Source organism: Schistocerca gregaria, chromosome 4 (assembly GCF_023897955.1).
Source record: "Schistocerca gregaria isolate iqSchGreg1 chromosome 4, iqSchGreg1.2, whole genome shotgun sequence".
In the NCBI taxonomy this organism is placed as follows: domain Eukaryota; kingdom Metazoa; phylum Arthropoda; class Insecta; order Orthoptera; family Acrididae; genus Schistocerca; species Schistocerca gregaria.
This window is the reverse complement of record NC_064923.1, coordinates 234,258,718-234,402,896: the sequence shown is the minus strand read 5'-3', so window position 1 is coordinate 234,402,896 and position 144,179 is coordinate 234,258,718. Positions and strand designations below refer to the sequence as shown.

At 41.5% G+C, this 144,179-nt stretch overlaps 1 protein-coding gene across 1 annotated transcript; it reads left to right on the top strand.

The window, feature by feature from the left end:
• The first annotated feature begins 37,652 nt into the window (after nucleotides 1-37,652).
• LOC126267994 (uncharacterized) lies at nucleotides 37,653-88,798 on the top strand. Its single transcript, XM_049973357.1, has 5 exons — nucleotides 37,653-37,796; nucleotides 48,996-49,108; nucleotides 65,031-65,202; nucleotides 74,465-74,597; nucleotides 80,483-88,798. Exons 1-5 carry the CDS (start codon nucleotides 37,656-37,658, stop codon nucleotides 80,965-80,967), a joined length of 1,044 nt encoding a protein of 347 aa, XP_049829314.1. The 5' UTR covers nucleotides 37,653-37,655; the 3' UTR covers nucleotides 80,968-88,798.
• Nucleotides 88,799-144,179: the final 55,381 nt, after the last annotated feature.

Genomic DNA, 144,179 nt, shown 5'->3' with positions numbered 1-144,179 from the left:
CATTCGCGGTAGGACGGACGTCGATTCGGCACCGTCATCCTCACCGGGGCAGTTACCGCTGGATACCAACGATGCGCCAGCCACCTCTGAAAATAAGCCGTGTGAGATACAGGAGCGGGTGCAGATCAGTTTGCCTGAACCACCCCTATCGGTAGAGACTGTAGCAGACACGAAGAAAGGCCGCCGAAAGAGAAGCAAAGGGAATAGTAGCAAAGAGGAAAAGTCGAATGATTTGAGACCCGTACACATGTCAGAAAGTGGCAGCGAGACTGAAGCTCAATCTTCTTGCTCCGTGCGCTGCGAGGACACCGCGAGGCAAGAACGCATTCGTGAACAAACCAAACACCTGAAGGCACTACTGAGCGCTAAGAGGAAGAGCGAGCAGAGCAGCGAGCAGCTGCAGCAGCGCTCTCGCAGGAACTCGCTGACGTCAGTCGCAGCCCCGCGTGGTGGCCAGGCGGATGCGACCCCGTTGACAGACTCAACCGGCGGTGGCGGGCAGGGCGGCGCGCGCACCGCGCAGCACCCCGACAGCAATGAGCCGTGGTGGCAGCAGAAAGAGGAGATGCAGCAGTAGCTGCTCTCGCGCATGACCATCGCGCTGCGACCTTCCCCTCCTTGACCCGTTATTGGTTTTGACATTTCGTTTCGTACTCCAAACGTTACCAACGAGTTTGGTTCAGAGCCGGAGAGAAGGACGATGCGAAACTCAGAGCTCATTGTCCTCTGAACCATCATGGGTGACCGCCAAACCTACAACATTACCACACTTAACGTCAATAGAATTCAAAGTGCGGTGAAACTCCGTTCTCTAACTGATTTCTTGTATGGTACCAGCGTTCACATTGCCCTACTACAGGAGCTAGTCACAGCCTTAGAAGTGCCCGGTTACGTTCTTATTGATAACATCAATCTTCAAGATGCTGTAGGCACTGCCATCCTTTTGCGCGACGATATACCATTTACGGATGTGCAGCGGCTGCCCAGTGGTCGTGGCATTTCTCTTCGAGTGAATGGTGTGCAGATTGTTAACGTGTACGCCCCCTCAGATAGCACTCATAAGAGAGATCGTTCAGAATTTTACAAAACCGAGGTTCCCATTCTTCTTAGCGCTTATCGTGAACATCTCATCCTTGGTGGTGACTTCAATTGTGTGCTCAACGACAGAGACCAAACTCTTAATACGAACAGATGTATCGAACTTGAACATTTAATTCGTGGCATGCGTCTTCACGATACATGGGAACAACTGCACGGTGAACGGGTAGCGTACACTTTCGTAACCAGTCATTCTGCCAGTCGGCTGGATAGGATCTATGTGTCCGATGCCCTCCAGCGACACACTGTGAACTGTGACATAGCTCCTGTCAACATCTCCGACCATTTTGCATATCAGTGTTACCTCAACCTACAACGCCAGCCAATTTACCGCGGGAAGGGCTACTGGAAATTGAATGTCAGCCTTCTGCAGGATGCCCAACTTGAAGAGGAGGTGAACTTAACGTGGCAACAGCTCCAGCGGCACCGACGTCGTTACGCTAGCGTTCTACTGTGGTGGATTCAGTGTGCTAAGCCTAAATTACGCCTGACCCTCATGACCTACGCCCGACAAAAAAGCTTTTGGCAGAAACAGACTATTGAATTTTATTATCGCTGTTTGAGAGAACTGTACAGTCGCACTAACAATCCTTCTCGAGACATCGACGTAAAGATCAAACGATATAAAGCGAAAATCACGGCGATACAACGCCAACGAATGTATGGCATCATCGTGCGAGCCCACCCCAAGGACGTTGCCGCCGAAGAACGGGCATCTCTGTACCACATCCTGAGAACGACGAAACGGTGTAAAGCCATGTTGATTGAAGCCGTCGTTGATGACGCTGAGAATACCATCACGAAGCAACGTGACATCATCTCGCACGTCTACGACTGTTATAGTCAACTTTACAAGAAGCAACTCGTTGGTGAACACTCGTGCGAGGATTTTCTTAGGACCTTGAGCTGTCGCTTGTCACAACAGGATAATGCAAAGCTGGAATCTGTTTTCACAGAGGACGAAATCCGACTGGCGGTCCACAGTGCAAAGAAAGGGAAATCACCAGGACCTGATGGTCTCAGCGCTGAGTTTTACCAGCGATAGTGGAACGTCCTCGGTCCGACACTCCTCGAGATAGCGAATGAACTCTGGCACCTGGAAGTCATACCCAAGGCATTTACGGAAGGTATCATCCTGCCCTTACCGAAAAAAGGGAACAGCAGGAAGGTCGAAAACATGCGACCCATCACACTCCTGAATGCCGACTTCAAAATCATCACCAGATCGATTAAGCTAAGGATGCAAACCGTTATGTACAACGTTTTAGGCAGCTACCAGTACAGTGCAGTGCAAGGTCGAAGTGCAATCTCAGCTGCCTGCGATTTGAGGGACATCATCTGTTCATATGCTGAAACTAAAGTACAGGGCGCTCTGATCTTTCTAGATTTTGAGAAGGCTTATGACCGTGTACGTCATGATTTCCTCTTTCAAAGCATGAAGAAACTAGGATTTGGACCTCATCTCATAGAATTAATTCGCAAAGTTACTACAAACGCCTCTTTACGGATTCTCATTAATGGCCATTTTACAAAAGAAGTTTCCATCGAGCAATCCATCCGCCAAGGGTGTCCTCTGTCAATGATTTTGTACGCCATTGCAGTAGAGCCGCTCCTGAACAACTTAGTGCATAGCGGGATCGGGCTTAGCGTCGAGTCTGTCACTATCCCATGCATTGCGTATGCTGACGATATATGCGTAACTGTGTCATCATCGCAACAACTTCTGTCAGCAGCAACTCTTCTACAAACATTCACGTTTCTTTCAGAAGCAATACTCAATAGAACTAAAACCACAGTTTTGCAAATCGGTGGCGGTATCGGAGACATATCCCATGTTACCTGGTGCAAGGTAAAGGATTCTCACACAACCCTCGGTGTTACTTTTGAAGCCAAACCAGACAAATTCCTGACGAAGAACTGGTTACACATGCTTCATAAATTACGTGGGGCTTTGATGCTTCACTCCGACCGTGACTTGAACATACTACAGAAAGTTAAGACCATCGAGATCGCCATTACGACCAAGATGAATTATTTGGCGCAAATTCTTCCAATCTCCGACTACCTAGCCAACTACAGAAAGTTAAGACCATCGAGATCGCCATTACGACCAAGATGAATTATTTGGCGCAAATTCTTCCAATCTCCGACTACCTAGCCAAGAGTATACAACAAGCGTTATGTTGGTTTATTTTTAGCTGGCATATTTTCAAAGTTCAATTCGATACCTTAACCTTACCTTCGTCCAAAGGTGGCCTTAACCTCATTAAAGTACACAAAAAATGTGTCACCCTGCTCCTAAATCGCATCAGGAAGGAGTTTCGTACCCGGAGGACCAGTCTCATCAGTAACCTCATTCAGCGGTGGAAGCCTCATAGCTTGGACCCACCCGTTAATATCGCCGGCATTCCACTTTCTTACCGACATGTGCGACTGTACTACATGGAAATGAGCTACATTCGACACAACATCGTAGATACCGGAAGCCTGACGAACAGGAAGCTTTATGACCTCATGACAACAAACCACAGGAATGGTCTCGAAGAAAAATATCCACATACACATTGGAGTATAATATGGCGGAATGTGCACAACGACATGTTACCATCACACGTCATAGCCGACTGGTATCTCACAGTCAACGATAAAGTAGCAACGAATGAAAAGCTACATAAAATAGGCCTTCATCCAACGCCCAACTGTGACGCATGCGGAAGAGTCGATACGCTCCTTCATAGGTTCACTTGCGGACATGCAGAAGAAATTACAACATTTCTTCGTCAACGATTGTCAGTGATAGACCGTACGACGCCCAGTGGCGTAGACCTTTTAGAGATCATTCAGCCACAAAAACTGAGGTATCCACGAGCAAAAAACAACGCTACGACGTGGATCATGGGCCACACAGCATCGTTTATTATGCAGAATAGGCGTGCTACTTTCCTAGACTATTATTCTTACATAGAAATTGAACACTTTAAAATAAGCCAACATTGTCACTACAGGAGGATATTTGGAAATATGCTGAAAATCATAATTAACTGTTAAATGCTTCAAATACAATATTTGGATATTAGAGGTTGCCAGTTGCCTGTATGTATGAATCCTATTTGCTTCTCTCGCAGAGCAGCGGAGCAACTTTCCTTTCGACAATGATGTGATAGTCTTTTGTGCATCTCAAGAAGACATTTCCTTTCTTTTCTTATATTGCGCAACGGCAGCCTAGAACTCATATACACTATGTTCATTCTATTCTCATTACAAATCGGAGCACATGTTTATTTGCCCTTACTAAAAAACAAAAAACAAAAATCATTTTAAAAATTAAAAAAATAAAGAAAAAGATGGATAGAGCGTCTGCTTGCCCGCGAAAGGCAAAGGTCCCGAGTTCGAGTCTCGGTCGGGCACACAGTTAGCCTCTACAAGAAAAAAAAAATGGTCTAGGGGTAGCGTCTTTGATTCATAATCAAAACGTCTTCGGTCCCGGGTTTGATCCCCGCCACTGCCTAAATTTTGATAAATAATCAGCATTGGCGGCCAAAGACTTCCGGCATAAGAAGTCAGCCTCATTCTGCCAACGGCCTAGTCACAGAGGGCGGAGGAGCGGAAAGAGGTTCAGGGCACTCTCTTGTCCTAGGGATGGAAAATTGCCCCTAAAGGCGGAAGAATCAGCAATGATCAACGACATGAGGATGCAGAAGGCAATGGAAACCACTGCATTAAAGACACGTAACGTGTATCCACAGGACATGTGGCCTGTAGTTGAAGAAGCGTCATGATGATCTCTCCATTGGCAAAAGATTCCGCAATAGTCCCTTATTCGGATCTCCGGGAGGGGACTGCCAAGGTGGAGGTTACCATGAGAAAAAGATTGAATAATCAACGAAAGGATAATGTTCTACGAGTCGCGGCGTGGAATGTCAGAAGCTTGAACGTAGTAGGGAAATTAGAAAATCTGAAAAGGGAAATGCAAAGGCTCAATCTAGATATAGTAGGGGTCAGTGAAGTGAAATGGAAGGAAGACAAGGATATCTGGTCACATGAGTATCGGATAATATCAACAGCAGCAGAAAATGGTATAACAGGTGTAGGATTCGTTATGAATAGGAAGGTAGGGCAGAGGGTGTGTTACTGTGAACAGTTAAGTGATCGGGTTGTTCTACTCAGAATCGACAGCAGACCAACACCGACAACGATAGTTCAGGTATACATGCCGACGTCGCAAGCTGAAGATGAACAGATAGAGAAAGTGTATGAGGATATTGAAAGGGTAATGCAGTATGTAAAGGGAGACAAAAATCTAGTCATGGGCGACTGGAATGCAGTTGTATGGGAAGGAGTAGAAGAAAAGGTTACAGGAGAATATTGGCTTGGGACAAGGAATGAAAGAGGAAAAAGACTAATTGAGTTCTGTAACAAATTTCAGCTAGTAATAGCGAATACCCTGTTCAAGAATCACAAGAGGAGGAGGTATACTTGAAAAAGGCAGGGAGATACGGGAAGATTTCAATTAGATTACATCATGGTCAGACAGAGATTCCAAAATCAGATACTGGATTGTAAGGCGTATCCAGGAGCAGATATAGACTCAGATCACAATATAGTAGTGATGGAGAGTAGGCTGAAGTTCAAGACATTAGTCAGGAAGAATCAATACGCAAAGAAGTGGGATACGGAAGTTCTAAGGAATGACGAGGTACATTTGAAGTTCTCTAACGCTATAGATACAGCAATAAGGAATAGCGCAGTAGGCAGCACAGTTGAAGAGGAATGGACATCTCTAAAAACGACCATCACAGAAGTTGGGAAGCAAAACATATGTACAAAGAAGGTAGCTGCGAAGAAACCATGGGTAACAGAAGAAATACTTCAGTTGATTGATGAAAGAAGGGAGTACAAACATGTTCCGGGAAAATCAGGAATACAGAAATACAAGTCGCTGAGGAATGAAATAAATAGGAAGTGCAGGGAAGCTAAGACGAAATGGCTGCAGGAAAAATGTGAAGACATCGAAAAAGATATGATTGTCGGAAGGACAGACTCAGCATACAGGCAAGTCAAAACAACAGTTGGTGACATAAAAAAAGCAACGGTGGTAACATTAAGAGCGCAACGGGAATTCCGCTGTTAAATGCAGAGGAGAGAGCAGATAGGTGGAAAGAATACATTGAAAGCCTCTTTGATGGTGAAGATTTGTCTGATGTGATAGAAGAAGAAACAGGGGTCGATTTAGAAGAGATAGGGGATCCAGTATTAGAATCGGAATTTAAAAGAGCTTTGGAGGACTTACGGTCAAATAAGGCAGAAGGGATAGATAACATTTCTAAAATCATTAGGGGAAGTGGACAAAACGACTATTCACGTTGGTGTGTAGAATATATGAGTCTGCGGACATACCATCTGACTTACGGAAAAGCATCATCCACACAATTCCGAAGACGGCAAGAGCTGACAAGTGATAGAATTATCGCACAATCAGCTTAACAGCTCATGCATCGAAGCTGCTTACAAGAATAATATACAGAAGAATGGAAAAGAAAATTGAGAATGCGCTAGGTGACGATCAGTTTGGGTTTAGGAAACGTAAAGGCACGAGAGAAGCAATTCTGACGTTACAGCTAATAATGGAAGCAAGGCGAAAGAAAAATCAAGACACGTTCATAGGATTTGTCGACCTGGAAAAAGCGTTCGACAATATAAAATGGTGCAAGCTGTTCGAGATTCTGAAAAAAGTAGGGGTAAGCTATAGGGAGAGACGGGTGATATACAATATGTACAACAACCAAGAGAGAATAATAAGAGTGGACGATCAAGAACGAAGTGCTCGTATTAAGAAGGGTGTAAGATAAAGCTGTAACCTTTCGCCCCTACTCTTCAATCTGTACATCGAGGAAACAGTGATTAAAATAAGGAAAAGGTTCAGGAGTGGAATTAAAATACAAGGTGAAGGGATATCAATGATACAAATGCTGATGACATGGCTATCCTGAGTGAAAGTGAAGAAGAATTAAATGATCTGCTGAACGGAATGAACAGTCTAATGAGTACACAGTATGGTTTGAGAGTAAATCGGAGAAAGGCGAAGGTAATGAGCAGTAGTAGAAATGAGAACAGCGAGAAACTTAACATCAGGATTGATGGTCACGAAGTCATTGAAGTTAAGGAATTCTGCTACCTAGGCATTAAAATAACCAATGACGGACGGAGCAAGGAGGACATCAAAAGCAGACTGGCTATGGCAAAAAAGGCCTTTCTGGCCAAGAGAAGTCTACTAATATCAAATACCGCCCTTAATTTGAGGAAGAAATTTCTGAGGATGTACGTCTGGAGTGCAGCATTGTATGGTAGTGAAACATGGACTGTGGGAAAACCGGAACAGAAGAGAATCGAAGCATTTGAGATGTGGTGCTGTAGACGAATGTTGAAAATTAGGTGGAATGATAAGGTAAGGAATGAGGAGGTTCTACGCAGAATCGGAGAGGAAAGGAATATGTGGAAAACACTGATAAGGAGAAGGGATAGGATGATAGGACACCTGGTAAGACATGAGGGAATGACTTCCATGGTACTAGAGGGAGCTGTAGAGGGCATAAGCTGCAGAGGACGTAGATTGCAAGTACTACTCACAGGAAAGGAATTCGTGGCGGGCTGAGACAAACCAGTCAGTAGACTGATTACACACACACAAAAAAAAAATCTCCACATATTGCACATGAATGGGTTTCAATCCTGGCCCAGCACTAAAGTTTTCACTATGGATTATAAAGGTCTAACATTAGAACACCTATCTGCTGGTGGATAATAATTTTTATTTTTAATGCATTTTCATTCGTTGTCAACACTAACGATATCTGATGCTTTTGACCCCCAGTGAGACGCAGAACTATTTGTGAGATCACTGTAAGATCAAGGATGTTATTCCGAGCTGCTGGTGGAGAAAAATTTCGTAGCTGACGTCTCTGTGTGTGTAGTCAACAACGATACGTGTGGGGATCGATTCCTAGTTATCACTGAACTGTTTGTCTTATTATTTCTAGTTCAAACATGCTCACATGTCGTTGCTGGTGTAACAAACACATACTTAACGTTCCTTTTATCTAGAATATAACAGCGATACGTGCCGGGTTGGAGTCCTGGGAAGGAAAAAAAATTAATGTTTCGTCTCGTCATTTCAGTTAATACATCTAGCTAGAGCCGAGGAAATCCGATATGCAAAGTTCATTGTGCTTCGATAAAAAACCGATTATGTTCTGGGTTCGAATCCCTGTCCAACACAAAGCTTTACCTCACTAATTGTCAAGTAAGTTACTTGTGAAGAAGCAGTATTTAACATCCCTCGTAGTTCGTTAACGGAGACAGCAGATGCTGGGTAGGAATTCGCGACCGTTAAAAATGTTTACGTTATGTAATTTAAGTTGATATTTGTTAACTGATACTGTCGAAAATCAAGGTATATCACTCTCTTTAAGCCTAATGAGGAATGACTGTTAATTTCCGTCAGTCACGAAATTTTAGTTTGCATGAATCCATATGCACAACGAGGCGGTTCGTCGTGTCATTTGAAGTTCATACATATTCTCAACTAGCTGCTCGTCAATAACGTAAATTTTTCATGACATTTTGTGTTAAATAACAAGTATGGTATGTTACTTGGTAGAGGAAATCATGAATACGACGAACTTACTACACGCATCTCCTATCTGATGTAATAATGAGAGTACTAACATTTCCGGTATGTCATTTATTGCAATAAATGTGAGCTTACAAGCCTTAAGGACAGTCTTATCTGTGATGAGGTGTTCTCTGATGTTTTTAGTATCGTGGTATTACCTTACATCTTGAGTTATTGCGATACAGAGCAGTGTTTTCTAGTGGTGACTTGTTGGAACTATTTTCAATAGTCAAACGACTGTATCAAGGAGCGATTAGAGGACCAGCTAGACAGCTGCGTTATTTGGGTTGCATTTGAATCAGGCGAAATGCAATCTAGGTCGTTCGGATACTTTTGAGCATGGCTGTACTTCGTTAACAATCCGATTAGGTGTTGGGTTCGCATCCATGTCTCAAACTTTATATGATGGCATTTCAATTTTAAACATGAGCATACCTTGTTCCTTGTGAATGACACCATATAAACGTCGTTGGTGGTAGTTCCCAAGAAGGTAACTGTTATGACAGGATTCCCAGTTCAGTACAAACATTTTCGTCATTTATTTTCAGGATCTGAATTGATAGCTGATACTGGTGCAAACGTCTATACCTCACGTCTCTTTAAGCCTAGTGATCGGGTATCAATAACGCACCAGCAAAGAACCGGGCCCTGGTTGGATCCGTTAAAGACGATTTACAACTGAAGAAAGCAGGCGTCTACAAAATTCCCTGTGAATGTGGCTCTGCATATATTGGCCAGACGACAAGAACTGTCCATGAACGATGTACAGAACATGAAAGATACACCCGTCTGCGGCAACCGTCAAAATCGGCAGTAGCAGAGCACTGTATTTCATTGGGACATTCAATGGAATACAATGGAACAAAAATTTTAGCTCCGGTTTCCGGATTTTGGGATTCCGTAATCAAGGAATCAGTGGAAATACGTCTTGCCGATAATCTTATAAATCGTGACAACGGCTTTCAACTGGATAAAACTTGGAATCCTGTTATTAAAATTATACATTCACAGCGGAATAGACAGCGTCATTCGATACTCAATGACTAGATGATCTTTTACTTTCACCACCGAGGGCAGCACGTACAACTCGGCTATGCCGCGCATGTCAACACGTGCGCGAGAATCGGTATAAATACCGCGACTGCACCTGGGCTCTTCAGTAGTTGTGTACTCACCTGATGATGGCCGGACGTCTCTGGGCCGAAATATCGTGGCAGAATGTCGACGGGATCCGGCTGCATACCCGGAAATTATTAGAAGAACGCACAAACAAATCGTACCTTAGTTAGCAATGGCTATAGAACGACGACGTTAAAGTTGAAATTTGTGTACACGTGGTAGTTGATGTGTTACAAGAACAATGATATTACAGGTGAATCGCTGGTACTGTTGAGATATTCTTAGAGTGCTTGTTGCCGTTAATCGCGTTTTTCTACTAGTTCGTCCCATATCCAGTTTCCAGAGCCACTCGCCGTTGAACGACCTTCAGCACTTGCATGGAAAATCTTTTAGAGAGCGAAAAGCATTTTTCCAATTGCCGTACAGCTTTGTAACTCCATATATTGTCTCAAGTATTTAATTTTGACTAAGGATTAGTGTACGATATATGTAAAATAATCCGTTTTCTCAGAACTTTTGGAATGTCATTCGTTGTAATTAGTTTATGAGTGTTATGGGGTGTCTCATCGCTAAGAACGTGTTTTCTAATTTCTTTTATATGACGATATTAGTTGACGCTTTGACTGACTGCCACAAAGACCTTTGGTGTCTTAGTAGTCTCTTGTGGTATCCATTGTGTGTAGTCAAGTGACTGTACCCCACGGAGTTTTGGTGTTTAGAGGACCTGCAACAAAGCTACATTATGTTGGTTGCATTTGGCAGTGACCCGCTTTTTTTGCTGTCAAGTGTACACAGATCGACCTGTTTAGCTGAAACTTTAACATTGTGCCAACAAGTATTACAATCGTGTATGGTAAGCGGAATCATTCGATCTGTCTATCTCTCAAACTCTGCGATACAATGTAGATGTAACGATAAGAAGCAAAAACTCATTCCTGTGGAAAACATAATCTAGTTTTAAACCTAGTTTGGGTTAGTTTTGTACCTCTAAATATAACAAATGGAAGCAGTATTACAATTGCTTGTGGAAAAAAGCTGGATTAAACATATACATTATCTAGGTATGTCAAACCTGTCGGCGCCATAAATCACCATTGCCCCGAAACGTAAGGATGCTGTGTTTTATGTTGTATGTGCAAATGTGGATAGAACAGAACATTGTATTTTGGCTTTGTATTGCTGTTACCTCTCTAGGTTGTCCTGGCAAATCAGTCTGCAGTGTAGCCCATGATACAGGTTAGTTTGAAAAATGACAGTTTGGTTAATAGTTGGTGAAACAAAGGGATGCGATGTCGTGAAATTAACTATAAATCTTCTTATGCTACGTATTATAAGCATACTGATTTCGATGAATGATCTGCGTATGAGATTTTCATAATTCCATAGGTTAAAGTAATCGGGTAGTATCGGCAGATTCAATATTTTTTTTTGTACTTTGCGTGTTGTAATGCGTATTGCTACCCTTTAACATCAAGAGGACCTATGGTGAAGAAGTTAATAGAAAGATTTCCTCCCAAACAAGGAGTAACAGGTTCCATTTTTCTCCATTTCAGTTTAATATGCCCCGAGTGGATGAATCAGTAGTTGACGTTGACGTGGTTGGTGAATGGATTCGGTGTTATTTCAGCCTAAGGTCGCAACCCGTCTGCCCCTTCACATAACATTATGCTGGATATGTGCTCTCTCAGCCATCCCACCCTTTTTAGCCGCATTTATTACGTGTTATATGATGCACGGGAGATAATGTGCCCCATTTTATGAAAACGGTCCGGTAGGTTAATGTCGTGTCAATAACAGCGCCCTCTTTGCATCTTCAACCGTAAAGGGAATTTATAATGTAATGTGGATTATTTTGGCACCGTTTGGTGGCGTCAGAGCTTACGGCTCAGCCTTGACAATGATGTATGTCTTTATAACGCGCGGTGGAGCCTGAAGTTTGAAAGCATATAATATTCAGAGGTCTTACGACGGCGGAAATGTGTTGAGTAATGACCATAACAGACGGTACCTTTACTGGCGCACGTCATAACACCTCTATTATCTTATTATTGTTTATTGCTCGTTAAGGAAAAATATAGTCCTACCATGTGTGTTAGTTTTATTTCTAGGCACCATTAAGAGGCAAAGAGAGTACCTCATAATGTGTTTACGACAACCACGTGTTCTCAGAGACCTTTTCTCCACATAGTGAGATTTTTCGTAAACTGGCATATTAACATGAACGCCATCACTCGTCGTCTTGGTATTATTTCGTAAGATTTTAACTGAAATGTGATGCGATTGGATCATTTTTCGCTGTTTTTTTAAAATGTTGTTATCAACTGTGATGCGAGCTTCCCATTTCTTTACCTTTTTTAGGGTTCTGTACCTCAACGTGGAAAACGGAACACTTACAGCATCACTTTATTCTCTATCTGTCTGTTCAGTATCATTTTTTCTCAAAAATGGGTAGTCGTATCAAGTTAAAATTTATGGCAAAAAAGATCTACGGTTCCTTGGTGATGTTAGAAAAGGAGGGTATATAAGTCATATAAGTTACATGATTTAATACTCGCAAACTCACTGACTTAACCTACCGGTTGACCAGGAATCATGAAATTTGCCAAGAAGCAAGGTTTCACATTACAACCAACTAAAAAAAATCCGAAAATTGTTAATTTGTAGTTATATTATACGAAAAAAAGTTTTGCCATTTGTTTTCTGTCTGTCTGTACGTCCGTTCGTTTGTTAATGCCCCTTTACTCTGGAACGGTAGACGTTACATTTTGAAATTTGTGTCACATATTAAAGTCTGCTGTCCCTTCTCAGTATAATGAATGTCATCTTCTTAACTAATGTAATCAAAAGGTATGTTAGTATGTATCACATATTTATATATTCGAAAACTTACTCGTCAAAAGCTGCATAGAAACTCCCGTCACCTAGAATGACGAAGTTTGCTGGGAAGCTAGATTTCACACTACAGACAATAGGAGGAGTTAAAAACTTGTTATTCTGTAACTTTACCACATGAAAAAAATTTTCATTGGTTATCTCTCTGTCCTCCATCTCTTAAGACCCCTTTTTATCGGGAACCGGTAGACCGGTAGACAAAACAAGCTGAAATTTGTGTTACATATTAATGCCTACGGTCGCATAGTGGTATAAAAAGAGTTGTCTTCTAAGTGACTGCAATCACAGGATACACATTTTGATACTCGTGAACTTATTCATCAAGCAAATTTGTTTGCGTGGCCACCCTACCGCAGGATGCACAGAAATACTTATTTTGTAAATAAATCATGGGAAACTTTCCATTGTTTACATTAACAGATAAAATAAAGAAGTATCACTCCCGACGAGAATTATTATTGTGTAATAATAACAGTAATAATACCACCCAACACCATTTCACTCACTTGTCCATGAACCCATCCTCGGCACACTTAAACCAAAACTCTAATCAGTTTACCATCAAAGCTTTCAACCACTCTCTACCAGCTGTTACATTCATATTCAACAGTGTACAACTCAAACAACCAACCCCTCCCCCATCCCCCCCCCCTTCCACACAAACACCAAAAAAAAAAAGAACAAATAACTACATACACACTCTTCAGCTCTCTCTCTCTCTCTCCCTCTCTCTCCGACAGACACACACACTCAAAGAGAGAGAGAAAGAGAGAGAGAGATAAACATCATGAGCAGACGTTAGTTTTCAACATATACTTCGTTGGCGACATGTAGGTGAACAAACCAAAGAGGAGGAAAAACATAATGCAGTCGCAATATTTACATTGTTTAAAGCACCGTGTTCGAACAAATAGCCGTAACTAGTGGAAAAACTATAATAGTGCACCACATAGAAGGAGAAAAAAATCAGAATGCAAAATAAAGTGGTAGTGTGACCTCCAGACCAGACGAGAGGAAATAAGCTGCCAACTAACTGTAAGTAATTACTTATTTACATAAACAAACGCAACATGAACTCTTTGATAATCTAAAAATAACACTACTGAATCCCAGAATCCCACTGAAGATCCCTTACAGTAACGAACGGGCGAAACGCGTCTGGGAAATATAAATTAAGTTGCAGCAAGAAAAGGCGACTTTGTCTTCAAAACGAGTATTACTTATCAAAACCTGCAAGGTACTTGCCGTTGGCCCATAAACATAACTTTTTCCACGAAGTGCGGTTCCACGCTACAAGCAAAAGAAAAAATCCGAAGTCGTTAATTTGTAATTACATGACAGAAAAAAACTCTCTTGTGATTAACTATCTGACATTCTGTCTGTCCGTCTGTCTATTAAGACCACTTGTTCTCAGTAACGGCAAAAGTAACAACTTGCAATTTATGTCACATATTAGGGTTTACGATCCCTTGGTGGTATAACAAAAGTTATCTACTACGTCACTGCAGTCAAAGGATACATATTTTGACACTCGCAGACTCAATCATCAAAATCTACAAGGTACTTACCGTTCACCTGGAATCATGAAATTTCCCAGTAGTAAGGTTCCATAGTAAAAACAATGGAAAAAATCCTTAAACTGTAATTACCTCACAAAAAATGTTTCCTTCGCCTTTGTTATCCAATTTGAAAGTATAAAAAGTCCTCGAACGTATGGAGTCCTTCGGTGTCAATAACAAGCACAAATTGCCAAGCTCCTCGATTCCCGAAGCTTTTACGGAACCTTCAGTGCCCGAGTCCTGTTCGCACCGGGCCAATTTCTTTCTTTTTAATTTTTCTCTTATTTATCAGATCAATATATCTGTAAAATGTTTACCTCATTTGATGCCTTACCTGGTCTTTAACACTCAGTGTTTCAGTGCCATTGAATTACAAATTAATTGGAGCTGAGCGCATGACATATATGCGTTAAAATCATATCTAAAAGTCTTGCGCTCTAGCTATTTGTATGCTTAAATGAGACAACCAACATGTTTAGAACTCTTATCGTTTAAGTCTGATCCAAAAAAATAAGACGAATGAAAGGATACTGAAGTTAATTGTTGAAGTGTAACCGGGGATTTGGTACTTAATTACTACGAGTATGTTTGCACACTGTCATCTGCTGACATGTGCTTTTCCCACTGCACGAAGTCAAAATTGTGGTCAGATATTAAGAGCGACTGTTTTCTTCTGCATCTCCACAAGCTACATTCGGCTCTGATATCATTACCGGAAAGGCTATAAAGTGCAAGATAATCCATATTACAAGACTCAAAGTTACACAAAGTATTTTCATTGATACCAAAGTTTATGTCACTGCTCTATAAGTACATGTGTAACTTTATGTATCAAAAGCAACTAGCCACTTCTCACTTTTAAAGTGTCAAAAAGCAGCACCCTTAATGTCTCATTTGCGAATTATTTAAGGAACGTGGGTAAAACGTTCGCAGCGCTCTACTGAAAAACTGAGCTCCTTTAGGTTAAAGGAAGCTTTACTTTCGGTATAGTATCCTTTAATATCAATGCGCTTTGTCAAGATTTGTTTACAGTGAGGAAATTATAACTCTGAAAGATGATTCTATTGGGACTTCAAATTATTTATGGCTGGGATAACCTCTTCAGCGTCCTCAAAGCATTTTCCAGCTGTAAATTTCGTTAGAAGTGTCAATACGTTGCCACCTAAGAGTACCAAGATATGGTGAACGACCTAAATGTAGTAGCAGACCTCTCTTTTCCCACAGGCAAAGCATGAAAGGATTACCTTTTCATTGCATTCCAGAGCTTATTCATATATTTCTTTGTTCAGTTGATTGAGAACACCTACCTAGAGTTCGTCTTCTATTGCTTTACTTTTTTGAGTGAAATAGGACGTAATCTCGTTGTCACTGTTATGGTGGACTTCAACTCAAACACTGGTTACATGTAAATCTACGCAGCAATCTACCCTGTGCCAACTTCTTCATCTCTCCATAACTTTTGCGCCTTACCTTTATTTCAACTGCCTCACTGTAGTGAAGGCTTGTTGTCACTCTACAGTTTTAAACATCACACTTCTGTCTAATGGCAAACTGACGATACCTTGACGCCTCAGGATGGGTCTAGTCATACCATCAGTTTTTCTCCCACATTCGATTCAGTACCTCCTCATTAAAGATCCGATCTATCCATACAATCAGTATTTGTCTACAGTACATTTCGAAAACTTCTATTCTTTTTTCTGTAGAGTCAATCGTTCACGTTTTTAACGTCCACGTTTTACTTCCGTACTAGGCTATACTTCAAATATATTCAGAAAAATATTCTAAGTAAATTTATCGTCGATGGTAAAAAATTTCTCTTTTCAGAAATTCTCTCCTTGAATTTGACAGTACGAATTTACATCAACGAGCGAGATAGCACAGTGGTTAGGACACTAGACTCGCATTCACAAACCCGCGACCAGCCATCTTGATTTGGGTTTTCCGTGATTTCGCTAAAACGCTTGATGCAGATGCCAGGTCGGCTTCTTTGAAAGGGCAAGGCTGATTTCCTTCTCTGTCCTTCCGTAATCGGAGCTTATGTTCCGTCTCTAATGACCTCGTGGTCCGCAGGTATTTTAAAAAGTTATCTCCTCCTCCTTCTCCTCTCCATTCTCTTCTCCTCTCTTTACATCTGTCATCGTCAGCTACTCTGCTGTCCAAGCAGAGAAAAGTCGTTCCTACTTGTAGTGTCAATTTCCCAATCTAATTCCCTGACATAAATACCTCCATGAACGCTGTTTTACCCTTCTTGATAGTCATTTTCTAACCTCTTTAAAAGACGCCATCAATTCCGTTTAACAGATCTTCATAGTTGTATGTTGTTTAGCCAAAATTAAAATGTCATTGGTAAACTAGAATGTTTTTATTTCTTCACCCGGAAAGTCATTTCTCTTTCTACATTTCTTCTTGTACAGACTAGCAAAGGTGACCAGCCCTTTTCAACAATTCCCTTCCTTTCCCCTGCCACTCTTATAATCGTAGTTTCGATTCTGTGCAGTTCTGGACCTTTCTCTACCAGTATTTTAGGGATGTTACCTTCTGAATTTGAAGCAATGCAATCAAGTGAACATTGTCACCTTTCTTTTAGTCAGTCAAAAACAAGACTTAAAGTTAGCATTCAATGAAATCTACTCCAGATTATTTAAGCGAATAGGACGATTACTTTCACTGTTGCTTCATTTCTGGCGTTAGTGCTCATACACAAAAAACCAATACTCTCGCAAAATAAAAAAAACTGAAATGTCCAAAATTTGTTGAGAGAATTCATTGTCTCACCGCTCCTAGAGCTTTTAACTACCATGATATGGATCGGGCCATTTACTAAACTTGAAGAAGTAGGAAAGAAGTGAACTATCAGGTCGATATTTTTAATCAAGAGAATGACGTACTCGGAGATTAAAATTACATATAATTGAGTCTCTAAGAGAATGGAAGAGAAGGGAAGTTTATGGAACGCTAGTGTAAAAAGAGTGATCAAAAAGTTAAAAAGAGTGATCAAAAAGTTTACGTTTGAGAGTTTTCTGCAGCGTATATGCAACATAGCGCGACTCCAACGCGGGTATATAAGTATGGACTTATAGGCAGGATATCAGTGTGGCGTTCGTGTCTTGCCGACGCGCGAGCGGTAAATGTGCAAACGTGAACTATGGTGAAGTTATTACCAAATGCGCCCAAACACGATCAACGTGCTGTTATCCTTTTCCAGCTGCCGAGGTGCAAATGTCAGTTACACCCATCGGAGAATCAAGAATGTGCATGGAACAGCATACATATCGGCAGCCACTGTTGTGGAGTGGGTACTGCTTCTTGTGAACGCACGTCCCTGTTACATAAATGCAACGCAGAAATTACGCCAGCTCAAGTGTGATACAGTCGAGTATCCACCTTACAGTCCTGATCTCTTCCCACGTGATTACCAAGCCTTGGGCCCCTTAAGAAAGCCCTTGAAGGGTCAACGATTCCTATCGCTTAAGTGTGGGCAGCAAGCAGTTACAGACTTTTCTCGCAGCAGGACACTGTCTAAATCTACATCTGCATATGTATGAGTTCTCTACAATTCGTAGTTAATAGCTTGTCAGACGTTTCTTCAAGCCACCTTTAAGCCAGTTCCCTACCTTTTCTCTCTAGACGTTTCTTCAAAGCACCTTTAAGCTAGTTCCCTACCTATTCTCTCTAGAACAGCACGCGGGAATTACGAACACTTAAATCTTTCCGTGCGAGCTTTGATTTTCCTTATTTTATTTCGATGATTATTTCTCACTATACAGGTAGACGCCAACAAAATATTTTTACTCGCCGAGTGGAAATTTGGTCATTGAAATTTTATGAAAAACTTCTAACGTAACGAAAAACGCATCTGTTTTGATGACTGATACCCAATTCGTGTATCATATCCGTGGCACTCCCTCCATTATTTTGCAACAATATGAAAAGACCTGCACTTCTTTGAACTTTTCTAAGTCAATCTTACCTCATGTGGCTCTCATACCGCACAACATTACTCCAGAATAGTGCACCTAAAAGTAATGTAACCAGTCTCTTTAGTAAACATGTTACATTTTGTAAGAATCCTGCCAATAAATCTCAGTCTTTGTTTTGCTTTCCTCACGACATTATCTAGGATGTCATTCTATTTTACGTTATTCGTAAACGTAATTTAGTTTGCAGACCTTAGATTTGAATGTTATATCGTATAACCGAAATTTCACGAATTCTATTTCATACTCATGTGAGAGGCTTCACCCTTTTCATTATTTAGAGTCAATTAGCACTTTTGCACCGTTCAGATAGCTTGTCTAAATCATTTTGCAATTCGTTTTGATCATCTCATGATTTACAAAACGGTAAATGACAGTATCTTCTGCAAACAGTCTAAGGTGGCTGCTCAATTTGTCTCCTAAATAGTTTACGTAGATCAGGAACTACAAAGGTCCCTTAACACTCCCTTGTTGAAAGCCACATACCACTTTTGTTTTACTCAGTCACTTTCCACCTGTTACTTCGGACTGTGACCTTTATGACAGGAAATCAGGAATCGAGTCACACAATCGATGCTATACTCCATATTCACTTACTTTAATTAGAAGTCGCTTATGAGGAACGGCGTCCAAAGGGTTCCGGAAATTTAAAAAGATTTCTGAATACTTGTTCACTATTTGTCAGTAGATCGTTTCCTTCGAGGTGGTGTTTGAGCGCAGTATATGTTCCATAATCCTGCTGCATGTCGATGACATGGGCCTGTAATTCAGTGGATTACTCTTGTTGTCTTTCTTGAATATTGTTGTAACCTCTGCAACCTTCCAGTCTTTGGGTACGGATATTTCGTCTAGCGAACGATTGTTTGTGATTCCTAAGTATGGGCTATTCTATCAGCATAATCTGAAACGAACCTCACTAATATACAATCTGTACCGGTGGCCTCATCATTCACAGTTCTTTTAACCTGCTTCGCTACACCCATGTTATTTGCTTCTAAGTCACTCATGTTGGCAGTTGTCCTTGATTCGAAATCTGGAATATTTACTTCATAGTTTCTGCAAAGGAATTGCGGAAAACTTTCTTTAGTAAATCTTTTATGGCACTATCATCAATTATATTACCGCTGTTATCGCGTAGTGAAGCTACTGATTGCATCTTGCCCTTGGTGTACTTTACACACCACCAGAATAACTTTGGGTTTTCTGCCAGATTTCGACGTAGAGTTTCGTTTTGGAAGCTACTGAAAGCATCTGGAATTGAAGTTCACGCTAAATTTCGTGCTTCTGCACAATGCGCCGATTTTTGGGATTTTGAGTAATGTTAATTTTGGCAAGCTATACAGTTCTCTTATTAATTTCTTTGGTGTTTTACCAAATGGGTATCTACAAGCTGTCGCGTCAGTGATATGATTACCTCAGTTTAACGGCGATTTTGCCTGACAAGTATACCGATTCTGCAGTGTAGGGCCTTCTAACACAAATGTTTTGATCGCACCTGATAGTTTAAATTGTTGGTCAAATATTGGTACAAAAAGAGCTCCTAAAATGATAAGAGATGATAAGAGAACGAGGGGTATGTGATGGCCAAAGCACATAGATCAAATTATAAAAGATGTAGGCTGTAACGTCTATATAGTAATGAATAAGACGGCAGAAACAAGCGAAAAGTGAATATCTGCTGACAACCAGTCCCTTGATTTTGGTGTATGACCGAGCAGTCTTAGTTCCTGCAAAATTTCTACTTCTGTGACTCTCGGACGATGTAAACCCCAAAAAAGGATTCAGCGCATTACGGTGTCATCTTTTTGTTAACCTGCACAATAGGATCCAATTAGCGGTTACTGACGACTGCCGTGAAATTCATCTCTTTTTACTACTTTTTCAGCGATGAATGTCCATATGATTAACGACCAAATCAATCATATTACTCGGCATCGATGCAAGCCCTGTTCTGCAATGATTACCTGTCGATAGGTGTGGAGTAGAGAAAAGTCGTATGGCACTGTTGGAAGTGAGACCCCACGAGAAGTTCATCTGCTGGTAGGAAAGAGTTTTGCCGGCCGCTGTGGTCGAGTGGTTCTAGGCGCTTCAGTCCGGAACCACGCGGCTGTTACGGTCGCAGGTTCGAATCGTGCCTCGGACATGGATGTATGTGATTCCTTAAGTTAGTTACGTTTAAGTAGCTCTAAGTCTAGGGGACTGATGACCTCAGATGTTAAGTCCCAAAGTGCTTGGAGCCATTTGAATTCGAAAAGGGTTTTGTTCTGCTGCATACAATGGCCACTTTGAGGATACTTCAGTCGTGTCTAACGTGTATTTGTGGAGTACATCTGAGTGTAATTAATCCATGTATAGGCAGTGTTACGTTTGTGTTCTATGATGATAATGGGAAAAGGGACAGGTTGAAACCTGATGACGGCACGTAGTCTACATCTCTCGAAAAGCACCAAAAAGGCCGCCGACATAGCATCCCAGTCAGACAGACGAACCTCTGTTAACAATGTTGTCACAGGTCTTCATTTAATAAGACACTGTGGAGAGGTACCTAATTTAATCCAGGACGCTGGAGCATAGACTGGTGATTAGAACTTTACATCACCACCTATGTTGCCCTTTTAGACCAGATACTGATAGTGAAAGGATTAGAACCGACATACTTCTGAATCCAGCACCACGACGCATGAGTGCGTTAGCGGCCCATTCGGGAATACGACGGTTCAATCCCGCGTCCGGCCATCCTGATTTAGGTTTTCCGTGATTCCCGTAAATCGTTCCAGGCAAATGCCGGGACGGTTCCTTTCAAAGGGCGCGGCCGACTTCCTTCCCCGTCCTTCCCTAATCCGATGACACCGATTACCTCGCTGTCTGGTCTCCTTTCTCAAACAACCAACCAACCGTTAGCGGCCTCGGCTGTGGAGGTCAGTACGAAAATTGTAAATATGCACAATACGCACAGACTCGGAGTTTCCACTCTGTGCGTAGTGTATGTGTTTTGTGGTATACGTGTACTGTACATTGCATTGCGCAGTACTTGTATTTTAAGGTCCTCTCTATTGCCGTGTATGGCGCCGTTTAGAAAACCATAGTTACACTGAGATGAAGATAGTGAGGGGTTAGTAATATGCACATATACAGATGGCAGTAGTATCCCGTACACAATGAATAAAACGGGAGTACATAGGGGAGCAGTCATATGCACTTAGGTTATTGATGCCAAAAGGTTTCCAATGTATTATGGCCTCACGTGTGCAATTAACAGACGTTGAACTCGGAATGGTAATTGGAGGTCGGTGCATGGGACATTCCATTTCGGAAACCATTGCGAAATTCAATATTCCGAGATCCATAGTGTCAATAGTGTGTCGATAATACTAAATATAAGACCACGGACATCGATGTAACCGACGATCTTCACTTAACGACCGAGAGCAGCGGCATTTGCGTAGAGTTGCCATTGCTAACAGACAAACAAAACTTTGTAAAATAACCGCATAAATCAGATGTGGGACGCGCGGCGAACCTATCCGTTAGGATGCAGCAACAATGGGCTGTGGGAAGAGACGACCAACGCTAGTGCCTTTGCTAACAGCACATCGCCTGCAGCGCCCCTCCTGGGCTCGTGGCGATGTCTGTCAGACCCTAGACGACTGTGAAACAGTGAATCCCGTTTTCATTTGGTAAGAGGTGATGGTACGGCTCGAGTTTGGTGCAGACCCCGTGAAACCATGGACCCAGTTTGCCATTAATGCAGTGTGCAAGCTGGACTGTGTTTACATGGAACGGAACATATCATAAATTGGAAATGATTGGAGAGCATTTAATGCCATTCATCGGGCCACAGCTGTTCGCGATTAGTTTGAAGAATATTCTGGACGATTCGAGCCAATGATTTAGCCATCCTGTTCGCCCTACATGAATGCTATCGAACATCTGTTTCCAGTCGAACACGTATGAGACATCATAGGACGGCAACTCTAGAATCGTCCACAATCAGCATTAACCGTCCTTGTACTGACCTACGAAATGCTACAGCCAACAAACTGACATCCGACATCAGTATAACGCAATACATGTACGTTTGCATGCTTTAATTCAACATTCTCCTGGATAAACCGTTTATTATACTGTTACGGCTACGTACTGCGTACTGCAGTTGTTAATGTAACTGAAATTTACTGCAGAACTTAGTCTGATTTATGTACTGTCTTTAATAGAGTATTTACTGTCGTCTGATCCTGGCTTTTAGGCCAAGATCGCTGTTCGCAGCGACACACGACGTCCCACTACCGCTCCACAAGAGCTTGCGGTTACAAGGAACTGCCGACGATCACCAGTTCCCAACTTAAGAAACCTGAGATCGCCAAACACGTACGAGTGTACATAACGGCTGAGGCTGAGCTCCCTGAGGCGCCCGTCATTTGATACGATCCAAGACCACGCGTAGTTCATCGAATGCCACAGACGCGGTGAGCATTATCCCTCCACCTCCCCCCCCCCCCCTTTCCCATTCCAGTCCCTGTAAAGATTTTAACGTAATATCACTGTAATGGTCGTTTCATTTTGTTGCATTATTTGATGTTACTACTTACACACCTTAATTTGTGGCAAATTGAGGGACGTGACAAACTTCTTGATGTCGACTTTGTACGTATATCTCATTAGATTTGTATTTCGCTGGCACGACTTTTAACTTGTTATGTGATTGTCTTCCTGTTCGGTAGTGCATAATAGTCCATGGAGCAAAAACTGTTTTATTGTGCTAAATATAGAAGAATGTGAACTCTGGATGGAAACAAATTAAAAAAAAAAAACTATCATTTCTCTATAATTTTGTTCACCTGTAATGTTGTCGCTTTAATTTGTTATGTGAAAGCGGTGCTGATAGACAATAAAAGAGGGTTAAAAGCTGTGAGCTATCTGAGGAAGTTAACGTTGCATTACTGAGCAACTGTTTCACCAGGTATAATGTCTAGCTTACCAAATTTCCAACCAGACTAACATTAAATATAATCATAAACCGGTGATACATATATAAAAAAGAGAATTTAAATAAAAATAAATAAATCAGTTTATATTTGGAAATTTATTTTAACATTGATCATTGAAATTTCAGCATATTAAACTTGAGTCATAACTAAGCTGGTGCCTTATTTAGAATTGTGAAAATGTGAGTTTGTAATCTTACGGAACACATGAAATAGGGAGCCAAGATTGGGAGACTGCATACAACACTACATTCATAAAATAACACACGAAGAACATTGAAACATATGTAAGAGGAAATTAACCACAACCAACCGATTCAATTTTCACCCAAAGAAGTAACGTTCGTAACGCAATCCTGTCCGTCATGTAATTACCACACTCTGGTATACTAAATTCATACTATCTCTTTGTGAAATCTTCCCGAAAAGAATAGCTGAGAGCTACTTTGATGATTACACCACATGCTTCACGTGGTTAACTTACTTTACACAAAGAGTGTAATGCCACAATAATTTTGATAATTAAAATAAATTAGATCGAAAAGCAATTTACAAAAGAAAAACCTCGAACTGGTTACTATCGTCTTACTATTAACCTGATGGGTCAAACAATTGTATAAGCACGTGGTACTGGTCTCACGAAGTACACCCCACGTGGATTGAACATAAAGAAAAGTTGCTATATTGAAAAATATTGTTAAGGCGAGACGTTATAATCTCACGCACATTCGCATTTAAGACTGATTATCTTAGTTAGAGTTACTGATCAACACGTGGTTCCACTTTACTCACAAACTAGTGACAAAGCAACTACTGTAAAATAATCTGAAGTTCGCACTCGAAATACACTGCGTTGCAACTTAAGATAACATTAGATATTTTAGAGCTAAACCTGAAATAAAGTTGATTAAATTTTCAGTTAGGCTGAACTTAGGAAATCCATTGTCCTGCGGACTTAGCAGACACGCGCATAGCCGGAGATCTTACCACTTCAGACGCTCGCCGCGGACCGACTGACCAGCGCTCCTACCGAGCGTGCTTCCCGATACAAAACGGAAGTGACCAGAGGGGCAGCTTCCTGTACCAACATGACAAGGGATGGACAGAACCATACTAAGGATAGAAACCTCTTTGCTTTTAGAAAGCATAGCTACCTGTTCCGACGTTGGTCCTACTGTTCTCTAGCAGACAGGCTTGTCTGCTACCGTCAAGCTTGCAACTAGAAATACATTTGCTCATTCATCCTCTCACACAGAAGGGAAGGGGGATGACAGTATCTTACCGTATACAGTACATAAAAGAAAGCGGATGTAGGTTCCGTATGAGACTGTGTGACATGAATTGCATATAAACTGTGTTTTAAAGTGTAGTAGTGTGACAGATCGTTCTTGTTTATGTGTAAAAGTAACACGTTCCACTACTCAGTCTCCTCGCAGATAGTCAGAACCGCCACAGCAAATTTAGAAGAGGAATTTATGCTGTAAATGACAACAGATTTAAGAAATTAACATGAAAGGAATCCAACAGAGACCTTTCATAACCCCAACGCTCCGGGAAAAGACTGTGCAGGGAATTTTCTGGCCATGCTAGGACATTCCCAAGCAGGCTTCTCACACCCAACGTAAATGTAAAGAAAAGGCTAAAGGTCACCAGCTACTTGCTAAAATACCACAATTTCAACACATCATTAGAAACTACTAATTTCAAAGAGAAAAATAAACAATGTGTGACACCTATTTAAAAGATAGTGTAGACATAATTCGGTCAGCAAGTAAAAACAATAGTTCCTGTGACATTAATATGGAAAAAATTTCTGGTTGTTACCCTTATGGAGTTCACCAGTATTTGCTCATTGCAAGAGCCAACTGATCACAGGAAATTTTATGACTGTTTATTAACAAGTAAAATTTATGAAAATAGCTAAGATGCCACAGCAATTAAAAAAATGTGAAAATAACATCAGTATTATAAAGTAGAACATTACAATGCACAATCCGCAAAAGTAAAAAAAAAAGATAAGAGAAAAAACATGTTTTACAAAGTGTTTATCGCAAAAATATTCTATATCTTATAAAACTAATAATTTGTAAATTTAAAATAACTTTGTGGCACTAATTTAATCACTCTACTATATTTCAGTTAGTTATCAAACAGTGATCACTATGTCATTATACTCAAACTACAATTAATTATGTGATTGTTACCCTTATGGGATTCCTCACTATGAATATGGCCAATGCAAAGGCAAATCGATCACAGTCCTATGAGAATGAATAGCTATCTGACTGATAAACGAAGCAATGCCACAGGAATGAATTTACGAAACAAGATATCACAAATATAATACATCACACAAGAACAAACATTGATGAATAAATAAGCTCTGAAAGTACAATAGTCAACGACTAAAAAAAATCACCAATAAATAAAACACCTGCAAAATACAAGAGTCAAAGTCTAAAAAAAACAATAAATAGAACACCTGCAAAATACAACAGTCAGTCTAATAAACACCAATAAAATGAACCCCTGCAAAACACATGAGTCAAAGTTTCTCTGACAGAACACACGTATATGCATTGGACTAACAACTGTATAATCAATGTTCACTGACACACTCAGTAGTTCCACTGTTCCGATGCACAATATAAGGGGAGGGGGGGGGGGGGGTTCGTCGCCGCAGCTGTCAGTAGGTATTTTTTTTTTTTTTGTCCATCTGTTGCGTGCAATCCCACCTTCTCTACCCTCTCATGAAGTTTCTCTTGGTGGCCCGTGTCACCTACATCTCGATTTGGTTCCATGTTTGTGTTGTCAAATTCGTGCGGTATCCTCGTTTGACACGCCAGGTTGATATTCCTGGGCAAGGATGACACTTAATGGCTCTTCTTTGTGCCACCCTTAGCTACCAGAGAACATCGAACTATGATTTACTGTCGCTTGACAGTGGGCATCCACCAGGAAATGTTGATAAGCGTCGTTGAAGTCTGCCAGTTTCTCTGCACAGTATGTGTCAAAAGGCTCCACGCTCCTTGTGTTTTACATTCTGGAGTTATCCTCAATTGGCTCGCCGGTTTGATATTCCTGGGCAAGGACGACACTTAATGGCTCTTCTTTGTGCCACCCTTAGCGACCAGAGAACATCGAACCATGATTAACTGTCGTTCGACAGTGGGCAACCGTCAGGAAATGTCGATAGGCGTCGTTGACGTCTGCAAGTTTCTCTGGACAGTACAGGTCAAAAGGCTCCACGCCCCTTGTGTTTTATATTCTTGAGTTATCCTCAATTGTCTCGCCGGTTTGATATTCCTGGGCAAAGATGACACTTAATGACTCTTCTTTGTGCCACCCTTAGCGACCAGAGAACATCGAACCATGATTTACTGTCGCTTGACAGTGGGCATCCGTCAGGAAATGTCGATAGGCGTCGTTGAAGTCTGCCATTTTCTCTGGACAGTACCTGTCAAAAGGCTCCACGCCCCTTTATTCCCTGTCTCCTGTCGTTTCACCGCGCCCGTCTCGCCACGGTCGCGTGCGTGTGGTGCGTTGCCAGCAGATGGATTTCCGCGCGGTGGACCGCTCGCCCATTTCAGGTCTTCGCCTCCACGAAGGGTCGCACTGGTGCGGCCGGCCATTAGCTCCATGTGCAAGGGAAAGTGTTTGCCGCGCTCCCTTCTTTTGTTGTCGACCGCGCTCCCGAAGTGGCCCGATTGACAGTGTGTTCTGGTGGGAAACCCACCGGTTTACAACTAGTCCTCCTCCTCGGTGCTTCCGCTCTCTCGTAAGAGTTTAGCCGGTTCGCTTTCAGGTTCTCAACTGCATTCACAGAAATTGTTCATCATAGTTTTGTGACTACAAAATGTCATACATAATACCACTTAGTATTGTCTTTCACATATTTTTTTTAGAGACTTAATTTTTTTAATAAAAAAATTTAGATGAATCGACAATATAAAAATAAAAGTTAAATGACTTGACAATATAAAAAAATAAAAGTGAAATGACTTACAATATAAAAATAAAAATTAAATGAACTGGCAATGTAAAATCTAAATCCACATCACTAATGTGGTTCACTTACGTTTTAATAAATCAAATGCTACTTATTAATTCACTAAAATGAATAGGATTATGACTTGTGCAAGTATAGGTCAGGATGGCATAGGGTTCACATGTTATTTACACACACACATGCACACCTGTTGTCTATTCTACAAACTAACTACCCATCAACATGCATTACTCAAAATTCTACTTCAATCCACTACTAGTTAATCCAACAAGCTACTTCAATGCTACTTCAACACAGTGTTTATACCACTACAACATTGTTCTAATTAGTCCTCTTCCTGACGCTCGCGGCATCTGTCTTGTCACATGATAAATATGGAGAAACTTTCCTTAAACATACACAGTAAAAAAAAATCACACAATGGTTATTTACACGCCAAAACATTTATACCAGCTGACACACCTGATAAGAGACTCGCAGTTATACATTTATCATACTCATATATTCACACATAAAGTAGTAATACAATTTCATCTAAAAGTACGTTATCCCAAGAATTAATCACACAGTTGACTCTGAAAAGGTAAAGATATTTTAATTATACAGGTTATACTACATTTTGTTACCCATATTGCTCCCATTTCGTTCATTCTTTAAGTTACCTTTCGCTTTCAAATCAGTTATTTCGCCTGTGGTGGTTATTCTGGATTCATTTCTCATGAATGGCAAAATTGCGGTCACCTCTGTTCTGTAAAACAGTTACATCTTAACATATTGAACTTACAACAGACACAAAAGATCCGAATCCTCCGGTAGTTTAAATGACAAATGTTTTGCTTCCTCCTTATTACATTAAACCAAGCTTTCCTTCGGTCCCATAATCAAAATTATTTAATCATCCTCTACCTTCAAGAGGGAAATTTCCTCAGTACAAATCATATAGGCTGCAGTGCATCCCGCACCAGCGAAAACAGTAAGCTGTAATGCTCACAGCATCAGCAAAACACATAAACGTCACTTTTCTAGGACAAGTAGTAACGCAGAATAATTTTTCAGGCTCTGGCTCAACATCAGTGAAGACTACAAAAAGGATCCATATTTCCGTTCCATTCTCCATTTGCTGGAAAACTGCTCGTATTTGACTATCACAATAATATTTCAGGGCCATGTAAATTACACAACCACAACTCTTCTTTCACCTTGAAGGGAATCAATATACTGACGAAATCCACAGAGAGCACTTTACATACTCAGCTATAAAGAACAAAAAAAAATATCATCAATATTAACATATCATCGCATATTGAGAAGCCATTGATTAAACAATCGTATTATCGCATCCTGTTTTCAACATTCAAAACTTACTCATTCCTTTCTCAGAGTTCCCTTATCTTAAAGTATTCATACAGCACGCATACTATAGTAAGAGATCCTCACTTACACTGACAGAAATAGAATAGTAATAGATAGATAGTAGCATTGAAAGCAGAAAATCGGAAACAAGGCTACTAACAGCTGGGGACCTGGGTTTGCCAGACCCATAATACCCACAGATCGAATATTCCCCTGAGTTTTGCATTAATTCAACACAGATCTTCCTTCTCTCAGGAGCGACTCTTCTCAATTTACACCAAAAAACCATAAACAGCATTTCACCCGTTCACAAAGAAACCTTTTATCCTCACCTTTGACCAACCTAAATCCTAATTGCACAAGGAAGAAAAACTAAAAACATCACTTCAATCAATCACATAGAAACATCTTTATCATTATTTTTACCAACATATTATTCTAAATGCATTTATCACAAATGTAAACTAATCAATTGTTTCTCTTCACCGTGCTCTCTACTCCTCACTGTCCTTTCTACTCAATGTATGGTTTTACGTTTCACAGATGGTGTAGCCCTTTTGATTTCTTCGATCGAAGAGTTTCAACTTCTATGGCGTTTTCATGGGGAATCTTCCTTATCCGATACGGGCCGTTAAAGAGATAAAAAAAATTCTTGCAGACACCTGACCGTTTGTTAGACAGCTTGTGTGATCTGATAAGAACTTTTTATCCTACATGAAACACTGTTTTTCTCACGTTTTTCTTATACGCCTTGACTCTGGCTTCTGCTGCACGCTTGATGTTGCGTAAAGCTAAGTCAACAATTGCGTTCCGGCGTAGTCTCGGCTCTAGTGGCCAAGGCACCACCTACTTGATTTTGCTCGGGGCTCCTTGTTTTTTAGCACAGTGATTGGCGGAAGCTTTGTTGACGTATTACGCAACTCATTAATTATGTTCTGAAATCCTTTTAGGTGTATGTCCCACGATCGGTGATCACGACTGTAGTATAACCTACATAGTTTTCCTAATTCACGCATAATACGCTCACTGGGGTTCGAGCTGGGGTGAAATATATATATATATAGGTTTAATTCTTCTCCTTCGAAGCATCCGCTGCCAGCATTGCGATCTAAATTGTGGTCCATTATCCGAGATAACTCTTTTCACATGCCCAACTTCATGCAGAAACTGCTTTGCAAATGCAGCTGCCACTGCCCTTCCTGTGGCCCGCCTCAATGGAGTCAGACACACAAACTTGGAGGTTAGCTCCACCGCTACTTCTTTTTTTATATCTTTCAATACTGCGTCCTTATCCTGTTCGTCCGCTATACTCCCTAAAGAGGTGGTAACAAAGTTCTCAAACGCTACATTCTGTAAGTATAGGATACTAAAATTGTTTTCACCGAGTTCCCCTTCTTCTGTGTGAACCAAACCTATAGGAATGCGCGATAAAGCGTCGGTAATTACATTTTTCTGTCCCGGAATGTATTCTACAGTGAAATTATATTCCTGTAGGTATAGTGCCCAGCGTCCTAGTCTCCCATGCGTGATTTTTGTGCTCATAAGAAACTGGAGTGCACGATGGTCAGTGTATACCCTGGTGGTCCTCCCAAATAAGAAATACCTAAATTTTGAGAATGCCCAAACTATCGCGAGTGCTTCGAGTTCTGTCACTGAATAATTTTTTTCACATCGAGAGAGCACCCTGCTCCCAAACGAGATTGTTTTCCAAGTTGTAATATCATCATTTCCTTCCGTTTGAAACAGTGCCGCACCTAATCCTGACAAGGAACTGTCCGTCATTAAACAGAATTCTTGTGTCAGGTCGGGATGCACGAGGATGGGAGCCTCTACCAAAGCCTTTTTCAGTTTATAAAATTCATCCTGTGCCTCTTGATCCCACACCCACAAAGCGTTCTTCCCTGTTAGTCCACATAGATGGGGTGTACCAAGTACACTAAAATTTATAAAACGCTTATAAAAATTGCACAGGCGTAAGAATGCTTGCAACTGTTTTTTATTTGTCGGCATTGCACACTCCGCTATCGCCGCAATTTTCTCCGGGTCAGGTTGTATTCCATTTGCTGAGACAATATGGCCTAAGAATTTTATGTTCTCTCGTCCGAACTGTGACTTATCTAAGTTGACTGTTACACCTGCCTTCTCAAAAACATCCAGTAGTCTGTTCAGAACGTCATTATGATCCTCCCACGACTTTTCCGCAATTAATATGTCATCCACGTAAATTGTCACTCGCTGTTTCAAATCATCAGGTAAAATGCTATTTAATCCCCTTATAAAAGCAGCTGATGAGACGTTTAGTCTGAACGGGAGACGCCGGAATTGGAAACAATTTCCATAACACAGGAACGCTGTATATAATCTGCAAGATGGGTGTAGCACGATTTGCCAAAAACTCGAACGGAGGTCGACAGATGATAGTACCTTTACACCGTGGAAACGTTGTAAGCGTTCCTCAAGGCTCTCAGGCCTGTCCGTTTCCGACATAATAATTGTGTTTATCTGTCTCGAGTCTAGTACCAAACGAACCGAGTTGTCGCGTTTTGGTACGACAAGCAAGGGTGAGTTGTACGAGCTTATTGCCCTCTCAATTATTCCTTGTTCTAACATCTTGTTTATTTCCTTCTCCACCTGGGCTTTATACGCCACGGGAATAGGGTATGGTCTAAAAGAAAACTTCTGATGGTCACGTACTCTGAATTGGTAAGTAAAACCCTTAATCGCCCCCGGAGTCTCAGAAAATACTCGTTCATGATTCCTAAGTAGGCAATACAATTTCTCCTTTTCCCTGTCCGTGGTTCTGACACCCGCGATGCTCTTTCTCAGTGCATCAGCAAAAACAACATCTTTCCCCTGCTCACCAGATGTAGAGCACGACTCACTTACATAGTTCACGAGTAGCTCCAGTCTCGGTTGCGATTTGGTTTGAGCTTCTAATTTTAGGCAACTAATTTCTGACTCGGCACGTAATATGCATTCATCAAATACTAAATTAATTGGCTGATCCCCAACTTGAACTGTCATTACTCCTCCACCCATGTCAATTACTGCATGGTGGGCATTCATGAAGTCATTTCCTAAAATCATTGCCACATTCAGCATTGGGAGCACAAAGAAGTTGTACTCAAACTCTCTACCCTGGCAGGTAAAATTAAGCCGAGTCTGCCTTCGGATTTCTACGCTCTTACCGTAGATTGCACCCTTCACCTTCATCCCTCGGACTCGAAAAACGGGCCAAGTCCCAGTCCCTTCGCATTTTTGAAATGCTGCCTCGCTCACTATGGAGAAAGGGCTTCCAGTGTCAATGACACACTTAAAACATATTTTGTTTACTGAAACTGTCACGACTGGATCTATTCCCGAAATTTTAGCACTCGTAGTTTCTTGCAACAAATCCTCTCTAATATCTTCCCTCTCTATATACCGTATGCAGTCATTCGCCATGTCGCTAATTTGTTCCGATTGGGCGCCTTCTGCGCTGATCGTTTGTCATTGCCGGTTTTGTTCATTACCATATCCTGGATTATGTCTAGGGTTAGCCGGCCGAATTTCAACATCATGAGGTGCTCCGCCTACAGTCCTATTCCCACCGTGTTCACCGTAGTATCTATTCTGGTTGCCGTAACTGTTGCGTTCACGATCCTGTCCACGTCTTCGATCATTTCCGTTGTTCCGCCTGTGTTCGCGACTGTTACCCCAGTTTCTATACGGCCGGTACCGATTATTGTTCCGTTCGCGTTGCGACGACCAGTCACGCCGTTGATTATTACTACGGCCAAGACTGCGGTCGCGCTGCTGTGCCCGGTAATAACTTTGTGTCTGATTAGGCGGGAATTCTCCTGTATTATATTCCAACTCTTGGAGAAGGGTCTTAAACGTTTCCACGTCCTCTTTGCATCGTCCCGCAAGAATGACGTGGCGCAAGTGCATCGGCAATTTGGTGATGCATATCCTAATTAGTTCCGCAGGCCCGTATGGGTCGTATAGAAATTGATTTGCCTGCAGCATGTGGTCGAATAGGCGTGCTGGGCTGCCGAAACCAGACTGTTTCAAATTTGGCAGCATAATTATGCCATGCTTGACCCTATCTTGTGCCGCTTCCGACCAATAGACGGACAGAAAGGCTTGTCGAAACTCCCGAGTGGAGTTGCAGTGACGCGCTGCCGACCTCATGCGAATCGCCGGTTCGCCTTCTAAATAGCCACACATATATTCTATCTTACGTGAACTTGCCCAGTCAGGGGGAAGACAGAATTCAAATTGCTCGAGCCATGCTCGTCGATGTATTCCTTTTTGAGTATTTCGAAATATCTCAAACTTTCTCACCGTAAGGAAATGTTTGAAATCAAATCCCCGCATTTCCTCCCGGCGAGACCCTTGAATGTTTCTATTTTTCTCATTTCTGTCCCTCAACATACATTCTTCCCTGTCGTCAAAATCTCCCTCGTGGCCGGAGTCCCTCTCTGCACTGTTCGTACGGCTATTTTTGATACTATTGTCGAGTTCGGAATCACACCCAATGCGGCTTTCCAGATGCGCCACGCGTTCTTGTAATTCACCTGTTACAACTTTGTGCCGCCTGTTCACTTCGAACTGTCCCTTCTGAAATCTAAGAAGCGAACGCACTTCTTCAGTCTCTGCGACCGCTACCGTTGTAGTATTGTTATTGCTCTCCGTCACCTTCATCATGCCTACGATGTCCGCTAATGCCGCAATCTTATCATGTATTTGTCTGTTGTCCTCCGCCCCTGTCTGCTTCAATTGTTGTACTTGCTGTTCGAGTGCGTGAATCGATTGACTGTTGTCCGCTACTGTGTTGCTAATCGACGCGGGACAATGCGTTTCCGCCTCCTGGACCCTCGAGAGTACCTGCTGGTGTTCTCTTTGGCATTGTTCTCTCAGCGCTTGGAAATTCCTAAGTAGCTGTTCTTCGCTCTCTTTCGATTCCGCATCGCGACTCCGCTTGCCCTGTTCTAAGGCTTGCAGACGGTCATCGATTTGTTCAAATGTACGGCTTAATTCTTTCATGATATCACTTTTTATTTCACTTGCCAGATTATTTATTCTTTGTGAGATATCCTCGGACACTCTCTGCATCGACTTGTCAACTTTATTTGTCTGCTGGATTAGTTTTTCGTCTATTTGCTCGCCTAGCTCCCGGATCGATTTTTCAGATTTCTCTTTCATTTGTTCGCCTAGCTCACGGATCGATTTTTCAGATTTCTCTGTCATTTGTTCGCCTAGCTCACGGATCGATTTTTCTGATTTTTGAGTCATTTGTTCGCCTAGCTCACGGATCGATTTTTCTGATTTTTGAGTCATTTGTTCGCCTAGCTCACGGATCGATTTTTCAGATTTCTCTGCGTTTTCTTTATTTTGTTGCAGTAAGGCTTTCATGAGTTCTGCCAGGTCTATTTGGTTAGTTGGAGGCAAATTAATTTCTGGCTCTGGTGTGAGCCCATTCGTCCTGTTTTGCATTTCCTCTGAAGTATTTCCCATTGCATTTTCGGAACCGTCCGATGCGTTAATATTCGAAATCAGATTATCCCTTTGGTCCATGTTGATTAAGTTGTTGGACTGCCTACTTTTAGCTTGGCTACGTCTCAGCATTAGTTCAATTTATTATACCCGGTACGCAACACACTAATCAGAATAAATGTATCCCCCAAAAATCACGACAGTCACACTAAAGATACCCAACCTAGTACGCACTTTTTCACACTCAAAACAAATTTATATCTTTGATCGAAACAGAACAATTTACAAGACAGAAAAAAACACATACACATATAAAACACACAAATATAGAAAACAAAACAAGACAAACAACACAACGCCGCTCAACAACGCCGTGAATGTATTGAAAGTATGCTCCAAAACAACTAAGAAGTTGTTTGAGAGCTATAGGGGAAAAAAAAATTAAGATTATACAACGCTCGCAATCTAACGTTTCAGAGATATCAGAGTCTAGCAGAATCACAGAACAGGGTCGCCATGTGTAATGTTGTCGCTTTAATTTGTTATGTGAAAGCGGTGCTGATAGACAATAAAAGAGGGTTAAAAGCTGTGAGCTATCTGAGGAAGTTAACGTTGCATTACTGAGCAACTGTTTCACCAGGTATAATGTCTAGCTTACCAAATTTCCAACCAGACTAACATTAAATATAATCATAAACCGGTGATACATATATAAAAAAGGGAATTTAAATAAAAATAAATAAATCAGTTTATATTTGGAAATTTATTTTAACATTGATCATTGAAATTTCAGCATATTAAACTTGAGTCATAACTAAGCTGGTGCCTTATTTAGAATTGTGAAAATGTGAGTTTGTAATCTTACGGAACACATCAAATAGGGAGCCAAGATTGGGAGACTGCATACATCACTACATTCATAAAATAACACACGAAGAACATTGAAACATATGTAAGAGGAAATTAACCACAACCAACCGATTCAATTTTCACCCAAAGAAGTAACGTTCGTAACACAATCCTGTCTGTCATGTAATTACCACACCCTGGTATACTAAATTCATACTAACTCTCTGTGAAATCTTCCCGAAAAGAATAGCTGAGAGCTACTTTGATGATTACACCACATGCTTCACGTGGTTAACTTGCTTTACACAAAAAGTGTAATGACACAATAATTTTGATAATTAAAATAAATTTGATCGAAAAGCAATTTACAAAAGAAAAACCTCGAACTGGTTACTATCGTCTTACTATTAACCTGATGGGTCAAACAATTGTATAAGCACGTGGTACTGGTCTCACGAAGTACACCCCACGTGGATTGAACATAAAGAAAAGTTGCTATATTGAAAAATATTGTTAAGGCGAGACGTTATAATCTCACGCACATTCGCATTTAAGATTGATTATCTTAGTTAGAGTTACTAATCAACACGTGGTTCCACTTTACTCAGAAACTAGTGACAAAGCAACTACTGTAAAATAATCTGAAGTTCGCACTCGAAATACACTGCGTTGCAACTTAAGATAACATTAGATATTTTAGAGCTAAACCTGAAATAAAGTTGATTAAATTTTCAGTTAGGCTGAACTTAGGAAATCCATTGTCCTGCGGACTTAGCAGACACGCGCATAGCCGGAGATCTTACCACTTCAGACGCTCGCCGCGGACCGACTGACCAGCGCTCCTACCGAGCGTGCTTCCCGATACAAAACGGAAGTGACCAGAGGGGCAGCTTCCTGTACCAACATGACAAGGGACGGACATAACCATACTAAGGATAGAAACCTCTTTGCTTTTAGAAAGCATAGCTACCTGTTCCGACGTTGGTCCTACTGTTCTCTAGCAGACAGGCTTGTCTGCTACCCTCAAGCATGCAACTAGAAATACATTTGCTCATTCATCCTCTCACACAGAAGAGAAGGGGGATGACAATATCTTATCGTATAAAGTACATAAAAGAAAGCGGATGTAGGTTCCGTATGAGACTGTGTGACATGAATTGCATATAAACTGTGTTTTAAAATGTAGTAGTGTGACAGATCGTTCGTGTTTATGTGTAAAAGTAACACGTTCCACTACTCAGTCTCCTCGCAGATAGTCAGAACCGCCACAGTAAATTTAGAAGAGGAATTTATGCTGTAAATGACAACAGATTTAAGAAATTAAGATGAAAGGAATCCTACAGAGAGCTTTCACACCTTGTTGCTACTTAGCACTCAGTTCCAATTATTTTTATGTATCTCACTGTGTTTTTTTTGTTATTTTAAGACGGTAACTGCTCCGTTTTCTTTATATCGAACTTGAAACAAAATTGTTACGTATATTTATTGATGGTACCATGGAGTACTAGCCCTGACGTGATATCTACCAGTTATCTACCAACTATTTTTGTTTGTGGTGTATATAAATTTTCGTATATGTACTCATTACACTGAGATTTTGTCATAGACTGTTACCACGGCATTAAATGAAATACAGTAACAATATAACGTAATTAGGCGGACCACTAGTCAGACGGAACATATGCTGCAAGTACCACAATGGACGCTTTACCATAAAGGAAGTGTCTGTCTTGGATTTTGAACGGTTTACTGATCGGAAAACTATGCTAGTATATTGCGTATGCCAGTACAGCCTTTGAAACTTCCTGGCAGATTAAAACTGTGTACCCGACCGAGACTCGAACTCGGGACCTTTGCCTTTCGCGGACAAGTGCTCTTACCATCTGAGCCACCGAAGCGCGACGCATGCCCGGTACTCACAGCTTTACTTCTGCCAGTATCTCGTCTCCTACCTTCCAAACTCAGTACTGGGCGTGAGTCGTGCTTCAGTAGCTCAGATGGTAGAGCACTTGCCCGCGAAAGGCAAAAGTCCCGAGTTCGAGTCTCGGTCGGGCACACAGTTTTAATCTGCCAGGAAGTTTCATATCAGCGCACACTCCGCTGCAGACTGAAAATCTCATTCTGGAGTATAGTCTTTGTCGTACGGTCAGTTCTGGGCAAGACAAGATTGTACCACGCTCGCGCCACATGAAGTACAAAGGGGTGAGGAGCACTCTAAAAGGGAACCGCCCTGCGCGTGTGCGAAATGCGATTAGCCAAGTCTTAGTGGCAAACATAAAAAATCAGCCCACTCGTTATTCTTCTGGTAACTTAGTAATTTTTGTGCTTCAGCCTACGACGTCGGCGGCGCCAGATTAAGTCTCTAACAAGAAGGGTGATCAACTTAGCTGACGTGGGCACATGCGAAGAAAACGAGTAATTTAGGAGCACGTAATATACTTAACACTACTAACAATAACTGCAAAGAGGTACAGAACAACTCTTTCTTTTTTTCCCACTGGTCTTGTGATAAATGCCCACTTCTTGCGTTGCCCTAATATTTCCGTGGGGTCGCATACAAACACTGCGACTTCTCCTGATGCGCTTGCAAATGTCAGTCGCGTATTTCAGCAAGTAAGTGCCATTCCTGAAGATGAATCCTCCGTGTTGCAGGAGCGGGCCATGGCGGACGCTGAGGACGTGTACGAGTGCTCGTGCCCTGGTCCGCCGCCGCCACTGTTCGACCTGCCTCCTCCACCGCCCCCGCCTGCCTTGCGCGACGCTGCTTTCTGCTCGGAGATGCACACCTGCGATCTTTTGCCGGTACGTAGGTGTGCCTCTGTAACTTTATGGCCTTATTCTTCCTCCACATTTGTCGCGTTTAGTAAAGCAATACGGAGGTACACGAGTGCAATCAAGACAAATACGTATCGTTTCTCGTAATGTCATTAACTTTGCGTCGTCTGAGCCTGCCTGTGTTCTGAGGCCTTTTTGGTTGTATAAACTTGAGATGACTGTTGGAAGTTTCATCGATAAAATAGAGGAATATAATGAAAATGGTAGCCTTTCGTTGACAAAGAGCGCTTACATAATTACAACGACATATAGCAGCAAGTTATTATACTGGCATCATTTTAAATAAAGATATATTGGAAGGCAGCTCTATCCATTACATGCATAACTGAGATGTCAAACGGTGACCGAATTGTTGTTGTACTTAACGCATTTCTCCCGTAAAGGTAAGAAGATAAAATAAAACCAACTTCTCTTGTTTCGTTCTTGTTTGAATAGCTGACTCTTTCCTCTACGTAGGCAAGTTATACGAAACTGCAACCAGTCCCTGTTTTTAATAATCATACTTTATACCATGAACCGGTTTTCTAACCTTTTGAGGTTCATCTTCAGATGGTTTTTGGAGGTTACATCATTATTTCTAGCATAATGGTGGTGCTGGATTGCGACAGTACGGGCGGCACCCAGCATTATGCTAGAAATTACGATGTAACCTCCAGAAACCATCTGAAGATGAACCTCAAGAGCTTTGAAAATCGGTTAAAAAATATAATTTTTTAAAAATGTGACTGGTTGCAATTTCGTATAACTTATTTGCATTTAATTAACAGTCACGGGTTCCAAAATATCCGTGAAGGAAAAGTTTAATCTTTCGTTTATATTTTAATTTTTGTTGAATTCCGAAACCTATGATAGTTATTAAACATAGTGGTCTGAAAGGGCAAGGTAGATCTAATTAAGATACTCACATCGTGTCTGACATCTGTCTCACAAATTTTTTACGCCATTTGCTCTATTTTGCCATCTCCGCCTTTCTTGGCACTCACAACGTTCAGTTTATACAAGCTCTATACACAGTCGACGCCACATACCTTCATCAGCGATAGAGATGGGAGCAACGAATCGCTTGTTTCAATTATTGGTGTGATTCATGGTCGTTTGGTTGACTCTGTTCTCTAGACACCCACATAGAAAGAAGTACATCAGTGCAATGTCTGGCTACCTCGGTGAGCAGGGAACTGGATCAATCGTACCAATACAGCTATCTGAAAACAACTGTTCTAGGACGTCTCGCACAGTGTCAGCCCAAAGTGGCGGTGCACCAACTTGTTCCACTACTACTATCTTGGTGGTCAGCCAGTTGTAACGGAAACAGCTCCAGCATATCAACTGTTATAATAATTTTTTTCTGAGAAATCAATGGTCCCACAGTGCGATCAACCATCTACCAAACAAATCTCCTTCAGTATGTCAAGTGAGAAGTAGTGCTCTCGTCAGAAAATGCTAGGCTGTTTAGAAATGTAAATACTGCTCCAAACGGAGAAGGACGTCCACAGCGAACTGCACACGTTGTTGCTAGTCGTCTGGTCTCAAAGCGCACGACAGTTTGAGTGGATATGGAAACACTGTACACTTTCCAAAAGGACCAGGTGTACGGTCATCCTCGGAACCTGCAGCTCCTGCGACACCCTCCTAACTGACTGCTGCGGTGAATGGCTCTAAGCACTATGGGACTTAACATCAGAGGTCATGTCCCCGAGACATAGAATTACTTTAACCGAACCAACCTAAGGAACCACACACATCCATGCCAGAGGCAGGATTCGAACCTGCGACCGTAGCAGCAGTGCGGTTTCGGACTGAAGCGCCTAGAACCGCTTGGCCACAGCGGCCGGCGAACGTTGAACAGCCAATAGTATTTGTTCTGCGTCGGCTTCATTTATTCCAGGTCGTCCAGTGTGATGCTCCACATCAACGCTTTCTATCTGCATAAAATTCTAGTCCCACTGGCATATAAACGTGAACGCTACTTACTATACTTGGTTTGGAACTTCTTTTGAAACTGTTTGTCCGATTTGGTCTGATAAACCTTTCCACACACTGAGCACTTCCTTGAACCGTTGTCATTTTGCCTCCCTCACAGAAACTTGGCACACACACGGAGAAATTTTGTGAGTTTGCCTGTCACTGAAGTTAAACATGGTGAGAATATCTTAATTAGTTAGGGTCTTATAACACATTGGAGTTGTCCATTTTGAGACTGTTAGTACGTGTACTATGCATCATTTTTATGTGCTTTTTTTTGGCGCTCATTACCATTTACAGGTTCTTTGTTACCTCCGAAAGACCATTGTTCTCAAATTTGGTTCAACTCAGCAATAAGTGAGTAACATGTATCAAAATTGGTAAAAAAATTTTCATTAAAGAATTCGAGTAGAGGAAACAAACTTCTTTTAGTTGAAGTTAGGAAATTTGCAGATCTCAGCTATTGCCACCTGCTGCTTGTTTTTCGGATTTTAGAAAATAATGGAATTGAGATTAAGAGCTCGTATTTCTCAGACGTATGTCAGTAGCTCCTAGTGTTAATTTTAAATTATTTACTGGGCGTAACTCCATTGCAAAAACCGCGAATATTTGCCATATCACGGTAATAAAAGACTTCTCAGAAGCATTAAAAATGTTCCACAGATATACATACAACGCCAACGTTAATTACCGGGCTGATACCTTTCATTTTCGTGTCTGTGGACATTTACCGGTTAGCGAAGGACCAAAAATTTCTTTGATGTAGTAAAACAATGCGAACTATTTGCATTGTCGCGTAAACAATATTGTTTGACGTTTGACATGGGGAAAATGTCAGCAAAGGGTACTGTAAGAACTATAAGGGAAGAAAAACGACAGCAACTCTTGTTAACGATCACGATAAAATACCCTGTATAGCAGTACACCTTAAATTAGTGCTTGTGTGACATAGCAACACGATATCATCCGCTGCTACAACGTTATGCCAGCTATCATTGGAACGTAATTTAATTTGACAGATAAACTTTTCTCGCTACCAAACAACGCAAATGCACCGGATTTTTCTGTAAGACGTATTGGATAACGTTCCTGAGGAATTTTGACCTAAACACGAAGAAGCAGGAGTACATTTTACCCTTTTTTTCCGGGATCGTCTGAACATGACATTAAGAGAAATGTGGACAAGTTGAAGCAGGCCAAATGCTTTGCTGCGAAAGTCAGTGGCCCTGATATATTGACACAACCTTGTAGAAGTGCGTCTTGATATATGAACAGCCAGAACAGCTATTAAATAATCCTTTACTGAATCGACCGGCTTCGCAGCTAATAGCTACCGCCTCAGATATACACCTGAGTAGAAAACTGGAAATAAATATCGTTAAAAGGTTGCCTGCTCCACAAGTTAAAAAGGATGTAGTAAATAACAGACACGAGTACTGAGTGATGTTAACATAAAGTCATACTGTGGTTGAACGGACGACCCAGCATTATCTTTCAAATCAAAATAAAACTTCAGTCGAAGGGACGGTAGTCAGGCGGTGAAATTGGCAGAATGATGAGCCGATCACCGCAGGTAGCAAGGGACTCTATAATGTATAAAATTCAAGAGGACTGATTTGATCTACAATTTCAAATTTGAAAATGCAGTATTAAAATATAGAGCAATATAATTCGATAAACTCACTATTGAGAGAGCAACATAATGGCAGACTCGTGTCACAGTAGAGTAAGCTGGTGTGCAGGCAGAAAGAGAGATCATACAGAAACCACGGAAAAAAGGAAACCTAAATAAAAACAGAGAATGAATAGCCAATAACAACATATGGAGTGGGAGGGAAGGAAATACATAGAGAGAAACAGACTGGACGGATGAATCTAAAACATGGAATAAGGGCCGTATTAAGGAACTTAGCAGTCTCGTATGCAGACAAACCACAGGTGAGAGTCGTTGGTACGCAGCAGGCGGGGGCAAGGAACCGACCGGAGAGACATGTGCACACAGACCAGGTTATGGGTAAGACCGTCCAAGCCTGACAGAAGCAATAAATTCTACGATTCAACCGGACATAGAAAGTTGGATTACGTAGCTGATGGCAAAATATAATACTGCCTGGAATATGAAACAACCTTATTAGAAGATAAAATGCTTTAAATACAGGCAATAATCATCTGCTTAATATAATGGTGAAAACTTTTAGTTAAAGAAGCTGAGAGATGTAAAGCGGATCTAAAGGAGAGAGGGGGAAGGAGATAAGTAAGAAGATGAATGGATAATAGGGAAAGAAGAGTGAACCAGATACAATTGGAGTGAAAACATAAGGAAATAATAAACGGGGCAAATATGAAATATAAAAAATATGGTATTGTAATAGTAAAAATTGGAATAAAATTAAATAACCGCATTTAGAAAGTCGAAATTTGCAAAAATATTGCGATAACTCAGACTTGTTTGGCCATTTAATGTGTGTAGTGGGAGATGATTCTTACAACGCATTACTGCAATTTACATCAAAATATTTGAGGCATGTTCTTTATTTTCTCGGTGTAAAATTCTTAGATTATTGCACAAATTAGTGATGGAATTCCCTTGTTCACATAGGTGCGTACTCAGAACTGATTGTGAACTGGTTAAGTTCAGATGCCTTCCAAATCTGATTCGTAACTCCTTCCAGTATGGCCAATGTACGCCACGTGGCAGTTGTCATATCAGATGCAATAAACGCCAGTGGCACATTAGTTTTGGTTGCTGTTACATTTTTTGTCTCACTGTATCTGCTATCTATATTATTGGGTACGAAATAGTCGGCTTTATATTTTTAGCACGAAAGTTGGAGCCTATCATCACCGAGATTTTACTATTGTATGCAAACCTGTGTTGCAGAACTTCATCAACAATCTCATGATGCGCAGTCACCAGGGCTATATCATCTCCCATAGAGCCACGAAAGATGGGTGGCTTATTTCTTTTCATGCCTTTGTTAACAAAATTCACGATTAACTTTATAGCCGTGGCTGTACGCTGTTTATTGAATAAGTGCATACTCCCTTTCTAGGACTTCCTTAGACAAGGGTATATTCCACATCTATAAAGCAATGACCCGAATGCGGCCATTTTGTCTGTTGAGGGACGATTTGAGGTGGTTTTAATAATAAGGTCGGTAGTTGTTGCTTTCCTGCATTGACTAAAAATGATTTGTTTTTTGTTTTCGGTTCCCAATTTTTGTTGGTTTTTATCTCTTTTTTTCTGCATGCATGCTACCGTACGCTACTGATACAAGAGTCTATTCCTCTTTACGTTGCTCTCCCAAAGGTGAGACTATCTAATTATATTAAGTTTTTGACTATATTTTAAATCCACATTATGAAATCTGAATTTTAGACCGTATCACTTCCCTTGACTTTTTATTGTAGAATCCCTTGATGTCTGGCGTGGTGGACACCTTTGTTCTGGCTATTTTATTACCTGACTACTGTTCCTTCGATCGAATTTTTAGATTGACTGAGAATCCCGGAATGCATTTTATATCCATTGATTGTCAGTACTCATATCCCCTGTTTACTACATTCCATTTTAACTTGGGGTATAGACAGTTTTGTTTATTTTTTTCAGTTTTCTAGTCAGATGTACACCTTAGGACGCTGCTATTAGCTGTGAAACTGGTTCATTCAATATGAGACTTAACGTCTGAGGTCATCAGTCGCCTAGACTTAGAACTAATTAAACCTAAATAGCCTAAGGACATCACTTATATCCATGCCCGAGGAAGGATTCGAACCTGCGATCGTAGCGTTCGCCCGGCTCCTGACAGTAGCACCTAGAAACGCACGGCCACTCCGGCCGGCAATGGCAGCATAATCTGCAGACAATCTAAGACGGCTACTCAGATGGTCTCCCATGCCGTTAACATAGATCGGGAACAATAGAAGGCCTATTACACTTCTTTGGGAAACGCCGGATATTGCTTTTGTTTTACTCTATGACGTTCCGCCTGTTACAACGAACTGTGACCTTTCTGATAGGAAAAAAAGAATTTAGTCGCTCAACTGAGGCGATATTCCACAGGCATGGCTAGAAAACGCCTGTGAGGAACGCTGTCGAAAGAATTCAGGAAATATAGAAGTTTGACACCCCCTGTCGATAGCACTCATCACTTCATGACCATAAAAGCCAGTTGTGTTTCACAAGAACAATATTTTCTGAATTCGTGCTGACTATGTATCAATAAATCGTTTTCTTCGAAGAAATTCTTAATGTTCGAAGACAGTATATGTTCCAAAACCCTACTGGAAATCGACGTTTGTGATATGGGTTTATAATTCAGTGGATTATAACTGCCATCTGGTTTCTGCACAAATTGTAATTAGCCTTTCGCTCCCTGTATTTTACCCCTGCCACCTTCAGAATTTGAAAGATAATGTTCCAGACAACATTGTCGAAAGCTTTCTCTAAGTCTACAAATGCTAGAAACGTAGGTTTGCCTTTTCTCAATCTAGCTTCTAAGATAAGTCGTAGGGTCAATATTGCCTCACGTGTTCCAACACTTCTACGGAATCAAAATTGATCTTCCCCGAGGTCGAGTTATACTAGTTTTTCCATTCACCTGTAAAGAATTCGCGTTAGTATTTTGCAGCTGTGACTTATTAAACTGATAGTACGGTAATTTTCACGTCTGTCAACACCTGCTTTCTTTGGGATTGGAATTATTATATTCATCATCAAGTCTGAGGGTATTTGCCTGTCCTTGGGGATTTAGCGTTCTTTTAAATGTAGCATGCTTTTTTCGTTGCTTCTGCAACAGCGATCTGACCCGCTTTATGTACCATGGGGGATCAGTACTTTCACTTATTAATTTATGTGGCATATATCTCTCAACTGCCGTCGATACTGTGTCTTAGAAATCATTCCACATCTTTTCTACGCTTACATGAGCAGATCGGAAGATGAAGACTGTCTCTTAAAAAGACGTTCAGAGAATTTTTATCAGCTTTTTAAATAGATATACTTTGCGTTTCTTTTTTATGGTAGCGGGTGTTACGGTATTTAGGCTAGCAACAACTGCTTTGTATTCGCTAATCCCTGTGTTCGTTAAGACACTCCCTATTTGTCTAGGATTATTTGTTGCTGAGAGGTCGAGTACGCTTTCGCAACCATTTATCCTTCGAGTGGGCTTATGATCTAATTGTTCAATATAATTTTCTGAGAAAGCATTCAGTACGATTTCGGATGACGCTTTTTGCCTGCCGCCAGTTTTAAACGTATAATTTTTCCAGCATATCGAGAGTAGATGGACGTGACCACCGACAGTAATTGTAAGAGTTGGGTATCTATTTGAAATGAGAGTCTAGTTTTCTTTGAACTGTTCAGAAACTATATCTTGTGAGTCGGGGGATCGTTAAAACGATCCAATTAATAGTTTATTGCGATTATGAAGTGTAACCTCTACCCTTACTATTTCGCAGGAACTATTTACTTCAATTTCACTACAAGGCAAACTACTTCTGACAGCAATAAATACTCCACTACAAACTGCATTTAATCTAGCCTTTCTGAACTCTGTTAGGTCGTTTGAAAACATTTCGGCTGAACCTATTTCCGGCTTAAGCCAGCTATCCGTACCTTTAACTATTTGAGCCATGGTTTCTTCCCAATACAACTACGACAATTTACGACTAAAATACCTATAGTTACTAGAACTACCTTACAGTGTATTGCCTGCCCCTTTTAGACGCATGCCCTTTCTCTGGTTCCTGAGATTCTCTAACCTAAAACAACTCGTAGTCCCTTCCACATAGCCCCATATACTCCGCCTCCTGTGTGTACCGGACTCCTGACCTATTAAGCGGAACCGGAAACCCACCAGCCGATTGTACAAGTCAAGGAATCTGCAGCCTACACGGTCACAGAACCATCCGAGCCTCTGATGCGGACCCTCCAGTCGGCTCTGCACCAAAGGACATTAGTCGGTTCTATCGACGATGCTGCAGGTGTTAAGCCCCGTCTTAATCGCGCAAGCAAGACTTGCTGTCTTTACCATTTCCGCAAGCCACCAGAAACCAGAGAGAATCTCCTGCAATCCAAAGAGTCACTAGTAACGACATGAGCCACCACCTGCAGTTGGCGGCACCCTGTACCGTTCATGGTATCCGGAAGCACTCTTTCCACAGCCGGAATGACTCGCACCGTTATGTACACGGAGTGCACACTGGCTGCCCTCCCATCATTCCAGCCATGTACCTAAGGTGCCCCACTACGCGCTTAAAGTTTGAGCTCCCAACTACCAGAAAACCTACCCTTTGTGAATACCCAGACCTTGCAGACCGAGAAGCTTCCTCTGCAACATGGTGGACGACTGTAGCCGGCTCAGAGACATCGTCAGCCACAGATAACGCCCGAAACCTGTTCATCAAACGAACCGGGCAGGCCCTACGATCGGCCCCTAGGAAAGTCTTCCGCTGCCTGCCAGACTTTGGAATGATCTTGCACTCGACTACGGGGGAGGGATCAACCTCAGTGCGGGCAGTACCTAGGGCGTCCACAGCAGTGGACCGATCGGAGGAGACGTCGGACGTGCTCGACGTCTCTCGCATCTCCGCGTCCGACTCCCCACAGTAATGCCCTTGGCAGCAGCCTCATGCTGTGTGACGGCATCCGGCACAGCTGCTGGTAAACGTTTCAGGATGTGAGGTCGTGGTGCAAGAAGCTCTTCTGTTCTGAATTCCTCGTCCAGAACTGCGCTGCACATTCTCAGAGACAAGTCTCAGTAAAGGAGAGCCTCTGAGGATGTCCAGCGCAGTCCTGGACGAAACGTAAGGATCAGAATAGTTTCTTGGAGCACGACCTCACACCCAGAAAGGTTCTCTAGCAGCTATGTCATCCATTCGTGAAAGCCTTCATTCTATGATTGGAAACTAACACAGGATGATGGTGTGAGCGGAGGGTCACCAACTTAGCTCGCATCTGTACCCAGCAATCACAGTTCCGATCCGTTACTGAAGTCACACCTGTTTGAAGCTCGTAAACATACACTCCTGGAAATGGAAAAAAGAACACATTGACACTGGTGTGTTAGACCCACCATACTTGCTCCGGACACTGCGAGAGGGCTGTACAAGCAATGATCACACGCACGGCACAGCGGACACACCAGGAACCGCGGTGTTGGCCGTCGAATGGCGCTAGCTGCGCAGCATTTGTGCACCGCCGCCGTCAGTGTCAGCCAGTTTGCCGTGGCATACGGAGCTCCATCGCAGTCTTTAACACTGGTAGCATGCCGCGACAGCGTGGACGTGAACCGTATGTGCAGTGGACGGATTTTGAGCGAGGGCGTATAGTGGGCATGCGGGAGGCCGGGTGGACGTACCGCCGAATTGCTCAACACGTGGGGCGTGAGGTCTCCACAGTACATGGATGTTGTCGCCAGTGGTCGGCGGAAGGTGCACATGCCCGTCGACGTGGGACCGGACCGCAGCGACGCACGGATGCACGCCAAGACCGTAGGATCCTACGCAGTGCGTTGGGGACCGCACCGCCACTTCCCGGCATATTAGGGACACTGTTGCTCCTGTGCTATCGGAGAGGACCATTCGCAACCGTCTCCATGAAGCTGGTCCCGCACACCGTTAGGCCGTCTTCCGCTCACGCCCCAAAATCGTGCTGCCCGCCTCCAGTGGTGTCGCGACAGGCGTGAATGGAGGGACGAATGGAGACGTGTCGTCTTCAGCGATGAGAGTCGCTTCTGCCTTGGTGCCAATGATGGTCGTATGTGTGTTTGGCGCCGTGCAGGTGAGCGCCACAATCAGGACTGCCTACGACCGAGGCACACAGGGCCAACACCCGGCATCATGGTGTGGGGAGCGATCCCCTACACTGGCCGTACACCTCTGGTGATCGTCGAGGGGACACTGAATAGTGCACGGTACATCCAAACCGTCATCGAACCCATCGTTCTACCATTCCTAGACCGGCAAGAGAACTTGCTGTTCCAACAGGCCAATGCACGTCCGCATGTATCCCGTGCCACCCAACGTGCTCTAGAAGGTGTAAGTCAACTACCCTGGCCAGCAAGATCTCCGGATCTGTCCCCCATTGAGCATGTTTGGGACTGGATGAAGCGTCGTCTCACGCGGTCTGCATGTCCAGCACGAACGCTGGTCCAACTGAGGCGCCAGGTGGAAATGGCATGGCAAGCCGTTCCACAGGACTACATCCAGCATCTCTACGATCGTCTCCATGGGAGAATAGCAGCCTGCATTGCTGCGAAAGGTGGATATACACTGTACTAATGCCGACATTGTGCATGCTCTGTTGCCTGTGTCTATATGCCTGTGGTTCTGTTAGTGTGATCATGTGATGTATCTGACCCCAGGAATGTGTCAATAAAGTTTCCCCTTCCTGGGACAATGAATTCACGGTGTTCTTATTTCAATTTCCAGGAGTGTATGTAACAAACGAACGGTGTAACCGGCTTATTAGCAGCAGGAGCTCGAAGTGCTCTCTCACTGACGGTCTAACCGACACTGAGCTATACCAACCAAAGCTAACAAAAGCTTGTACGATACAACGGTGAACAAAACGGCAATACTATCGCTACACTGTTATTAAACTAAAAGCATGTGCCTAGTAAGCACTCAAATACGCAAGAAATTACAAAAATAAACTAGTAACTACACAGATAATTAAAAATAGGTCACTCCTGTTTGAAGCTCGTAAATATATATGTATATATAACAAATGAACGATGTACTCTCCTTATTAGCAGGAGGAACTCGATATGCTCTCTGACTGACCGATTTCCTTGAAACTCTCTCATAAATACACGAAAAGTTATCCTCTGCTGAACCATGACTCTGTTACATGACTGGTATATATTCCCCAGTTATTGTTTTCTTCTGAATCTCCTTTAAGTATGATTTGCTTATTTTGCTGTTCCCAGCGTTCTGATAAATGAGCCGTAGTGCAACTACTTCCATAAACGTATACAGGCTTATCACGTTGTCTTGAAAGCGTAGTCTGTTACGTACAGCAGGCTGAACAGTTCCCGTCCCTATTTGCGGAGCCCCAATCTGGCCTGCTTCAACCACTGCGCTTCAGTACACACGTACTCTTGTGTCTCCGCTGTGGCAGGTTTAGCTGCTTTAATGGTTGCGGCGGAGGTAGGGGCAGGCAGGCTGCAAGTCGTATCTGTACGCCTGTGGTGTGGGCAGGTGGCGGACGCGGAGCTGCAGTGGGGCCGCGCCGTGCCGTCCGCCGCCTTCATCGCCGTGGGCTCCGCTCTCCTGGTCGCTGCCGCCGTCGTCGTCTCTGTGCTGCTCTGGAAGTGAGTACCTCTGTGTGTGTGTTCACCACTTTTTGCACTTTGCTGCTGAATTTAGTTATCCACCACCGTCTAGTCTCCTTCGGCGGAGCACACACCAATGAGTCAAAACATCTTGAACACCACGCAACGCGAGACTGGATACCACCTGGTGACGTTGATATCACGTGACGCTGTAAGGAAAACTTAGAAACGAGGCAGAAAAAAACGGGGAATTACTCTAACGAGGACGCGGAACCTAAATGGGGCAGTCCTCTGACATAAGGGACCTTACGCTTTTTTTTTTTTTTTTTTGCCTGTGTGGTGTCTGTTCTTCCGGCAATGTCAGAAAAAGTAGACACCACACTTGTAAATAAATGCGCCTCGACGGTAATTAATGATCTTTCAGAGCAGATGTGCTCTTCGCCTGACATCTTGCGGAAGACTACGAGCAGTGAGGGTAACGAACATGGGGCAGTACCTACATGTTTAGTGTGGGACGGATTCGGAATTTAGACTGTACAACAAAGAGTGCTCGGATAGCCGAAACGGTTATGACGACCGCTCGCGTAAAGCGGAAAATACGAGTTCGAGTCCCAGGCCATAAGATTTTTTCCTTGTAACCATTGATTTTATTTCAATGCCTGATTGCAGCTAAAATCCGACAACTTCGTCATAACCGGCTTTGACTAAGAACCATCGGGAAAGAGTACTTCGGAAACGAAACTGCTTTGCTTTTGGCATGTTGCGGTCGTGAGCGTGTATGGAATGTGGTTGAAGAAGATGAAACCATGAATACACCTCAAGTAGTGGGACACCCATGGCTTACTACGTAACGTGATCGTTGTAGTATTGTCCGCTCTGTTAAGCGGGACAGGATATCTGTGGGAGACATGACGAGAGAGTACTATGGTGGCTTTGGTAGAATTGTTTCAGAGCACATCTCTCTTCATATGTTGTTGAATATGAGGCTCCGTAGAAGAAAGCACATATATGTTGTCACACTGACACAGCGACGTCATTTAAGATTGCAGTGAACACGAGAACATTGAGAGTCGACCGCGGATCACTGGAAACGTGTCATCCCATTGGATGCACTGTTATGTAACAGTAGGTGGATGTTCATGCCCGTATAGGCCGATATTCAGGTGAACGGCCACTCGTAACGTGCATCGCGCCACGGACGCAAGCCGGTGAGATCAACGTGCTATTACGTATTGTTCCTTCGGTTAATCAGTGTATTATCTGACACTTGTATTAGTATCAATTTAACAACATATTGTTTGTTGGTAATCAATAATATAAACTGAAGCGCCAAATAAACTGGTACAGACATGCATATTAAAATACAGACACATGTAAATAGGCCGAAAACGGCCCCGTAACAAGTCTCTGCCACAGTTGTTAGATCGGTTACTGTCGTTACAATGGTAGGTTATCAAGATTTAAGTGAGTCTGAATGACGTGTTATAGCCTGCGCACGAGCGATTGGACGCAACATCTCCGAGGTAACTATGAACTGGGGATTTTCCCGTACCCGTACGACCATTTCACGCGTGTACCGTGAATATCAGGAATTCGGTAAAACATCAGATCCCTGGCTGGAAAACAATCCTGCAAGAACGGGACCGACTTCGACGGAAAATAATAGTTCAACGTAACTGAAGTGCAGCCCTTCCGTAAATTTCTGCAGATTTCAGTGCTGGGCCATTAACAAGTGTCAGCATGCGAACCATTCAACAAGACATTATCGATATGGACTTTCGGAGCCGAAGGCCCACTCTTGTACCATTTGTGACTGCACGACTCAAAGCTTAATTCCTCGGCTGGGCCCGTCATCACCGACATAGGGCTGTTGATGTCTTGAAACATGTTGCCTGGTCGGATGAGTCTCGTTTCAAATTGTATCGAGCGGATGGATGTGTACGTGCATGGAGACAACCTCATGAATCCATGGACCCTGCATGTCACCAGGGGAATGTTCAAGCTGGTGGAGGCTCTTTAATGGTGAGTGGGCCTGTTCAGTAGGAGTGATACATCTAGGTACGACTCTGACACGTGACACGTATGTAACCATCCTGTATGATCATCTGCATCCATTGATGTCCAATGTGCATATAGACAGACTTGGCCCATTTCAGCAGGAGAATGCGACACCCGACACGTCCAGAATTGCTACAGAGTGACTCTGGTACACTCTACTGAGTTTAAACACTTCAGCTGGCCACCAAAATCCCCAGAAATGAACATCATGGAACAAATATGGGATGCCTTGCAAGGTGCTGTTCAGAAGAGATCCCTACCCGCTCGTAGTCTTAATTCAGCACTACTTCATTCATTAGTTGAGTGTCTGACACTTCGTATTGTGGCACTTCACGCTATTACGCAGGTGTACCAGTTTCTTTGACTCTTCACTGTAGATAATACTGCAGCTGTTGAACTAAATACTGAGCTAAAATAATAAAGTAATAAGTTACTATTAAACAAAAATTACTTGTTAACGATTACTTATTAACAAAAAGTAAGGTATTGATAAGCCAAAAGTACTAATTTACAAAATGATAAAACTAATAAACATAGGAATTATCAGAATATAAATATAGTGACTATCAAAAAATTATTATACTGTATTACACAGACGAAACGTTTTCCGCTGGTTTAGTGTGTAGGCGAACATACTGTTCACAAACTACAGAAGGTCAATGACTATTTTTGGTCATAACGAAATCCCTACTGTTCTAGTTCACTTCCAAATGGTTCAAATGGCTCTGTGCACTATGGGACTTAACATCTATGGTCATCAGTCCCCTAGAACTTAGAACTACTTAAACCTAACTCACCTAAGGACAACACACAACACCCAGTCATCACGAGGCAGAGAAAAATTCCTGACCCCACCCGGAATCTAACCCGAAAACCCGGGCACGGGCATCATTTACTTGAAGATTTACTCACGGGATCTTTAGTCGCCACGAGAGAGTTACGGAGACGCTCAACAAATTCCAGTGGCAGAAACTGCAAGAAAGGCTTTTTGGTCTACGGAAAACTTTATTATTAAAATTGCCAGAAAGAACGTATCGGCAATAGCCTACATACGGCTTGCCAAATGATTATAATAAGCAAATTTAGGAAATTATTCCTGCGAAGGTTAATGATAAAGGATAAAGGTTCGTAAGGGGTCACGGGGTTTATGTGGATTGTTGGTGCCTGCGTAAAATCGGAACCTCGACATAAGCCCTCTGAATTATCAGCTCTGCTTACAAGTCCTCCTTCCAAGTTCTCGTCGTAAGCTGCGGACAGCGCCTGGAGTGCAAAGCTTCGGAACTACACACATCAAAAAATTATTTGCATCATCCCGGTCCCCAGAACTCTTGAAGATAGTCGTTGACTATGGATATTGCATCACAGATACAGTCCCTTTGACTGTTCAGATATGTCACTAAACCCGCCCAAATATGTAAACAACCATGCATGAGCATCGCCTACTAGACGGAGGGGGTCCGACAGCCGATCAGGTCCAGTCATTCCACCAGGAAGGAGTTACACAGCTCGTGTTGTCTGCAGTTCAACCATGCCTAGACGGTCAAAACCACGGTTCGAAAGAGTCTGCATTGTTACCTTGTGCCAGGAACAGCCATCAACAAGGGAAGTGTCCAGGCGACTAGGAGTGAAACACAGCGTTGTTGTTCGGACATGGAGAAGATACAGAGAGACAGGAGCTGCCGATGGCATGCCTTGCTCATGCCGCCCAAGGGCTACTACGGGATAGGATGACCACTAACTATGGATTATGGCTCGGAGGAATCCTGACAGAAACGCTACCACGTCGAATAATACTTTTCGAGCTGCATCAGGGTGTCGTGTTACGGCTCAAACTGTGTGCAATAGGCTGCATGATGCGGAACTTCACTCTCGACGTGCATGGCGAGGTCTTCCTTTGCAATCACGACAACATGCACTGCGGTACAGATGGGCCCAACAACATGCCGAATGGACCTCTGAGGATTGGCTTAACGTTCTCTTCACCGATGAGTGACTCGTATGCCTTCAGACAGACAATAGTCGGAGACGTGCTAGGACGCTTCCCTGCTGTTTTGAGGTGGCAGTATGAGGGGGACAACGTACACCGCTGGTGGTCATGGAAGGCGCCCTAACGGTTGTACGACACGTGAATGCCATCCTCCGACTGATATTGCTACGACACCGGCAACATATTGGCGAGGCATTCGTCTTAATGGACGACAATTCGCAGCCCCATGGTGCACACCTTGTGAATGGCTTCCTTCAGGATAACGACAAATGGTTTAAATGGCTCTAAACACTATGGGACTTAACTGCTGAGGTCATCAGCCCCATAAACTTAGAACTACTTAAACCTAACTAACCTAAGGACATCACACACATCCATGCCAGTGGTAGGACTCGTCTCTGCAACCGTAGCAGCAGCGCGGTTCCGGACCGAAGGGCCTAGAACCGCTGGGCCTCTGTGGTCGGTCAGGATAACGAAATCGCTTGACTACAGTGGCCAGCATGTTCTCCAGACATGAACCCTATCGAAGATTCCTGGGATGGATTGAAAAAGGCTGTTTATGGACGACGTGACCCACCAATCAGTATGGGGGATCTACGCAAGATCGCCGTTGAGAAGTTGAACAATTAGGACCAACAGTGCCTTGATGAACTAGTGCATATTATGCCACGATGAATAAAGGCACGTATCAATGCAATAGAAGGTGCTACAGTGTATTAGAGGTACCGGTGTGCACAGCAGTCTGGACCATCACCTCTGAAGGTGTCGATGTATGGTGGAACCTCCAAGAATATATTTGAATACAGAGTGACAAACAGAAGGCGCAGAAAAAAATAGCTACTGAAATGGATTTAAGTGACAGAAACGAGTATGACCAATAGAGACTTGGCTTGTTGGAGGTCAAAGTGCGAGACAAGGCAAGACGTGTAGGACCCCGGCAATCCACTTGAGTTGGTGCTACCATTTCGAGCCCAAGGGCAAACGACGGCCAACAGTGGAAATATCCCATATTTCCTCGCCCTCACTCCCGGCCAAAGAAATTTGTAGCTTTTCACAGAATTTAGGATTAGGTCATTACGACTTTGTTCATCCACTTCATCGACTTCAGCGGACCACGGCTCGTCGAGTTCCTCGAGTGTGGAACCACAATCAATGTGCAGTGCTGTGAGGACACGACACAGAAACTGCGACACGCCGTAACATCAAAACTCCCAGGAATGTTATCACGGTAACGCCTGCTCCCAAGCTGCCAACCGAACATGGGCTACGCTTCTTCGATTAGGTTAGGAAACACTACAACATCCTCCGTGCAGCCCGAATTGCCCACTGTGTGATTTTCACGGCTTTAGCGATCTGAGAAAAGACATGCACGGGCATCGATTTCAGTCGGACGTAGAAGTGCAAGAGTGGGTGCGGCTGATTATCCGTCAGCGGCCGGACTCGTTCTGTGGAACATGACTTGATCGTCTAGTCTCCCAGCGGAATAAGTTTCGTAAAGTGTGTGGAGATTAGTTTTGAATGGAACCATCCCAGGGTCCCATGTAGTGTGTGTTCCGTTTTCAGTTGACTGTCCCTTATACTTTGGCACAACTCACGTGTCTGATCTATGAGACTTAATACATTTACCTAAGAAATATTTTCCTCGCCTGTTTTAGTGAGACTATGATAATTCTACATTCGGTAACGTCTCTTAATTCATCACAGGCGTGAGATAAGCAGTGTGTGATATTTATCTTCAAAATGCGAAATCGGAGATGCAGATACTTTTATCTCTTTTGGAATGTCTACATCTACAACTACATCTACATTTAAAGCTACGTGATTACTCTGCTATTCACAATAAAGTGCCTGCAGAGATTTCAATGAATCACCTTCAAGCTGTCTCTCTACCGTTCCACTCTCGAACGACGCGCGAGGAAAACGAGCACTTCAATTTTTCTGTGTGAGTCCTGATTTCTCGTATTTTATCGTGATGATCATTTCTCCCTATTTTGGTGGGTGCCAATACAACTTTTTGGCAATCGGAGGCGAAAATTGGTGATTCAAATTTCATGAGAAGATTCCGTCGCAACGAAAAACGCCTTTGTTTTAACGACTGCCACTCCAATTCACGTATTATGTCTGTGGCACTATCTCCTCTACTTCACGATAATACAAAGCAAGCTGCACTTCTTTGTACTTTTTCGACGTCATCCGTCAGTTCCATCTGATGCGGATCCCACACCGCACAGCAATACTCCAGGATAGGGTGGACAAGCGTGGTGTACGCAGTCTCTTTAGTACACCTGTTGCACCTTCTACGCGTTCTGCCAATGAATCGCAATCTTTGGTTGGTTCTACCCACAACATTATCTATGTGATCGTTCCAATTTAGGCTATTTGTAATAGTAATCCCTAAGTATTTAGTTGAATTTACAGCATTCAGATTTGTGTGACTTAGATCAGGAACAATAGAGGACCTATAACACTTCCTTTGGGAAAACCGGATATTGTTTCTGTTTTACTCGAAGACGTTCCGTCTATTACTACGAACTTCGAAGTTTCTAACAGGAAATCACGAATCCAGTCGCACAACTGAGGCCATATTCCATGGGCACCCAGTTTGGTTAGAAGACGCTTGTGAGGAACGGTGTCGAAAGCCTTCTGTAAATCTAAAAATATGGAATCAATCTGACATCCCCTGTCGATGGCACTCATTACTTCATGAGTATGAAGGACTAGTTGTGCTTCGCAAGAACAATATTTTCTGTATCCGTGATGTCTACATTTCAATAAAACTTTTTCTTCGTGGTACTTCATAACGTTCGAATAACCCTACTGCAAATCGACGTGAGGGCGCAAAAGATTTTATTTGCAGAGTTTTCGAGTTAATTATAGAAACATTGCTCATAAACTTTCCATGTAAATATAAATTTCCATTTAATGCGGTAAACTGCTCGTAGTGACTATATTCAGTTATCATTTAATAGTTATTTTATAATATCTAGTCTCTCCGCTCTTTTTAGTCCTTGATCAAATTCGTAAACCTCAATGTGTATAGCGGCTTTCTTTCAACCATTATGGTTGCCTTTTTATACACGGTATTGGGTTGCTTTTGAGGAACGTCAAAGTAGGAATTATGTCACGTACTGACAAAATCTTTTCATAGAGTGCGCATAATAGAAACCAGTTCTAGGAGAACTGATCTCTTCTGACTGCTATTCCTCAATAGAGCTCGAAATTTATCTTGTTTCGGAGATTTATGTCCCCTTAGTTCCTTTCAATAATAACGTCGTTATCGACGGGGTGTTATAAACATTAATATTCCTTCTCCGCTTATGCCCTTACGTTTTAAGCAGACAAATCTTCAGTTTTCGTTTAAATTGCTTTAGGTAACATGGAAAGAAGCAAAAATATGCAAATGGTACTGATAAACTCCAAGCTGACCCGTAAAATGGTCAAACGACCTGAATGAATAGCAATGTACAGAAGTCTTGTTGTTATTCTATGTATCTTATAGGGCATTTGTTGGGGTTTTATTATTAAGTAGTATCTATTTATTCAAAAATGTGACGCAGGCGGGATCGCATAACCCAACGCCGTTCTATAACTAAATTTGAAGTACAGAAAAAAATGTTTCTTTCCTATATACCAATAATTTTGAATTCAGTAATAAATGCAACTTCAACAGCCTTATAGTATTGGCGGAAGTATCCAAACGAATATAATCACTTCTTACTTCACAGTAACTTATAGGCTTAGTACATACAATTATCCCTCGACAGGCACACATACAGCTAAACTACCAAATATGAATTAAACGTGATCAATGTTCGTACAAAGAACACTGTGCAGGTTTTCATTCTATCAGTTTATTGCAATGGCAAAACAGTACGTTTTCATTGACTCAGTGCCAAAAGTTTTGTGAAAGTGGGTAGCACACGGATGATTTTAATGGACGGTATCGCCTACATTGATAATAAAATGCTTCGTATTTCTTGGGAAACTGCAGTTTACCAAGATAACCATCACTTGTTATCGTCGCGTTCGTGTTTTAGTGGCAGATAACCTTCATGTCCTCCATCGTTCATTTTGTGGCAATGTCACATGACTGATTCCAGAATGCCATTCCTCTTGTTGTAATATTCCCCTATATTGCCATGTTCCAGGTAAATTTCCGTTGTGCATTGCTTTATCGTCACTAACACTTGCTGCTGCTGTATTCTGAACACAACACGCAACAGCCAACTGCCACAGACTGTAAATGAATTCAAATCAATTAGAAAAATAAAATCTCTGCGTAGAGAATGCAGCTCCCATATATCTAGGTTAACTTGTGATTCATGATGCATTTGATTTCATTAGAAATTTAATGGTTTCTGCGTCATTAACCTTTTGATAAAATTAATCAGAAGAACAATAACACCAGCATTTGCGAGAATCTTCTTACAGGTAAACGACAACATTTGTGGAAATAGCTATTTACGTTTCCAACAGATGGCGTTACTTGGTACATTCACAGAATACTGGCGTCTACTTTCAAATATCTCAAACTCCGCTATGAACTGAAGTTTGCAGATAGTCGAAAATAAGTGAATATATTTTAAATGCGTTTCTCTGTTTTTAGGTAATTGTGTCATTACGAACTGGTGTCACTATTAGCATTTCCAATAGCCACATCATGAGATATCACCTTCCGAGAACAAAACAATTCTTTTCTTATGCATAACCTCCCAAAAATAAAAGTTCTTGTTAGTGATAAAATATCACAGCTGATATTATTTTCATCATTTCGGTTCATTTACATACGACTGGTAGCAAGACGTAAAGAACGATTTTGAAAACGTTGACGTAATAGTGTTCGGCGCTGATACCAAATTTAAGAAATAAATCTCGAATAAAAAAGTATTTTTAAAGATGTGATAAATGTAATGTTCTGGAATACACTCACGCAAAGATGCCACAGCCGTAAGGTATTGAAAATAGAACTTTAAAACATTCACACGTTAATTACACAACAGATGATAAAAGGTGATGGTAAGAGAACAATGCGAACAAAAGGAATATAAGAAAAAAAGGAAAAATTATCAGAATAGCACACTGGTGTTAAATAGGTAGTTACAGGCAGCTCATATGCTAGGACTGGCGAAGCAAAGGAAAGAAATCGAGCGTGTACTATTGACAACAACGAGAAGATATTTTTCGAGATCACGCGAAAAATGATAATATGAATCGCCAGACTATGGTTTAAGCCGACATCGTAATACGTCCCCTGCAGCCAGTGGTTATTGTGTAGTGCCAGAACATGAAGCTCCTCTTCCTAAAGCGCATTACAGTCATTGGTGTAGATACATTTGTGAATTATCATCTGGTTTGCCCTTCTTGCCCTGTTGAATAAAAGTCTATTTGCTAACCAAGCCGTCGCATCGCTCAGCAGACGATCAAAATGAGATCAGAGGTTGACATTTTTGGGAAAACATGAAAACTAATTTCGTGTTAGATCAAAACGGATGTGACGATTACAACAGAATACAACCAACAATTGCGTGGCAAGTAAATGTAGTAATACAAGACCGCACTCGCCGAATTTGCTCATTATATTTACTCAAATTCTGTGCTGCTTGCTAACATACTTTTTTCTCAATTACTCACAGCAAGATTAAGAATTTATGGTACATTATTACTTCATTACCGTCGATCAGTGTTACTTTGGACCAGTTTTTATTGTTTTCACTTGCATATTAATTAGTAAAAAATACAATAAGTGGATTTTCTACGTCAAAATTGAGTTTTAACTGATTAACAAAGAATAAAGAATAAAACTGTATAAATTTTTTTAAAGAAATTACCTTTTTAATTTTTTCACTTTTTTTTAAAAGTTGGGACTAAGTAACCTCTGCTCCGTGTTTAACACAAATTTAATGCAAATCACTATCATAACCCCTTACACAACGATTAGGTAATGAAATGACAATATATTCTACCAAAAATGTTAATTACTTACTTAAATACCTATGAAGAAAACGAAATCTTAGATGTAATTTGGAAAACATGAAAAATCTCTATTTCTGTTCTACAGACTTTTTAAATGCTAATTTCTTATGTTGTTGTTGTAGTCTTCAGTCCTGAGACTGGTTTGATGCAGCTCTCCATGCTACTCTATCCTGAGCAAGCTTCTTTACCTCCTACTAACTACTGCAACCTAGATCCTTCTGAATCTGCTTAGTGTATCCATCTCTTGGTCTCCCTCTACGATTTTTACCCTCAACGCTGCCCTCCAATGCTAAATTTGTGATTCCTTGATGCCTCAAAACATGTCCTACCAACCGATCCTTTCTTATAGTCAGGTTGTGCCACAAACTTCTCTTCTCTCCAATCCTATTCAATACCTCCTCATTAATTACGTGATGTATCCACCTTATCTTCAGCATTCTTCTGTAGCACCACATTTCCAAAGCTTCTATTCTCTTCTTGTCCGAACTAGTTATCGTCCATGTTTCACTTCCATACATGGCTACATTCCAAACAAAGACTTTCAGAAACGACTTCCTGATACATAAATCTATATTCGATGTTAACAAACTTCTCTTCTTCAGAAACGCTTTCCTTGCCATTGCCAGTCTACATTTTATATCCTCTCTACTTCGACCATCATCAGTTATTTTACTTCCTAAATAGCAAAACCCCTTTACTACTTTAAGTGTCTCATTTCCTAATCTAATTCCCTCAGCATCACCCGATTTAATTTGACTACATTTCATTATCCTCATTTTGCTTTTGTTGATGTTTCTCTGACAGAATTACAATGTCATCGGCGAACCTCAAAGTTTTTACTTCTTCTCCATGAATTTTAATACCTATGCCGAATTTTTCTTTTGTTTCATTTACTGCTTGCTCAATATACAGATTGAATAACATCGGGGAGAGGCTACAACCCTGTCTCACTCCTTTCTCAACCACTGCTTCCCTTTCATGCCCCTCGACTCTTATGACTGCCATCTGGTTTCTGTACAAATTGTAAATAGCCTTTCGCTCCCTGTATTTTACCCCTGCAGAGCTATTTGGCATATAAACTTGTACTACGGTAGTAGGCATGGGCTTTGTGTCTATCTTGGCCACAGTAATGCGTTCACTATCCTGTTTATAGTAGCTTACCCGCACTTCTAATTTTTTATTCGTTATTAAACCTACTCCTGCATTACCCCTATTTGATTTTATATTTATAACCCTGTATTCAGAATTTCAAAGAGAGTATTCCAGTCAACATTGTCAGAGGCTTTCTCTAAGTCTACAAATGCTAGAAACGTAGGTTTGCCTTTTCTTAATCTTTCTTCTAAAATAAGTCGTAAGGTCAGTATTGCCTCGCGTGTTCCAACATTTCTACCCAATCCAAACTGATCCTCTCCGAGGTCCGTATCTACAAGTTTTTCCTTTCTTCTGTAAAGAATTCGCGTTAATATTTTGCAGCTGTGACTTATTAAGCTGATAGTTCGGTAATTTTCAGATCTGTCAGCACCTGCTTTCTTTGGGATTGGAATTATTATATTCTTCTTGAAGTCTGAGGGTATTTTGCCTGTCTCGTACATCTTGCTCACCAGATGGTAGAGTTTTGTTATGACTGGCTCTCCCAAGGCCGTCAGTAATTCTAATGGAATGTTGTCTACTCCGGGGGCCTTGTTTCGACTCAGGCTTTTCAGTGCTCTGTCAAACTCTTCACGCAGTGTCTTATCTCCCATTTCGTCTTCATCTACATCCTCTTCCATTTCCATAATATTGTCCTGAAGTACATCGCCCTTGTATAAACCTTATATATACTGCTTCCACCTTTCTGCCTTCCCTTCTTTGCTTAGAACTGGGTTACCATCTGAGCTTTTGATATTCATACACGTGGTTCTCTTCTCTCCAAAGGTCTCTTTAATTTTCCTGTAGGCAGTATCTATCTTACCCCTAGTGAGATAAACTTCTACATCCTTACATTTGTCCTCTAGCCATCCCTGATTAGCCATTTTGCACTTCCTGTTGATCTCATTTTTGAGACGTTTGTATTCCTTTTTGCCTGCTTCATTTACTGCATTTTTATATTTTCTCCTTTCATCAATAAAATTCAATATTTCTTCTGTTACACAAGGATTTCTAGCGGCCCTCGTCTTTTTACCTACTTTATCATCTGCTGCCTTCACTACTTCATCACTCAGAGCTACCCATTCTTCTTCTACTGTGTTTCTTTCCCCCATTTCTGTCAATTATTCTCTCCTTGGAAGTCTGTACAACCTCTGGTTCTTTCAGCTTATCCAGATCTCATGTCCTTAAATTCCCACCTTTTTGCTGTTTCTTCAGTTGCAATCTACAAGTCATAACCAATAGATTGTGGTCAGAGTCCACATCTGCCCCTGGAAATGTCTTACAATTTTAAACCTGGTCGCTAAATCTCTGTCTTACCATTATATAATCTATCTGATACCTTTTAGTATCTCCAGGATGATTCTTAAACCAAGTGTTAGCTATGATTAAGTTATGCTCTGTGCAAAATTCTACCAGACGGCTTCCTCTTTCATTTCTTAGCCCCAATCCATAATCACCTACTATGTTTCCTTCTCTCCCTTTTCCTACTGACGAATTCCAGTCACCCATGACTATTAAATTTTCGTCTCCCTTCACTACCTGAATAATTTCTTTTATCTCATCATACATTTCTTCAATTTCTTCGTCATCTGCAGAGCTATTTGGCATATAAACTTGTACTACTGTAGTAGGCATGGGCTTTGTGTCTATCTTGGCCACAGTAATGCGTTCACTATGCTGTTCGTAGTAGCTTACCCGCACTCCTATTTTTTTATTCGTTATTAAACCTACTCCTGCATTACCCCTATTTGATTTTGTATTCATAACCCTGTATTCACCTAACCAAAAGTCTTGTTCCTCCTGCCGCCGAACTTCACTAATTCCCACAGGCCCTCTTCGGGAACCACATGTTTCTCTGGCCTCTCAACAGATACCCCTCCGTTGTCGTTGCACCTACGGTACGGCCATCTGTATCGCTGAGGCACGCAAGCCTCCCCACCAACGGCAAGGTGGGAGATAATTTCTTATACCAACTCAAAATTAGCCAGCTGGGGAAGTGTCCCAATTTGATGAGTTCTGGAGTTCTAATTTTTTTCCTCACATTAGTCCCCTAAAAACAAGAATACTTTTTTGTCGGCTCACATACAGGACTTTTTTGTCTTGCCCATACAGCCTACTGTAGAAGTAACTCTCTCCCATTAGGCAGTTTTGTTGTCGAACCGGGATAGTGCTTTAATCATACATGACAATAACAAAGTCGGCTTCTTTCAAGTTACGTTTTAATGACTCAGGTTCCGGTGCCGCTGGTGTTTCCTTGCTAGGATCTATGGTACCAACTTCTTCATCGAAATCTTCAGATTGACTTTGAGTGAGCCATAATCAGTAGCACTGCCATCATGAAGACTGTAACCACTAGAGTTATCGGATTCGCTTGCTGGTTCTTGCTTTATACGTCTCACCTCTATTTTCGGCTTAGGTGTAGAATTTGATGCGTGTTCAAAGTCCATTTCATTTTCGCAGGACTCCTCAAACAACTTTGTACAAAAACTTTTTCCAGCTCAACATCCAACTTCTTAACTTTCTGACTTGGACTAGTACTTTTTGTCATATCCTTTTTTTCTGCAAGGTGTTTCATGAAAATTTCTCCAATTAGACTTTTCAGAGGGATATTGAAGTTACCATGTTGAATCAAGCGCTCCAGTACTTTGTTTCTGTCCAAAGGTATGATACCTCTTTCTTTAAATCCATATATATTTTCCTTCTTCTTTACATACAATCAGTCAACCAGCTCTATTAGCAATTTAGGAAACTGATCCTTGGGCAAGCCAGTCATTCACCTTTTTTTTTTCTTCCACGAAGTCAAAATCTTACGCAACTCCTTATTCATAAGACCATAGCAGGTGACGTCCAGTGGTTGGGTGATATGTGTCGAGGTCGGTGGCAGACACACAAACTTCACAACGTTATCACCTCAATCTTTTACAATTTCTAAGTTTATATGGGAACTTAAGTTGTCCCCAACCACAAACTTGACACCAGACAGCTTTTTCAACCGAGGAAGCTGGATGGCCATAAATCAGTCTTCGAATGTCCTTGAATCAAACCATCCACTTTTTTGTTTTGTTGCACCTGCACTCCATAGGACCAAATTCGGTCCTTGTAGACCATAAGTGTTCAGACGTATATACCACGTAGGGTGGTAATATCCCTCCACAGGCACTTCCACAAAACATTAAAGAAATAGAAGACTTTGTTGATTCCGTTATGTGTGCAACGTACCTCTGCCCTCTTTCATTCGTACAAATCTTGCTTGCTCCAGGGTCATCTCACAGGTTCGTCCCATCTGGAACGTTACTAAGAAGAGTTTATATGTTGTCAAAATAATCACTGACTACAGATTCATCAATGGCAGCCCTTACTCATTTAATGTTACCGAGCGAGGTGGCGCAGTGGTTAGCACACTGCACTCGCATTCAGGAGGACGACGGTTCAATCGCGTCTCCGGCCATCCTGATTTAGGTTTTCCGTGATTTCCCTAAATCGTTTCAGGCAAATGCCGGGATGGTTCCTTTGAAAGGGCACTGCCGATTTCCTTCCCAATCCTTCCCTAACCCGAGCTTGCGCTCCGTCTCTAATGACCTCGTTGTCGACGGGACGTTAAACACTAACCACCACCAACACCATCATTTAATGTTGTTGGCTGTGCACATCGCTAACTTAAGGTGGCGTTTTATAAATGACGCTGCCCAATCGGGACCTGGAAAGTTGTTTTTAAAAGTCTTTACTGTACACTCCCGTTCGTCAAGACAGTATTTTATGGACCATCTTAAATGAAGATCAGTGATATGAAATCCAAGTGTAGCTAACTTGTCAAAATGATCCTCAAAGGCTCGCTCTTCTTCTTGAAGGAAGACTGAAGGATGGCCGTGTTTTTTTGCAGGTAGGCCTACCAGTACCGGTAGCCCAAAGGTTTTAAGCTTGTTTACTATTGTGCTTCTGGGTACGTTGTAACACTGATTTGCACTTCGTTGTGTTCTTACTCCACTTCGTATGTCCTTCAAACAAGCTTCCAAGGTCTCAGCAATATAATCATTGTACTTTCTCTTGTAGTTCCTCGTTATTCTGCTATCACCAACTGGAGCAATAATAACCATAACAGCTACCCGCGATTAGTCGAGAGGTCTGGGGCGCTGCAGTCACGGACTGTCCGGCTGGTCCCGGCGGAGGTTCGAGTTCTGCCCCGAGCATGTGTGTCTGTGTTTGTCCTTAGGATAATTTAGGTTAAGTAGTGTGTAAGCTTAGGGACTGATGATCTTAGCAGTTAAGTCCCATAAGATTTCAAACACATCTGAACATTTTTAACCATAATAATATTGCACAAAAGTAGCGTATACAAAACTGTTATTAAAAATATTTTTGTTTTAATTTAGAAGTAAAAACATGTCTTTGATTTGATGGCGCTACTTGAGTCCTAGTTTTCAGGTGAACTTAACAGAAAGTTAAATATGTACTGTCTGAAAAACAGAATAAGGAAAAACAGTTATCACAAATTGGTAACATATTACGAAAGATGATATTTTGACATTTACTCTATTTTTATCTTGTTACTGAATTCGTTCACGATGAAAAGTCTGGGGGTAAACAAAACACGCACCAAATCTAAGAAGTAAAAAAACTACCGTGTTGCAAATGGTAAAAATTTTAAATTATTGGGAAATTATTCAAATACCCTCAGACAGGGTATAACACATACTTTGAATCCAAAAATACCAATATATTTTGTTTGTTCATCACAAAAATTTAAATCTTTTTTTTGGTCTTGGACCAGAGTGACCCCTTTCGACTGTATGAAGATTGTCATGCTTTCTGTGTCAGGTACAAGAGGAAAAGACCGGCGCCCATTCTGATGCCTTTCAAACCCGCACCGAGCCAGGCGGCTGGTCTGCAGTCGGGGACCAGCGTCGCTCCGGGTGTGGGGCTTCCGCCGCAGACGTCGGTCCACCGCGCTGCTGCGGCCGGCGCCAGGACCCCTCCGCCCATCCTGCTGGTAAGGCACTCCTCCGCCTTACCTGTAACTCTAGGGCGTCTCCTGGGAAACAGCTGTATAACATAAATAAAGCCACGCTTTAGGGGAGAGTGTATCACTTACACTGAGGTGACAAATGTCATGGGATACCTCCAAATATCGTGTCGCACCAGTTTTTGCCCGGAGTAGCGTAGCACGTCGAAGTGTCATGGACTCAACAAATCTTTAGAAGTACTCTGCAGAAATACTGAGCCACGCTACCTCTATGGATGTTCGTAATTGCGGACGTATAGCCGGTGCCGGATTTTGTGCACGAAGTTGCCTCTCAAATGTGTCCTATAAACTTTTTACAGGACTCAAATGGTTCAAATGACTCTAATCACTATGGGACTTAACATCTGAGGTCATCAGTCCCCTTGACTTAGAACTACATAAACCGAACTGACCTAAGAGCAGCACTCACATCCATGCCCGAGGCAGGATTCGAACCTGCCACGGTAACTGCCCCGCGGTTCCGGACTGAGCGCCTATAACCGCTCGACCACAGCGGCCGGCTATAGCACTCATGTCGAGCGACTGGGTAGCTAAATTATTCGCTCGAATTGTCCAGAACGTTCTTCAAATCAGTCGGGAACAATTACTACTCAGTCCCAAGGTAAATCGTCATCCACACGAATTCCGTCTTTGTTTTCTAACATAAAGTCCATGAATGGCTGCAGATGGTCTCCAAGTATCCAAACATAGAAATTTCCAGTCAATGATCGTTCGGATGGACCAGAGGACTCAGCCCAGACCACTATACAGACACCATCAGCTTGCACAGTGCCTTGTTGACAACTGTTAAAATTCATGGTGAAACCTACAGCGGTCATTTATTTTCCACAATTCGCTACTCTCGAACTGTGTAGTGTGTTACTAGCCGTCGGTGTGGACTTGCTTCTTGACGAAAATTGTTGTTGTTGTGGTCTTCAGTCCTGAGACTGGTTTGATGCAGCTCTCTGACGAAAATTGTCGTACACAATTATTACTGTGAGAATTATTTTATTCAAATTACGGTACAGTTTTCCCGCCGTTTATGCCAGCTAAGTTTGATAATGTCATTGACCGAAACTAGCAGCAAATTATGCAAGGTTTCATAATGACGGTTGAATATTCCCACCTGCAAACATACATAAACCTTGTTGACAACTTGGGTCCAAGGCTTTGTGTGGTCTGCACCACACACGGATTCTACAATCAGCTCTTACCAACTGAAAGCGTGACTCACTGACCAGATCATAGTTTTACGGTCGTCTAGTGTCCAACCAAAATGGCCATGAGCACATTAGAGGCGCTGCAAGCGATATCGTGCTTACAAGCAAAGGCTCTAGCGTCGGTCGTCTGCTAACATAGCCCGTTTACGCAATATTTTTCTGCTCTGTTCTAGCGGATACCTTCATCGTCCATCTCACATTGATTTCTGAGGTTATTTCACGCAGAATTGTTTGTCTGTTAGCACTGACAGTTGTACGTAAACGCCGCTGCTGTTGGTCGTTAAGTGACGTTCGTCGGTGCCTGCGTTGTACGTGGTTAGAGGTAATGCCTCATGCCATTCTCGGTACGTTCTTGACACTGTGGATCTCGAAATATTGATTTCGCTAACGATTTCCGAAATGAAATGTTCCGTACGTCAAGCTTCAACTGGCATTCTGCCTTCAAAGTCTGTTAATACCGGTCATGGTGCCATAATTATGCCGGAAACCTTTTCACATGGATCACCTGAATGCAACAGATAACTCTGCCGATGCACTGCCGTTTTATACCTTGTGTACGCGATATTACTACCATCTATATACGTGCATGTCGCTATCACACGATTTTGTCGCTTCACTGTACGCTCCCAATATTAAAATATCAGAATTTATGACCCATTATCTGGGATATTTCTTAAGCCACCAACTTTCAGTTTCCCATAATTATTTAATGTGCTTTTCTTGATGTTCTGAATTAGAATTATTGAAATTGTGTTACGGTATTTTCTGCTAACTCTTAACTTTTCTTGCAGAATTGTGTAAGTAAATGAACGTAACAGCGAACAACCACATGTGTTGTATGTCTTGTTGGCATGTTGCGAAAATTTAACGGTTATACTACCAGTACTTTTTTTTTAGATAATGTGTCATTTACAGTAAAACTGTAGTTGAGAGGATCTGAAGTTCAAACCTTTATCTGATTACAAGTTTTTATACTGAACTTATTCATTCACTGCAGTTGTCCTGGCCATTATCTGTGTCGTCGTAGGTGTCACAGTCACCGAGTTCTTGCCTTCTTCTTTTCTATCTTGCTTCTTTGTGTCACTTTCTGAACAGTAAACTCTGCTTGACCTAAATGAAGCTTATCCAATTCCCACTGTCCAGTAGCTGTAGTCTGGCCTAAACTCACCTCTGCCTTTTCCAGAAGTCTTTTATAGTTCCCACCATCGAAAAGTTGTACGGCGTCAGTTGTCTTTAGAGTCATGAGGCCAGCAAGAACATTCTAGGCACACGATACCTCACAGAATTATTGAAAGATTAACTTACATTCTGGGTTTCCTCATACAAACATTTCTTTAACAGCTCTGAAGTTACCAAATCGTTGAATGTTGGTCTGATTGTTACGATTACTGTCAAAGCTAGTCAGAAAATCCAGCTCACATCTACCTACAGCGAGCACTACAGGTGATGGTCAGCTCAGACACATTATTCTAATTATTTACACTTCCTTCCCTGATTCCAAACATGTTTTCTATAAATTTTTGCACCAGCTTGCATCTGCCACATCTTTTACCTCCAGACGTGCATTCTAAGCATACTTTTTGGCCTAATTATTTTATATACGTATAAAAGTCCAGTACAGAAATCGCAGGCTAGCACATCATTTTCATGCAAATAAATGCCGCAAACAAAACTTTTTTTATTTGTAGTCGCATCAAAACAAGGCAGTTCACAGTCTGAGGTTCTGTAAGTCCCAAGATGTGACTCTTCAGTTTTGACAATGTGTACGAGGTCCCGAAAATTCTCCGTCACATGTCAGATATAAAATATTGTTTGAAGTTCTTAAAATAGTCTGTTTTTAATGTATGATATACCAAAATGTTCGCGAACGTATAAATCACATTTATGAACAGAAAACAGAAAACGTCAAATTTCACTTGACAAACAATCTCCCCTTAATATAGTGATCTCTTTTTAGTCGAAATGAAAACTATGAATCGTTGGGAATGAAATCAATGAAGATGAAACGACATGAAATGATACCAATGACAAATATTTAGTGCATTTAAATCCATATACATTCCAAGTATCAGGGAAAGAAGTGGTCGACCATATCTCCGTTAACCCCAGTGCTAGCATCATATTTGGAAGCTTCATTGAGCGTGAATGTGTCAATCAGGCCAGTACATGTGCTCAGATATCATAAAGGTTAAGGCGACTGCTCGTGATAAGTTGGTTATCTGGTTAAAAATGGTACTGTGCAACGAATTCTCAACTGATACTGCTTATTCTTGGGTCTCAATTCTCCACGTTCGTTTTTACTCAAATATATGAGTAGTTAAAATAACATCAGGTGTTTTATAATTTTTTCAAGCATTTGCGAGTCTAGTAACTGACGAAAACGTGTGACTCGCTGAAAGTCGTTGTAACAGAAAAGCTGTACATTTTATTTTTTTCCATCTGGGACTTATGCAGAGTATAACATAAAAAAATTAGGTCTCGTGTGATATACTGTGACAGAGTCTCATCTATGTGTACGAGTGTCAGGTGTTGTATCAGATACAGTGGAACACATGTTAGTAAGAATTTCAAAAATTACCATGCTTCTTTATAAGTGTGTATTGCATTTCAAATCTCGGTAATAGATCGAACAAAAAAGATAAATAAAAGGCTGTATACACGCACGACATCACAACGGCGTCAAGATATACACGTATTGTGTGATTGAAATTTAGCTACAAATTGGACATGTTCATGCTGAATACCTTTTCGGTCTTCTGTTTCCAGCTGCTGTTCTATTAACCTGTCCAGCTCCACACCAGTACGACCACAGGAAAGCAAATCTTCTCTTCCGTCCCGTAACCTTACCTAAGTGGCTTGTCAGATAGAAAAATAAGTCTTAAACAGTGACTCAGTTACAATATTTAATAAGAACTTAAGAGAGGCAAATGAGACGAATTTCCGAAGCAGTCATTGCTGACCAAAGCTAACTCCACATTAAAAAAAGAAAAGAAAAACCGTTATGGCAGTTATTACCCAGTTTTACCTTTAAAAAATTAGGATATGGAGGCAGAGAGAGAGAGAGAGAGAGAGAGAGAGAGAGAGAGAGAGAGAGATACATGTATTGCTAGTTAAGCTAGACGATAGACTGCAGTTAGAGCTTGAAACATCTTCATATTCTAAAAGTCACAATCTTAACACGAAGCAAATAGAAAATACCTTCACACACGTAAAAAAATTGAAGAAAATTCCCATAGAGTTATGGAACAAGGTGGAAATAGAAGCAGTTGCACCAATTTTTTTTCAATTCCTATCTAATAGATTCGAAAAAAATGACATATTGGCCTCTAAATTTAATTACCTCTTTCTGAAATGAGCATAAACATAATAATAAATGATTGCTTATCCCAACTTTTAGTCCAGCCATCTCTCTGGAGCCTAACACTGGCGTTACTTTCTGGTAATAAAACAATGAAAATAAATGGATAATTGTAACTCTTTCATTCCTCTGACTACAGAAATGTTTCCGATACTGCACTGGAATGTGATTTCAGTTGCATTTGAATGGCGGGATGGTTCCTTTGAAAGGGCACAACCGACTTCCTTCAACGTCCTTCTCTTATCCGATGAGACCGATGACCTCGCGGTTTGTCTATTCCCACAAAAACAATCTAACCCGAACCCAACTCAGTTGTGTTTGCAAACAGATAATGAGTCAAAGTACTCTCCGTAGGAGATGTTTAAACCTGCTGAAAACCCATTTTTAATTTTTGTTGCTCTTACTCCTTGTATTTTGCTTCATTCGTTTTCAACATATGAGCAAATCACAAGATCGCATTTAATTGACTGTGGTGTTCCAGTTTTCACTGACCTTTTTCCTATTATATTGCTTAACGGATATTCAATAATGGTGATTGACACTGTAGGCTGTATTAGACGCGCGCTCAGAATCTGAACAAGGTTGTTCTTCTTATCACAGATGTTTATTTGCCCAGATTGCATAAAAATACACTAGTTTCATGGATATCGAAGTCTCTATCTTCATGTCATTTGAGTAGGTTTTTTTCAGAGACATTCCTTTCTGTCTACTGTTCGTGTTAATTGGAAACAACTGTACTGTATATAAAGGTACAATTACGGAAAACTGTAACAACAAACCGACATAAATGCACACAACTTCAAAGTAAAACATATAAAGACAATATTCCATAGTACCGTCGCTCGTCACACAGTAAGAGAATAGCTATGCGAACAGTGCACAATAGTTATAAATATAACGTATAAGACGCATGTGAAATGTTCTCATGTTGTTCCCTTGTTGCCATCTGGTAGGAAACGTATGAGGCAATAAACGGAATACATCGTGTTTCGAGGAGCCACCGACAGCAGCAGTCTTATACAACATAAGATAATGTGTCCGAAATACAATGTAAAGAATTTTATATTTTTATTTTTTGTAATTTTTTATATACATGGAAATCGCAAAATGTAAAAGGTATCTGGTTTTGCAAATACATATGTCAAAAAAAATGTTTCAGTAATATGATTACTGTATCTTGTATGAGTGTTATGGTCATTTTGCCCAGTACATGAAGTGGTAAACTACTACCATTACAGTAATAAATTCTTGGAATTTAGAGATTAAAAATATTAGAATGGTGTTGTGTGACTTTATAACATGCGAGTGTAGAGTCTTGTATAATAATGTATTTCAATGTTCAGCTGATTTGTGCTGAGTCGCTCGAGGTCTACGTTATCATTCAATGTATTATGTCTGTTACCAGAGTCCTAGTCTAGGTTACGGTAATTGTTACACACTGTCTCATTAGACAAAAGTTTTGGACCATTCTCCATCTTTAAGTTCACAACAGTTATCTGTCACATGTCAGCAAGGACAAAACACGAAAACATTTCTTACACCTCTTACGTATTTTATTTGTAACTATTGCGCACTGGATGACGCGAGATGGTACTGTGGAATATCGTCTCTATGAGATATGCTTACTTTACAGTTCTATGCACTTTACGTTGGTTTGATTTTAGAATTTTTCGTATCTGTACCTTCATATAAATTACAGTCGAGCAAATGGATTGCCAGTGCAAAATAAAAATAAAATAAAAAAGAAATACTACACAAATTATATGTGGAGGGCCATTTATTGTCTCTGAAACTAGTAACCACTGTGGTTTTATGCGATATGGGCGTATAAATTCCTGTAATAAGAAGAAAAAACGTTGTTTAAATGCTTAATTAGTTTATACAGAATTTATTTACTTATTTTTAGAATATGAATACTAAGCTGACGCTTATTTTTCAATTTTCATCGTGATTCTTTTGTGCTTAATTTTACAATCAACCCTTTAAAGGTAAGTGTTTCATACGTCACCACATCTTTACACTCTGCCATTGTCGACCGTACTGCTCTGCAAAATTTAGGATGTCAGGAGAGGAATGAGCACTCTTCTGAAACTTCGTGAAAAATTAAAACTGCTTATCGCATTCTGAACCGGGACCTTGCCTTTTGTCGTCAGTGCTGCTGCCGACTCAGCCATGGTGTCACGATTAAGACTCTTACTCTGGGCTTTAACTCCGCCAACCCCTCTCTTCTATAACGCACATTCCGCGGCAGATTCACTGGGGAAACAATTCCTTGGGGCATTACCTAGCCATTTCTCGATCTCCGTAATCTATCGTTTCTTCCAGGAGTTCTAATTTCTGTCGAGAAAAGATTCTACCAAGTTTACAACTATATATTTGTTGAGTGAGGTATAGGTGAAAAACGTGCAGCATGACCACTTCAGACGTTTTGTAATTAAAACGTAGAGCTGGATAGTAAAATAATATAAAAGAAACATAAAATCAGTTCGTAAAATGGATTTACAACTTCAGGCTCATCTGTCAAGGAAATCAGGGTAGAATTTGTAAAATAAAATAAAGCAGAAAGAATTCCACTGAAAGTTCCTTAGACGAAGTGCGTCCACAGGATATAAACTTTAACACCTAATTTCCATTTTTCCCACCGTAACAAATTACGTAAGAAAATAACTCTGGCCATCTGGAAACTTACACATACTAATATTCGTCAAACAACGATTACGCATCCCATCGTACCAGTTTATACCTGTGGGTGTTATATCCTGTCCAGCGCATTCACGACTCAAGCTATAATAACCAGTGCCACTTGAAATAACTCATCACACCTCGGTAAGAAATATACAAAAAGCTTCTCACAACTATAATCATATACAGTAAGAAGTATAAGAACACTCACTGACTATTTGAAAGTTTAACGATCTCGATCACTAAATAATTTGACGTTAAACTTCATAAAATCAAAACTGTATGGAATTCCACTTACCTTCTGAAACATCATGGAAGCCCGATAAATATAAAACAACTCCCAATATTAAAAGCAGTAAAAATTACAAAAAGTATTTCTCAAAATGCTATCTTTGTTTCATTCTTCCTGCACACCTCTGTGGTTCATAACACTAGATCATACAGTACACTAAACATTAAAATGTAAACTTCTTTGACTTGGTGATTTTTTCAAATTAACGCCAATCCCCGCGGTGGCAACGAAGTTCATCAACAAAAGCCCCAAGGTAAAAAGATAGTTACGTGAGTAACGCTGCCAGTGAGCTCTTAATCAATAGCTTAGGGCTCGGAAACGAGCTTCGGATAGCAAGTGTCGAATTAAGCACTGTAGAAGAACAGCACTTGTTTGTAGTTTAGCTGAACCCAACACTTAAGGTCACAGAAGAAACGTATCGCTAACTTAGATATTCCTAGTATTGCCTGGCTCCATAAGAAAACAACTCCCCTGCTGGAAGTTTCGCTATATATGCGTAATCCACCAGCGGTATCGTAGTTGATTACAGTTCGAAGAACACTGGACGGCAATGCGGAGTCTAATACTAATGCCACTCAGCCACCAGCTGAAACAACCGTGGGCAAGGCACAGCACAAGCCTGGCACACTTCCCTTAGCTGCGCCTGCTCAGTCAGCCACTTGTTTACAAGTACTTGCGGAACCAGGCTGATCCATTGTTCCGAGTACACTACCCATTCCCCTTCCCCCCCCCCCCTTCCGCCCCCACTCACCGGAGAAGACTTCGTGGCCTACAGGTGGCACTACCGCCCCGAGGCAAAGATCTTAATTATAACGTGTATGTGTGACGAATGGCACACAGAATAAAAGAGGGATGCCGGCAGAAATACAGTTCATTATTTATCCAATCGACCGACACATTCTTCAGCATTATTATGTAACAATAAATTTGTGTAAAACTATTCTTCTTCTAGGGTGTGTACGCTTTATCGTCTACATTTCGCGTACGAAGGCCTGGCTAAAATCTTTCAGAAACCACTTTTTAATACGACAATTTATGTAGATGTTAGCACATTTCTCTTTTCCTCAGAATATATTTTCTTTCTGTTGGCAATATAAAATTTAGGTATTAATATGTGTTTTTCTTAGATATTATACTGTCCATATAAAAAATAGCCCCGAAGTAGTTCGCTCATACGAAGCTGATATAATTTTCGTACACTCTAGTGCTCCTCTTTCACTTTGGTTGACATTTTCTGATCATTATTCTTTCCGTACAATTTACCTTTGAGACACTTCCCCGTTTCTGACAGAACTACAACGTCAGAGGCATTGTTTGAGGTTCCTATTCCTTCTCTCTGAATTTTAGTGCCTCTCCCAAAACATTCTCTTTGATTTCTATTTACGTTTCTCTAAACTCCTACTGAACTAGTGAATTTACAACCAAATATCAGTTAAACTTGTCGTCAATACCCACCTATTTTTCTTAAGACTACAGTACTGTTCAACGAGACCTTTAATAATAATGTAAATTCGCTGAATTGGGATGTTTAGAAATTACGACTTATCATTTCTGTCCAGCCGTTCCACGTTTTGTTCATATTCCGCAGCATTAAATAACATTATGATAATAATGGACTGCTGTAGCACTTCACGAGGAAAGGAAACAAGAGCATCTGCAGAAGTTCGAAAACATAACTGTATCTTCTCTTGCTTTCAGGATGGTGATAAGAAGACTTCGTCTTTCCAGAACGGTCATCCTTTCATGGAGAGACCGACGGTATTCGTGTGTCCGGATCCCTACTCGCAGCCGGCCGACATCTACAACCCCATTTACCAGGAGGTTGAACATGGTTAGTTTTCATAATGCAAAGTTGGAATTACGTACCATTTTAATTAATTACTGCATCAAAGAAATTTTGAATAGATAGGCTAAAGATGTAGGTAAATTGAGGTAGCATAAGGTGTACTGAAAGTAAAATTGCGCGTCATATATGCTTGACATTGTCAAACTTATGATCGATCTAAATTACATTGTAAAATAACGATCTTGGCTGTTTGAAGTTTTATTTCCATTTCCGGAAAATTGCATTTTTCGACTCATCAGAAAAATCATCCTTTAAGCCCTTGCAATCAGCGTACAAATTTCATAATTGTATTCTTCCGGTACTGGTATTTTACTTCTCAATAAATTTGACTTTGCTATGAAGAAATAAGAAATCTGAATCTATTTCGATCTTGTACAGTGAGCGCATTTATTCATGGGAAGAGGAGGCCACAGGAGGGGGAGGAGGGGGAGGAGGGGGAGGGGGCAGTTGCTTGCTTGCTTCCGGTCAGAAGAGGTCATTTGTTGTGATGCCTGTAGAGCTTGACGATAGACTGAAGGAGTAATAATGAAAAAAGAAAAATGATGAGACGTTCACAAAACTTAAGTCCTTTCTAGTGTTCGTTTATCCCTTTTTAAATATCTTACCTAGAGTTGTCCTCAGACGACGATTAACATTTCTGATAAAAATTACGCAACAGTTCTCTGGCAATGTAAATAGTGGAAACTTGTTTAGTAATGTAGAAAACCAACATAAATTACCACAAATCTTTCAGTTATATTTCTGTGTATTATATACCTAAACGATAGATAATAGGTTTATTGGTAATATCATTTACACATGTTCCTCTACTACTAAAGCTTTGCAGTTATCAAATATTTTCCTAAATCGGAATACATTAAATGTATTTTACATTGTCGATTTTTTCCTCACACTCCCACAAATACTCTCTAACATAGTTGCTGTTTAATTAGTTAGTTCTTCAATTGAAATACACTGGACCAGAATTTACATCTAAAATATTTCCTAATCCAGTCCAGCATTTTTACTCTGGTCCCCACCTTTATCATCTTCTGCATAATGCTGTTCCCTTCTAGAGATCTGTTTCAGTTTTATTGACACTTTCACCTCTTTCATCTTGCTCAAGGGTTGTCACCTACATGTAATTCCCTAAGCTGGTACTTCTATTCCGACAATGGCAAATGGGTTTATATGTAAGTGTGAGGTGTGAAGTATAGGGAAAATAGAGCTGTTAGTTTACTTTTCTTTAGAACAATATGTCACTGAAGCCAGTCCTTGATTACAGAAAAACAGAAAAGGAAATGTGACATGGTATTTTCGAAGGACCTATTTAAATTTAGGTTGAAATGATTCGGTAACACAAAATGTAATCAGAGTCCTGGCCACTAAATTTCAGCCCTCCTTCACCTTCCTTAAAAGTCCGCCATCTACATTCATACCCTGCAGTACCTTGTGAATTGCACTGCAAGAGGTACTTTTTACATAGCATATTATGGTTACTTCCTGTTCCATTCACGAATGGAGCGCAGGAACAATGTTTGCTTAAAAGCTTCTGTTCCCGTTGTAATTAATCTGATTTTGTCTTCTCGGTCACTGCGCGAGCGATACCCGAGGGACTGTATATTGCATCACATGGAATTGATTGTTGAAACTTGGTACATGGAACTTTCGCAAGGTAGTTGAAATCCAACTTCAATCGTCTGCTAGATTTTACAATTAACCCGAGACTTTCTCTCTTGAGGCACGACAAGCGCGAGACCAATCGTATTATCCTTCATTATATACGTTCACTATCCGCTATTTTTTATATATTGTGGGTCCCACACACTTGAGTAATATTTTATGGTGATCTTCCTTGTACATTGACTTCAGTATCAAAAAATTTACCTATGTCTGCCAGCTAATTTACCTGTGATTGACCCTATATGAGCATTATATTAGACATCCCAGGGAACTGTGAAAAGCAGATATTTATATAACTTCACTGATTCCAGTGGGTTTTGTTGTCATTGTCCGCGTTTTGTGAAAGTATACGCAATTACGCTAATTTCACAGATATTCCAGAGTACTTCATTTCAAATTGTACAAATGAAGAGGAAACAACATCGCTGTCTTTTAGGATAAAAATTGTGGACAAGATTATAACCTTGCTATCGAAGTGCGGGTTTTTAGCCCGAAAGTTGAAGTCTTTTACAGTCACAGTCTTGTAGGAAGCTCCGATTTAGTCTTCCACTGACTTATTTGAACGACATTCCACGAAATCCTCATTAATGTGCTGAATATATTTCAGTATATTTCTTTTATACTATTTACTCTCTACGTGTCTCATTCGCACTTTAGGCGTTATTTCCTGAGATAGCTACTCATGTCATAACTTCTTGACCCATCTTCATAACAAAGTTTTTCACATTTCATCTCTCTACAACTATTTTCAGTAGTATTCAACACAAGCGCGCGGACTCTTAGACTATCTAGCTTACCAGTTTACGCACAGTCGATGGTTCCTCTCCATACAATGCTTGCTGCAGACGTACATCCTCAGAAATTTCTTCTTCAAATGAAAGCCGATGTTTTGTACTGGAGAACTTCTTTTGACCAAGATGACATCTTTACTTTTGATAGACTGCTTTCCTTTTCCTCCTTGCTTCATCCATCACGTGTTATTTTCATTCCAGACGAGCTTTATCCCTTCATTTATTTCGTGGTCAACAATTAACATCTTCCTCTGGTGGATTATCTACGGCTGGCGCCGCTTCTCCGGCCCCAGTCGCCATCTTCTTCCGTCTCGACATTGCCAGCTGCATGGTGAATTACCCCTTTTCTTCCGCTGGTATCCTGTCATTGCACATCCTACTGAAACGGCCAGACCACAGCAGATGTTTTTGTTGTACGTTGTCACGTGTTTCCCTATCCATTTTCATCTTTTCGCCTATTAGGCAGTTCCTTATCCTGTCCATCTTAGTAGTGCTTGAGATTCGTCTTAAGTAATCCACCTCGGAAGGAAGCAGGTATTTTTTTCTTTTTTTAAGGAGTCCCAGGCTCCTGATCCATACGAAACTATGCTCCGTACTGTAGCCTTATACATTCTCTTCTTCGTTATTCTTCTTATCCTTATGTTCCACAGAACACAGTTCATTGACCTTTTTACAGCTCTTTCTTCACTAATCCTATTAGTTATTATCATTACTTGTACCCTGTTTATTAAATGACACACCAAGATATTGTGCCTTCTGCACACTTACGGCTACTTCTCTATCTACTACCAAATTACTTACTTTTTCCTTACCAGTAGCCAAGCACTCAAAATTCTTTTGTTTACATTTTCAGCCCTGGCCTACTCTATTCCTCTTTAAGCTTTCTAGACATGTAACTTGGATCGTCTTCATCTTGTGTTAGTATAATCTGGTCATCCGAGAAATATAGACTAAATATCTTGTATTCCTGTATTGTCGCTCCCATAACCTGGCATTTTCTATGTCAGGTCTCAAGGATCAGTCCGGGATACAACATAAAGAAGGTCAATGACACCTGACATTCCTGCCATAAACCCAGATTCACCTGTCATTCTTCTGTCCAACTATTCGCAATCCTTACTTTTTTGTGTTATTTTCACATTATTTCATAACAGCAACCTTTGATTTAATTCTCTCTCTTTCAACTTTACCCACAGTTTGTTGGCGTGTACATTATCATATGCTTCCTGTAGGTCAATTAATCCAGTCATCAGTCAAGTCAAACCTTCTGGAAGTTTTTTCATATATTAGTTGTACTGTGAAGATGTTATCCACTATCAACCTTCCTGCTCGGAGTCCAGCTTGCTCTTGTTGGTGCTCGTGATTTATTTCTTTCTCTACCAGATCTTTCAGTTTCCTAGAGTACAATCACTGAGCGAGATGGCGCAGTGGTTCGCAGACTGGATTCGCATCCAGGAGTATGACGGTTCAAACCCGCGTGCTTCCATCCTGACTTATGTTTTCTGTGATTTCTCTCAATCTTTTCAGACAAATTGCAGGAAGTTTCCTTTCAAAGGCAGGGGCGATTTACTTCTCTATTCTCCCCCAATCGGAGCTTGCTCTCGTTCTATAATGACCTCGTTGTCGAAAGGACCTTAAACACTAATCTTCTACTCCTCCTCCCCGCCGGCCGGTGTGGCCGTGCTGTTCTAGGCGCTTCAGTCTGGAACCGCGTGACCGCCACGGTCGCAGGTTCGAATTGTGCCTCGGGCATGGATGTGTGTGATGTCCTTAGGTTAGTTAGGTTTAAGTAGTTCTGTTCTAGGGGACTGATGACCTCAGATGTTAAGTCCCATAGTGCTCAGAGCCATCTTATGTAACATGTTTTCCATTCCAATGGTTTGTCTTCTCCATTTAATACTCCTTCAGATACCGTTCTTAGGATCTCCTACAATTTCGGTGGACCAATCGTCACCACCTCTGGATATATTGATCCTTGTTCTGGTGTCTTCTCCATCTTGCAGCTGCCCACAACCAGTTGAAGAAATCTCATGTCTACACCCCCAAACTCCTCCTTTTGCATCCTCACCTCACATCTGTGTGAAAATTCCGGCTGATTTTCCTGGATAAATCCTTAAAACAGGTTGTCATTGACCATGACTAATGTTATTATTATGCAGCTTGTCACTAGTTCACCCTTGCATTGACTTGAATGTCCTCTATGCCTCAGCACTACGAGCCCCAGGATATCAATCTCCCTACATAGTCACATTTTTCTTCCCAAGTTTTAATGTCCGCAATGTCGCTAATCTCATTTCTGCCACTCGTTATTACTTTCTTTCCTCGCTTTACTTTCAGCCAGCGCCGTGTGTTGTGTTATCACTGTTCTTTCCGTTTAGCACTACATCGCATTCAGTAAGGATAGCGAAGTCGTTAGCATTCTTAGGATAGCAACGTCATCAGCTTATCTTATCATTCATAATCTTTCCACCCTTGACCATAATTGCACTACTAAAACTCCTCTTAAGGGGGACAGGACGTCAAACTGGACGTCTTGGAGCAGGAGAGACACCACAGAACATTTTAATTTCCACTGTCTATACTTTCACGAATAAATTCATGAAACTTTGTCAGCATGACCAGAAAGGATTAAGGATTCACAATCATAGCAGTGGAAGTTAAAAAAATATTTTTTTACATGTGAAAGTTCATCATTTTTTCACTTCTATTGGCTGCGTTTGTTGCTGTAGGTACACGTTTCTTCATAAGTAAGAGAGATTCTTCGATGAATTTAGTACAGCATACAAACCATGCTTACAGGTGTATGAAACTGTAGAAATTATTTAATTTACGAAAAAATGTATAAGCTGTTACATTTTAAACTTCATGTTTAGAAAAAACTGAAATTTTATAGTTAATTATCTCAAGTTTTCCCACAGTTTTTAATAGATTTGGAAAATTCTAGAGTTTCAAACAGCTGTACGTATGGTTTGTATGCTGTGCAAAATTCATCCAACAATTTCCTTACTTATGAAGAAAAGTGTACCTATAGCAACAAACGCAGCCAATGGTAAGTGAAAAAAGGTGAAATGCAAATGTAAAAAAATTAATTATTTTCTTTTATTTTTGAACTTCCATCACTGTAAGTGTAAATCCTGAATCCTTTATGGTCATTCTGACAAAGTTTTATGAATTTATTTTAAAAAGTATAGACAGTGGAAATTAAAAATTCCTGTGGTGTCTCTCCTGCTCCAAGTCGTCCCGTTTGACGTCCTGTCCCCTTTAAAGGCCATCTATGAGCCTTCGATGGAAAGATTTAAAAGTAGAGAGTCATATTGCATTTCTGCGTTACCCTCTTTATATTGCGAGCACTGTCCTTGTGATATAGAATCTTGGGGAGCCATCCATTTAACCATTTTGATATTACGTGTCCCTCAGGTTCCCCGGACTCGAATCACGACAGCCGACGAGCGATGGCTGGGTCTGACGAGGCAGAAGACGACGGCCGAGAGACCGACGAACCGCACTACTACACGCTGCGACGATACAACCGACCTCACGCGCTCAGCACGAGCCGCGAGAGGCGGAGGGCGACGTCGCACCAGCAGGCGCACCGCAGTGCCGGGGGCGGGGGGCGGCGCCACCAGCAGCCGCAGCACCGCAGCCTGGACCGCCGCCGGCACCGACGCCCGCCGCACGCCGCGCCGGCCGCGGACGACGACGCCGCCCCCGCAGACTGCTACGCGCCGGTCGCGGCGCTCAGCTACCGGCCGCAGCAGGTGCAGCTGCAGTTCTCCACGTTCCGCTCGCAGCAGCAGCTGCCGCAGACTGGACCCGGCCCCCCGTACGCTCACACGACTCGGCGCGCGCCGCACAAGAGGCGCCGGTCCACTGTAGGGAACTCCGACCTGAGGCTGGCGTGACTGTTGGAGCAGCGGGGGCGGACTGCGCTCTGAGGGCGTCCGCGACGCCCGGGGTGCGCCACGCGGACACCCCGACGCCTCCGCTGGATCCACTACTTGTCACCGAGAAGTCACCCGCCGCGACTCTGCGGGGCCAGAAGAATATTTTGTACTGATGGTATAACAGGCCTTTCTGACATCGACAGTCGCAGTGTATTTAAACATTACATCTTCTTCATGAGTAGGTTTCTTCTTTAAGCTAACGGATCTGACAAAAGACAGTTATTCCATTCTCTCGCCCTCAAGATCGCAAGATCCCTGGTGGTATGTAAGCCCACTGGACAAACTTTAGTCACCCCCAGGAGACACCATACTAATATTATGTACTGCGCCTCCAGCCTTGATAATAACTCTTGATAATTGTGTAAGGAATTGAGTCCGCAGGATATTCCAGGTACGCCACTTGGAGCAGACGCTACGCAATGAAGGGCAATCTTTGATGATTAGTACCTGTAGAGTGGAACGGTTAATTGTTACGATGCAGCCGCTTTTTCATATACATTGCCTAGTAAAATTTATATGCTCTGCTATCAAAAAATTGAAAATGTACCTTAGCACAGACCACTGAGATAAGTGCAGGAAGAGAATCAGTGAGGTTCTGGAAGGTACCGACAGGGGCGCAGAACCATGCCAACTACTGTGCCGTTGACAGTTGTTCCAGGTTTCTCAGTTGAGGCTCCATGGTGCGAAGTACCCAACCGATGTTGTCCCACAGGTTCTCTTACTTTTTTACTTTACATGTGGCAAGGGCCTTAACGACCATACGCCTGCTCTATGAGCCTCTTCCACTTTTGCCTCTCCAATGCGTTGTTAGTCCAGTTGCTGTTGCTGTTTATCCTAGTTGTGTCCTCCCGAATGTTATCCCGCCATCTGATTCTGGGTCTCCCTCTTCCTCTCGTTCCACCTATTGTTCTGGTGAATGCCATTCTTGGTAGTGTATTCTCTGTCATTCTTGCTATATGGCCTGCCCAATTCAACCTTCTCCTCTTGAGCACTTCGACGATGTTACGGTGTTTGTAGGGCCCTCTTAATTCTTCATTTATTCTTATTGTCCATTCCATGTTATTTTCGTCGTATACAGGTCCAAAAATTTTCCTTAGTACTTTTCTTTCGAATATTAACAGTGTTTCTTCATCTTTCTTTCTAAATATTAATGTTTCACGTCCATATAATATCATAGGTATAATGGTCGATAGATATAAGCGGATTTTGAAGTTATTGCTAAGTGATCTTTTTCTTAGAATTTTGATGAAACTATAAATTATATTGATTGCTGTTGATCAACAGGCATCTATTTCTATATCTGTTCTGTTATTATTACTAAAAAGACTTCCTAAGTACCTGAAAAGGTCAACAGTCTTGAAAATGAATCCATCTACAGTCCGAGGTGCATCTTTTCTGGTTTTCTTACTTATGGGCAGATATTCTGTCTTTTCTTCATTAACATGTAATCCTGTTTCCTCAGCAATTCTGTTGTAATTTTGCATCATTCTGATTAATTCTCTTTTGGAACTACTTATTAGTGCTACATCACCTGCATAGGTAAGTCTTGTAATGTTCAAATCCTGTAGCTGAATCCCCTGTGGACTGGTTTTAGAAAAATGTCTGTATATCTTCTCTAGGACTTAAATCTTGGGGCTCTGGTGGCCAGGGGAGTGCAGTAAACTCATACTGGTGCATGTACCCTACAAGCTAAGTGACATGTTCCGTCGTCCTGCTGATAAATACAAACTGCAGGTAGGGGTGAGCATGGTCACCAAGGATAGAGTAATATTTTTGTTGATCCACTCCCGAATGACAAGTTCACCCATAGAATTCCTCTAAAACATTCGCCACACCACAACGCTCCCTCTTCTGGCTTGGGTGACTGTTGCAGAACGTTTGCTTTCAGACGCTTCACGCCGTACTTTCCAACGGCCTTCAGACCGATGAATAATGAAACGTGATTCATCTGAAAAGGCCACCTGTCCGCACTCAGTAGAGTCTAGTTGCGGTACTGGCATGAACCAGGAGTCTGCTGCGGAGGGACAAACGTAGGAACTTTCCCTGAACTGTCGTTGAGTAGATACTGTTGATAGACCACTTGGTTCTTCTGTTGGGTCAGTTGCTCAACAGTTGCACCTCTCTTCGCACTTACACTTCTCCGCAACCGTCTTTCATCCCTGTCATCTATGGCCCCTGGTGGACCACAGTCCCCTCGGTGCCGGTTTTGGACAGGGCCATTTTGCCATATACGGTATATTTTAACGACGGCTGCACGCAAACAGCCTAAAAACGTAACAGCTTGGAAAATTTTTCCACCCTCGGCCTAAAAGTCATTGTTCATGCCCTTTTGCAAGCCAGATAAAATGTTTCGCGTTAGTACAACGAAGGTACTTTTTCCTGTGTCTCCAATCACGCATTAATCCTTCACTGCTAGTGCTGTCATCTGCAGTCTGTGATTGGTTATTGGACTTAGCGATCGAACAAAAAAATGGTTCAAATGGCTCTGAGCACTATGGGAATTAACATCTGAGGTCATCAGTCCCCTAGAACTTAGAACTACTTAAACCTAACTAACCTAAGGACGACACACACATCCATGCCCGAGGCAGGATTCGAACCTGCCACCGCAGCAGCCACGCGGTTCCGGACTAAAGTGCCTTAACCACTCGGCTACCGCGGCCGGCGATCGAACAAAGACGGCAGTCCCATGAGTGTGACGTGATTACTTGATTGTGTAATCTGTAAGCGCTAGTAAGTGCCTGTTGTTTGTCATTTTGGAACTGCAACACGGCTAGCGCCTTGTTGTTCAAGAGAACTTCGTGGAGTCTGTAGAGTCTGTGGCAGGAACATGAAAACAGCTAACAGCCTTAGTTAAGATGGAGGAGAGGAAAAGATACCGCGAATGATATCCGCAAAATATATCCGATGTTTATAGTCTCCTAAGGTTTCCTGTCGGATCCAAAAATCAACATGACTCCATACTTCCAACGATATACATCTGCGCCCCATCTTTAGGAGAATGCCGCTGCTGCTGAACCCCGCTGAAAACTAATGCCAATGTAGCAAATAGCGTCCCACAGAGGCCTCCATTTTGTACACGGTTCATATACCGCCCACCACAGTTGCTGCCCTCCTAGACTCGACTGCTCTCAAGAGACTTTATAACCACCTCAGCTGTCTTTGCCGCAGAATTTATTTTACCATGCCGGTCGAAAGTGATGGGTACCTTCCATTTTTGGACGTCATGGTTTACAAAAGCAGGATGCTACTCTGGGAGCCAATGTTCAACCGAAAGTCGGCACACATTGATCGGTATTTTCATGCTAAGATTTGCCATCTACTGTACCAACGCAATGGCATCCTTAGGACTGTGCTACACAGAGGTTAAGTCATTTCCGACGCGGACAAGTTAACCCAAAAACTTGCACACCTGATGGCTGTGTTCAAGAAAAATGAATACTCCAGAAGCCGATTCATTGGGCAATAGAATTTGGACCACTCCGGAGGTGACTGACGAAGAGTATAGATCTATAGCCTTTTACTCCTTATGCTGGGGGAATATCCTTTGGAAAACCTTAAGAAGTTTTAACATCAAGAGAGTGTTCCGTCCAAGATTAGCGCACTGCTCGGCTCTGTGAAAAATTATTTGGGACTCAGGAAGACTGGCATCTATAAAATTCCATGTCAATGAGGGAAGAGTTATATTGGTCGTAGGAGTCGCGCACTTTAGGACAGATGCGTGGAACATCGTCGTCAGACTAGTCTACAACAGCCGGGAAAATCGGCGTGGAAGGACGCTGCTTAAACGAAGAACACGAAATGAAATTTGAAGAGATGGTGATAGTTGGCAGTATTTCTGGTTTTTGGAACAATTAATATAAAGTGGCAGTTGAAATTAAGTTGGCAGGCAATTTGATCAATAAAGACAAGGTTTTCGTCTTAGTGGGGCCTGAAACTCGATGAGGTAGTTCCAGTAAGGGTTGCACCACCAGCCCAGTCTTGGAGGGTAGCAACTGAACTGGGCGGAGCTTGTACCACGTGCGGTACAGAAGCTTATACATGACGATGATCTGCAGTCTCGGCATCAATTTTCAGCGGGACGTGGATATAGGTCTATGGAATGTAGATTTTTCATATCAGCTATGCGCGGAATAGAAATCGTAGAGGCTGATATTTGGTTATAAATTTCAAAACTGTCTGTAATTTTATTTCAGCTGTTATGATTCAACACTTAGCGGGCCGTTCGAGGTGCGAGAGAATGAGTATTCGTCAACCCAGTAGAGAATGCATGCAGCCCTGCGAACACAACTGTTACATCACGGGAGTGACCACAGCGTTACCATGAAGATGTATGAGGAAGGACAGCAGCTCATCTCTGAGTTCCATAATATAGTCCTTCTGATCCGTATTCAGCGGGATATGATTGAGCATGCGTATATAATGGCAATAATAACACTCACTATACAACAGAGAAACCCCTTCAGTCTGAACTATAATCTGCACAAATTGTGGTTTCCTCACTGGCCCGTACAGGAAGCCTTCTGACTCTTGAAGTGAGCGAGAATCGCGAATCGTCCGACAACCCAACTCACATGAAGTGATGTAGTGTCCAACTTCTGTGTTGTAAGGCCCAATGAAAACGTGAAGCTTTTACGTGGAGCGGTTGTTTAAAGACTTACTCGATACCAAATATCGATTGAGATCAGTACCCTTCGGCGATGTTCGTTCAGGATCTGGCTCAGATGAATCTGAATTCACTGTAGAGACTGGAAACGAGTCTCATTCCACTCTGGTCCCTGTCGGTTAGTTGGTTAGTTTGTAGATTTAAGTGATTAATCTGAATAGTTATCAGTCCCAGTTCCTGTCTTTTAGTATTCTAATACGACCACTGATCTAACATCGTGTTAATGAGTGCGTGTAGACATATTAGACAGCCGGCGTTGACACACAGGCAACTCCGACAATTTCACTCACGGTATGGTTATGGGCACGATCAAGTGCAACAGTGGCCAAGTGTCCAGCTCGATATTATTGCGCTCGTTTCATACAACCGAATACATACACACAATTTCGGCGCCATGCCTTTCGACAAAGGTGGAGGGCCACATGACAGCCTCATATCAGATGCCTTCGACATCGATCCTAAGTGAGCAGATCACAGCTTTAAGGGTGTGACCAACAGTTTGTCCAGTGATTTTAGTAGGGTACTTGCTCATTCAAATCATCTTTTTGCTGGCACGTTTCTAGAGCAATTGCTTTCTTACCTTGCTCTAGGGACATCTAGTAAAATTAAGGAATCATAATCACAGACACATTACTATTAAAACTTCACATCGAAAAAAAGGGTGATTAAAGTGGAATAAACATTTGTTCAAAGTTGAATCGATGTAGCTGACAGACAAGCTAGATGGCAATGTTTGACAAAAGTAGAAAAGTGAATGTCACACGTAACTGTCCGTCAGCCGGAGAGGTGCTGCAGCATCATTAGGAGGCTGCATCAGTGCCAGATGTAGTTTGAGAGACAGACTGAACACAAACTCCCACACTAGCACCAGCAATTTATTGCTGGATTCCAGTAACAGCCACATGAATATTTCCGATGCACCAGAAGTGCTGTTTCAGGCATTATGTCTCATTCATTATGCTGACTTTTTTTGAGACAACATGTAAATATCTGTGGTTACCAGGGAATTTCCCGATGAAAACTGTCTGCGTACTGGTTGTGGGTTTTACAATCAGGGAATCCTAAGGTGCTAGAGAAGAGTACATAATAGCCCATTAATTTACCGTTCTGACGTTACCTGTAGGTGACTGAAATTTTACTGCCTGCTGTTGTTACCTGCCCAATAATATGTAGTATCGCAATGGCAGAGCAATCATTGATATCAAAGGGCTGTTGCCTTTCTTAAAGAAAATGCTACGAAATGTCCATCATATTTTTGTGTATTGAGTGAAGAAGTGCACTTTCTGTCCTTTCTAACGATCAGTTTCAATAGATGTGGTACAGAGGACACAATTACGTAAGTCATCTCCTTGTGCAGAATAAGTTCAATTGTCTTTATATAAACAAATAATGAAATCTATTCTAAAAGCAATCATTCTTCAAAATAAGTGATGATATTATATCGACTAACAGATGTTTCGTTTCCCTTTTCTGTTATCTTCGTACGAAGTGATACAGGGTACGCTAGCTGTTGTTTCAGTTTTGTGGTCTTTCTACTTGTTGTCCAGATATACATGTACCTGGCAATGAAACCACTGCCTCCGATGATAGGACGTCTGAACGTAGTTCGCAGTCTCCTTCAAATCTGCTAACACTAAAAAACCGGAATTTTCATGACCACTTATTCACTGGACCATATCATACAATTAGGGCTGCCTTTTATATCTTGATAATGTTTATTACTAATATAGTAGAATTATAGAAGCAGATGGAAAATTTTCGGCAGTGGAGTCACAACTGTCATGCTAATTGGCTATAAAATTCCAAGTAAACTTGGAAGAAGTACATAACACAAATGATAGATTAAGTGAGACGCTAGGAGGTAAAATTAGTATTCTTTATAGTGGATAAACTGACAAGTTTCAACAGCATTATGAAATTTCATTAACGTCAGATTACGGACAGCATTTCAATTCCTTAAGTTTCTTACAGACAGAGCGTCATTCTCAAGCTGAACACTGGGTAACATTAAAAAGAGAGGAGGGGTAATGGGAACACAACTTACATCTATTACTGAACAAACAAAAAGACTGAATTCTATGAAGTAGAAGCAAGAGAACGGAATGTAAAAGGTCGTTAAGACCTATGGTGAAACTACTGGATTTTGTGGGAATTTCGGCGAATGAAATGACGTGGGGTGACTGGAAGACTGGTGAGATGCCGGGGACCATTGGAGACACTCGTCAGGATGGCCATATGCATACGTAAGTGTGACTGTCTTCAGCTTTCTCCTGCGACAAACTCCTTGAGCCACGTCAGCAGCATTTTTGAGTTAACTGCGCAGCTCCGAGAAGACGAAGCACGAGTGATTTTATATATTTTATACAGCGCTCTGAAATGAGCGCTTATCTTATTGTATCTTATGAAATGTACGACTGAGTATTGTTAGTGAACTGACTGTGGATGTAAATGTGGAAAGTATCGAAAGCAGTTGGAACTTATATAACACAGGGTCATAGCCAATTACTGAAATCTTAGATTTTACACTATAGACTGTGATTGTTCACATAGAAGTACTTTTGCCAACTATTTGTACGTTTCCTATTACGCTTAGAGACATTCGTTTCCTCAAAATACTCTTTGTATATATCACACACATTTATCTTCAAATATGCAGGCCACTTGGCTGTAGTACGAGGATACGTTTCTCCTGCGAAACTATACATTTTCCTAAACATTTTTCATATACCATTGTTTCTATCTTCTTCCGTAATGATATAGGGCACTTTACTTATTCTGAACTAAACCAGCTGTGAAAAGTGCATATTAAGTTTCTTGCTGCAGAATTACTTAGACAGGACTGCTTTTGTTAACTAACGTTTCGTTAACTTCACCACGCTTACATCAGCATAACCTTGTTACTCATCATGTGTCATCCTGCGAACTCTTACTTCAGCTGACTTCTCTGCCGCAGACTGAGCTCTAGAACTGAAGGCTAACATAGCTAGGACTTTATTTTTGGTGTAAGTAAACCACTGCACGTGAAAGGTGATTTACTGTATAGAGTAAAATATTTTTAGTTTTGTATGAACACTTGTAATATACGCAACAACAATAAATCGAATGCTTTACGAGAATTGTAAACCTGTTTTTCTCTATGAACGTGTACTGACAAACAGCAGTGTTAGTTATCTATTAGTCCAAGTCCAAGACATAGTGAGACACTGTGCTCGACTGCGCTTATGACACCGAAAGCGTCGCAAACTGCTCATAATCCATCCACAAATTTTCCGACCTAACATGTATTAGTGGTAGCCTTACAATTTATATCTTACACTGATAGACTAGAGACAGAGTAATGTACTTTTGATGCATGCTCCATAAGCCGTATTGAGATGCAACAACAGGAAGGGCAATGACTGAAATGTTCAGACATGTTACCTACAGGTTCTCATTTAAATGGTCTACCTCTAAACATCGTAAAAGACGGTTCATTTCCTATACAAGGTAACACATTTTTTCATCAGTAAGAATACAGTAGGGGGAAAGGAAATACGTAGAACTAATTTTCAGAATACTTGAATGTGAGTATAGACCACAACTTGAATTGTAAAGCACATATTGTATACTGTATCTTGTCAACTACTTCAGTTCTGCAGCATTTGCTCTGCGTCTCATTGATGAATTTTGTGATGAAAGCATTAGAAAATCAGCTTACTTTAGATAATTCTGTCTGCTGACGTAAAATGGAATAATTTCATGACGAAATTTTACACATATAAAAGAGTATTCATTTCACAGAAAAGTGATCTAAGCATGTCATTCGGACTACATCCATAAAGTTTATGTACGAAACTGCTTAAAAAATTTTTGAATACCAACAACCGCAAATTAGGTTTATTCTCTCGTGGTGATAGTTGTGAAGAATCACCCACAGTTCATAGTAGGAAGAAAAATAGCTTCCAATATCTGCAGTCTTGCTGTTGCAGAGATCACTTTCAACTCTAGCGCTTCACGATACACACACAACGGAGGCAATTAGGTCTTATCTGGATGCAATACAGCAGTTAGTGTCAGCGGCAACGTTTCGAGTAGTTAAAAGTAATGATGATGCTTTCAACAGTCACACTTTGTGTATGGTTCTGTATGGTTAACGTCTCCAGTAGGATGTTTCATAGGAACAAGTGGCTGCACATCACCTGGAAGCACAAACTTATGTTTTATCAAAGAAAAGCACTCTAGATGCGAAGATGCCGTTGCAAATAATCTATATTTCGATGTAATTTTCTCCCACCATCAATACGAGGTAAGGTTAATAGAGCTATACAGAGCAATGGCTCTTGTAGCAGACAGCAAAATAATAATTGTTTATACCGTCACTGCTCAGTTTTTATTGTTGGACCAAAACGAACTGCCGACGGTCATGCTCTGCTACGCTCCACCTACTTGGTGTACCAGTTTAGAGAATCAACTGCGAGACTTTTGTCGTCTCCAGGTTGGTGAATATGGGATATTCTAATGAGAACCTAGAAGGTAATGATATATAATATGGTTAGAAATAAGTGTTCCATTCACGTGTTCCCGAGACGGTGAGCGCACACGCACGCACACTTGTGTGTGTGTGTGTGTGCGCGCGCGCGTGAGAGAGAGAGAGAGAGAGAGAGAGAGAGAGAGAGAGAGAGAGAGAGAAAGAGAGAGAAAATAAGAGGAAGAGAGAGAGAGAGAGAGAGAGAGAGAGAGAGAGAGAGAGAGAGAGAGAGAAGAGAGAGAAAATAAGAGGAAGAGAGAGAGAGAGAGAGAGAGAGAGAGAGAGAGAGAGTGAGTGAGTGTGTGGTCTCTGTGGTTTGTGGGTGCTCAAATACTTAAAGGCTCATTTTTCGAGGCCGTATAGCCAGCACATGAAGTCAGATTAGTCCATATTACGTGTGATGGCCATTATTCTCCTTCCACAAACCTATTCTACCTAGAGACACAAATGCTTTCAGTGAAGAAATCTTATCTTGGTGACTCTCTCAAACTCACTTGATCATCAGCATATATCAACCGTTTTATGATATTTTAATCTCTCGCTCATTATCCACTCGCAGTCTTCAGACATTATCTGTGTTACTCATCTTCAGACCTTTTTCTGTACCGAACGACAGTCGTGGCAGCTCACAGAGCCGCTGTCGAAAAACTTATTCTCAGATGACACCAGGAAGCATTTGCTGATCTTGACGAACAAAATAAATCCTCGAAATATCGACTACTACGAAATAAAACATCTATACTGATCATCCAAAACATTTTGATCACCGACCTACTAATGATGTATACCCGTCCAAGCGTTAGCTGCGTCACCTGGCGAGGAATGACTGCTAGTCAATGAGCGTAATGTCCGTGTGCACAGTGGGAAAGGCGCGCAATCTATCTGAGTTTGTTATGGCCTTGGAGTTCGGATTGAGCATTTTAGAAACTGTAAGACTGGTCAGGTGTTTTCAACACGTGACGAAACCAAGGTTGAACCACATCTAGATGTCATTGGGTTGGGTGACCACTCCTCATTACAGATGTCGGACGTAGTAGGATGGGCAGACTTGTAAGGCCACACAAGTTGCGAACTGTGGCAGAATTAAAATCAGACTTTAATGATGGGCAGGGTACAAGTGTGTCTGAACAAACAGTGCACCGAACACCCCTAACGAATGGCCTCCGCAAATGGCAACCCATGCGTGTGCCAAAATTAACACCACGACATCGGCAACTACGACTGAAATGGGCACGTGACTATCGTCACTGGACGTTGGGACAGTGGCAGAGCTTTGCATGGTCTGACGAATCCCGATACATCCTCCGTCAAGCCAGTTGAAGGGCTCGAATCTGTAGTCCTCCAGGGAATCCGTTCTTTGACACCTGTACTGCCGGACGGAGACAAGTTGGTGGCGGCTCCATTATGTTGCGGGGAACATTCAAGTGGACATTCATGGCTCCTGTGAAGCTCGTGAAGGGCACCATGACGTCCAGGGAGTACCGTAACTGGTTGCAGACCACGTACACCCTTCATGCCAGTTATGTTTCCAGACGACAGTGCTGTTTTTCATGAAGTTAATGCGCCGTCACAAAGCCAGAAGTGTGAAGAAGAGGTTCGAGGAATACGGTGGTGAGTTTCAATTGATCCAGTTGATGTGATTCCCCCCCCCCCCCCCTTATACATAAAGAACGAGTTTCTTACAGACACATTAAATTAACATACCACAAAGAATGAGGAACAGGATTACACAGAGAGGCAAGAACCCATACCTCAATATACGCTAGTATATAAAAATATATACATGTACGTATATTTATGTAAGTAAATAACGGTCCTTTCCTCTCCTTTTTGTAGGTTTGCATCCATGGCGGCCCTCCCCTTTCAGGCAGTCCTCGAATACGGATCGTCCAGCCCCTTCAGTGAAAATAGAAAAACAGAGAACAGCAGCACTCCAGGTCTCACATGTAACAGGGCAGTATTAGACACCAGCGAAGCACAACACAGCCTTTTCATGGAGAAGAGACAAGGTTCGAAGATAGTTTGTGAACACTAGTTAGTATGAATATCAGCACGTGACTTGCTCATAAAAACTGCACACAGAAACTTATTCTTGTTTATTAATAAGGACCATCAAAACCAGTCTGCCTTGGAGTAAATAATTCAAAATGTTCAGAAAGCAAATCAGTCATCCATAAGCGGCGCGCTCCTGACGAACGGACAGAAAACAGGCCGAGTGGTAATGTTGGCCGAACACAGTACCTGAGTGACACTGCATCATCCAGAAGCAATCTTCACGGGCAGCGGATTATACTCACGTCCATCATTGCGGCACGCCACTTGCTCGTCCACAACCCAACTCCCGCAATCCGCTGCGGCCGCCGGTAGCTTCTTTTTCTCGCCAACGCCAGGCCTCTTTCTCCCTCCACGTCCCGCGACCCCCGCGAGAGGTCGCCTCACGGCCGAGAGGAAGCATAACCAACCAAGCCTGCTAGTGCCAACGTCAACCCGTGGTGCCGTAAACGGCAAAAATGCTGAAAAATTTCGAAGAAGAGAAACTCTCATTCAGTCGTTTAAACGCCTTTTTATTATCTCTGAACGGTTCATGTTCATTAACATCGCTCAAAACAACATTTCTCCTTTATTATTGTCCTAGAACGCACGCTAAATACCTTTAAACTATACATATCAATATTTCTTATTTTTGTACTGTATGAATTTTGATTTCTATCGTTTATTTAAGACAGCATGCTACACCACCATTCAGAACAGCGCGAGTCATCTCATGAGTCCTTAGTAGACAGACAACCAGAAAGATGCTCTTCTTCTAACGTTCCGTATTGGAGCTTTGGTCTCACACGGTATCATTTGATTAATATACAGCATCACTGTTCCATACATGGCATATTGTACTAATTTTCTTATTAATTTCTAAATAAAGCTTTACTCTTATTTCTATATTGTTATTCGTCGATAATGTACAGCCTCAGCCTAATTTAGATGGTTTTAATACTGTTTTTGACAAAGTACAAATTCCTTCCGTCGTGGCAGAGTCCAGATAAACTAAAAAAAGGAGAAAAGAAGAGCAGTTAATGTTTTCATTAGAAATTATTTCTTTAAGTTAAATTACAGCTGATTAAATTTTCATGGTTGTAGTAAAACTTCCCAATACATTTTTGCCCAAATATGGACGTATATACCTCCAAGAATGCCACATGTAGCAGGCGTAAAATTCAAAATGCCCCGAAGAGAGATATCTGTATAAGAACAGACGTATCTAGTAAGGAACCTACACACCGCAGGACAGGAGTTGATAGACTGCTCTGTGCTTTCCGGAGGCCAAAGAACTGTTTCATATGACGTGGTCATTGGGTAAATACACCATCCAAGAAAACTTCCAAGAAAATTTGTGTATTCCACTCACGTAAATGAAATCAAATTCAAAGTATCCGCTGTCTATCGTGCTGTTAAAGGGACAGACACAATGGGCCTTTGCGTGTAGAAGGTATGTACGCCAATGCTATTGCTGCATCTAAAATTTGTAAAATTATAAATAATCCGAAGAGAGACCTCTGCTTAAGACGAGACGGAACTAGTAAGGAACCTACACATGGCAGGACAGCAGTTGGTAGACCTCCTCTCTGAGCTTTCCGCTGTTCGAAGTACTCTTTCATATGAAGTGGTCCATGGATAAGTACGCCATTGAGGAATACTTCCAAGGACATCTGAAAGTTTCTCTCACATAAGTAAAATTACAATTAAAGTTTCCGATCTCTGCTGTACCATGCTATTAATGGGGCAGACGCAACGGGCGGTTGTGCAGTACAGGCGATCTACGCCGATACTACTGCAGATATTTTGTGTCCTATTTTAAAACTTCACTGATTTACAACAGGAATAATTATTAAGGTGGTAATTATTTCTATCTACAATACAAGGTGATCACATCATCGTCGTTTGGAATCGAATATACAGTGGAAATTTCAAGTATGGAAAAATTAATGGTGTTTGCTATCTCTGGTTTTTCTGACCCGAGAGTGACCCAACAGGTCACGTTCCTTTTGATTCATCATGTGGTACTGACGTAACACAATTTATTTAATAACAGCAACATCTCCATCTCATAGGGATATTAGTGTGTAACGTTCCGTCGAAAACGGGGTCATTAGAGATCCAGCAAAATCTCAGCTTAAAGAAGGATGAAGAAGGATGCCAACTACGTCCTTTCAAGGGAATCTTCCCGCCATTTACCTTAGGCGATTTAGGGATATCAATTAAAACTCAAATCAGAATAGTCTGAGGGGGATGTTAACCGTCCTAAATGCGAGCCGATACTGCCAAACGCTGCAACTCCAGTGTAAGATCATGCTACACAAGCCGGTCACGTGTCTCGTTGGCTTAGCTGTTTGGTTCCTTCCTCTTACAATTTTGAAAGGTGGCAATACAAGCTGACAACGGCCTTGCCGCAGTGGTAACACCAGTTCCCGTCAGATCATCGATGTTAAGCACTGACTGGCTGGGCAAGCAATAGTCTACCGAGCGCTGTTGGCAAGAGGGGTGCCTTCAGTCCTTGTGAGGCAAACTGAGGAGTAGCGAGTCCTGGTAAACTGACACACGGCCGGGAGAGCGGTGTGCTGACCATATGCCCCTCCATTCGCAGATATTAGTCAAGCCATTGTTTAAAGAAACGATTTTAATGCGAATATGTCAAATTTTTTACCTAAATTTTGTAACTTGTTTCATGCGACCCGCCACAAATTCCAACCCCTTCCTAACCTATTTACTAGAGTATCGCTTACAGTCTTATACACTACGTCGTTAATAATTTTTTGGATGAATTCCGTCTCGGTCTTCCTCTACAGTCTTTACCCTCTACAGCTCACTGTAGTACCATAAAAGTTATTCCCTGATGTCTTAACAGATGCATCAATGAGCCTGTCCCTTCTTCTTGTAACTGATTTCCATCAGTCCATTCTTTCATTGATTCTGCAGAAAATCTCCTCATTCCTTACCTTCCCGATTTTCAACATTTTTATATGGTACCATAACTCAAACACTTCGGTTCACTTCTGGACTGGCTTTCCACAGTCCATGTTTCACTACCATGCTCTACTCCAAACGAATATTTTCTGAAATTTCTTCGTCAAATTAATCATTTTAAACCTACTGGCTACAACTGTACACATTAAAATTTAATGTCTCTTATTTGGAACACAAATATTTTTCTCCTCCTGTGGAAACCTCATGTACACATTTGCTCATGTTCAATCGTTTTATCATACACAAGTGCTGCCGACCGTTGGGCTTTCCTACCAAAATATCCACTAGTCGGTGTAACAGTTCACAGTAGCGTGTAACAGCCAAAATATACAGAAGAGGTTTGTTAGCTATGTTTTGCTGCAGAAATAAATATTATTATTATTGTCACACTGCGTGGTAATTATTGTATGACCAGTTTGTTTGCAACAGTGAACTTTTGAAAATTAGTTATATTAGTCCATCAAAATCCAAGAGTACAAAGCATATTTTGGAAACAGATACACATTTTTGTATAAATGTTGTATCTAACATCATTAAAACATTACCTAAGGGCATTACAGCATAACAGAAAAATTTTCTTCATTCAGAGAACATTTATATGTGAAAGGGTTAAGTCTTCTGATTGGTATTAGAATGTCTTCGTCGAGGAATGCTGTTTATCATTGTGGTAGTCTGCTTCTCATGTCCACCTTGTTTTCTCCGTCATATGTTATTTTCTTTCCGTAGTCGCTGAATACCTTAACTTGATCAACTTCACTTCATTAATTTGGATGGTAAATTTTTTGGTGTTCTCTTTTCTGCTACTTCTCATTGATTTCGGTTTCCTTCGGTTTGCTCTCAATAAATGTTCATTCCGTTAAACTGATGCTGTCGGTTCTTCAGCTTCACTGTGGGTGGCAACGTCATCGGCATCGGCAAATCTCATCATTTACATCCTTTCAGCCTTAATCTTGAACCTCACTTTTCTTTCCATTATTGGTTTTTCAGGGTTTAGGTTAAAAGTGAGTGGTTGGGGGGGGGGGGGAGAATACATCACTGTGTTACACCCTTTTCAATCTGAACAGTTCTTTTTTGCCTTCTAATCAAACTGATTTCTTGCATATATTGCATATTACCCGTCTTCCCCTTAAGTTTATTCCTATTCCTCTCAGAATTACCAACATATTGCACCATTTTTGATTGTCGAACGCTTGATTGTGTTCGACAAATGTTGTGATTCTGTCTTGATGTTTTTTTATTTTCAATCTTGTTTCTACTATCAGTCACAAGGTGAGACCTTCTTCTGTTGTGGCTTTACCTTTGCTATAGCAGACTAACCGTCATTTAACAGATCCTCAATTTTCTTTTCAATTCTTCTGCATATATAATTCATGGATGCTTGAACTGTTGCGTTATGTGCAATAATTCTCGCAGTTACCCTCTTTTGGTCTTTTCGGAATCGCAAGGATGATATTTTCTGGAAGTCTAACGGTATGTCGCCAGTCTCAGGTATTCCACATACCGAGTTCAATAATCGCTTGCTTGCCACTTCCATACTGATTTTAGAAATCGGCAAGGAAATGTTATGTATCATTTCTGTTTTGTTTCCTCCAATCTCTATTAAACTCTGACTCTCATAACATTGGATCCATTATCTCTCCCATACTGATAACAATTTCTGCTTCCATCCCATCATCAGACAATTCTTTCCCCTCACAGCAATCTTCATAGCACCTTTTGCACCTATCCGCTCTCTGCTCTACGTTTAACAGAGGATTCGTAGTGTGCTCTTCATGATGCCGACCTTCCTTTTGATTTCCTCGAATGTCGTTTCGACTTTTCTATATACTAACCAGTACATCCGATGATCATTGATTTTCCTATTACTTCACATTTTTCCTGCAGCCTGCAGCGGGTCGGGTTGTTCTCGCACTACCCATTAGAGGGCCAGAGTGGCCGAGCCGTCTTAGTCGTTACAGTCTGGAACAGCGCGACCGGTACGGTAGCAGCTTCGGATCCTGCCTCGGGCATGGATGTGTGTGACACCCTTAGGTTAGTTAGGTTTAAGTAGTTCTAAATTCTAGGGGACTGATGACCACGGCAGTTAAGTCCTATAGTGCTCAGAGCCATTTGAACCATTTGAACTACCCACCTACCGGGATGGGCTTCAGGTTATCTACCCCTTCACTCTGCGATGGTAAATACTGATTTAGCCGAGCCATTTGAACCATTTGAACTATCCATTAAACAATCTACCCACCTACCGGGATGGGCTTCAGGTTATCTGCCCCTTCACTCTGCAATGGTAAATACTGATTTAGCCGACAAAAGGACCGTTAACAAAAATCAAAAAATTCGACAAAATACCTACCATGCAAAGGCCACATAACTCCAGCCCATGGTCACTAGCTGAAAGTTAGTTAAAGTATCGTGCATTCGGGATTCTTGGGTGACCCGTTCGAAAAAATGGATAAAATTTCCTTTTGGTCTGTTTATTGTCTGTTAAACAGGGAAAACGGCTATTAAGTCCGTGTTTTATAGCCCGGCACTAATTACGAAATGCTACCGACTGCCTCTATAACCAGTTATGACTCAAAAGCAGCCAGAAGAAATTGCGTCCGGCCCGATATTTTAAAAGTCGTAAGCAGCCACTAATCCACTGACCCACTGATTTGCGAAGTTGGCGCAGTCAGTCGGTAAGTAGTCTTTCTGTACAGAAGAGCTTGCCCTAATGTGTCGTAATTTACACGAAACAGAATACGCGGAGTTTGTGTTCACACGCGAAATCTCCTAAAATAAATCACTCACGGCGCTGGACGTTCTCAGTATACTCAACGCTGTAGTGGCTTTTCGTCTGGTACACGAGAATCGATCAAAAGCGCAGATTTCTTCATTTTATTGCAAATTTGATCAGCGCGATCCAACACAGGTGTTTACTAGAAGATGGTTCCCGAGCAACTTATATCGACTCATAGATCTGATGCAGAAAGCTCTACTCAAACGCGCGGGAAATTGCTCGATTCCTATTGACAAGTATGTTAAGCAAATAATCAGATCATCTCGAGCGCCTCTATAATCGTAGTATTTCTAATGTCAGCCAAACAAATTACCACATTTAATTTAGACTACAAATGTAAAACTAAATAAAGTTCAATGAAAACAAGGTACAATTCCTTTCCACAAAATAAATTACTAACAAATTTAATACTCAGCACCCCTTCTGGCTGCCGTTTACAAAATCAGGCTCGCTCTGACATGCGTCACAAATTCCCCTATTACACAACAACTATCTCACGCTTCATTTACATAGTTTTAATAAAAATATCACATTCTCACTTTCTGTATGTACTTCATTCACTCTGAATCTCTCCAAAACGCTCACAAAATCAAAACACAATGAAATAATAATTTTCCAATGTACTGTTAATTACGTAAAAAATCTGTGGCAATGAAACCAAAGAAAATTCCAGAAAATTAAAAAATAAATGAACTTATCCTCTTGGTTGTAGTTTCGATTGATACCATAGGTGAATGCATTACCGCCCCTAAATGAGTTTCACAATGCCAGCACCGTTATTGTGTATTTTAGGTAAAAATTTATACCTCCCAAAACATTGAAGTTCTGCATTTGAAAATGTAGCAGTATTGTTCTGTTTTCCGTAGAGTTTGGTATGCAAACATGAAAACAATCGCTTAATATTTAACGGTACTTCCTCAGAGTAATAGAGTGTCTGTGTAACTTACTGCACGCTGTGTCAAGCAAGTAAAAAGTCTCGCACGACCCAGTAACTGAAAATACCTCTGGAGATTTAAGTCTTCTTGGAGGTTAAACGCCACCTTTAGTACGTTCTCCAGGAGTCTAAACGGACTTATGCCGTTATTCTGATGTTAGGGAATTCCATAGGCAAATTTGTAATTTGTTGTCACATATGTCTCCATTTCTTAGTCCAACAATGAGTGTTGGAGGAAGACGTAAGCTAGGAAAAGTTGTGTTCAGTTGTTCTTCTCTGCAGTGTAGTGTGTGATTCCAGTTTTACGCTGGTGTATGTTGTCTTTGGCGTTTGGTGTCTGAAATGCGGGTGCTCTGTTGTGCTAGTGCGTCCACATTCTGTAGACTGCGATATCCAGATGATCGATACATGCTCTGTACTATCTAAGTAATCTAAACTTTCGTGTCTGTACCCCGGCCCTCAACGAATACACCCATCGCAATGCATGCAGCATGTGCAACAGCATCAGCAGGAACCAACACAAACGTCAAAGTCGCCTCAGTGATCCCAACCCGGAATCAGGAAAGTTAAGTCAAGGCCCAACCACAACACATTACCGATTTCCTCTTGGAAGCACTGCTGATATCGTACGCTTCTTGTTTACGCTAAGAGGGCTAGACCACGAATTGTTTCTGGATAGGGAAAACCAATGTTAGTACCCGGCTGGATATCAGTCCATGTTAAAGCGCCGTTCCTGGAAGGAGCAGTTGCGTCGGCTCCACTGCGGATACAGATAGCGGATTAAGAACAACGGTTGCTGTTGCCGGTCGTCCTCGACGTAGATTTTATGTGATTTTCCACACCTTAGTACGCGAATACCGACATGGTTCACATTCACACAAATCACACGACATTCAGACTGTGGGTAGACACATAGACACATATTCCGTCTCGGCGGAGGAGGGTTGGGGGTTACCGGGATGGCACCGTGCCAGCCCTTAAACGAATCAAAATAAAACCAAACCGACTCTGTCCCGATTCGGGACAAAGACAGAAAAAAAAGAAGAAAAATAAAACTAACTTCAATGGAGAAAGGTAAATGAAGTACAACGTCTGCACAATGTTGTACACCACAGCTCATGAGTGTCAGTGAAAAAGTCCTCTGCATTCGCATGTTGTTTTCTAGTCAGTTACTTTATGTTTTAAAATTTTAAAAATATTTATTATTTTTTTAAAGTCTTTTATCAGATTCCGTATATGATTTAAATTTTTCAGTGAAACGCATTCAAAGTACGTAAGTCTCAGCAGTGATTGTCTTATTCAGTACATCTAGGTTCAGGATGTTACTTACAAATCAATATCCCTTTAAAGAGGATGTTGGGAGTAAAAGTCAACAACACTGAACGAAAACTGAATTTCCTAAATTTGCATGAAAACGGTAGCATAGGTTTCAGCTTCTGGATCCTACTGATTAATCAGTACCTCTGCGAAAAGTATGTTGTTGAAATAATTGAACTGCGATTAACTATTTTTTTAATTTTTGTATGGGGGCCAAAGCTATGTTCTCCCTTCCCCCCCACCCTTCCCCATCCTAAATATCTTGAATATATTAATTACGTTTTCTAGTAAACAGGACATATGTAATTACCCGTAGGGCTCGCATTCATTGACTCCGATTTTTATAGGACTGCGTCGAGCGCCCTGGGCCGTCAACGGCTTTCTAGCTGGCGCCGCCACATCTGGGGAGTCGTGCATGACGCACTCCATTCTAGTCTTACAAAAAGTACTGTTGTGTCTCGCCAAATGGACAACAAGGGAGGAAGCCTTGCTGGCCGCTTCCCTCCGGCATCCACTTGCATTCAATTTCTCATAGCAACAACAGCGCTCAGCATTAAACTGGCGGGCACCTGATTTATTTGCTAATTTCCGTTACATATGAGAAGAAGGGCCTGGGTATCACTCAAGGTGGTCCCTACCATGTTGTTGCATAAGCAAGTAGCACCTTTATCTCATTTCTGCTGCGGTCAATATGGTGGAAAAATTCCAAAAATCATGTAGTCCAGCCTCAAGAACCAAGTTTTGTACGGTAGCGTTGTTGCTTCAATGAACATTTGGACGAAGCCTTCATGAAAGACATCAGAGAGACATAGAGACTAAGTCACTTCATTGTCTGTATGATGGCAGACTACTGTCAGTAACCTCATCGAGACATGCAACAGGCAATTAATTAGAGATAATTAAGTATACCAATTAAGTATACCCAAGTGAAAACTAGACCATCGCTACAGTGACTTAACTAATACCAGTGAGTGAATGTCCTTACTGAGAAGCGGTGGGGTGATGTTCTCAGCTCCACAGGCGCAGTTAAACGCTTCGCAGCATTTTCCTCCTTTCTGGAGTGTATCGTTGCATGATGTATTCCTCCTCATCAGCACAACGCGCTGATATAAAATTTCTTTCCGCATAATGACACAACGCTTCACAAATTTATCATAAAGTGAGAGAGGTGCAGAGAGAACAGTGTGTTATATGGTGCAAATGTTGCAGAAATGTGAGTGTCATGAGATGGGACGTGTGGTCAAGAATAACCTCGAAGTCTTTCAAAATTTCGATAGGAGGTCCTGAAACACCCTCTTTACAACCCCGACATCTCCCCACGTGAATCACGTATTTTGAACTCCTTAAAACAACCTCTCAAAGGTCAGTGTTTCACCTATGATGAGGAAGTGCAGGCCACTGAAAAACTAGATCCGTCATAAATTCACAGGCTTCTACACTGGGAACTTCTACTCCTTTCCTTCGTTGTAGGACCGGTGTATCAATGTTATATCGTCCCACATGAACAGTAATTGTATTTGTTATTAAATTTTCCATGCACATGCCTGGTAGTCTCCTTTTCATTTGGCCACACTTCACAGATGCTTCAAACAGAAGTGAGACGGCCAATTTGACGCAATGGGAATATGAATCTTATGCAATAAACAGTTTTTTCATGTTTTTTTTCCTCAACAAAACCTTCATTGCAGTTGATAAATTCAAATACCTTTGAGTAAAATTATGCGTTGTTTGCTAATCTGCAAATTGATAATGAAAATACATTGGGACAAAATTGTACGTTATAGAAAGAAACATACGGGAAATACTGATTCACTGCTATTATATAACATAAGTAAACAAAATTTGTGGATGCTCAGTTCGGTTCCGTGCCATCCATTTTCCGTGAAAACGGCGGAATAAAGTAATAATACGTGATTTGTGTTAAGCTTTAATTTAAATATTAATCAATATAATACTGTGATTACTCTGAGTAGTATAATGGTTACAGAACAGGTGAACCACAAATATGAACTGTTGCTGGCGCTGGATTTCAATGGGCTAGCCGTGTAATCATTTTGTCACGTTTTTTTTCATTTCCTTTTCGACGTTGCCGTAACTCTCGCTTTCGTTCGGCAGTGGACATTTCAGATTTTTTATTTCTTTTCACGCGAGTTCCTCAACTATCTGAGTTCCCTGTGTATGAGTCACTGGAGACGACGTCTTTCATTCTGTAATTTTCAGGTGAAAACCAATTTTCACCTACAGTTAGCCAAATATTTGTATAGTCTCACTTTGGGACTCTACAGTGGTCCGCAAGCTCTGGACAGTGATACCCGAATCAATGTCCTGTCTTAGCCAGTTTCCACGATAAGTGAATTCATAACTCTACACGAGGCTAATTCGTAGCCAGTACGAGCAAGGGCCCACCCTAGTGCACAACTCATAGGGAAAACAAATCCTGGAGATGTACATGTACGTGCGAGATTTGCACTCTGTGGAGTCAACAGTTGCCTACGCACTATTATGCTATCGTCGGTTCATTTCTGATGGTACATTGTCAGAAAAGAAAGTTCGAACAACCAGCGAGTAGATCTTTTCATGTCAAAAAGTTTTTTCATTGGCCTCTGCTATGCTTGCGAGTTGAACGAGGAAACGAAAAGCGAACACGTATCTCTGCTTGTTCCCAGATATTAGACCGTTCCTGAGAAAACGATGGTCAAAATTTGCGAAGCAGTTTATTTGCCTGCCTTTTAGCGAAGATGTAGTCCAACCGAAGCGGTGACACGGTGGCTGAAGTTGTGGGTTCACACTTTTGCATTTTTGTTTTCCATTTACTTAGAAGATTGCGAGTACTTAGTACACTGATGTTTTTCACCGTACGTTGTAATAACGTTGGCCTTATTCGTCTACCAGTTATATGTCAGAGAAATAAATTAAATAAATGAATGGAGGCAATATTTGAAATTGTTTTTGGTGAAATAACTATAGTGTACGTATCTCGATTCACAGTAAGTTGAGTGCGCCGGTTTTTGCAAAGAGATCCGGTATGTGTAGTCCGCCGCGAAATTATTTCCAACGCGTGAAATTTTCGGCGATATTAACGACGTTTCTTTCACGAATGAGATTCGTACGCAGAACTGTCGTTGTGGTGAACCTGTCTTCGTGCGATGCACGTGTTATTCGGAATTTACATCTTTCGAATGTTTCTACTGTCGGTATCATCCATGGTAGCGTACTAAGTCTCCTTAAAGAATGAACATAAGAATAAAATATAAGAATTTAAAATTGATGTAATATAATCATTCGAGTAGTAAGATAATATCATAATTGAAATGTCTGTTACCACTGGAAATACCATACACAGATATGTTACATAATAAATGTATGATACTTATCGTGAAACTCAGGCGTAATTTTACAATTAATATAACGCCCTTGTATCCCATAACTTGGTAAGAAACATTCGTGTAATAACCTTCTGCGGACATGGGTACGTAAATGAAAAAAAAAAATAAAACATATAAAATCAGTAATGGGATTTGGAACAGTGCACACCAAAGTGACAGGCATCGGCGCTATTCACTAGGCCACCAGGAGCTCGAACAAACGGTGCCCTAAGACGCATCAACAGTACGTCGAAATCTTTGACGGTCGTTTTTTCAGAAACTGCTGAGTACTTAGGGATAAACCGAGACAGTATTCGCTTGTTTCGGCGCCTCTTCCACTGAGCGAAATTTCTCGGAAATCGGGTTATGGCACTTGCCGTGTTCTCCTCATTATCATATGTCTACCAGATCGAGTGGCCCCCTAACTGTATTTAAGGCGAATTATTCAGTACACAGAAGAAGACAAAGTTGATATGATCAGTAAGGTTCTGTATGTGCTCCAAGTTGATGTATCTGTTTTTTTTTTTCGAACAGTACGACTAGGAGTACTCGTGGGTGGAATGACGTCACTCAAACAAACAGTGTTGTCCGTATACACGGAGAGCAACATGATCAAAGCTGCGACTCCCAATCAGACGCGAGACCAGGAGACACGCATGCTGCTAATGGAGGCGCAGGGAGGGGCGGCGGCAGCATAACGCGGTTAGCTGACAAGCGACTAACGCAATCAGCCGCCTCCCAAACACTGGCTGACGTCGTACCAGCCGCCCCCAGTCGCGCTTAAAACAGCAGCCAAGGCGACGCTGCCGTCGCTCCAGCTACTCAGGGCGGCCAGTAGGAGTACAACATAATAGCATGACCCTGGGGCAAGCATCAAAATTCCTAAATTATAGTCACTCGCAGTACACAGTTTCCGTTTATTACAGCTGCTTCAGTGTGAAAGTTCACGAAAAAGAATAAGTGTGCTAGTTTCCTAACATTTAACATTCATGAGGGAATAAACCAACAATAGTTATGGCCCGTTTGACATATACGTTTGAGTCACGACTTAGGACGAATATTCAGGAAACTTCATGCTGCTATGCACAACTATTCAAGAACAGTTGCGACATTTTTCAGGGTCAACGCCGAACATCGAAAATAGTGCACCAAGAGGGGAAATCGGATTGAAACGAAATTCCCTAAACATCATTTGACCCTAAAATCAAAACAAGTAAACAACTACAGTGAGTACAAGTAGACTAATACAGGCAAATATCAATAATGCGTTGTACCACGTTTTACTAGAACACATGTAGCAAATCTATTCACCATCGAACTGATTTAACGATATTTCACTGAAAAATACAGCAACCAGCCACTTTTTAATGCGTTTTATTTACGCCAATTTGCATTTCGGGTTTGCACCCATCTTCCGCTGGCAAATGAGATGGATCTTCAGTTACTACAGTAGTACAATCTCGACAGCAGTTTCTCGATTTTATTTCCGTAATTGAGATTCGATTCCACCCAAAGGGGATGGGCTGGCAGCAGCTTAGTACGCCGTTCTTTAGCCTACGCAGTTTTTTTAAAAAAAACATGAGGATAATAAATAATAAAAGCAGGCGATAAAATCGGTGACTTAAATGGTAAAATGGCGGTAAATTGTGGAACTGAAAACATAAAACAAAGTGTTGGCGATGCTTAGAAAATACACATTAAGCATACAGGTAAAATAATAGACAATTAAAAAAACACGGCGACAGTCTGGGTTCTGTTCCCAAGAGATATAAAAATCACACCCAGCGACAGCATGATTTCTGTTCGCAACACGTTGGAAAAGACGCACAACACTGAACACTCACTTGAACACTGCACTAAAATGTTGGCACAAATATGACACATCACAGCCGAGGGCAGATGGGGGGGGGGGGGGGGGGACGTGGACAGATGCTGGGAAAGAAAAGGGGGCTGGAGAGGAAAAACGAAAGTGGGGGGGAGGGATAGGGGAAAGAGCAGATGGAGGACGAGGAACGTTAAGAGTGGGGAAGCGTGTGTCCTGTCGGATGTTGGTAGGCAAATCTAGAGCAACCACCTCCAAATCATGTCAAGAGTGATCAGGCGGCATCTAGCGTTACATGCTGTGCGGTGGACAAATACGGGCAGCAGGCCAGATACGGAGCAGTCTGAACATGACGTAGGAAGTCTTGTGCAACTCGAGCTGTACGTGGACCACCATTATCATGCTGCAAAAGTGCTTCTGGTTGGCCATGTAGGAAAAATCCCACACGAAGCAGCAGAGTGTCATCAACGCAATGCTGGCTCGTTAATGTTCAACATTCTACAACTGGAGGGGACATGCTGCCGTAGGCTATGGCCTGCTAGACCATTACGCCGGATCTGCGGGCGCTGTCGCAGGTTGTGGCGTGAGTGGAACTGCGCGGTTCACAAGGCCATGTTTGCACACCCATACACGTTTATCACCGTCCCCAAAATGAATTAGGATCGAATCCTAGAGCTAGTTCAAATTTTAATTCATTGCTTCGGCCTATATCATTATCTTCGAATCTCGAATCACCACTAAACACCCCGTTGCACCTGTCTCTGTTAATCCACTGTGGACGAAATCGCAGATGCCTCGGTGTTAACACCACCATACGACAAGGGCGCCTGGATTGCAAATTCGCATCCGCAAGGCGTCCGGAAATGGTTTGTGGAGCAACTGGCGTCAGTTCATCTCTTTGTATCGAGGAGCGATCACTGTAAGATCCCTGATCGCTTGCCCCACTATACTTCGATCCTCCCTTACTTGAGTGCCATTTAGTGTTCACTGCTCCCAACAACGTCTGACGGAACACTCCGAACGATCAATCTGGCGAGCCACACGGCGTGTCAGCAAGCTTGCGGTTTTCATGCCAATGTTAAAGCCACCCTCAAGTTGGCTTAACTGTGGTGTCATCTAACGCGTCTACCTGGCATTCTGCGCCTACCAACTTGGTCCTTCAGTCGTGATGTGTTCATCACATATATGACTCGTCCGCTACGCGCCGTTTAAATGAGATCCGCAGCCCGATTGCAGCGCCACTGTATGGTCTGTGGGCATGACCGTCAGTACAAAACGTGGGGAATACGCATATCTGACTTCTCTGTACTTATTTACAAAGTTTCGCGTTTTTACATTCCATGTCTCTGGGTTTTCTCTTTTCAATGTTCCTGAGTCTACAAAGGAGTTGACCATTTAAAGAGACACGGAAGATCCTCAACATGCGGACGTGTTATGCTCCAGAAGAGCACCTTATGACACACCAGAAACATGATTTATTTCTATAATAAAATGGAACATCTACAGCCGTTTTTATGCTTTATTATATCGCTACCAGTTTCGGTGCTTCGCTACACCAACTTCAGCTTTTAACTCACGCTGAGCGTGTTAACTCCAGTCATATACACGACTCGTAAGTGGCCAACATTTATGAACTCGTTTTCGCATACTACCTGTAACAACGATGCTATTTATCCTAGCTTGTAGTTTTTGGTTGGAGACAACATCGTTGTTACAGGTGGTTTAACAAAAACCAGTTCTTAGATGTTGGTTCCTGATGAATCGTTTATACGATTGGAATTAAGCCTCTCAGCGTCGACTGAGGATGGAGATGGTGCACTGAAGCACCGAAACGGGTAGTCATATAATAAATACATCATAAGGACGGCTTTAGATGTTCCATTTTATTACGTAAGTAACGGTCGAAGTCCCTCATACCTTCAATCAGAGAGACGGACATAGAAAATTGTGATTTATTTCAGCGAGAGCTATACAAATATGACAAAATATCTCATCTCATTGTACACTAAGAGATTTGCATAGTAGCCACACGGGGTCCTCAGGCTCACGTCACGTGAATTTTGAGCTGCAGGCTGAAACAGCGCCCGTCGTTGACCATTACGGTCGTGCAAAAGCTGTCTAATTTTTCGTATTTTCCCTTGTGGATTATGCAGGTACACATCAACACTGCAGAATCTCCTTTAGATTTCTCTATTTCATAACATTCAATTGCGGTGCCAGACAATGGCGTAGAACATTGCGGAAACAGTATTATGTTTGTAATTCCGTATTCTTGTGGTCTTCAGTCTGACAATTTGTCTCAAGTAGATTTCCTTGTTAGTCTATTCTACGCATGCCACTTCGCCTCTGAATAACTATTGCGACCTACATTCATTTTATCCTAGCAATACCTAGGTATTTTCCCTAACGCGCATTACCAGTGGGAAGGGGGGGGGGGGGGGGGAGATGCGTTTTGCTCAACCTAAAAATCTCTTTAAAAAATCAAAATTCAGTTAACTGTTTTTAATTATATTAAAAACATTCTTTTTAAAGAGGTGCTAATGTGTAAGAAGTGACAAGAACATGAAATACCTTTTAGCATACTTTCAGCACTGTCAGTGCGCTGTCAATGATACGTGTCCTACCGACTTTACTACCACCACAAAAAAGAAATTGCTGATTTCGTTCTTTGTTCTGGACTTTTAAACTCAAGATACATTTTAAACAGATTTCGATGTGTGTATAGACCCTTAACCTGGACGTAATGAATACGATAGTCACTGGGAAAAGAGAGGTCTCCTACTAAGACCTAAGTTTAAGGCATATGTATAGTCTGGTAGAAGTATTCATTAAAAACAAATTACTTGTTTTACTTATTATATTACAGTATTTTCTAAAGTTGGCCATAAAGTAACCCCCTCCCCCTTTGGCACTGCGAGGGTTAAACCTGTATGCTGCATTCATCTCTAAATATCCCATTACAATTTTTAACCTCCATTGTTCTCTCTTTTGTCAAATAGATCATACCTCAGGATGTGTCCATTCAACCCATCCCTTCTTCAAATTCTAGCATAGACTTATTTTTTCCTCATTATGATTCGGTACCCCCTCACTAGATATGCGATGTACCCGCCATATCTTCAGCACTCCTCTGTAACAGCACATTCTAAAGATTCAAGTCTCTGCTTGACCGAACTTCTAAAGTCCACGTTTCGCTTTGTATAAGGCCGCTCTCCGGACTATTACCTACATAAATTACTCCCTAAAATATAAATTAGTATTAAATTTTAACAAATACCTATTTTTTTCGAAATGCTTTACTTGGGATTAGCAGCCTGTATTTTATATTCTCTATAGCTCGACTATAATGTCATTTTGCCACCCAAATAGCAAAACCAAACTAATACTTATAAGTCTCATTTGCTTTTAATATTCCCTCAGCACCTCCTGATTTTGTTCGACTATATTCCATTGCCATTGGTTTATTTTGTAACTCATCTTGTAATGTCTCTTCAAGATACTAGTAATTCCGTTCAACTGTTGTTCCAAATACTTTGGCATCTCTGACGGAACAACAACGTGAACTGCAAACCTCAAATTATGTAGTTCTGCTCTCTGAACTTTAATACCGTTTCGTAGATACTCCTTGATTTCTTTTACTGCATTCTTAATGTACACGTAGGATAGCAGAGGGGATAGGCAACAATCCTGTCTTCTGAATCACTGCCTTATTAAGTCTATTCACTTATGTAAATGCAGTTTGGTTTCTGTACAAGCTGCAAAACCTTCCAGAACCCTGTATTTTACAGACACTTCCTTCAGTATTTCAAAGTATGTATTCCTGTCAACATTGTCGAAAGCTTTTATTATATCTCCAACGTAGCCTTTTCTTTCCTCAATTTACCTACTGAGATAAGTCACACTGTCAGTACTGCCTCACGTTACATACAGTTCCCCAAATCCCAAATTGTTTTGCTCTAAGATTGTCTTCTACTAGTTTTGTTTCCATTTGTGTGTATGGGTTTCATATCTATTAGCTCTATTAGTAGAAATATGCAAAGCAACATATTACTGTCACACTGTGACTTAACTGGGTGTTTAAATTAAGAGATAAATATCCTGAGATCGATAATCAGCAGAAATAATTTTGTTACTACCTAACTAACACAGGGCGAGTACATCATAATCATTACGTTTGGTCCTTTGTCCCGCTTCAACGCTGAGTTGTCCTTGTTACTATGGGTTTGGCGGTGTTAGTGTCAGAGGTTGGCCGGATGCCCTACCTTTCGACACCCCGAACCACCTGGGACGGAGTTAGTGTACCCTAGAGGCCTGCATCTAGTGTAATCCATGAAATAGCGCAAACGTTTACGAATGTCTGTGAGTCGGGTAACTGAGGCAGAACGTGGGGACCAACCCGGCATTCATCTAGCGGGATGTGGAAAACTGTCTAAAAAGCACACGCAGGCTGGCCAGCATACTGGCCCTCGTCTTTAATTCGCCTGGCCGATTCAATCCGGGGCCAGCGAACCTACCCAAGCCCAGGTAGCAGAGAATTAGTGCTCTAGACTAGTACAGACTCAAAATTTCCTTATGGCACGTTTGCTAACATATGGGTTCTGTTTTGAACGGTTGAATTTTGCTGTTGAAGAAGCATCACTTGATCATATGAACAGATTTACGAACAGCCAGTACACAAATGAATATAAAAATGCTCAATTAATGAAATAAAGGTGAACTCTCAGGATACTAATGTAGCCTAACTGCACGATGAAAATTCACAATTAGATTACTCAGTTTAAACAGAAGGTACTTTGAATGGTGGCCTTATACACTCTGATATTACATACAATGAAACAAATGGAATATGCAGTAATTGGCCCAGCAGAGCAAGCAGTGCGCTCCCAGACACTGACTGAAGGAAACCGAAGGCACTGTGCAGTGCGCGAAACTCAAATAATCCAGGGAATATGGTGGCCGACTGAATACGGTAAACTCATCCGAGTTTCCTTTGAATCACACATGTACACTGCGAGCTGTATGAGAATTTGCATTGTCCTGCTGGTAGATATACTGCCGAGGAAAAGGAACTGCATGTTGGGGCGGACATGGCAGCCAAGTATAGGTGGATAGTTGTGTTGATCCATTTTGCCTACACAAATGACGCGAACACCAAAGGAATGGCACTGAAACACTCCCCAGACCATAACGCTTCCACCGCGGCCTTGTTTATTCCGACGATTGTTGCAGGTCTTTGCTTTCAGACGGACATCTGTCCAAAAGAGCATAAAATGTGATTCACGTTGAAAGTCCACTTGTCAGCACTCAGAGAACTTGCGGTAGTGGCGTGCATATTCCAGTCTCCATTGCCGATGAAGGCAGTCAGCGTGTCTGCTTGGACAAGGCCGCCTGCTGTGAAGGCCCACTCTCAGTAATGTTCGCTGACCGGTTGTTGAGGAGACACTGTTCCTAGCCCTGGGTTCATCAAGGCGGTCAGCTGCTCATCAGCTGCACTTCCGTTCGCCCATAGCCATCTACACAGATGTTGCTCCCTCCTGTCGTCTTCGGCTCGAGGTGCACCACAGTTGCACTGGTTCCAATTTTCGATAGCTCAGTTTTCTCGTGCAAGGGACACTTTAACCACGGCGGCATACGAAAATTTTACGAACTTAGCCGTTTCGGAAATGATTCTACCTTTGGTCCTGAAGGATGCAAGGGACATTTTAACGACGGCGGCATACGAAAATTTTACAAACGTTGCTGTTTCGGAAATGATTGCACCTTTGGTCCTAAGGCCAATGATCACACGAGAGATAAATCTTTCTGTTCCCACATTACGACAACTGCACACTTTTCCAAGTCTTCCCGACAGGCTTTACGTACCCTTCACTGCTGGTGCTGCCACCTGCCGTCCGTTGATGCTTATTGCACGTTGACGTCAAACTTCAGGTGTGGTCACATTAAAGTGATTGGTCTGTGTAAATACAAATACATATGAAGCACTTAATTACAGATTTAACCATGGGTTTGTGTTATTGAACTTCAACTCTGCTCACATGTCTGCCTCAAAGTACACTACTTTCCCCCTACAGAAATACATCTACATCTACAACTACATACATACTCCGAAATCCATCATACGGTGTGTGGCGGAGGGTACCTCGTACCACAACTAGCATCTTCTCTTCCTGTTCCACTTGCAAACAGAACGAGGGAAACATGACTGCCTATATGCCACTGTACGAGCCCTAATCTCTCTTATATTATCTTTGTGGTCTTTCCGCGAAATGTAAGTTGGCGGCAGTATAATTGTACTGCAGTCAGCCTCAATTGCTGGTTCTCTAAATTTATTCAGTAGCGATTCACGAAAAGAACGCCGCCTTTCCTCTAGAGACTCCCACTCGAGTTCCTGAAGCATTTGCGTAACACTCGCGTGATGATCAAACCTACCAGTAACAACTCTAGCAGCCCGCCTCTGAATTGCTTCTATGTCCTCCCTCAATCCGACCTGATAGGGATCCCAAACGTTCCAGCAGTACTCAAGAATAGGTCGTATTAGTGTTTTATAAGCAGTGTCCTTTACAGATGAACCACATCTTCCCAAAATTCTACGAATGAACCGCAGACGAATATCCACCTTCCCCACAACTGCCATTACATGCTTGTCCCACTTCATAACGCTCTGCAATGTTACTCCCAAATATTCAATCGACGTGACTGTGTCAAGCGCTACACTACTAAAGCAGTATTCGAACATTACAGGATTCTTTTTCCTATTCGTCTGCATTAATTTACATTTATCTATATGTAGAGTTAGCTGCCATTCTTTACACCAGTAACAAATCTTGTCCAAGTCATCTTGTATTCTTCTACAGTCACCCAACAACGACACCTTCCCGTACACCACAGCACCATCAGCAAACAGGCGCACAATGCTATCCACCCTATGCAAAAGATCATTTATATTCTAATTTAATTACGTTGCTGTATATGGTCCATAGGTTCCTTCAGGTGGAAACAACCAGTTTCTTGAAACACTTCAACCGCAGTCGTTCCACTCACGCCCCTCCATACAGTCTGCTGTGCTTTGCATCTACCGCCAGTCAGTTCATCTATCAAAAAACACAATGTCCAAGTTACTGCTCAGATCTACAACCCATTATTTCTAGTGATTAGGCTATGTGAAACCTTTTCCTAAATCATCATATGCAACATTTTTAGCGAATAATACGCCTATAAAATTTATAGTGTATGTACATTCACAATAACGAAACAGTTTGAACAACACACAAGTATATTAAAGAAAAACATAAGAACTGGTTCGTTGAAGGCTATTAATTAAACGAAAGGTACTGTTAGTCAGTTACAATTATGCAAGGAATGCTTTTGTTAAAAAATATACATGCAAGCCAATGTCACTGAAATGCGGCGTTACTTAAATTGCACAGCAGCCAACTGACAGCGTTAAGAAATTTTGTTCTAACATAACGAATAAAACAGAAAACTATTCACTATTTTTTTGCCCCTGCCTTTTCTGTGTACATAGCAGCAATACTAAAGCTAGAAAAAACTTCAACAAGCGGAATTTTATACACCTTAAGTAATAATGACAAATAAGAAAGTTAACGGAAAGGCCGTCAAATGTCATACGCCATGCATTGCTTCCAAATATTTCGTACAATTCCAAAACTTAGAGTGAACCATGTAGCTCCCAACCAATAGCAACCACAACCACAAGTAAAATATTAAAATACACTAACATCGCATCCTGCAGTGGAGATACGTATAATAATTGTTTTATGTATCTCCACTGCAGGATGTGATTTTAGTGTATTTTACTTCTGATGAAGATATATTTAGATATACCGAAACCGCGGTCAAAGATTTTAATAAATCTTGATCCTGATAATGTTCGGCGGTTATCATTTACCTTTCAGATTATAATTAGCCTTTGCATCTCCATATACAGATCACCATCTACATTTTTCTTTTACATACTATAAAAGATTCGTTGTGGGAGGAATATAGTGATTAACTGTTCCATTGCTTACAGTGAGAAATAAAGCACAACGTCTTCAGTAGGTCAAACAACACAGAAATTGGACAACAGCAGACTACAGGCGCAGAGAACTGTCCGACGAATAGCAGTTTTGCCTCTTTTCAATGACAGTGCGAGGAGTCGTGTACACTGACGACCGTGTGAGGCATTTAACACGCACTGCGTGGTGGGTGTGTTGTTATGGACTTTGTGAACGGCCGGCCGCTGGTGGCCGAGTGGTTGTATGCGCTTCAGTCTGGAACTGCGTGACCGCTACGGTCGCAGGTTCGAATCCTGCCTCGGACAAGGATGTGTGTGATGTCCTTAGGTTAGTTAGGTTTAAGTAGTTCTAAGTTCTAGGGGACTGATGACCGCGGATGTTAAGTCCCATAGTGCTCAGAGCCATTTGAACCGCTTTTGAACTTTGTGAACATAAATCGGGATGTGTATCTCTGTGATCAGACGTTCACGTTCTCTTTTAGACTTGCATAGCTAGCATGCTGTGAACACTCCCGTGTATCCGGGCAACAAAGGACGTGTTCACAGAGCTACACGCGTATGCCCCTTGTTTGACGAACACTCAGCAATGACCACATCGACTGTCCCTCTGAATTACGCGTGCTGTAAGTTTGGCGATATCTGGAGTAGGGAGTGAACGTGGCAGTCAGTACCTCCACAGTTTGGGCTCTACGATTTATCTCTTGTTGTTCTTCCTGCTTCAGTTGCGTGTAATATTACGTTCGTAACACTAGTTAATAAGTTAAAACGTTTTTTGCATCTGGTTTTTCAATGGCCGGATTTACCTAACTTTGGGGTACTGAATTCATTTGTGAAATTAGATTTTTCTCTATCACGTCACACTTTCTAGATACATAACATAATATAGCGCTGGTGTACATTGAAAGAATTAAAACAAACAAGAACTACATATTCAGGTCTTTATAGCCTAGTAGCATTTAATATGTATGTGTGAATATAACGTAAGTAGACGTACTGAATTAATACGGAACACATTTTCATCTTTAATCTTCTTCGGTATTCGAAAACTGCCACAATTATGCTTTCCTTTTTACTGCCGTTCAACTCTCTCTCTAACAAAACTACAGCAGTAGTCGCACATCATCGAACGATTCCAGCGACCTTGACAACGCTGTTCCATCGCAAGGGATCCTGGTGAAAGCGTTCCATCTGTTTGTCGCTTAGGCTACCAAAATGTTCTATAAATAAATAAAGATGGGAATTTAAAAACTGTATGTTAAACGACCTTCTAGGTTCCATGCTCCTGCAGTTACCGAACAGATCATTGACAATGGAAACATCGTTTTCATTTCTTCTCTTGTCCATAAAGGGCGTCACAGTTGCTTTGAAGGAGAAAGAAGGTAAATCAGTTTTTATGAGTGTGGTATGAAAGGTTGTTTTTTGTCAATTTTCTTATTTTTGGTCGAACTAATATTCTGTTTCTGCTTTGCTTTAGTCAATTTCATAAAATATCCTTTCGAAAGGATGAAGGTCTAACAGTTCTAGATATTTAAGTTAACTTAATATAAAGTTAATCTTATATTATCAACGTATTACAATAAAGGATGTAAGATGACCACTAAAACACGAATACCTTACGTGAAAGAACATTTTGAAAGGTATATTCACATTATTAACATCAAAATACATGCTAACTGAAATTTTCTTCCCAGAAGCAAAATAGCTATTGAGAAAGTTGTAAATGAATAAAGCAAATCTTCCGCACCATATGAGATTTTACTATATCATACGAAAAGCACCTTCTGTGGCCGGAAATATGTACGGGATGAAGCGGAATTCTATCGAAGAAATTTCAGGAGTGGTATGATTCATCAAAACACCAAAAAATGCCTAGTGAAATTTGACTTTAAACTGTGTACCTTATGAAATATGAGCACTTGTTCGTATTAGTTCCTGTGAGACACGTCGCTTGTGTTGAACAAGAGCTCGTAGCTCTTAAAGTATGGATTTTTGAGCCCACGTTTACGGGAACGTTTATTCTTATTTGGTCCAGACTATCACCTAAGAAAGTTTTCCTGGTGGAGCTGCCATTCACCAATTATATATTAATGTTTACGCCATTTCATTTTGTGGATTGGACATAACTGGGGACAGTGGGTTTGACGTCAGTAGAACACACACTCAGTAAAAATATTAAAAAGCAAATACGAAACGAACACATCCCATGCAACATATCCACAATGCAGAAAACTTACAAGCTGGAAATCCGCAAATACCCATATAAACAATGACAACGCCACAGTAAAAGAAACCACATGGAACATTATGACTTACTCACATAAATTAAAATTCAGAGAGGCAAACATATTAAAGAAACAGGGGCACAATGTAGCATCTAAACCTGTGCAAAGTGCACAAACAAACGTAAGCTGATCAACGATCAAAAGGAACAAATTCAGCGATCAGGAATATACAAACAGGAATGTGAAAGTTGTGATGCTCCATATATGGGCACGACTAGCTGGAATTTTGAAACCGGTGCCAAGAACAGATCAGGTGTTAGAAGTATGAGAGAAAGCATTCCACATCTGCAGAGCACTTAAATCACCATAACCATCCGTCTTTCAACTTCGAGTGAGACAAGATAATCATAAGGATAAACACCACAACAAGTCTCTTATCGAATGGAGGAACACTAACACATTGAGAAAGTAATGCTATCTCAAAGGGTGCATGGTAAATACAGGACGTGCTTGGATCAAGGAACACTCGGAATTGTAGTTGTAAATTGTTGTAGCTGTGCTGGGAAAGTCCTTGAGCTTCAAGCGCTAATAGAAAACACAGAAGCTGAAATCGTTATAGGTACAGAAAGCTGGCTAAATCCTGAAATAAGTTCTGCAGAAATTTTTACGAAGTCTCAGACGGTGTTCAGGAAAGATAGATTAGGCAGAATTGTTGGTGGAGTGTTTGTGTCTGTCAGTAGTGGTTTATCTTGTAGTGAAGTAGAAGTAGATACTCGGTGCGAATTGGTATGGGTGGAGGTTCTACTTAACAGCCGAACTAAGTTAATAATTGGCTCCTTCTATCGATCCCCAGACTCCGATGATATAGTTGCGGAACAGTTCAGAGAAAATTTGAGTCTCGTAAGAAATAAATACCCCACTCATACGGTTATAGTTGGTGGGGACTTCAACCTTCCCTCGATATGTTGGCAAAAATACTTGTTCATAACCGGTGGTAGGCAGAAAACATCTTCCGAGATTGTCCTAAATGCTTTCTCCGAAAATTATTTCGAGCAGTCAACGAACCCACGCGAATTGTAAATGGTTGCGAAAACATACTTGACCTCTTAGCCACAAACAATTCAGAGCTGATAGAGAGCATCATCACTGAGACAGGGATTAGTAATCACAAGGTCGTTGCAGCTGGGCTCAATACGGTTTCTTCCAAATCCTCAAGAAACAACCGCAAAATAACTTTATTAAAAAAAAGCGGTTAAAGTGTCACTAGAAGTCTTCCTAAGAGACAATCTCCATTCCTTCCGAACTGACTATGCAAATGAAGACGATATGTGGCTCAAATTCAAAGATATAGTAGCAAAAGCAATTGAGATTCATACCTCATAAATTGGTAAGAGATGGAACTGATGCCCCGTGGTACACAAAACAGGCCCGAACGCTCTTGCAGAGGCAACGGAAATAGCATGCGAAGTTCATAAGAACGCAAAATCCCGAAGATTTGCTAAAATTTACAGACGCGCGAAATTTGGCACGGATGCTTTTAATAGGTTCCACAACGAAACACTGTCTCAGAATTTGGTAGAAAATCCGAAGAAATCTTGGTCGTATGTAAAGTACACAAGCGGCAAGAGCAGTCAGTACCTTCGCTGCGCAGTGCCGATGGTACTGTTACCGACGACTGTGCCGCTAAAGCGGAGTTATTGAACGCAGTTTTCCGAATTTCCGTCACCAGGGAAGACGAATGGAATATTCCAGAATTTGAAACACGAACATCTGCTAGTAAGAGTTTCTCAACCTTAGGGGTTGCGAAGCAACTCAAATCGCTTGATACGGGCAAGTCTTCAGGTCCAGATTGTATACCGATTAGGTTCCTTTCAGATTACGCCGATACAACAGCTCCCTACTTAGCACTCATATACAAACGCTCGCTCACCGATAGATCTGTACCTACAGATTGGAAAATTGCGCAGGTCGCACCAGTGTTTAAGAAGGGTAGTAGGAGTAATACATCTAACTACAGACTTATATCACTGACGTCGATTTGCTGTAGGGTTTGGGAGCACATACTGTATTCAAACATTATGAATCACCTCGAAGGAAACGATCAGTGGTACGTAATCAGCATGGTTTCAGAAAACATCGCTCTTGTGCAACGCAGCTAGCTCTTTATTCGCATGAAGTAATGGCGCTTATCGACAGGGGATCTCAAGTTGATTCCGTATTTCTAGATTTCCGGAAAGCTTTTGACACCGTTCCTCACAAGCGACTTCTATTCAAGCTACGGGCCTAAGGGGTATCGTCTCAGTTGTGCTACTGGATTCGTGATTTCCTGTCAGGAAGGTCGCATTTCGTAATAATAGACGGCAAATCATCGAGTAAAACTGAAGTGATATCAGGTGTTCCCCAGGGAAGCGTCCTGGGACCTCTGCTGTTCCTGATCTATATAATGACCTGGGTGACAATCTGAGCAGTTCTCTTAGGTTGTTCGCAGATGATGCTGTAATTTACCGTCTAGTAAGGTCATCCGAAGACCAGTATCAGTTGCAAAGCGGTTTAGAAAAAAATTGCTGTATGGTGAGGCAGGTGGCAGTTGACGCTAAATACCGAAAAGTGTGAGGTGATCCACATAAGTTCCAAAAGAAATCCTTTGGAATTCGATTACTCGATAAATAGTACAATTCTCAAGGCTGTCAATTCAACTAAGTACCTAGGTGTTAAAATTACGAACAACTTCAGTTGGAAAGAGCACATAGATAATATTGTAGGGAAGCCGAGCCAAAAGTTGCGTTTCATTTGCAGGACACTTAGAAGATGCAACAAGTCCACTAAAGAGACACACTTCACTCGATCGTCCTCTGTTAGAATATTGCCGCGCGGTGTAGGATCCTTACCAGGTGGGATTGACAGAGGACATCGAAAGGGTGCAAAAAATGGCAGCACGTTTTGTATTATCACGTAATAGGGGAGAGAGTGTGTCAGATATGATACGCGAAATGGGATGGAAGTCATTACAGCAAAGACGTTTTTCGTCGCGGCGAGATCTTTTTACGAAATTTCAGTCACCAACTTTCTCTTCCGAATGCGAAAATATTTTGTTGAGCCCAACCTACATAGGCAGGAATGATCATCAAAATAAAATACGAGAAATCAGAGCTCGAACAGAAAGGTTTAGGTGTTCGTTTTTCCCGCGCGCTGTTAGGGAGTGGAATGGTAGAGAGATAGTATGATTGTGGTTCGATGAACCCTCTGCCAAGCACTTAAATGTGAATTGCAGAATAGTCATGTAGATGTAATTGCAGAGGCCTAACACGTGATAAACGACGAAACTCATGTCAACACGATCTCTCTGAGAAACGTAATAAATGACATGATAAGGTAAAAAAAAGTCCAATTTTAAAATCATTGGATTAAAACAAAACCAGCGTCACAGTCACAGACACACACACGGAGACAAAGGAAAAGAGAAGGACAGCCAGAGAGAGAGTGAGAGAGAGGGGGGGGGGGGGGGGGAGAGAGATCACTGATATGGCACATACACTCCTGGAAATGGACAAAAGAACACATTGACACCGGTGTGTCAGACCCACCATACTTGCTCCGGACACTGCGAGAGGGCTGTACAAGCAATGATCACACGCACGGCACAGCGGACACACCAGGAACCGCTGTGTTGGCCGTCGAATGGCGCTAGCTGCGCAGCATTTGTGCGCCGCCGCCGTCAGTGTCAGCCCGTTTGCCGTGGCATACGGAGCTCCATCGCAGTCTTTAACACTGGTAGCATGCCGCGACAGCGTGGACGTGAACCGTATGTGCAGTAGACGGACTTTGAGCGAGGGCGTATAGTGGGCATGCGGGAGGCCGGGTGGACATACCGCCGAATTGCTCAACACGTGGGGCGTGAGGTCTCCACAGTACATCGATGTTGTCGCTAGTGGTCGGCGGAAGGTGCACGTGCCCGTCGACCTGGGACCGGACCGCAGCGACGCACGGATGCACGCCAAGACCGTAGGATCCTACGCAGTGCCGTAGGGGACCGCACCGCCACTTCCCAGCAAATTAGGGACACTGTTGCTCCTGGGGTATCGGCGAGGACCATTCGCAACCGTCTCCATGAAGCTGGGCTATGGGCCCGCACACCGTTAGGCTGTCTTCCGCTCACGCCCCAACATCGTGCAGTCCGCCTCCAGTGGTCTTGCGACAGGCGTGAATGGAGGGACGAATGGAGACGTGTCGTCTTCAGCTATTAGAGTCGCTTCTGCCTTGGTGCCAATGATGGTCGTATGCGTGTTTGGCGCCGTGCAGGTGAGCGCCACAATCAGGACTGCATACGACCGAGGCACACAGGGCCAACACCCGGCATGATGGTGTGGGGAGCGATCTCCTACACTGGCCGTACACCTCTGGTGATCGTCGAGGGGACACTGAATAGTGCACGGTACATCCAAACCGTCATCGAACCCATCGTTCTACCATTCCTAGACCGGCAAGGGAACTTGCTGTTCCAACAGGACAATGCACGTCCGCATGTATCCCGTGCCACCCAACGTGCTCTAGAAGGTGTAAGTCAACTACCCTGGCCAGCAAGATATCCGGATCTGTCCCCCATTGAGCATGTTTGGGACTGGATGAAGCGTCGTCTCACGTGGTCTGCACGTCCAGCACGAACGCTGGTCCAACTGAGGCGCCAGGTGGAAATGGCATGGCAAGCCGTTCCACAGGACTACATCCAGCATCTCTACGATCGTCTCCATGGGAGAATAGCAGCCTGCATTGCTGCTAGAGGTGGGTATACACTGTACTAGTGCCGACATTGTGCATGCTCTGTTGCCTGTGTCTATGTGCCTGTGGTTCTGTCAGTGTGATCATGTGATGTATCTGACCCCAGGAATGTGTCAATAAAGTTTCTCCTTCCTGGGACAATGAATTCACGGTGTTCTTATTTCAATTTCCAGGAGTGTATATGGTAGTTGTCAATTACGTTTAACAGTAGCAGCAACATCCAAAACATACCATGAAGTAAATTAGTGTTCGTTTCGTATGGGTGTGCAAAAGAAACTTAATACGGCAGTAAGTAGAAGAAAAGAAACTGTAAAATGGGGAAAAGAAGGTATGCAGTGCAGCGTCTAACACAATCGTAAGTAGAAATTTAAACAATTAAAGTCATAGAAATGAAGTAAGATGCAAAATCTTTTACAACTGCACTGTATGATATAAATCATTTAAAACGAAACGGTGTAAACAAAAACGTGCATATACACACTAAGAAAAGAAGAGTGATTGGATGATTCATCCAAGAGAAAGAGGTTCACAAATTGAGCAAGGCAATATCACCTTGGTCCAGCTCGGGACCCATACTATAACGCTACTGATGACACGCGCTACCTGTTTCCTAATAACGGAACTTCTAGTTCTGTCACAGGAAAGCCAGTTATAACACTACTGTGGAATGTTAAATGTGCCAAATGTAACCTTAACATTCAGTAAGCGTTATTTTCAGGAGGAATTTTGAAAAGTTTTACCGTGATTTAACCCAACGGACAGAGGGAAACCAACGTGAATTTCGCAAGGGTGGCAGTCAGTAGAAAGCAGAAAGATTATAATTTAAAAAGTAATGAAAATAGCGAAAATTTACGTAAATGAAAGAAAAAAAGAACGGTCAGCAGCCTAATTAGGCATAATAATGTTAAAACATTATTCTCAAAGGACTTGAGTATACTATTTTGAAAGAAACTTTTATTAATTCTTTCTTAGTAACGTGCAATGGATATCTACAACGACTAGACGGTCTACACAGTGGGTAGCAGTAGTTATCAACAGCGTAAGTTAGCAATCGCAGAAATATGAGAGAGACTTTACCACTGTTAATTACAATCATAACTTCAGCCTTTAGCTAATTTAGCACAAAATGTTCAGAAAGACAACACGAGACTAAATAATACCTGACGAAAGTTCAAGTTTAACTAACACACATATCCATATCATATACGCAATACTATGACACTGAAATAACACTGTTCATATTCATTCCACTGGGCTAATATTTCAGATTCAAATTAACTTTTTCATGCCATTAAGGAGTAAAGCGGGAGCCCTTAATCTTTCTTTCTTTATCAGTAACTACGCACACCTTATAGAAATACTTTTCATTACCATAATACTGATTCCCAATCCCACTTGAAATTAATTATCTTGCAATGCTTTATAACCGTATGTACTGACACTTTACTCAATTAACTTCAAAACGATTTCACGTTAGAGTTAAATTTCAGATAGGATCAAACTTAAGTGTCTTATAAGACCAACGTGTGAAGCAAGTAATTTTAACTAACCACAAATATGTTCAAAATACTAAAACTTTAGCATTTTCAAAGTATAAGCAGTAAACAGCAAATTAAAACCTTTTATAAGTTTAATATTATGTGCCTCTTTTGTTACTTGTGAAGCAACAAGTTTTAACTAGTAACATTTACTCTCTTTAACGATACACTTTGGCACAATCAAAGTAGTAGCGATTGAAAGAAATATAAAGCTTTTTAACAAGTGCCGAATAACGTGCCTCTCTCTTTACCTGTGAAACAAATAATCTAAGTAGCAACTTTTATATGCTTTAAAAGTGAAACTTAGTCACTTTTAAATATAAACAAATTATTTTTTTCCATAAACAGGATAGTCGATGTTTTGCACTTTTAGGATAGGACCCTACTTGGTATCATGAAATGGACAATTTCAATGGTCAAATTTGAAAAATATGTAAAATTCTGACAACCGGTTGCCTAGGTTTTCTATGTACCTTGACCAGGTTTCCTCACCTCTAAGGGTGACTTCACCAGAAGGTAAGGTAATTACTTAAAATGAATATGTCAGATTAAATATCGTTTCTAATAAAAGTTTACATTAATGTAAAACAAATAGTACTTACATGAAGAACATATTGTCAAAGATGTACAGTTATTTAAGAGTTGAGTTTCTCAAGTCATACATTAAAATATAAGATATAACGTTCTTCACCTAGTCAAACATAAAAACATAAGTAACACCGGTGTAGTGTGAGGATACTGACTTTGTGGCAGCTAGTCACGCTGCCAAATAAACGTAATGTAGGGCGCGCCACAACCAGGCCACTAGTAACGTGAGCAAAACAATTTTGTGAATTACACATTTTCTGAAGGAAATCATACATATAGCCAATACAGTTTTTAACAAAAATTAAGTTTACGAACTATTGAGTAACATTTATAAATGAGCTTCAAACGGGATAAAATAGTACAAAGTTCACTACGTTTTACATAGTACAGGTAGAACCGGAGTTAAATACGACTAGAATTACATACGTAATGAAGAACATCAGTTCATTGTATGACACAAAATTTGAAAAGAAAGCTTGCATAACGAGGACACAGAGGTTATCTGATGTGTTAATAATGAGCGTAACTTAACAGAGGTAAAATTATGTTCCTGAAAAGGAGCAGAGAACCTGGATTATAAGCATCATAAAACTGAGAGCACTGGTTTAAAAGCATTAAAGAAATTTATATTTTTTCAATTGTATTGGTTCATTCAACATGTCATTTTTGTTTAGTGTGTGCCGGAAAATTTCAAGAACTTGCTCTCAGTTTTATGATACTTATAAACCAGGTTGCCGCAAACGTTAGCCATCTTCAAAGTTGTCGTTGGTCAAACGCAAATTTTGCAACATTTCAATTATTATTGTAAAAACACAAAGGACACTGGTTCATACTGGTATACGTCTGTTTTCCAAAGTAGTTGAAGCAGTAGCGCAAAGTGGTGGCAAGCACTTGGCGGCTATGTGGTCTCTTCTCAGGAGGTTTAATGCTGTATTTCATTTCTTCTTGGCAGCGAGTTAGTCATGTTTAGAGCAATTCCAGATACGAGAGCACCAGTTTACAGCCGGAATCTCGTCGGAGGCCGTTCCATCGTACATTTGGTTTCAGAACGCTTCATTTGGCACCTGCGGAGCTGACTATGCGACTGCTGGCCACTGACTGACTAACTTTCTCTCTCTCTTGCCGCCGAGATTGACCGCCGCTTCCACCTTTTCTTGCGGGTCAAGCCCCTTTCTTAATGCAGATGGTTCCCCACGCCTTTTAAGTTATATCTAATTTTCCTAACTATGAATCAGTTATTTAAATACAATTTTATTCTTACAGTCTTCCATTATTTAAGCACACTTTTAAGTTAAACAAATTCTACATCATACAGTTCCAATTCCCTCCAACAATTCAAAGAACTTAACTCATACAGATTAAACACTTCATAATTACATATACTGTACAAATTGCCGGCCGCGGTGGTCTAGCGGTTCTAGGCGCTCAGTATGGAACAGCGCGACTGCTACGGTCGCCGGTTCGAATCCTGCCTTGGGCAAGGATGTGTGTGATGCCCTTAGGTTAGTTAGGTTTAAGTAGTTCTAAGTTCTAGGGGACTGATGACCACAGATGGTAAGTCCCATAGTGCTCAGAGCCATTTGAACCATTTTTGAACCAATTACTCACAATCGATAATGGTGCTACAATATGTTTGGCACTGGTTGATAGAGCTGTTAGATGTCCTCCTGAGTGGTAAAGTGCCAACTTCTGGCCAACTGGGGCATTAGATCGCCAAAATCCTGAGATGGATGGAGGGCCGTGTCTATAATGCTCCAGTTATTCTCAAATGGGCAGAGGTTCGGCGACCCTGCTGGCAAGCACAAAGTAAAGCAGTAAAGACTCTCGACGAGCTTTATCGTGGATAAACGTAAAGCCTCGATGGCTGTCCATGTAGGGCAACCAAATGGAGCTTGGAATATCGTCGACGTAGAACTGTGAAGACTGCCTCGGATGACCACCAAAGGACGCTTGTTGTGAAATGAAATGACACCCGAAACCACCAGTCCTGGTTGTCGGACCGTATGGTGGATGATAGGTTGGTATTCCATTGCTGTCTGGAACGTCGCCAGACAGGTCTTTTGCGGTCACAGAGGCTCAGTTCAAAGCGGGATTCATAAAAAAAGGTTCAAATGTCTCTGAGCACTATGGGACTTAACATCTGAGGTCACCAGTCCCATAAAACTTAGAACGACTTAAACCTAACCAACCTAAGGACATCACACACATCCATGGCCGAGGCAAGATTCCAACCTGTGACCCTATCAGTAGCGCGTTTCCTAACTGAAGCGCCTAGTACCGCTCGGCCACGACGGCCGGCTGGGATACATCACTGAAGACAGATCTGCTCTAGACGGATCCAATGTAAATGTAAGGTGTAGCTCCTGCAGCAAGTAGGATATCTGAAAAAAATTGTGGGTCTCCTATCTCACCGAGCCGAGGACATTAACAAGGCTGTAAGTGGTGTCACACATTATTGACACGATGTCTGCCATGGAAGACGAACATTGTGTCCGATACGCTTATTTAACATGGGAACAATTTTAGGATAAATTGTAACTAGACACTAATTTACTTAGAGAAGGTATTAGTTGTGAAACTCGCAGTATAGTTTCTGGCAGATGGCGGCTGGTATAGTTTTGCGCCAGACGACAGTTCGGGATACAGCGAGGGCGAGTTGCCGCCGCCAGAGTGTGCGCACAGCGTTCCGCGGGCCCGGACCCGGCAGGGGGCGGCCGGCATTAGCGGAATTGAATCCCGGCTGCTGCGCCGCGGACAGGCCGGCGCCGCCTCCGCCTCTGCGCGCTCTTTGAGGCGGGCCGGAGGACCGGGCGCAAACCTGACGTCCGCGCGCCGTAATTACATTACCGCCACCCGCCGCCAGCCCGTAAACATTCGTCCAGGGCACTGGCGCCGCTCCTAAGACGGCGCCAAGTAGCACGCTGGCATTCTACTGTGTAACCGTCTCCACGTTTCTTATTGGCCGGGTGGGTCTATTTGCTCCTAAACTTTTATCTTCTTCCCGTCCATTGCAGCCACCTACGTGAACGCATATGTCTCATCACTTTTCCTATCACTTTCTCTCACCATCGTTCCACCTTTCCTTCACTCCCTCTTTCATCCTCTCCCTCCTCCTCCTCCTCCTTTCTGTACGCCGGTTTCTCTCCCGTACCCACACATCATCTCTTTTCTCGCTACCCAATGTCATTCGGAAATTGCGAATCTCCAGTTTGGCGCAGCTTTCAGCGGACAAGGTCAAGCAGGCACAACAGTGTCTTCTAATAGATTAAGTAATCACAGAGTTCACAAAGATTCCCAGAGGACAGGATAATGAAGAGCGGTCCCAGAGTGGCCAAAAAGGAAAAGAGGAAAGCGCTACTATTTACAAGACTGCTTTAGATGTTGAAACGGACTATAATGTATTGATGCCGTTAAGACTGTTGACGTGCTACATGGACCTACCGTGTTTCAAGGTGACCGTATTCATTTTGCAGTGACTGATGGTGAAGTGTAAGCTTGTCTTATTCTTGCTATTGTTCGTCTTGATTCTGCATTTGCTACTAGTTTGGAAAAGTTCAAGCGATTTAATTGCATACCGACCATTTATTGTATTGCAAGCTTAAGTTTCTACGAGATGACACACAAAATCCTTTTCCAGACCTGTAGTCGAACCCAATTTCCCTGCTTCCAACTCTGTGCGCACCTTTCGGAATGCATTATGTGAATCCCATGACAGGGAGGGGTATTTGTTTCCATCGTCGTTTTAACCCACCTAAGTACGTAATACTTACTATTTTATTGTACAATGGCTGCATTTACAGTTCGGTGCAGGAGGCATTCATGCATGGCCGATGCAGTTAAGGCGATCACTCGCGATAAGAGAGAAGGCTGGGTTTCCAGACCCTGTCTGGCCCAATCAAGAATAAAAAGTGCAACTCAAATCAGTTTAGGTTCGTAATTTGCCAATACAATTTCGTAATCAGAATAAAATTTTGACTTTGCAACGGATTGTCTACTGATAGGAAATTTCTTGGAAGATTAAAACTGTGTACCCAAATAGACTTTAGGAGACAGTAGCTTTGCCTTTCGTTGAAGGTAAAGATCCTGAGCTTGAGTCTCGGTGCGACAGAGTTTTAATACGCCATTAAGTTTCAAAATTTCGTAATATTTAAGGAACACGAGTGACTCATCACGCTGTGTCGGATCCTTCACACAAGTCAGAAAGAACATTGCATGAACTGAGTTGTAAACATAGACACTGTACAATAAAAGAAAATATTTTGAGTCATGACGCTTCTGACTGGTTTGATGCGGCCAGCATCAGCAGCCTGCAGTTTTGCTTCCACTATCAGTCTCAACATCAGAACTGCCTTTCTGCTATCTTTACCTTACCTAAGGACAAACTGACCTTCATCTAAAAGATCCTCAATTTTCTTTTCCATTCTTTTGACTATTATTATTCCTGTCAGAAGCCTGATTCTTCGATGGTTTTCGTACTTAACTGCCCTTACGACATTCGAAATTGTGTGAATTATATATGAGCCGTGGTAAAAATTCCGGTTTTGAGGAGCGCGCCGCAGCGCGTTGTGTGAGGCAGTCACCCTGCGTATATGGCAGTAGCGCCGCTGTGGCAGTCACAGCTTAGGTGTCTCCCTCTGGCGGGAAAGGGGAAAGGTTGCCTGTTCAGGTGCATTTACGGGGCGCTATGAGCTCGCCAGTTGGTCAGGCTGGGCGAGTCTGGAGTAAGTCTGGGGTCAGTCTCTCGTCCCCAGCTTGCTAGTCTGTCTCTCGTCCGGATTTGTGGGGCGGTTAGTGTCTGTCTGTCGTCCAGAGTGTTAGTATGTCTTTCGTTCGGATCAAACTTTAAATCCGGATAAATGAGAGTCTTTCCAACCGACCAGTAAGAGAACTCAGCGAGTGGTCGCCCGGTCGGGGCTCAGTTCCTGCATCTGAGTCTGCGCGTTAGGCCGCCAGCCTGCTCGAGTTGCTCAGGCAATGGTCATTGGCGGTTGGATCGATAGGTTGGTCATTCGCGCACTGAGACACCAGATGACTTGTCCCCCATGAGCGTGGGTGTATGTGAGGTCAACACGTGAGTCCAATGGGCCGCGCCGTGTAGCGAAGGGTAGTGGCTTCGCGGCCGACACGAGAGCAACAGGAGTCAACCCACGACATCGGTCTGGCCGGTGCCAGCTGCGACGCCGTGAGACGGGAGATCGGCGCGCCTTCCTGCGTCCGTTGAAGCGGCTGGCTGCGGACGATTGGGGACGGAGCCATTTGGGGGTGCTGCGCCGGGTCTACTCCAGAAATCGGAGTTTATAAGAAGTTAAGTGATTGGTGATATGTTGTTCCATTTACTTGTTAAATTCTACTTGTTTTCTTGGTGAGTTCACCAGCCGCTTGGGTTTTGGGGTCGTCCCACCATTCTCCGTTTGCCCACCCGCGGGAAGATGGTTATTTATGAATTGGGTGGTTCGTTTTTCCCTTGTGGAGTAGGGGTGGGTTAGAGCAACCTGCCGTTTGAGTTGTTCGGTAATTTCGCTAACAATCTGCCCTACATTAGTAGCTGCCTCTGTCATGTTTGTCGGATTCGGTGTGTTAACGAATTCATTGCTTGGAGTGTAACGGCCTAATTCCTGAAATACGTTTTTATCCTTCCTATCATCTTGAAAGGCGGTATATGTGCACTGTAGTGCATGTTAACTCGTTTGGCCAACATTGTATAATTTTATATAAGATTTCTTTTTATGGGCTTTTATTTAAATGGTCATTTTTGTATATGAAGTTGCCACCCTTCCACCGTAAGACTTTTCTTAGAAGTTAAAACCAAGTTGCACCTTCGGTGGCAAGTTAATATTTTAATTTTAGTGTTTTGTACCATTTCCATCCCTCCTACGGGGTGCATAGTTCATATGCTTGTGTGAGTTGTTAAAAGTTTGATTTTAAAGTAATTTGGTGAGTTGCAGATTTGCACCAGTGTAGTCTTTCAGAGGTTGTTGTGATCGATCGTGACCACGGCCGTGTCAAAAAGGAGCGGCAAGGTTCTCAGCCTGAAAGCTGATACACTCAAAAATTTGTTTCTTTCTGCCTCTGAATAAATTGTAACTTGATATTTTGAGGGTTCTTCCCGCTTGTAATGTTAAATCTGTTTTCTAAAAAAAAAAAAAAAACGCTTTTATGAATAAAATTCCCATTTGATTTGTTAAAAGCAATTTCATTATGATTTCATCAGTTACTCCCTGGCAATTACTTCCACGCTCACATAGTGTGATTAAATGTGTTACTGTTCTTGATGATTCGCTGGTAAATAAAATAAAATTTTAAGAATATTCTTTGAAATTAAATACACCGTTCAATATATTTCCGAATATGTGATGGATTGTCACCATTTTCATAGACTTAACACATCATCTTGGACAGTTGTTTTGTTACCATTTATAATTACACACTCCTCTCTGGATATCGCTATCTCTACCAGTTGTAGTTCATGTAGTTCATTCCACTGCTAAAACTTGTATCGATGCCTTGGCATTCCTTTTGATTTTTTTTCGCAATAATTTTCCTTCTATGATGTTCTTCAATGAATTTCTTTTACCGCATTAGGTGTCCTATTATTTTTTCTTTTATTATCATAATCATTGTCATCTCTTTAATTTTTTTCTGTTTGTTGAATAGACTTTCTTTCACTCCGGGACGTTTTTACGACTTGTCCATAACCACATCTCTACTGCTTCCAGTTTCTCTTCCGTCTTTTCCTGAGAGTCCATCCATCTCAATCGTAGCTTAAAATGATTCAAAAGATATACATTGTTATATTTCCCCTTTTTATATCTATACTATAGTTTCTGTTTGACAGTAAATTTATCTTATTTCTGATGGCATCATTTGTAATTGCATTCGTTCTTCTGACTTTATAACTCAGTAGTCATCTATTAGTGTACTTCCGAAGTATCTAAATTCATTACGTTAATATTTGATTTACAAGGCACCAGTCATTTTTTTTACACGTCCTTCATTTTTAAAAAGTTGCTGAAGTTAGTGTACCACTAGCCAATGTAATACAATGAATCGTTTACCATTAATGTCGACCCCTTTGGTGCCATTTCTCACCGTCTGTATTGAAATTGAAGCAAATAAATATAGAGATGGGAGGCAGCCACGTCGGACACCATTTCTGGTGATAGTCTGTTTTTTATTGTCATGACTTCAATTTCTGTTCTCTGGTTTTTGTATACACTGAGAATCTCCACTGGATTTCACTTTTATTCTCTGAGTCCACTCCGTATTTTCTCTCTCCTCTAAGTCAATTTGAAATACATTTTACTGTTCAGTTTTATAAGATGTCGAAAATATTTATTGAACGAATTCAGTGACCAAATATCCGCACATGAGGGACTTTTTCATCGCACTGGAGACTCAAATTGTTAAACTGGACCCGTACCTATTGCATAATAGAGTGAGCGGAGTCACATTGCAGCCATACTTTGATGAAACTGTCGTCACGGCTTCTTCTTTTTCATTTTCTCCATCCTTAGCGTTTGTCGCGCCCGGTGACAGGGTCAGCTTATTGGATTCACTGTCTCAATTTTATTCGATAGTGGGCCATGTCTGAGTGAAGATTTATAGGCTTGAGGCCTTTGTGCAGCGTGTAGGGCCATTGCCGTCTTGGTCGTCCTTGGTTTTCTTGCCCCTGACTGCCACTGTGTAGGCTGCCTTTTGGTATAGCATCATCCTCTGTTTACAGCACATGTCCAAACCATCGCAGACGAATTTTTCGCATTTTCTTCCGTAGTAGTTTTCCTGATAGTGTCGCTCGAAATGACAGCCAGTCGAGTGATGACATCCGTCTATGTAAGCGTCTTAGTCTGCATGCCTCCCCCTCACCATTCTTCCTCCTCTACAGCTGGTCAGTACTCGGTGTCATAGAGAGCGACGGGATGGTTGACAGTCCGCTAGATCTTTACAGTAGATGTCCCTCAATCCGAAGATCGCTGGTGACGCCAGCTGTCCTACTGCCGTTCGCCACTTCGTCCAGGATGACTGCATCCTTGCTTTGATCTCGTCTGTAAATGGCAATCTCTAGATACTGTATAAATTAGTGTGAAGTCTCGTTTTGTCTCGGCTCGATGGTGATGACTGTCCCACTCGACATGACGTGGATCGGCGTCCGTCGATCACGACTACGCCAATTTGTAACTATTATAAAAACAAACACCTCGCGCGGTTTGGTTATTTTTCAGATACCGTCTCTCAAAACTGATATCAACCCTTGCTTGTAATTAAATCAATGGTTTTCTATGTCTATCGATCTTCTCCACTTATAAATATAGTGACAGCACCACTGGATAACGTGATGACTCCCCTGCTCTGAAATGATAACGAAAAGTCCTTTGGGTGTCCGTGACGGACTTTTCAGTCTACGCGAACTTGCTCACTGTAGTTTTTATGGCCGGTTTGATAATGGCTATTCAAACGTTCAAAATATAATGTCTTCAATCATCAATACATCACCTAAGCCTATGTCATATCATGATGTTTGCGAAAATATTGAGTTGTTAATTATTATTCCGTCGTCAAGGCGTCGCTACACCGTGTATTCAACAAATACACGACGTAATTCCAGAGATAACATACCCTTGAGGAATTTAGCAATGTTCAGAATGCGTCGCATTTCGGTGTAAATTTATTGCTGTATACAGTTAAATTGTCATTAAATAACTTTTTACTTTTATGTTATCCGAGGACTCAGTTAATTCAACAAATACACTTTAAATATCCATTAGATGATGTATGCGACAAGAAGAATTAAAGTTGAATTAAAGTGTATTGTTCTTCGTAATTATTTGTCCCTACACTGAGCACTCACACCGATTTTTCATGCATGGAATTGCGTCTGTTAGCATCAGCAATTCTGACTTTGACGATAGCTTCTGACAACACGGCGCAATTGTAAGTTCTTCGTGATTGAGTTGATCTGTTGCCTCCTCAAGTCTAATAACTGAGTTTATGTCGGCGATCAGTCTCTTTCTGTGTTATTTGATGTTTGTGACTATTAAGTACACGAAGGCTAAGTTCCATCACAAAACAGCAATCACACGAGTTATTTTGCCCTCACAAACATCAACAATCCCGATAAGTGTCTAAAAGGTAAAGATGATTTTACTTCAGTCCGACTTCTGACTAATACTTCCAACCTTAAGACTTCTAAACTTGTTTTAAAACAATTTTGTAGCGCTTAACATGCGTATTAGTATTGCAAGAGTACAAGAGAGAAGTAAAGTTAACATCACCATTGCCCAGTTACAATGTAGTCACAGCGAACTTATAGCTCGATGCGACTACAACTCTCTTCTGTGATGAATGTTATCTTTGGTCAATTTATGGTCTGGGCTTTAACCTTCACAAATATTAATTTTTTGAATTCTTTCTTTAAAGTTTCGGTTTCGAATCATATGGTATTCTTTCATTCAGTCCTTTCTTTATGATAAGCATTAGTATTTACATAATATTCTTGTTAATCAAACTGTCAAGAGTGTAAATTTTGTTGTCATTACTGTCAGGATGACTGAGTTTTCTATTTATTTTTGCAAACAAAGTCTGTTCATTATCGGTTCTATAATTACACTAGATACTTAAAATGCTTTCACGTGGAATATCTTTACCGTTAACGTTGATAGGCTCAGATTCGCATGGGTTTGGTGATATGTACTCAGTTTTCTTTTTGTTGAGCCGCAGACCATATCGCGCATGTCGCTCGTTCCATTCTTGTGTTTGGCGATGGAGATTAAACATGTTCTCCGCAACCAACATGATACAGTCAGCGTAGAGAACTGACCTCCAACGAATACAAAAGAGTATGAGTCTTGTGAGACAGCGGGGGAGTTGATGCTGCAGTGTTACCTAGGACTACGACGTGACGCCATGTTTTGCAATACTCCTGCAAACAGGACAGAATTACACAAATGAATTACAGTAAGCAAATACAATAAAAGAAACAGCAACAGCTAAAGGTAATAACCCAGAAAATTGTGAATGATGCAATGGGGAATGTTCTCTATCTTAAACCAGAAAACCCTATGAAGGGTGCAGCTTAACCAAAATCAAACATTAAAAAGGACCGGGCCAGGGTTTTAAGTATATTACTGGCCATTTAACAAACTTTATTACCGTAAAATGCTATATTTACAAAGAGAAACCATTTCTGATACCAGAAACAATTACATTAAACAACAATGAAAATGGGAACAACAGTTTGGATACCACAACAATTATAAAATGAAACGCCCAGGCACTTTTATGAAATTATAACTCTTTACAGACAACACCATAAACTGTGAAGCTTTTATGTCAGATTACGACCAAATGTTATTATCATTTAAGCCACAGACTGGATACATTTTAACAAAGGGTACAACCAGGGAACAGTAACGGGTGCAAATAAAATAAAAAACAATTTTCCATTACCATCGTCAAGAAGTGCTGCCTCTAGATCTCCAGAGAAATACAAATACCGTACCACCCGCAAGACTGATCATATTTAACAACGTTAACAATGTTAAGCTAGGTCTCTTAAGCACAAGGTTTGAGCGACGCAATGCAGATTATATCTTTCTCCTTCTAACGCCAAACACAACAAACAGAACTCAACAGGGCGACGACCATACAAAATAAGGAATAATTAAAACCAATCTGTCTGCATCTAGGCAACGCACCTACGAAATACAATCAATTGTGGCCAAACCAAGCGTGAGATCCCCAGAGCCATTAACCTCATAGGCACAGACATTAAAAGAGAGCGTTGGAAGAAGTGGGGTGGGGAGGGTGGGGGGGCAGAGGGTTTCCACTTTAAATATTCTGCTAAACCGAAAGGATGAGCAGTTTACAAGAGCAGCTTCCCATAATAACATGATAAATAAAATAAAGTAAAAATCTTGACCACGTTTAGAAACATATTACACGGTTAAAATAAGATGTACCAAACTGACGTAGAATGGCAGTTGCGAAGGCACTACGATCCAACAGACTCATAAGGCGACATACCACGCTGTATGGGACGCTGAAACAGGCTAAATGCGCGTCTAAGCCCAAGCTACCGCTACACGCTCTACACTGCCGCAGTTACAGCGCTCAGCAAGAACGCAGAAGTTGAGTAAAATTTATACTATATACTTACCGTGGGTATCACAAAATCTGGCAGAATAAAAAAAAGTAATTCTAGAATTCCTGCCGAACACGGACTAAGAAACCTAAAAGGGCACTAGATGTACAAGCCACAAGGAGGTTTAGTTGTGCGGCCACGAGCCATCTGCCGTGCGCTACTAGATTACCACATGGCAAATTAATCAGTTCCGGAATTCCTGAGCGAGTTCTACACTAAGAGAGCCGTTGTGCACACACAGACTTGACAGTGCCCAAAGTCAGTCTGCCTCGCCACAAATTCTGGGCATGTGACCCCCATGACATCGAGAGGGAGGGGGGAGGGCGGGGGGGCGTTGCGGCACATGCACCTTGGGTGGCAGCTTACTAGTCCCTAAAGCAACGCCTGGCTTCCCTGATCACGGCACCACCATCACGCCCACTAGATAAACAGTGCACTCTATAGTGCGGCGGCGAACTCATGCTGACGAGGCGAGCAATTTGTAAAATGAAAGGGAGCCTCTATACCTGTAAGTCTTTCATAGTATCAGGTCGTAGCCCCCAGGCAGTACCAGCGTCTTATCAAACCCAATACGGTGGACTCCTGATTTTTCAGCATGTTTTCCGGCAGCGGTTCTGTCTGTTTATACCCATCTGAATTTTCACTTGTGTTCCTGTAGTCGTATTTCGAGCGATCATTTAGTTTTACTCCGTACATGTCTCCACAGCTATGCAGTATTCTTTGCATTCCTTCGTTATCCAGCGGTTTCTGTACATTCCCAGAGGGTTTACAGATTACAGCAACATTACGCTTCGTCAAAGCAAGGTGTTACAAAAATTTTAACGGGCAGAGTGAGGAACATCTATAAAATGGAGGTGCTACAAAGCGAACAGGAATATTTCACCAATTCGTTGTAGAAGAATGGGTGATCGTCCGATGTGATGGGAAAGGCTCGAAGACATTAACGAAAAGGTCAGTACGATGTACAGGCGCCTGCAAAACCAATGGTTTCCCTGCCATTCATTAAAGACGTAACTGACAGCGGAGGAAAGACTTTGATGGATTGAAATATCCACGTGATCTACAGACTCGCCCGGAAGGTGCCGGAACACCATAATTCAATAGGAATGCTCACAAACCTATGAGAAAATACGAAATTTACAGGATACGGTGTAGTTTTGGAGGTTCCTAAATACACGCGATCATCGACATGGGATCCTACATCGCTGGAAATGTGTCGCTATATCGGATGAGCCATGTTCTTGTTATGTCACGTCGATGGCCAGGTCCGGATACGCCGTCATCAAGGCGAACGACTGCTCGTTACATGCGCTGCACCGCGGACGTAGACTGTTGGGGGCATCTTGGAGCAGGATAACTGTCGGTGTTACAAAATGATAATTATGACTTGAGGAGCGTGAATTCATGTTGATGTCTTCGCCACAATGTTCCCCTGATTTGAATAAGTTGTAGCAGGCGCCAGCTCAGAGCTCAGTAATAACCGACTGGTAATTTACGGAAAATGACTGTCCTTTGCGTAGATATTTAGTGACACATAATTGTGGAAACTTACCAAGGTCACATAATTCTGGAAAACTATCAAGGACATGTCGAATCCATGTAACGCACAATCACTGTTATATTGTGATCAACAGGTTTACCAGCACGCTCTTGATCGTTAGGGCATAATGTTCTGCCTCTTTAGCGTAAGTGACGCGATTCTTCAATTATCTGTGACGGTGACTTGTACCTTACAAACTGGTGTGCAAACCAAGGACGAAAGCAGCATCGTGTAATGTGTCAATGCCGAGTACCACAGCACCAGGAAACGTGAACCATACTGAGGAAGAAATGCTACAGTATACTGCAGAAGGTAACTGAAAGATACACACAATGGAAAGAACACAAATGACACTTTTATTCAAGAATAACACTGTTGTCACCGAGACCAGTGATGATCACCAGGACATTTGAAAAGGCAGGACATTGTTCATAATAGGGTGTGTGATTCCGACGAACAGCACTGAATGCTATACAACGTGTTCCCATGCGACCCACGAGGTACAGCGCTCCATTCCTCCACTAGTGCCGTTGAAAACCGCTAGATAGTCGTTGGCTCATGTGATGTGCCGCTGTAACTCTTCCCAGCGCATCCGACTCGTGCTCGAAGTGATTTAAGTCGGGGGCAAGGACAGGACACTCCACACGCCGAAATTTCAAAACCTCTACCATACACACTGACCGATGCAGTCGTCCATTGTCATCCATAAAAAGGAAATCAAGACCAAATGCACCACTGAGAGGACGCACATGAGGGAGGAGTACAGGTTCAGAATAACATTGACCCCCAGTGAATCGTGTTCAAAGATTGAAATGTCCACTTAGAAAAATTATAAATGACTGTGCTTAAACTGACACACAGTATTTTTAGCGCAACGCAATCTGACTTTCAAAAATCTCTACAAAAAATGGCCCTGACTAACATTAACCTCACAAAAATCTTGGTTACTCGAACTACTGCAATACAGCGAGCGCCACTACTGCCAGCTAAATAAAAGATTCAGACTACGGAAGGCACTAACTACTGATAGGCACAGTTAGCGAATGAAAGTTTTTAATAGAGAACAAACAATGTATTTACCTTAATATCATCAAAAGTCATAACATATATCTCGGTTCATGAAATCCAGTGTTACAAATTTCAAAACTCCGCCATCTCTCTCCCCACGTCCACCACTGCTGGCGGTTCACCTCCCACTGCGCAACGCTACGCGCTGTTAACATCCAGCCGCCCAACACTACAATGGCGAGTATTACAATAATGCCAACCAGCCACAGACTGCGCTCAGCACAGCCAGTGATTTTCATACAGAGCGCTACGTGGCGTTACCAATAAAAAAAACCTAAACAGCCTACTTACATAGCCCCCATGATCCCCACCAAAAAAATTTACAAACTGTTTTAGGCAGTGGCCAATACAGATTTGAAAAAAATTTCGCAATTAGTGTAAGAAATATGTCAAATGTGCACACTTATTATTACAATGTGGGTCAAAAGCTAAAATGTTCTCACAGTCCCATAAAGACAGTCATGATCATTCAGCACAATAAAATTACACTGTTTCGTTTTTTTTTTTTTCAAAGTCTGAGTAGTAAAAGAGAATGCACACGGAAGTAGTGAATTTCTAAGCAGTATTGAAGAAGTAGTGTTGTCCTTCCAACGGGAAGACAGTGCTGACACTTGACATGCAGACAGGTAATGGACCACAACAGAGCAAAACCCATAGCAGAGTCAGTCGAAGTTGAAGACTATTGTTAGGTATGTCATCACAGAGCAGACCCACTGTAGTCCTGGTAGAGATTATGGTATTGGTGGGCCACCAGAGGTGCAGACCCACTGCAGTCCTTGTAGAAATAATGGTATTGGTGGGCCATCGAAGGTGCAGACCCACTTCAGTCCTTGTAGAGATGGCCAGCAGCCATCTGTTGCGACTGTGTAGGTGCACAATCACCATCGAAGAGTCTTGTGGACAATATAGCAAGTCCATAAACCACCACTTGTGCACTCACAATTTTTTATGGAAATGTCCTTAGAACCAGCAATGCTGTAAACCAGTCCGTTGCTGAATTATCAACACACGTGCAAACACTATCAGTTCCTACTTCTCACATATTGTCCATATACTATGACCAAAAGAAACGTGTGCAGTGAAATGTAACTTACAAATTACTTCATTTGATCAACTGGTGTCAATTACAATTTTATAACGTAAGAATACAATAACAAAGGTGCAAAATACATCATTAAGGAACATAACAATACAGATAACATTTGTAGTAATAGGGGCTTTACAAAAGAATCGAAATAACAAATACATCAGTGTTACAAAAATTATGACATAAGTACATACATAAAATATCAGAATAACTTTTGAAACCTCAACTTCACACATGAGCATTCGAACAAAACAGAGTAAATAATGAGTAAACATCTTTATGAAGTAAATAACATGATATAAATGCAAATTATATTTGAGGATAACAGTATTCCTCATCATAGTGATTGTAGCTTAGTATTAGAAGAGAAAAAATTCTATGTAACAGAACACAGAGACAGGAAGAAAATAAATACACAAGGGTACACAAACACATAGTGGGATAACACAAAAGGAAAGGACAGGGTTTGTTTCCAGGGTAACATTTGGTACTGCAGTCCAACTCAAAACTTCATTCCATAGATCGTTCCTCTTCTTTCAACATTTGCTCCAGCCAAAAAAAAAAAAAAAAATCCTATCCAAGCATGCTTTCTCTATTCTGTTCACATCCTCTTTCTAAAATTGTTTTTCTCCATTGTACACTACTTTTTTGGCCAAGCCATTTCCTTATAGCTTCTCAATGCTTCTCTTCCAATTCATCATAGTTAGTTTCTTATATAGTCTGCCCCCTCTTAAACTAACTTAAAATCTACTGAACTCAGATGCTAAACTAAGAAACGAGGCAATGCAGCAGCCCAAAACAATTAATACAAACAGCAATGAAAAAAAAACTGAAGTTGTCAAAGCAAGCAGCAATATTAAAACTAATATAAGGGAATGCGCAGCAAACAAGAAAAATAAATCTGTAGTAAAACTGGCTTAACAGAGCAATACAAAGTCAAATTCAGTAACATAATGCCTGGCAAACAGCAGCAGCAAATGCAATAACTTATATCTAAACATGACAAAGCTGAAGCACAAAAAATATTACAGTAAAAATGTTTAATACCTATGTCACATCTTAACACTAGAGTGATGCATCACGAGAACATACGCTAGCAGATAAGTTACCAAATCGTAAAAAAAATTATTTTCACTATTCCTGTGAAGGGAAATGTCTATTTGTGCTCTCTTTTCTAAGAAAGTACATCATAAAATGATTCTTTACTGGGTCTGTAGACAGAAAATAGTGATATTAGTACATCTATGAAATTTTATTTTAATCAATGCTGCAGTGCAGACAGAAACTGGATATTAAACAAAATGAGCAAATCTTTCAGCTAGAAATACAATATATATAAAATGTATCTCATCATTTCATTTCAGTAAATATCATAAATTAAGAACTCTACAGTGTAATCATGTTTTCAAGTTTGAGGGTGTCGTATTTACGATGCTTACTACAAAGGAATGTCAATAGCGAGGATAATGGCTTCCTTTTTTTTTACCTGTGCCTCTGAAAGGCACACACTAATGGCTATTTTCCCAGGCGACTATCGAACAGCTGGGTGCCCCCGACGCATTACGTGCAGGTGGTCACCTACCTTTCTTACTGAAAAATTACAACAGCAGTTTCCGCTACAGTGACAGTTTCATATAAAAATATTTTCACAGGTTGAGAATTTGCGTTACAAATCTGTAGAAACAAAATCCTTTAAATATAATAGTGTACAAAAAATTTTCACCAGCATAGTGATACATTCACGCATATACACACATTTCATAACACTTAAAGTACGATTCTCTGTTTGCAACATCCTTTTTCACAAACCAGAGTCCTTAACCACTACTCATTATTCCTTACCTTATTACACATATACATATTCATCAACACATCTTCAATATTTCATCATAATAAATATATAGCATAATCAGATTCCTCATATAGCATCATCTCATTGATCATAAACATACCGCAACAGCAAAATACACATAGTCATCATAATAATAACATCATAACACCTCAGTCAACTCTCCAAATCGTCGTAGCTTCCTCCAAAAATTTCGAAACCTAAAAAAAATTCTCTGCTCGTGTTAAAAGTGTCATCTACCTCAAACATACTTTAAAAATCATGGTCCTATACCAAATACATCATTCACAGCTCTCATAGTGCCACAATGGTTCCAAAAAATATAAACATTTCACAAAGTACAGACAAAATACAATTTCATAATTGTGAAGTTATCCACCTGCGTAATTGCGTAAACATGTGTCACTGACGTATTAAAAAGATGTTTGCTTCTCTGTCAAATAATCAGATAGCTGTGTAATTCTGTGTTAGAGAAATATGGTACCGATGTGTAAAATCGTGTAAGCAAATACCATATTAGCTAAGGCTCCTTGTGCTTGCCAAACACATGGTACACAAAGTAAGCGTGTACCCCCCTAGGATTAATGTAACTATATCCTCAGGTGTTGCAGATTACCGCAATGGAATGAAATGTATCATGGAAAACTCTCTTTGTAATTCAAAAATCTTGAAAAATAAATGGTTCAAGTACAAAATTAAGCACTCAAATGTGTGTCATGTAGCGCTAAATGTGCGTCTTCCTGTAAGATAATTCTGTGGAAGTGTCGTAGTTATCGTCCTCCGAAAGCTAAGTTCTGCAGAAGTCAATGTACTTACCTCATGATAAACAAAAGTGAAATGCTTTGCATATAAATATCTTAGTTACTACGCTTATTGCCGTCATGAAGTAAGTACTGTACTGTAACGTATTGTTTTGCTACAGAAAAGGCTGTCTCATTGTAGCTATACCACAAAGTTGCTACTAAAACATGTTTTACTTTCCAGAATAATACAGAAAAACTGTACAGATATAAAACAGATACAGTGCAAAAGAAGCATTGTAAATTGTCACTCATTAGTAGCGTCGTGATACAATCGTGTAGCTGTCACATAAACTAACCACTGAGTCATCTGGTATCTCACAGAAAGTACTTTAAATCCAGTATTTATTTTCAAGTAAACGAAAATGTTGCATTAAAATCTCATTAGCAGTACTGGTAAATGTTCTAAGTATGTCAGCCTTATAGTCGTTACGTAATCGTGCAACTAACAAGCAAGAATGTACACGCACAATAACACTGTGACGTCTGTTCACTATAACAATGCATTCGTAATTTCTGTTTAAATAAGTTCTCTTGGTTCTTGACTGGATATTTAACTTCAAACATGGTTGCATGTTAACAGATTCTAAGTCTGACAAATTGTACTAGTAGCGTGAAGTGAAAAATTTTATGGCAAAGACAAAGTTAAAAAGCAGATTACCTTTCAATAAACGGTTTTACATGTGAAATGTGGTGTAAACCTGTACTTTTCCTAGTACGCAATTATCATGCGGTATACGTAGGTAAAGAATACTGGAATTTTTCTCAAGGTTAGCGTCTATGTTATTTTTCTCTGAGCCAGCCGGCGCACGCGGCTGCCTGCGGTGCGAGTCATTGTCTGTCTCTTTGTTGGCGCGCGCCGTTTTGGGATTAGGAGACCTAACTTCTACAAATTCACCTTGACGAGAAGGCCCTGCCCTGTTTGAAGCTTGCCAGTTCTGATGGAATTCAGGTCTGTCATTTTGTCGGTAGTGTACATAGTTTCTTGTTTGTCGGTCATGTGGTGGAGTAATTGTTCCTGAATCGTAACTGCGCACTGGACCGTTGCGTCTGAAGTTATTTTGTCTCCCTTGATAATAATTATTTTGGTTTCTATATTGTCTGTTTCTCTGATTGTCTCTGTGATAGTCACTATTACGGAAATGCGATGTTTCTCTATAACTATTATTACTCTGCCAGTGGTTGTCATATGGGTGGTGTCTGTTTTGGTCACGATTTGCGTTGTAAGAATAGACTTGTCGTGTCCAGTTATTGTTTCTGCCGTCACGCAATTGTGACGGATGTGAACTGTAGTGATTGTTTTCCTGTTTTCGCATCCCGCGACTGTCTGTGTCAATTTCTAATTCTTGTAAGAGTCCCTGAAAAGCTTCAATGTCGTCTTTGCAACGCCCTGCCAAAATAATATTCCTTAAATGTTCAGGCAATTTCATTATGCAAATGCGGATGAGTTCTGAAGGGCTATACGGGTTTGAAAGATATTGATTCTTATGCAACATGTCTTCAAAATATTTGACAAGACTGGAAAATTCAGATTGTTCAAAGTGTTTCATCATCATGATGCTATGTTTTACTCGGTCTTGTGTAGCTTGAGACCAATATGCTGAGAGGAAGGCATGATAAAATTCTCCTTCACTGTGACAATCGTGAATAACCGATCGCATTCTTACAGCTGGTTCATTCTCCAAGAAGCCACACATAAATTCTAATCTGTGCTCTAATGACCAGTTGGGAGGACAAAAATGAGAGAATTGATGGAGCCACGCTTGTGGATGAATGTCGTTGCCAGAATTCATAAATGTTTCGAATTTACGTGCAGTAATGAACAGCTTATAGTCAAAATCATCGTGTCGGCGAGTAGCTTATCGGTCATTGTTACGTCATGTCGGCGGTTCCATCTCAAAATTCGGTGCACCTTGCCAATTTCTTTCATGATTTCCGAAATGCCCTGTGTTATTATTTTGTGGCTTTTCCGTATGTCTAAGTTCCTCTTCCCGTGTTGGAGCGCGAATGTGGTCTGAAATATGTAATTTTTGTATTACCTGCGTCAACTAATCTTGTACTTCCCGGATTTCTCTTTTGTATTGCGTACTAATTTGATTCTGATTTTGTTTGAATTTCTTAATTTGTTCATACTCTTCTGTGTGAGTGATATCTACAGGTCTTGTGTCATTCAGATTATCATCTACCTTTGCAGATAAATTAGTGACCTGATCCGAAAGTTCGGCTACTTTCTCCGATAGTGAACACATTTCCTCAGTGTGTTTTTCTGAACCAAGTTTCAGAGTGTCCATTTGTGTTGAAATCGAATCTACTGTGTCCTTTAAGTTTTCCTGAGTTCTTGCAAGTTGCGTAACCGAATCGTTGGATAAAACTGAGTTCATTTTAGCTTGCAAGGTGTCGTGATTTTCGCCAACAATAGTTTGCAATTCTTTTATGGCTGCTTCGTGATTCTGTAATGCATTTTCATGCCGCGAAAAAATAGGTTGAAAATGCTCACAAATTTGTGTTTTTACGTCATTACAGATTTTTTGACATTTCGATTCAATGTTATGTAACTCAGTAGTTAAATCTTCACGTGTTTGTTCAAGTGTGGTGTCTAACTTCCGAAGATTTTGTTCCATTGTGTCTAACTTTTGAAGATTATGTTCCATTGTGTCCAACTGTTGCTGTGTTTGTCTCTGGTGTTGTTCCATTGTGTCTAACTTTTGAAGCTTTTGCTGTGTTTGTCTCTGATTTTGTTCCATTGTGTCTAACTTTTGAAGATTTTGTTCCATTGTGTCTAACTTTTGAAGCTTTTGTCCCATTTGTTGCATTAATTGTAATAACAATGCTCTGGTGTCTGAAACATGTTCCTCAGTGCTATTCGCAATGCATTTGAACCAGCAATATTCGCAGTTTGAAAACAGAAAATGTGTCTTGACTTATTTGAGAAAACGGTGAGGACGCAAAACCTGAATCTACAGTATTTTCAGGATTGTGTCCTGTCACTACGGAATACCGAGGCGAGATGTTGCCGACCGATCGATCGATAATGATTCCCTGTTCACTAATTGTTTCACTGCCTACACCATTATTTGCAGCCCGCTCCATTTCCCTATGTACAATTACCAAATTGCTACTTTGAGCATTAGTTAATTCATTACATGGTGGCGCTAACACACTGCTTTCGTCTTCACTGTCATTTCTCAGTTAACTTTAGAGCCTAGTATTACGTTTTTCTCACGCCGTTTTTGTCACAATATTTCACACGATAACACAGAAAAGCACAATTTGAAGAGAACACATTAACGTAGCACTGAAAATAATATCTAGTTAATGGCAAGCGCAGCTGCGAAATACTTGGTGCAAACCTACATGCATGCCACAAGTGTTTTACTGTACAACAATGAAAAACTACAACTACAGAGGAAATTCTCTCTACAATTACGCGCTAGAAATAAACAAAGGCTACACTAACTACGCAAACTACAAGAAACAATCAGAAGACTCCAGTGAGGTATCCTCGGCTAAGGGTCGACATATGAAACGTCCCCTTCGAAAAATTATAAATGACTGTGCTTAAAATGACACACAGTATTTTTAGCGCAACGCAATCTGACTTTCAAAAATCTCTACAAAAAAATGGCCCTGACTAACATTAACCTATACGTTTCACAAATCGCTTACCTCACAAAAATCTTGGTTACTCGAACTACTGCAGTACAGCGAGCGCCACTACTGCCAGCTAAATAAAAGATTCAAACTACGGAAGGCACTAAATACTGATAGGCACAGTTAGCGAATGAAAGATTTTAATAGAGAACAAACAATGTATTTACCTTAATATCATCAAAAGTCATAACATATATATCGGTTCATGAAATCCAGTGTTACAAATTTCAAAACTCCCCCATCTCTCTCCCCACGTCCACCACTGCTGGCGGCTCACCTCCAACTGCGCAACGCTACGCGCTGTTAACATCCAGCCGCCCAACACTACAATGGCGAGTATTACAACAATGCCAACCAGTCACAGACTGCGCACAGCACAGCCAGTGATGTTCATACAGAGCGCTACGTGGCGTTACCAATAAAAAAACCTAAACATCCTAGTTACAAGATTTGGAGGTCCAGGAAATATTATGCCTCTCTACATCGTAATA

What these genes read in the sequence shown, in the direction of transcription:
- LOC126267994 (XM_049973357.1), top strand. Translation starts at nt 37,656, where the DNA reads ATGGCGGACGCTGAGGACGTGTACGAGTGCTCGTGCCCTGGTCCGCCG. An exon ending in ACACCTGCGATCTTTTGCCG is followed by an intron (nt 37,797 to 48,995) that starts GTACGTAGGTGT and finishes TGGTGTGGGCAG; the next exon opens with GTGGCGGACGCGGAGCTGCA. An exon ending in CCCCTCCGCCCATCCTGCTG is followed by an intron (nt 65,203 to 74,464) that starts GTAAGGCACTCC and finishes TCTTGCTTTCAG; the next exon opens with GATGGTGATAAGAAGACTTC.